General features: G+C 43.7%; 8 protein-coding genes and 1 long non-coding RNA gene across 15 annotated transcripts; 3 read left to right on the top strand and 6 right to left on the bottom strand.

The window, feature by feature from the left end:
• Positions 1–11,941: 11,941 nt before the first annotated feature.
• LOC120817034 (uncharacterized) lies at positions 11,942–17,100 on the bottom strand. 2 transcript variants are annotated; one of them, XM_040172791.2, is made up of 11 exons: positions 16,822–17,100; positions 15,869–16,051; positions 14,143–15,654; positions 13,942–14,034; positions 13,752–13,856; positions 13,528–13,637; positions 13,240–13,431; positions 12,962–13,124; positions 12,698–12,863; positions 12,473–12,567; positions 11,942–12,389 (listed from the first exon to the last, which is right to left on the bottom strand). In XM_040172791.2, the coding sequence occupies exons 2-11, from the start codon at positions 16,026–16,028 to the stop codon at positions 12,304–12,306; spliced, it is 2,682 nt and encodes an 893-aa protein (XP_040028725.2). In that variant the 5' UTR covers positions 16,029–16,051; positions 16,822–17,100; the 3' UTR covers positions 11,942–12,303. The 2 variants fall into 2 exon arrangements, with proteins under 2 accessions (XP_040028725.2, XP_040028724.2); XM_040172790.2 differs by lacking the exon at positions 16,822–17,100 and having other exon boundaries at positions 15,869–16,121.
• Positions 17,101–17,144: 44 nt separating this feature from the next.
• LOC120817036 (cis-aconitate decarboxylase) lies at positions 17,145–20,327 on the top strand. Its single transcript, XM_040172795.2, has 6 exons — positions 17,145–17,288; positions 17,634–17,688; positions 17,815–18,002; positions 18,349–18,441; positions 18,738–18,943; positions 19,170–20,327. Exons 1-6 carry the CDS (start codon positions 17,271–17,273, stop codon positions 20,095–20,097), a joined length of 1,488 nt encoding a protein of 495 aa, XP_040028729.2. The 5' UTR covers positions 17,145–17,270; the 3' UTR covers positions 20,098–20,327.
• Positions 20,280–23,340, bottom strand: LOC120817037 (glyoxalase domain-containing protein 5). 2 transcript variants are annotated; one of them, XM_040172796.2, is made up of 4 exons: positions 22,110–23,340; positions 21,540–21,692; positions 21,136–21,291; positions 20,280–21,050 (listed from the first exon to the last, which is right to left on the bottom strand). In XM_040172796.2, exons 1-4 carry the CDS (start codon positions 22,245–22,247, stop codon positions 20,907–20,909), a joined length of 591 nt encoding a protein of 196 aa, XP_040028730.1. In that variant the 5' UTR covers positions 22,248–23,340; the 3' UTR covers positions 20,280–20,906. The 2 variants fall into 2 exon arrangements, with proteins under 2 accessions (XP_040028730.1, XP_040028731.1); XM_040172797.2 differs by having other exon boundaries at positions 21,639–21,692.
• Positions 23,341–23,643: 303 nt separating this feature from the next.
• rlim (ring finger protein, LIM domain interacting) lies at positions 23,644–32,857 on the bottom strand. 2 transcript variants are annotated; one of them, XM_040172792.2, is made up of 4 exons: positions 32,712–32,857; positions 31,455–31,682; positions 27,661–27,774; positions 23,644–27,582 (listed from the first exon to the last, which is right to left on the bottom strand). In XM_040172792.2, the coding sequence occupies exons 2-4, from the start codon at positions 31,621–31,623 to the stop codon at positions 25,466–25,468; spliced, it is 2,400 nt and encodes a 799-aa protein (XP_040028726.2). In that variant the 5' UTR covers positions 31,624–31,682; positions 32,712–32,857; the 3' UTR covers positions 23,644–25,465. The 2 variants fall into 2 exon arrangements, with proteins under 2 accessions (XP_040028726.2, XP_077958387.1); XM_078102261.1 differs by lacking the exon at positions 32,712–32,857 and having other exon boundaries at positions 23,644–27,241; positions 27,305–27,582; positions 31,455–31,623.
• Positions 31,664–36,186, top strand: LOC120817038 (uncharacterized). The gene is made up of 2 exons (XR_013467603.1): positions 31,664–31,797; positions 32,832–36,186. It is a non-coding gene; the product is annotated as an uncharacterized LOC120817038 (long non-coding RNA).
• nexmifb (neurite extension and migration factor b) lies at positions 34,363–81,910 on the bottom strand. Its single transcript, XM_040172788.2, has 3 exons — positions 81,252–81,910; positions 46,756–46,886; positions 34,363–41,800 (listed from the first exon to the last, which is right to left on the bottom strand). The coding sequence occupies exons 2-3, from the start codon at positions 46,835–46,837 to the stop codon at positions 37,590–37,592; spliced, it is 4,293 nt and encodes a 1,430-aa protein (XP_040028722.1). The 5' UTR covers positions 46,838–46,886; positions 81,252–81,910; the 3' UTR covers positions 34,363–37,589.
• A 9,448-nt stretch (positions 81,911–91,358) lies between these two features.
• abcb7 (ATP-binding cassette, sub-family B (MDR/TAP), member 7) lies at positions 91,359–113,817 on the bottom strand. Of its 2 annotated transcripts, none has more exons than XM_040172941.2 (16): positions 113,626–113,817; positions 111,365–111,448; positions 111,205–111,282; positions 109,837–109,956; positions 106,990–107,122; positions 105,079–105,347; positions 104,326–104,414; positions 104,086–104,173; positions 100,335–100,509; positions 99,682–99,839; positions 97,804–97,967; positions 97,513–97,642; positions 96,963–97,134; positions 94,951–95,054; positions 94,141–94,248; positions 91,359–92,761 (listed from the first exon to the last, which is right to left on the bottom strand). In XM_040172941.2, the coding sequence occupies exons 1-16, from the start codon at positions 113,773–113,775 to the stop codon at positions 92,543–92,545; spliced, it is 2,241 nt and encodes a 746-aa protein (XP_040028875.2). In that variant the 5' UTR covers positions 113,776–113,817; the 3' UTR covers positions 91,359–92,542. The 2 variants fall into 2 exon arrangements, with proteins under 2 accessions (XP_040028875.2, XP_077958385.1); XM_078102259.1 differs by lacking the exon at positions 106,990–107,122 and adding an exon at positions 107,905–107,949 and having other exon boundaries at positions 105,079–105,385; positions 109,817–109,956; positions 113,626–113,775.
• Positions 113,816–118,132, top strand: uprt (uracil phosphoribosyltransferase (FUR1) homolog (S. cerevisiae)). The gene is made up of 7 exons (XM_040172940.2): positions 113,816–114,409; positions 114,962–115,004; positions 115,098–115,167; positions 115,308–115,370; positions 115,853–116,014; positions 116,696–116,794; positions 117,758–118,132. The coding sequence occupies exons 1-7, from the start codon at positions 114,186–114,188 to the stop codon at positions 117,862–117,864; spliced, it is 768 nt and encodes a 255-aa protein (XP_040028874.1). The 5' UTR covers positions 113,816–114,185; the 3' UTR covers positions 117,865–118,132.
• On the bottom strand, positions 118,066–124,309 carry zdhhc15b (zDHHC palmitoyltransferase 15b). Of its 3 annotated transcripts, none has more exons than XM_040172938.2 (11): positions 124,149–124,309; positions 123,744–123,770; positions 123,535–123,629; positions 123,314–123,434; positions 122,920–122,989; positions 122,652–122,684; positions 122,446–122,566; positions 122,132–122,264; positions 121,872–121,998; positions 121,308–121,426; positions 118,066–120,578 (listed from the first exon to the last, which is right to left on the bottom strand). In XM_040172938.2, the coding sequence occupies exons 1-11, from the start codon at positions 124,264–124,266 to the stop codon at positions 120,535–120,537; spliced, it is 1,008 nt and encodes a 335-aa protein (XP_040028872.2). In that variant the 5' UTR covers positions 124,267–124,309; the 3' UTR covers positions 118,066–120,534. The 3 variants fall into 3 exon arrangements, with proteins under 3 accessions (XP_040028872.2, XP_040028873.1, XP_077958386.1); XM_040172939.2 differs by having other exon boundaries at positions 123,969–124,275; XM_078102260.1 differs by lacking the exons at positions 118,066–120,578; positions 121,308–121,426 and adding an exon at positions 121,492–121,633 and having other exon boundaries at positions 121,825–121,998.
• Positions 124,310–126,383: the final 2,074 nt, after the last annotated feature.

Below are 126,383 nucleotides of genomic sequence, written 5' to 3'. Positions count from 1 at the left end.
ACAATCTGTTGCTTTTGTCGGGTTTCAGGACCAGCACAACCGCGCTGGTCCACTCACTGTAGGATTCTTCTATCACCCCTAGAGCCAACATCTTCTGTACCTCTTGTTCAACAGCTGCCCTTCTTGCTTAGGGGCGCAATTTTACCTTCTGGCCTGGTTCTGTGGTAATGTGATGTTCAATAAGGGATGTGCAGAGAACACATCCAAATTCTGCTGGACCAGCTCCCTGGTTTGTTGTAGCTGTGTTTTTGATAAGCCCGGACCATACGCTACTTCAGCACCTCACTGTTTGTGTCTTTGCTGGGTGTGGGTTGGCGCCATACACTGTTGGATTTCCGCATGGATAAGGGCGTTCTGCTGTCGTTGCTCCTGTATCATTGCCTGGTGCAGGGTTTGCTGTTCAGCAGAAATACGCACCAACTCCCTAACATTTAAAAAATGTCTCACTTTCAACATTTGAAAGTTATCTATATTCTATTGTGAATAAAATATAGGTTTATGAGATTTGTAAATTATTGCATTCCTTTTATATTCACAATTTATACAGTGTCCCAACGTTTTTGGAATTGGGTTTGTATTTTCCATCTTAACCATTATTTTCTTAATTTTTTAATTAATTGTAGCATTTATTTGTTCCTTCAGTCCTGCTGACTGTGGATAATAAGAGTGAATGCTATTTAACATTCTTCCCAAAAGTAGAATATATACATTGTTACTACTAACAGTGTGTACTGTTAAAAACATTCCCTCCGGTATCTCAACCCTCGGTCTACTTTCTTCTGTTGAGGCTTTTTGCCTTTGTTGAAAATCCCATACTTTTGTTGAAAATCATTTTTATGAATTTGGAAAAAATCTGATTGTCAGACAATAATACTTTTCTTTACATTGATTTAGTTTAATTCAATTCAATTCATTTTTTTTATATAGCCCAAAATCGCAAATTACAAATTTGCCTCAGAGGGCTTTACAGTCTGTACACATACAACATCCTCTGTCCCAAAACCCACCATCGGCACAGGAAAAACTCCCCAAAAAATGAAAAAACCCTTCCAAGAGGGAAAAAATGGAAGAAATCGTAGGGAGAACGTCAGAGGAGGGATTCCACTCCCGGGATGGACAGACTACAATGGATGCCATGTGCACAGAATGAACTATCGTGGTGTGATTTTTGATACTTGTTGTTTTTTGTGTTCTTCCATTTCCCTGGCAGTAGGAGACGGCGGAGGGCGAGGTTGGTGATGAACGAGACACACCTGGTTCCCATCCCACCTAATCACTTGTGCCATAAAGACAGGCTCTGCTCGTCACTCCGGTGCCAGAGTATTCCCGCTCGTACCCGCTGCAACTCGTGGCTCCCGGCTCTCTTCTCCCGTGCTCGACGCCAGCCCAGCCAGCTCAACCTCCGTCGTCTCCTCCGCTTCCAGCGCCTTGTGTTTTTGTGTATCCTGCTGTGAGGATTAAACCTTTTGAAGACCATCTCGTCTCCTGTCTCTGCATTTTGGGGTCCACCGAGAACCAATCATCTCCCGGCTGAAGTCATCATCTCTCCTACCTACGCTCGGCCCGTCGTCTGAACTCGCGCCAGGCTCGGTGGGCCCTGTTCCTAGGCCGCTTCCAGTTCACCCTCTCCTACCGTCCTGGGTCGCGGAACATAAAACCAGACGCCTTATCCCGATAGTTCTCCTCCCCTGTGGAAGACCTTCCCGTGGAGACGATCCTCCCTGCCTCCTGTGTGGTAGGAGCAGCTAGGTGGGAGGTCGAACAGGTGGTCCAGGAGGCACTACGTGACCAACCCGCCCCGGAGGACTGCCCCCAAGATCGGCTGTTTGTTCCGCCCACGGCCAGGTCCTCCGTGCTCCAGTGGGGACATGCTTCAAAGATCGCCTGTCATCCCGGTTCTCACCGGACCCTCACACTCCTCCGGCAGCGTTTCTGGTGGCCTACCATCGCAGCCGACACCAGGGAATTTGTCTCAGCCTGCTCCGTTTGCTCGCAGCAAATCCTCCCACCAAGCGCCCGCAGGCCTCCTTCGCCCACTGCCGATTCCCCACCGCCCCTGGTCCCACATTGCAGTAGACTTTGTTACTGGACTCCCACCTTCGGAGGGTAACACTGTTATCCTTACTATAGTTGATCGTTTCTCCAAGGCTGTGCACTTCGTCCCTCTGCCCAAACTCCCCTCGGCTCTAGAGACTGCCAACCTCCTCGTCCTACATGTGTTCGGACTTCATGGCATTCCTCTGGATATCGTGTCGGACCGGGGGCCTCAGTTCGCCTCTCGGGTCTGGAAAGCCTTTTGCCAAGCGTTGGGGGCGTCGGTCAGCCTTTCGTCTGGGTACCACCCTCAGACCAACGGCCAGACGGAGCGGGTCAATCAGGACCTCGGGTCAGCTCTCCGTTGTGTCTCTGCTAGACACCCTGCCTCTTGGTCCACCCATTTAAGCTGGGTGGAATACTCTCACAACTCCCTGGTCAGCTCCGCCACGGGCATGTCTCCTTTCATGGCTTCCCTGGGTTTCCAACCTCCCCTTTTCCCCATTCAGGAGACCGAAGTGGCAGTCCCCTCAGTCCAGGAACATCTCCGGCGAGCCCGCCGGGTATGGCGTGAGGCCGGCGCGGCCCTCAGACGTACTGCTGCTCGCAATCAGCGATTGGCGGACCGACATCGCTCCCCAGCGCCCCCATATCAGCCTGGTCAGAAGGTGTGGCTCTCCTCTCGGGACATCCCGCTCCAGACCGTGAGTAAGAAACTGGATGCCAGATACATCGGCCCTTTTGAGATTGAGAGAGTCATCAATCCCAGTGTGATGAGACTCAAATTGCCTCCGGAATTACATATCCACCCTGCTTTTCATGTGTCCCTATTGAAACCTGTCTCCACCAGCGATCTGTGCCCTCCGGCCGAACCCCCGCCACCCCCCCGGCTTGTTGACAACCATCCTGCTTACTCGGTCCGGCGGCTGCTGGATGTCCCCAGGCGCGGCCGGGGGTATCAGTACCTCGTGGACTGGGAGGGTTACGGTCCTGAGGCGCGGTCGTGGGTGTCCCGCTCGCTCATTTTGGGGCCGGACTTGTTGAGGGACTTTTATCGGGAGTTCCCCGACAAGTCTGGTAGGCCGCCAGGAGGCGTCCGTTGAGGGGGGGGTACTGTCGTGGTGTGATTTTTGATACTTGTTTTTTGTGTTCTTCCATTTCCCTGGCAGTAGGAGACGGCGGAGGGCGAGGTTGGTGCTGAACGAGACACACCTGGTTCCCATCCCACCTAATCACTTGTGCCATAAAGACAGGCTCTGCTCGTCACTCCGGTGCCAGAGTATTCCCGCTCGTACCCGCTGCAACTCGTGGCTCCCGGCTCTCTTCTCCCATGCTCGACGACAGCCCAGCCAGCTCAACCTCCGTCGTCTCCTCCGCTTCCAGCGCCTTGTGTTTTTGTGTATCCTGCTGTGAGGATTAAACCTTTTGAAGACCATCTCGTCTCCTGTCTCTGCATTTTGGGGTCCACCGAGAACCGCACCGTGACACGAACAATGTATAATAAATGATTCAAGTAATTGAGTATTAAGCCAGAGACTTTAAGAGAGGGTAATGTTGGTTTACGAGTACAGTAATATGATATCTAAAATAATAATGATAATGATGATGGCAGCAGCAAGCGTCAGCAGGGCCACGGTAGGTGTCAGGACCAGGGTCCAAAAGGAACTACGATCTACGATCCTTTCCATCCCTCCTGTTGAGCATGTGTTAATTTAACAAAAAAATAGTTTTTGGTAGTTTCCTGTTGAAACGTTCACCACCATTGTGTGCTGTGTATTTAAACCTGCTTTTTTCTCAGTATTTTACTTTATTTAGTTGTTGCAATACCAATTATCTATGTTTTTATAGATCTGTTAGTTGATATCATAAGATTTTCTCTATAATCCACTTGTTTGTGTAAAAATATTGTTTACATTCCAGCAATTATGAGTTTATTCTTCCATATTAAAGACACAACTGAATGGATCTTTATGGCCTTGTATTTGAGTAAAGTGCATAATCCAATTATATCCCAGATAAATATTTGCACTCGGGATTAATTTCATTTAACACCTGTGTGTGTTCTTCAATTTGCCTAAGTTACTCCAAAAGAGTAGAAATAACCTTTTGGGCTGCCCCCCGCACTCATACGGCAACCCCTCCTCTGGCCACTGTTCAGTGACACGCCAGTTTCTCAAAACCCTTCGTGGTTTCAACAAAGATTTGTTTAGTTTTTTTGTCGCCGTGGTTTTAAAGAATGCCTGTCGATCTCTTATCTCTGACCTTGAGTCTCTCTGTAGAAACATTTCAGTGCACGTCACCAATACTTCTTCTCTTAGACAGATTGAGGATTTACTTCATGAATTTCCTTTAGCCATTAAGTAACTTATTAATTACCTCTTATAGTTAAACCAAAAATTCTAGTAATAGCTTGTTGAGTTAAACTCTTTCACATCAGTCACTCATACTTCATTCCAATAGCTTTCATTCATTTTGACGAAAAAGGTTAACTAAACAATTCTTTGATAATACCAATTGTTTTGTTTGTAAACCTCATCTATGATCCCTTATTGCACCGACAGATATTCAGTGTGCTGGTGTTTGTTTGTAGTCTCACCCTAATAGTGACATTTTGTTAATTAATAAATCCATTTATTAACTTATTTTCTTTATTCGTTCATTCTGAGGTTAAAATAACAGATTTTATTTCTCTCCTGTTACCCATCAGCCTATGGCAGTGTGATCATAATCTGTTGTCTTCCACTTGACCTTTCCTCCCTCTCCTCCATCCAAACACCATCCCGTCTTTTGAAAGCCTCCTACCTGCTCCTCTGATTCCACCCCCCACAGACCCCGGGCCACGGGCCTCCGCATCTCTATTTGTCTCAGGAATACACATAAGAACAAACTGGTTTTAGATACTACAACATCATAATCATTGTATTAAGCATTTTCTTTCTCTCTGCTTTTCTCTGCTCCGGAGCACAGTTGCTGCTGGTCTAAACACATTAGTTTTAGGATTCAAGTTCAGACACTCCCAGGAGTAATCGAGTGATATTTGTTGCTTACCAGTCACTCTGTCCGATTTGGTGGGAGCTGGCCTGTAGCTGGATGCTGATGTTCTGGCTCATAGCTTTGGTCAATGCAGACACAAGGTCTGGGCTCGAGCTCTGTGGGACCAGGGCTGTGGTTTGTGATGGGGACTGTGGAGGTGGACGTGATGTGTTTGTATTTCACTTCCCTTATCATGTGAGGTATCATCATGGATGCCATCTCCCTCACATGCAGCCTCCTCCTCCCCCGCCACACGTTAATCAGGTTGTGTGTTTGTTACGGTCTTTGTTTGTTACTCTTTTTTTTGTCTGGCCTGTCCACCTCGCTGAGAGGCTTTCTGTGGACAGTCTCTGTACTAATGTCCTTTGTTACATGCCAGACAGGGACGGTCTGCATGTGTTCTTGTCGTTCTCTCTCCTGCTCATTTGTTTCTCTCTCCATGTGATTACGCCGATTGGCCAACTCCAAACACAGGTGGAAAGCAATCAGCAGTCCCGGTGGCAGTCCATAAAGGAAGGACTCCTGAGAAGTAAAAGGGGGTGTGTTCTGCGCTGCGGGCTGGTGGCCAGTCTTCCTGTCCGTGAGTTTGTGCTGTCTGGTAGCAAAGCTGGAGTTTTGTAAGGTGGAGGTTGAGGACCTTAGTAAGTTGGTGTCACGGTGTGGTTCACTTCATGTTATATTTTGTAGTTTTCTGCCACTTGTGTCCCCGGGTAACTTCACTTCCTGCCTTGTCCTGTCATCCCCTGTGATCGTCTTAATAGTTTCCACCTGTGTCCAATCACCTGCACCTCCCTTGTGTATTTAAGCCGTGTGTCTCTTGTGTCACTTGTCGCGTCACTGTCTTTCGCCACGCATGTTCTTGTCTTTCGTCTTGGATCGCCGTAGTTTCTTGCCTGTGTGCTTTTGCCCCCGGTTCCTGTGTTTTTGACCTTTTGACGATTAAAGTGTTTTGTTTTGGAGAAGTCTGCATTTGAGTCCTGCCTTTCCACCCGCATCCCCTGACAGAATGACGCGACCATCGGACTCAGCAGACCCGCTGCCAGACTACGGTCCGGACTACTTGGATGTAAGAAGTCCTTTCTGGCAGCGGAAAACGAATTTTGTTTTTGGTCCCAGGAGCTATCAGCTCGCCTGCCTCGAGCTCCGGGACCTCCTGAACCCTAGAAGGAGGAGCAAGCGGAAGAAGCGCTCTCCCGTTCCCGCTGGGCCGCCGCAGCGCTCTCCCGTTCCCAGACTCTCAGCCCCGGCCCCGACTCGGCCAGTCCCCGCTCCGAGACTCATGGCCCCGACGCCCCCAGTCCCCGCTCCGAGACTCATGGCCCCGACGCCCCCAGTCCCCGCTCCGAGACTCATGGCCCCGACGCCCCCAGTCGGCGAGTCGTGAATCATGTTCTCGCTTGGTCTCTGAGTTATTTAACCTGTTTTTTGTTGTTCGTTCTGCGGATTGGCATGTGGGCAGGGTATGGTCTTGGCGGACATGGGATGAGAAGAGGGCCTCCGGCATCTGTTAAACTCGGGACACATGGCATAAAAAAATCCGTCATCTGGACCAGAAACCCTTGAATCTGGTTCACCTGTATACCACCCATCTTTCAGGCGTGGTAAAGTATACTTTATTTCTTAAAATATAGTCGTCACTATAAGTCTTTATTTTATTTTTCCCTGGAAAAATAGAAGTTAAACCCAACAGAAAATATTGGTTAATAAATATAGGTCAAGGGCGCAAATACCTGTTTTCAGATTATCCGAAACCCAATATTGTTACGGTCTTCCTGTTAGGTCAAGGGTTACAATTATACGATTTCAGTGTGGTGATCTGAATACAATCGTTTTTATGAATTCATACACCTCTACCAGTGTAACCAGAAAAAGACACGTTATCCTCGTTAAAGACTCAATTAGCTGACAGAATTTGCTAATTTCTTCAGTTTGCTCCCGCTATTACTATTAAGTTCCAAATTCATGTTTTTGTAATCTGTTATCACCCGTTACAATTGAGAACATCCCATTTGAAATCAGAATATCAACTTTTTACCCGATTTGAGTGAAAATCTTCCTTGGTTGGATTGTGTTGAAGTCAATCAGGCCTTTTTTGGTCACCGGACGCCTCTCTGAGTGTGACGAGGTATAGGGAATCACTTTTTTTTTTTTGTGGATCCTGAGGACTTCAAAAGAAGGTCACAACAGCTACGTGCTCAGCAGACTACCAAGAACCTTCCTCCTTTCACAACAGGGCCAGGCAGTTCTTAAAGGTGGCCTCCAAACCAACTTGTTATGTCTCTACAGCCAAGAGACTAGCATCAGTGTGAGACACTCCAGCTCAATTCCTTTTCATGGCCCACACCATCCCAGCACTTGCAATCTATAAACTTGTTCGTTCAATTAAACATTTTGAAGGGTAGGCTTCATACATTTTTGCCATTACAGAACTCAATACAAGTACAAATATAACATACAATGATTTGAATCAAACAGATGTGTGTTCTACTGACAAGGTCAGTGATTGAATTAGGAACCAGAGAGGTAAACAAAGAGAAGCTGGAGATCAGCGACGGATTAGTAGAAAAAAGAGAGGTTTTGGACACCTTGGCATTGCAGTGTGGTGGCTCTGGTTCGTCCTTCGTCACCTCTCACAAAAGAGAGCAGCTTGTACCGTTGTCTATGTTATTGGCCCTATCTTTGTGTGTGCGCTGCACATGGCGATAAGTCCCAGCTTTAATCCAAGCCTGTGTCTAGGGACTGTTGCGAGTGATATCAAATAAGAAGGCTGTTTATCTCCACAAACAATCCTTTCGTGACTGGATTTGGCACCTTCTCCCTCTAACAGCAGCTAGGGTCAGTCCTCTTGTGTTAGAGCTGCACGCAGGCCTGGGTAATGATTGCAGATACAGTTCATATAAGCTATGGGTGTTACCTCCAGCCTTTGTTTACCGAGTCAATCAGACACACTGTTAAATGGAGTTACATGTTGTTTTTGGTGTCCCCCCCCCTTCTCAACTGATCGACCCAGGAGTTCACAACTTGTCCTGTCCTGCAGGTGAATAATGAGAGTTCCTGTATCAGGGTGTTTCACGTTGTAGCGATATTGGGTGTGTATAAAGGCATATAGGATGCAAAAACATACTGACAGATGGGGAAAGACAATACGGGAGAACAGATCTTATCAACCCATATTTAGCGCAGAGGTTTAAAGGCCTCACCCTTTTCCCAGTGTGTGGATAGTGTGGAGAGATGGAGGTGAAGGAAGTGCAAAGAATAAGGAACGCAGGATCAGGATTGTTTAATTGATCGACGAAACATTGATCGACGAAAGATTTTTCTAGTTATGTCAGAATCTGCAAACTCATATGGGGCGCCGTTTGTAAAATGTTGCACACTTTAAAATTCTGCGCAATTTTGGTAGATTTAGCATTGTCATGAAAAAATATATTCATGTCACTTTTTCAAACATTTAGAGAGAAATTCTTCGATCCATGCAATAACTTTTCCAATGATAATGTTTGGCAGTAACACAAAGTTGTTAAATAATATAAATGTAAATGTTCAATGTAAATGTAAACGTTAAAAGTTAATATAAATGTAAATGTTCAATGTTCAATCTACATGTCAGACTTGACGACTAAACATCAATATTTACGGTAATTTACACCGCAGCAAGACAAGATGGCAAGTCTGAATGAATTCACTCTTGTTATAGAACAGGGGTGCCAAATTAATTTTAGCTAGGGGGCCACATACTGTATGACTAAGCATTCGCATTAATGTGAAGAAAATGACAGATTTGTGATTGTTAAATGGAGGCAAAATGGCCAGCAGCTCCCAAGTACATAGGGGAAATGGTCGTGACAAGAGTCTGAAGCTGTGTGTTTCTGTTGGTATGGATTCAGTTAGAGATTACCAGGCAACCTTTAACAATAGAATGCAGGAAATAATTCATATGCAACCATAGTTTGCGAGAACAATGACCGCTAAGCCTTTGAGCAGTGTTGTTTCTTGTCTTGTTATCAAGAAATCCACACTGTTTAAACAAGATAAGGCAAGTCCCTACACAGGTGTGTAGCCGTTCAAGATCAAGGCTTTTGAGTCAACATGTGTAACACCTGTATCGATAAGCAACTCAAAAGTTTGTCCACTAAAATCTTCAGACAAAGACTGAGAGATGAATAGGGCTGCATATCTGTCTCTCTTTCCCCAAGACTAATAGTTTTAAGTAACTGTCAGGACCTTGATTAATTATGCCCAATGTGATATCTCATCAATCAACTGTTCATTAACCATGTGAGTTCATCTATCCTGAGGTGACCTGTTTGCCTTACAGTTGGTTGCATTAAGCGGACAATAACTAATTTGTCTACAATCGGTATATTCTCGTCTTATCAGCACAATATATCTCACCTATACATTTGCTGCTGTGAACATGCAATGGCTATCATCTGCCATTCAGAAGACCATACAGACCAACCGCCATTGATCCCATAGAAAGTCATGCGGTTATGTCTCGCGGCTTAGAGATGAAGGTTGCGTGACAAAATGAGGAACAAGATTCATGAACCGTGGGTAAATAGAAAAAGGGCTGAAGAAGATCTATGACCAGAGAGGAAAGGAGATATTCTTTCAAAAGACAACCGGAAAAAGAAGGGCTCATCAGCTGGCGCCCTGCTATTCAGTGCTACGGGTTTGAATACATTATATTGAGAGACAAAAGCTTTGCAGAGTATGCCCGTGCATGCTTGTATGAGCCACTAAATGGAACGTTGGCAATTTCCAAGTTAGCATCCATCGTGTACGCCAGGGGTGTCAAACTCATTTCAGGTTTGGGGAGGGTCGAGATCAGCCTCGCCTTGTTCGCAGTATGATATAAAATTATTTTGAATTATAATCATAGTTTCGACAGTGTATTAACGAGGACCCGCAGGTAGCAGGTAACGTTTATTTACTTTATTTGGAAATAAAAGTGAGTTACAGAACATGAAGCTACAAAACCTAGAAAAAGATTGTGTCAACAATGGTCTGAAAAGCATTAGTACTTATTACAACTATACAACAGTTATGTGATCCACATGCTCAAACTTTAAAAGGCTATTGGCCACAACTTAAGTCCACCGGGTTCGTATTCAGAGGACACAGAGCTGGCATGATTGTACCTGCCAATTTTGGTGAAGGCAGGCCAAGTCATTTGGAAGTTATGTGTCTCATACCATGATTGACATCTTTGTAGACCATGTCCAAGAGCACATGTGTTAATCGGGCATCGACTGACTGAGCAAAAACTGGCCTTGTGTGGTATTTTCCAAATTTCTTTACACCCCAACATTTTTCACCAGTCACTTTTTGGATATGATAAAGGCTCCCAGAAGGCAAATGATTCGGGAGAGAATAATAATAGTCCTTCCATCCATCCATCCATTTTCAAACCGCTTATCCTCCACACAGGGTCGCGGGGAGTCTATCCCAGCCAACTTTGGGAGAGAGACAGGGTACACCCTGGACTGGTCGCCAGCCAATCGCAGGGCTAACACAGAGAAATACGACCGTTCACACTCACATTCACACACCTATGAGCAATTTAGAGTCCCCAATTAACCTGATCCCCAGAGCATGTCTTCGGACTTTGGACTGTGGGAGAATAATAATAGTAATTCCTTGAAATACAACAGGTTCCTCTACGACTAGTCGTAACGAGGACCCTAATAATAATAATAATGATGCCTTGAAATACAATAGATTCCTCTACGACTAGTCGTAGCGAGGACCCTAATTAGAGATTTTGTCAACATTTTTTCTTCTCATTGAGATCAAGATAACACATTTTTCTTTCTTGATGAGGGAAATATGTTAAGATGTAATCTGAACAGTCAAAGTCATCTTCCATTTGAACGGCTTCTTCTTTGATATTTTACATACACATGTTCAAATTACATTTTAAAATATTTCTCTACTATTATATTCTATTTACAACACATGTAGTAATTGTAAAAACATTAATTGTATTTATTGTCAAATCTTGTGGGGTGACATTCCAGTCTTTATGTTCACTGTGCTTTTCATTGTCATTGAAGAATGGTCATTGTGTCTGGCCAGTTTTAGGACAGGTTCTGGACGGGTGCAGGACAGGTGTTGAACACATCAGGATACTTTCATACTCTTTTCAGGTTTCTTAAATTCTGCCGTTAACATATCAGTCTTTCTCCTTCCTTAGACAACCATTTTGAGTTTAGTTAATGGTCCTGGTTTGTTTTCACATTAAACAACATTGCAAAGTGTCTTTCCACTCATGTGCTCACCTCAACTACTGAAGTTAATGACACCACGCGCCATTGTTATTTTAAATTGCTTCTTCAAGTGGATTTTGATTTTTATTGCAATACAAAAATAAGATTCATATGGTGCGACCAAAAACTTCTCCAAAGGGACACAATAAAGGCACGTCTACTCTGAACTCATTTAAACCAGACATGTTGCCTGTTACACACAGACTGCAGCTACTGAACACCACTCAAAGAACTGTTTGTCTTTACGGATTATTTCAGAATTAACTTCACAATGTTCTTCACATACAATATATCTTTCCGGAGTTCTGTGTAATTTGAGGGTCAAACAATTGTGCAACATGTTTCTTTTACCTAGTGATGGGACAAAAAGCAATTGCAAGTGATGTGCAATTCATTGAGCCATTAATGGATGTACACTTTATGAATTGTCCACCATATGTTCTAACTGCTTGCTACGTCCCAGTTTCAATTCCAGCTGGGGGCCTTACTTGCATTTCATTTACCCCGTCTTGCTCCATTTCTTTCCTGTCACTTTAAAATTGTGAGCTATTGAATAGAGTGAGAAATGCTATAAAAAAACAATGAATCAATTGAAAATACAATTTTTGATAATTTGATATTTATATTAATAATTTGGCACACACACTTTATACATTAGTCAAATTCCTTCTTTGCAAAGTGAGCTTGAAAACAGGGTCCTTTGTTGATTTCTCTCTTAAACAATACAGCTTAAACACTTTATTTTCATTATTTTGTGGTAGCCCAGCAGAGGTTCTTCGTGTCTCAGGTGTCCACCAACAGCTTATTTCATTGCATTTGCCAAGACATCTACATTTATGCACATCCACAATATCAGCAATACATACACATTCACTCTCACACACTCTAAAGCGTCTCTGAGATGTTGCTGTTCTTGTATAGAACGAAGAGGCTCTCTGAGAGAGTGAAATTAGGCACTGAACAATCACACCATGGTGCTTTTCACTCTTTCAAATATCTGTCTGACTTTTTCGGCAGGGACACAGCCTTCTCTCAGAATGGCGATGGTCCCTGTGGAAACGGTTAAATAGGCTTGAGTTAGAAATTGGCAGCGAAAACACAAAAAAAGAAAGAATGTACTAGGAATATCTGACCTTCATCAATCTTCAGGCAGTTGACCACGGTGGAAGCAACAACTTCATTAGAGTCTCCATCACACAGAACCCCTTGAATCTTGTGCCCCAGTCGACTGTTGGAAGAACAGATGTGTGACTGAATGTGCATGTAGTTTATTTGCAAAATGCCACACATTTGTCACAGCTACACTGAGATTAATCTGCAGTAAAGATGAAAGGTTAGTTCTGTGAGGAGACACTGACTTGATGACCATGGTGTGGTGAGTGCTGTCTGGCTCTCCGCTGGGGTTCGCCGAAGTAATAGCAAGGGGCCCCGTGATGTCACACAGGTGGCACGTCACAGTGTGGTCAGGGACACGGATCATGATGCTGTCCTTGGTGCCGACACGATCATAAGCTGGTCCCACTCCTACTCAAAATGAGTTGAAAAGGTAAGGGGAAATGGCGGTGATTTGAATGTAAAGGCTGAAACTTTTATTTATACAGCCATAAAACAGAAAGGTTTACCTAGTCTGAGTAGCCAGTCTCCTTTGCTGACAATGCAGCTGATGCCTCCTGGATAAACATTCCTCATAAACTCCCACAGCAAAGGGCTAAAGGGAGGCTTGGCTGTCACCAGCTGCTCCACATTAGCGATGCAAATGCAGATGGGCTTCTCGGCTGGTCGGTCCTGTGTAAGTTCACAGTGCAGAGGTTGAGGAATTTTACATCAAAGTCTGGATTTAGTGCTTAGTATCAAATTTTGCTTCTAAATGCCACCAAAATGGCACCTTTGTCCCTCTTACTTTAATATTGTAGATTTTTTCTATAGCTTGAGGGTTCTTGCAGGAGGCAGCCAGGGCATACACAGTGTCCGTAGGAATACCACACACTCCGCCTGCCTCCAGAGTGCCAGCAATCTTCAGGAGACCACTGGTGATTCGGGAATGGTGAACAGGGCAGGGCAGTTCTGCAGCAGACTCCTCCTTCGCTTCCGCCTGAGAGAGGGACATTTGGGGGGGAATTATGTATATGAATATGAAAGCCCATTATTCAGTTAGCAGAGAAATGCAAAGGGTGTCTTGATTGGTTACCTTTATTAGAGGAGGGCCCATAGGTAGCAGCCTCTGGGAGAAGATGCAGTTCACCAGTGATGCCAGAGCTCCATATATACAAATTGCTGTGAGTAGTACAAGCATGGCAACTGCAAAGACAATGACAATAACCACATGGATTTTTTTTTCAGATAATATTCACATTTCAGCCGTATTTCTTTAAAAGTCAAACAAAATACAACCGAGGCTTCAGCTACACATACTTTCTAGTCCAAGGGGCAGTCGATGCAGAGTGGACAGCAGCAAACACACCAGAACAACCTCCATGACTGTTGTTAGAAACAGCAAAACTAGGTTCCTGAAGGCAGCTGACAGAGATGATGGAAGAAAGAAATCAATCTCAAACATAATAATTGCATTCATTTGAACTCAAAAGAATCTTGTTGATCTTACCAATCAGCATGAGGAAAGCATTAATGACCAGAAGAGCAATGGCTCCTGCTGTGAAAGCATAAGCCGCATGTCTCGAAAACTGAAGCAAGTCAGCTGGAATAGAAACATGTGGGATCAGAATTGTTTGTGATTGATTGACAATAGGTTTCCATTGAATTAACATTAATCATAATTGATATTTACATGTTGGTATTGACATACCTGCAAACCTAAACCAGGTCCAGGTTGCCCATACTGCTACATAGATGGATGCGATGACCGACCCGAACCGACCAGTTCCTGTCACTTGCAGACGGCTGACGTAGGCCTGGATGATGCCTCCAGAAATTAAGACCCAAGGGACAGTCAGATGAAGGAAGGTGGGATTTGTGGTCGCTGAATTTATAGTGAGAGCTGAGAAGGCTGCAACTCCATTTAAAAGGTAGAATAGAGCGTCTGAGGCCTGGTCCATTTGGGGAAGCGACTCCTGGTCTCCCTTTTCGGCCCTGTAGCAGTTCAAAGCCTTCTTCAACTGGTCAGAAGAGATGGGCTGTGGTCCTACGCGGATTAGAGCCTTCTCTGCTATGCTGTTTATAAGACGGGCAAAAGTACCATACAGGGAGACTGCTGTGAAGAGGGAGCATGCTATACCAAAAAAGATGTAGTATCCCTTGAGAGGAATCTGAGGGATTGTGGCGACTGTGAGCAGGACAAACAGCATGTTGTGGATGAGCTCCAGGACATCTGTGTTGAGGCCTGCCACACACAGCACCACGCCTGCCATCACAAAGAACCAATCTCCCACCATCATTGCCCTTCCCGAGATTACAATAGTGTCCTCCAAAACCAGAGCAGATACCACAAACTCATCCCATGCCTTGATCAGCCAATATGTTGCATGAAGACCAAACTTAGTTGTGTGGTAGCAGTCTTGACGCAGATGGGCATAATAGCTGGAGAACAGCTGGGCAACTGTGATGATTGAGATCCATGCGGCTCCTAAACCAAAGGATTTCATGTACCCAAAGCTGTAGAAAGCAAAGATGAAGGGGGCAACTGTGTCACAGAAGAAACCCAAGGCCATGGGCTCTGCATATTTTGTGTTTTTCTTCTTCTCTTGGCCAAGGTTCTGGGCCTTTCCTGAGTTGCCGGTCCCTAGGAGGAGAACATTAAAGAGGGGGGTACCGAAGCCTTTGAGGGCTAGACGTTGAGTCAAGCCTTTGATGAGCAGTACAGCTGAACCATAGATGGCGAAAATCAAAATGAGCAACTCCAGAACCCCAGAGACCACGAGAGCCCAGGAACTTGATACCATACCCACTGCTTCAAAAACTAATGTGGCAGTAATGGCTCCGAAAACAAAAGGCATGATGTAGTTTACTGTGGCAGAGCAAAACGCAAGGATAAAGGACAAAAGAATGAAGGGGACCAGACCAGCAATGGCTGATTCTTTTAAGGACATGTATAAATAACAAACTGGGATCTCAGTGGTGGCGTTCAGAGATATGTTACTGAACATGTTGGTGGACAGCGACAAATTGCTCATCTGTTGTGGCACAGATGTTGTTATAGGAGTTACAGTTAAGGCCCCAAAGAAGATTCGAGTGGCACCAAAACTGCTCCAAAGAGCAGCATACCCAATGAAGGCAGTGGCACTCAGATGGTCGTACTTTCTAAAGGAAAGCAATCCGGCCACCATTTGGCATAAACCACCAATGAGGATGAGATGAACACCTATGAAAAAACAAGTAATAGACAATATTAAGACTGTTATTCCTGGTAAGAAATGTACTCAACACGAGGTGGAAAATGCCTGCATGTGCTCTGAAAAAATGATGCTGGTGGATGTATTGTTCGTTTGTTTCTTCAAAACATGCAGCCAGTTCAATAAGATACGTTTTTCTTACTTTTTATTGTATAAGTACCGCATATTTTCTAAAACTTTTACCTGCAAGTATGTTCTCCACCCCGACTGGTGCAATACCAGTGTGTGCTGTATTGAAGTTTTGTAGAAGTACGAGGAATGCACTGATCCCATTAGATAATATTCCCAAGACTCCTGGTTCGCCATAGAAACTGGCTGGAAATCCGTCTGGTGTTGTCATCATGTCTCTGTTGAAAAGCCGTTCCACTGAGATCATAAAACAAATGAAGCAGAAAACATATCCATGAACATATTAGTATTTCCCATATAACCATAATAATTAGTGTACTTACCATAATTAGCAAGTGTATATATATATATATATATATATATATATATAACATGCAATATTAAATGCAGAGATCACCCAAACACTATTTGAGAATATTGTCTTACGATTGGTTGATTTATTTTGATAAATAATTTATTACATCATCCTTAGTAAAATATTATTTTTATATTTAAGGTCTGAATTTTAAATGTATTATGTTTAATAAAATATTTAAATCCATCATAACTTTAAGGAAGATAAATATAATGTAAAGTGCAGATGACAAATTGTTGAATACTAAAAACTCAATAAAGCAAAGTTTGCCTCATGTCCCCGAAGCATTGACAGCATTAAGTCAAATAGGTTAAAAAAAGGAAAAGGAACACGCAGTGGAGTAGCTGCATTCAACTTCCCTGTGCAGATAACGAAAGCAGTCCGTGTCCGCGGAATTAAGCATTTCATTGATAATTAACAGACAGATATATTGACATTAACCTAAAATACAGGTAATGGTTTTTATGTTCATTATATATTACATATGCACACATACACATATTGCTTGATTATATTAGGTTTAATTTTTGCATCATCATCATTTGAACTGCATGTTAATATCATTGATCAATTAGATTTATTTTTATAACTTGAATATGAAATAATGTTTTTGTGAAAATGATGAATACAGAAAATTAAATTAAAGACTTACCTGGTGAGTGACACTCTGGCAGATGAACTCGAGTGGTTCTTCTTAAGGCACTTTGGCATTAAAAGCCTCTCCTTGCCCATAGGAGGAGTTCCTTGAAATTCACCAACACTACCCGTGACCTCACAGGTCACTTTCCCTCACCTTACACAATAGAAGCCCTTCTTCCTCCCCTCTTGAGGAATAATAATGATAACATAAAGATCAGAAAGATGATGACAATGACCATTGTTTAAATTTCTAAATTTACTTTAGATATTACAGGTTATGTGACTGAAAGACCTGCCTTACTTGTCCCTCCCAGATTAGTTTCGGTAGCCTCCGTGATACTGACTATATATGCTGGTAACCTCTCATTCTGAAAAGCATCAGCATCTTTGCAACAACCAGTTGACTGCAAACCTGCAACATTTATAATTAAGAAAAAAGAAGAGCAACAACAGACTGAAGCCATGATCTCCACATTACAGGTAATAACAAATGTATAGATATTATATTATGAAAAGGATCTATATAATTGTACATTTTATGTTATGCTTAAAAATGTTTAACTTCCAGTGCAGGATTCAATACAAAACTATAAAATCTATCTGTAGCTGGAAGTGTTAGGAACATGTCACACATATCATACCGGGCACAAAGACTCTTTATTCTAAATATGCAGAAATATGCTCCTGAATATTCATTCTTGTGAGGCCAATGTCCACAAACGTTTTTAGGGAGAAAATAACCTCTAACGAATCTGTAATGCAAATATTGTGGTTGTTTACAGATAAAAAGTATGATGCATACATGTGTTATCTATTTTCCTGTAGAAAACCATAAGACCAGTTTGGGCTGTCAGAGGACTGCATCGGTCTGCAGTGGAAGGTAAAATGATCTTCATCCTCTTTCTGTCGCAATCAGAATTACAAACAACATTTCTAAACCTAGTCATGGTTACTTACGGCTAATCTTATCTTTGGTGACTACATTTCTCACAATTTCCCCCTGCAGACTTGAAGCGCCCTGCCCCGGAGGACACCGTCACAGCCAGCTATGGGAAGTTCATCAGTGAAGTAAAGCCCCAACACTTGTCCCCCGTCGTGCTCCACCGCAGCAAAAGGATGGTGCTGGACAGCATCGGAGTCGGTCTGATCGGGAGCACAACAGACGTGTTTGAGCTGGTGCTGCGGCACTGCCAGGTGAGTCAAAGGGGGAAGAACTAACTTTATGGTATTTACTCAAGCATGATCCAAGCTGTTTGACCTTAGCACCCAGTTAAATAGACGTGTGGAAGAATGAATACAAAATAAAAATATTATCGTCGTTGACGTTGACGGCTATACACATAACTTCAAAAGAAATTACTCAGCTTTTGACTGAAGAGTGATATGAAGTAACATTAATTAATTAATTATATATATATATATATATATATATATATATATATATATATATATATATATATATATATATATATATATATATATATATATATATATATGTAATTAATGTACATGTAAAAATATCCTTCTTTTTTCCCTCCAGCACATGTATGCCCCTGATCACATCAGCTCTGTATATGGCCGCGGGGGCACCAGACTCTCACCGATACTTGCGGCTTTCGTCAATGGAGTGGCTGTGAGTATGAATATGTGGGACGGGTCCGTAAACATTCACAGAGCAAATTAATAAACCAATTAGGTGACAAAAAATACCAGGATGGGTCCAAATGGTCATATTCTCCCTCAATATTATTGAAAATTTGATTGGCCCAATCTGACAAGTGTGTTTATCTCTCTGCTCACTAAAGTCAAACAGTAGGCATTGACATGTGCCATTCATAAATAAAAACTTAAGTATTCACAACTAGCTTCATGAAGCATTGTGATCACGTTTACTATGATAAATAAAATGTGTTTTTTTGATCTGTGCAGACTCACTCCATGGACTTTGATGATACATGGCACCCTGCCACTCATCCCTCGGGAGCGGTCCTTCCTGCTGTGTTAGCTCTCAGTGACATGCTGCCTGCTAACAGTAAACCCAGTGGTCTGGATTTCCTGCTGGCATTCAATGTCGGCCTTGAGATCCAGGGCAGATTGATGAGATTCTCTAATGAGGCCCAGAACATCCCAAAGAGGTAAGCACCTCATGAAGTGAGTCAAAAAGGCTGGTTTACAAGGAGGCCAGTGCAGTGTAATGTGCAGCCCCTTAGTGGTGTCTGTGAGCCGTGAGAGGTATGTAATTATGTTCATCTCAAGGACACCATGGGCACTGTGGCAAGTGTAGCACAATAAGCCATGTTGAGGAGATCATAACTTAAGAGAAAAGTAACAGTATTTTCCTTTTGTCCTTCTCACCACCAGATTTCACCCTCCAACTGTGGTGGGGACCATGGGAAGTGCAGCGGCATGTGCTCGCCTCTTATCTTTGGATCACTCCCAGTGCGGTCATGCCTTGGCTATAGCTGCTTCTCTAGCAGGAGCCCCAATGGCCAATGCAGCCACTCAGTCCAAACCCCTTCACATCGGTAATGCCTCGCGCTTAGGGCTGGAGGCTGCTCTGTTGGCCTCCCAAGGCCTCGAAGCGAGTCCCTTGATCCTTGATGCCGTCGCAGGTGTGGCCGGCTTCAGCGCTTTTTATGAAGACTATGTGCCGCAGCCTATACCATCACCCGACGCTGATGGCCACGTGTTTCTGCTAGAGAAGCAGGACATTGGCTTTAAGAGCTTCCCTGCACATCTGGGGATGCATTTCGTGGCAGATGCTGCGGCCTCTGTCCATAATCTTCTTGTGGGCGTTGACCATGGCACTGTTTCTCAAGCTAAAGTCCAAGAAATCCTGCTCAGAGTTCCCAAATCAAAGTACATCAACAGGCCATTCCCTGAGTCTGAGCATGAGGCCCGTCACTCGTTCCAATTCAATGCTTGCACCGCTCTCCTGGACGGGGAAGTGAATGTGCAGTCCTTCTCACCCGCTTCCATGAGACGCCCTGAGCTGCTCGCTCTGCTGAGCCGTGTTCACGTTGAACATCCCAAAGACAACCCAGCTAGTTTCAACAGCATGTATGGCGAAATCCAGGTGACACTGGTTGGGGGTGAGGTTCTGAGAGGACGCTGCGACACCTTCTACGGTCACTGGCGCAACCCGCTGAGCAATGAAAGCCTAAGGAAGAAGTTCAGAAACAACGCAGGGGCTGTGCTCCCCTCAGAGAAGGTGGAGGCGCTGATTGATGCAGTGGAGGAGATGGACAAACGGGAGGACTGCTGCGCCCTTCTCTCACATCTGCACTGAATCCTTACAGACAGCTACACAAATATATCTTATATATGATGCAAATACTGAAACATCTCTTGGGCATAATGTTTCTTGTCATTAATCATTTTATAAAATAGTATCATGGTAATGCTTGATGCGTGGACTTGTAAATTCATGTAACTAAATACATAAACAAGTAAATACAACAAAAGTATCCCTTTGAAAAGTTTTTTTAATTGTTTAATAAAAGCACCAACAAAAATAAACGGTGTGGGTAATTAAATTGAAGGAAAATAAATGTGAGAGAAAATGTGCTCACTAAACTTTAATTTCAACACAAGCTGTATGAGGAAATACAACGAACTGTATTTTCCGAGAAGAAATAAATCCTGGTGTGAACATGTGCGTAAAAGAAAGTAATAGTGTGTTTGCAAAGTAAAGCAAATTACCCCTTACTAGGTAAACCCCAGCCAGTTAATCATTCAAAACCAAGTGGATGTCCGCAGTTGTTAGTGTCTTTCAATTGAATGAAACTCGCCAGTATTGGTGCTTCCAACAGAGAAAACAGAAGAATATTCTTAAATCAGCCCTGCGTGTTCAAAATGTAGCAGGAGAACACGTGCAGTTTGACAATAAATGGGAAGTAATTGAAGAATCATTCCAATCTTTGAACCCGTCAGTTTCTATCGACCAACAAGGACTAATAATTAAAGATGAGCCCATCAGCACCAGCGGTGAGACTGATGGCATTTTTTTGACAGGGCCCTAAGAGCGTTATGGGGTCATAAGTACCAGGCAACAGGGAAAAGTATATTTATTTGGGGGTAACACTGACCTCAGGACACTTAAGAAGTTTCCTGTAATGTTGACTGGTTATAGTTTGACACTTCAATGAGATTGTGGTCTGGATCTCTAAAGTAAAGAGAGGCGATGTTTCCCACTGCTCCGGTCCTTTCCACTGGGCCCTCCTCGATCTGCACACCACAAACCTGCACAGAAGAGAGTAACCATCTTGCAAGTTCATGATTGACGTTAGTAATTCAATTCAAGACCTGTGGGAGACAGGTGCACAACCTTCAGATGTGCAGCTACGGTAGCCAGGGGGGTGCTGGTGATGAGGCACAGATCTGCAGAACCTGGAGTTGGATGTTTGGCTTTGGGCTCAAACTCCTGACCCAGCTGGTGAAGGTTAAACTTCTGCTGCCCAAATGTCAGGGCCTTGCGGGTTCCCTTGAGAATGAGGAGACAACATTTGAGAATGTTGAAAAGTCGCTCGCAGCGAGGAGACGGATGCAATCAACCGGCATGCAATCCAATCCTGACATCTAGTGGAGGTTCTCTCAAAAGAGTTATTTAACTTGTCCTGATCAATGGGAAATAATGCATGAAGGACACTAGACAACTTTAGACCTATTGGCGAATGTTCTACGAATACTCGAATGAGTAATAATGATGCATCCTATTTATGCACAAAGCACCTTGAAAGTGACGACCTCCATGCCAAGGACAGAGGAATAGAAGTTGATGGTGTCTGGTACACTTTTCACTGTAAGAACCAAATGATCGAGATGGCTCACTTGAATTGGACACGTTTGTTTTAATCTCACTCCAAGTGTTTGGATGGAGACAGTCTGCAAGAAATAAGACAAATACGTTTGAGTTATAATAACAAAGGCAAAATAATATATACCCAGATCAACAGCGCCGCTGCGTGGTCATACATGTGTACAGCATCCTGTGAGCAACCGAACTGAGGAATTCCAGCACTAGCAAATTAGATTTGCTAGACCGTAGATTAGCAAACCGTAGGCTAGCAACGAGCTAGCTTACAGCTTCAGCCCTCACATGTAAAAGTAGCGTTACGGTAACGTTATGCGTACACAATCAGCCAGTTATCGCGGTAACGGCTTCTCTACTGTAAACCCTTGACGGGCTGCCGGTAACGTCACTTCCGCCCGTACAAAGTCACTTGAGGCTAGAAAGTGTCGGTGAGAAAATAAATGTAGCGTTGGTGGTTATCCAAACAGTCAGGTAGTTGATTAAATTACATTGAGACGGTTCCTCTGAAGGTGCAACAACGGAGTCCCCGCCCTCAGCAGCGCCATCCTTCCCGGCGGTGTGACACGGTCTCTTCCGGGTTTCTCCACCTGTGCACTGTGAACCTGCTGCAACACGTGGTTGGCCATAGCGAGGGACGACTATGACATTGGGGGTGTGGGGGGTGTGTGTGGGGGATGACTGCTAGTCAGAACCGTTATTCTTCAAGAGTAATGTGCATCCGGAAAGTATTAACAGCGCTTCACCTCCTACACATTTCGTTATGGTAAAGCCTTATTCCAAAATGTATTAAATTCCCCCTGCAATTTTTAAGAATTCTTTGCAAAAATATTTAAAATAAAGAACGAAGATATAACATGTACATAAGGAATGTAGAAATGCAATTTTTGTATTCACAGCCTTTTCCACGACACTCAAAACTTGAGCTCAGGTGCATCCTGTTCCCACTGATCATCCTTGAGAGGTTTCTACAAAACATTGCAAAAATTGTTGCAGCATTAAATGTCTCAATGCCCACAGTGGCCTCCATCATCCGGAAATGGAAGTTAAGTTTACATTCAATTAACTCATCTAATGACCAATCACTGTTTGTCACCTGGCCAATACCATCCCTACAGTGAAGCACGGTGGGGGCGGCATCCGTCTGTGGGGATGTTTGTCAGAGGGAGGAACTTAAGAGTTGTCACGATTGAGGGAAAGATGAATAAATTTACAAAGACATCCTCAATGAACACCCGCTCCAGAGCGCTCTGGAACTCAGGCTAGAGCGACCCGAAGCGCACAGCCAAGACAACAGACGAGTGGCTTCGGGACAACTCTGAATGTCATTGAGCGGCCCAGCCACAGCCCTGACTTGAACCCGATTAAACATCTCTGACTGCGCATCGAGCTCCTCATCCAAACTGATGGAACTTGAGAGGTTCTGCTAAGAAGGATGGGAGAAACAAGCTTTTAGCAGCATAGTCAAGACTACATGAGACTGTAATTGCTGCTTCAACGAGTATTAAGCAAGGAATGTGAATACTCACGTACCGGTTATATATAGATATTTTCTTTCATAAATTTGAAAAAAATTGTGTGTAAAAGGTAATTAAATCCATTTCGGAATAAGGCTGTAATATAACAAAATGAAGCGCTGTGAATACTTTCCAGATGTATTCCACTGCATGATTACCGTACACATAGAAGTATATATCGTGACAGAGCACTGGAACAATGGGTGTGATCTTTAATGCTAACAGAGGGGCCACCAATCATCCCCTACTAGCCCAACACCATCATTCAAAGTAATCTGCTTTGCCTTCCAAGAGAGTGACTAATTCAATTCTGAGAAGCTCCAACATGAAGGGGATGGGAGAAAAAAGAAAAAAAATCAATGTCAGATGAAAGCAAAAGTGCAAATATAGAATATTTGAATGTTTTAATAGAATTGTTGATATTATAATAGCTCAATGTGTGCAAGTTATCGCAGAATAAAATTACCCCACTCCACAGAGAGTGTAAAGAATGCATACCTACGATGCATTTTGTAGCATAACTTGTTTAATTCAGCGGTTAGTTTCATTTAACACCCAGTTAACACTAGGTGACACAGAACAAGGCCAAAACTAAAGAATGGCTTAAGAGGGAACATACATTTCATTTACATATTTATGATATTCAACAATGACTGTCTTGCATTGAAACTTTTATGTCCCATAAGGGAAGTAATAATTGTGGCAAAGACATCAAACAGCGGAACAAGAAACATGACAGGATGGCATTAATAGTGATGCCCTTTTCTTAACTTTAGCCAGTGTCCCTGATCAACAGTGCTATTAAAACCTACAGAACTTCAAAATAACTTCAACACATTTAAAAAAAAGAAATTAGTCTTCATTTAAGATTTTAGCCATTAACAACAGTTTTCAACAATAGCATATATTTATATCATGGTTTGTATTTCACGATTCACTTTAGCATGTATTGCACACTGATACGGAGTATCTGCTCGTGGGGCTGGAGGAGTGCACAGTGGTGATCCTCTTTCTACTGGAGCCTTACTATGACAGAAGGGCAACGCTGTGAATTGGTAAATGTGTAACACTCAAACCCTTCAGTAAATAAGTTAAGTTGTCGTGTGTACTTTCAGGTGGACTTCCAGGTAAGAGATCTCGTTATAGGTGACATTTCATTTCAAGTCATTTCAATCGGTCTCTTGGGTCATCTTGGAGAAGTTCATCAATCAATAATTAAAGAAAATCCAATATGTTAGTGGAAAAATAAAGAATCAGACCAGTAGATAATAGATGACTGGGAAATCATTGTTTTACATTAAAAAGTAAGCATCTTTTTACATTTGGGGAGAAACACGTATATTCAAATTGTTTTACACGTCATGCCCGTGAGAGGATTTTTGAGGTGAGTAAATTTACATGCCAACAACTTGATGTAAACCCAATATTGACATCCAATATTGAGTCATTATTCCTTTATGGAATGAATGCTACTCAATTGTTTCAATGATCAAGAAAATAAGGATGCTATGATTCCAAAATAAGCTTTTGCAAAACTAGCCTGGTTTGAGTCATCTTTCTCCTGCGTCTGTACAAAAATCTAAATGTCACCCCAAAACCGTAGATTGTTTCTTTTAAGTGAACAAAAAAGGAAAAGCACAAGTCACACTGTTAATGGAAAACCCAATTGTGTCCTACATCCTTTGGACATCATCAACTCTAAATATTTCAGCTGGGTACACGTATACCACCTATTTGTTCAACAGCAAATTCAGGGGTGCTCTGAGAGTAATTGCAGCTAACACAACCCTAATCTTTGAGATATTTTACAATTCAAAACCAAATTCACTAATACAAAGTATGATTGAAAATTATTTTTACAAGCGTATTTACAGCTAATACTTTGAACTTGTGTAACTAAGAACTGTACCAATACCCAACTTCCGGTACATAAGGCGCCATTTACGAGTTAATACAAAAGAGCAGATGTGCTGCAACCACCTGCAGATGTGCAGTATTTATAACCAGGGGATTCTTTAAGAGATAGCAGTCTGCTTGTGTGGCTTAATGCAATGCAACAGACTGCTTGGTCACTACAAGTTGATTCAAACAGCATGCATTGCTTGTGCCTAACTTTGGACTGCAATAATAAATGTCTTACTTAAGACTGAATATGTCCCAGGGTCACTGTATAGTGCAGCCCAAATCAAACCTGTGAATGTATTGTGATCAAACTCACAAATGGCATGAAGGGAAAACATTTCAATGGTGGAAACACATTCAAAGCCTCTTTTGGACTTAGTATATTTGATTACTTAGGTTGAGACAAAAGGCCCACAGTCTTTAACAAGCTACACCACACTCTCTCTGTTGGCCGATACCAAGACAGCCCTGCGGCAGATGGGGCAAGTGGAGTTTTCGGAGAGCCAGCGATCAATGCAGTGCACGTGATACTCGTGAGAGCAGGGCAGCTTACGTAGCTTGTTACCTTCCGCATATTCTGTTATGCATACACTGCAAGTCTTCAAGGCATCACTCTCACCAAAGTTGCGCATTGCGAGGTTGTCAATCTGCTCTTTGGTTAGCCCTTGGGGCTGGTCCTCGTCATCATCATTCAGGAGGAAGAAATGGGCAAGACGGAGGAAGGGCAATGAGCTTGGCTCCTCCAGGCTGATAGGCGGTCTAGGTCGAGCCCTTCCCCCAGAGGGCGGTGGAGCAGTTGAAAGGCCGTCATCAATTTCAGATTCAGCTGTCCTTGCTCTGACTCCTGTAGCCACAGGTGCCTCATCAACATCAGCAACAGGAGCAGGAGTAGCATCTGGGTGGTTGAGGGCTTCAGCTACATCTGCAGGTGTGCTGGCTCCACGGTTTGAATCTGAAGAGTCAGAGTCTGAATCCATGAGGTAGCCAAGTTCACCGAAGCCAGTCATTATCTGCCTAATCATAGATTGAAGAGCCATTGAGGTTGCCTCTCCCAAACCTGCATCAGAGATTCTTCGGATAGGGATGCGAATAGTGCTAACGTAGGTCCTCACACCAGCACGCTCAGAGCGTGAGAAAGTCCTACGAAATCCACCACGTTCACTCTCATAAAGGAATGTGTTGTTCGAGTTCTGAGAGCGTGAGCGCGTTCGACTGGCAATGCTGTCTCTTTGGCGATATTCGCCTGGACGCACACGGCGCACCTGGAGATCAAGCATAATAGTAGGGGGACGGCGCCCTGCTGCAGCCCCTTCACCCACAGCAGCTTCTCCTTCCTGAGATGCCATATTTCCGGGCTCTGGGACCGTTTCTGCACCCGCCCGAGATGGTTGAACATCACTGTCAGCAGTGCTTTGCCTAGAAGGAACATGTTGTCGAGTCCGAGAACTGCCCTCCATTTGAGGCACAAGAGGCGTATTTGTGGGAGAGTCGAGGCCTTGAGCACTGTGAGCATTATTTGAATTACGTTGATCCAGATTGAGAGGGGAGCGGCTCCTGGCTGTACGTGCCCTAGTCCTGCGAGGCTCTGGACTGGGGCTGCGGGCTCTCCTTTGTCCTCTGCGTGGTAAAGGAGAAAGCGGTGGCTGTACAGTTAGGGTGACAGGTGACCAGGGTGGTTCTCCAAACATCTCTTGTGAAACATCTTGTAATTCAGGCTGTGGTTCCACTATGACACCCAATTCCTCAACCACGGGTTCCTCCACTACTTCTAACTCCATGGGCACCTGTTGTTCTGCAATGGACACTGCAGGATCAGCCATGGACACCGCGGAATCAGCCATGGGAAACTGGGGTTCGGTCATGGTCCTATTGGGATCGGCAATGCTTATCTGGGGTTCAGCAACGGTCAGCTGGGGATCAGCAACGGTCACCTGCGGTTCCGCAACGGACAGCTGGGGTTCCGAAACGGACAGCTGGGGTTCCGCAACAGACAGCTGGGGTTCCGCAACAGACAGCTGGGGTTCCGCAACAGACAGCTGGGGTTCCGCAACAGACAGCTGGGGTTCCGCAACAGACAGCTGGGGTTCCGCAACAGACAGCTGGGGTTCCGCAACAGACAGCTGGGGTTCCGCAACGGACCCCTGGGGATCCGCAACGGACCCCTGGGGATCCGCAACGGACCCCTGGGGATCCGCAACGGACCCCTGGGGATCCGCAACGGACCCCTGGGGATCCGCAACGGACCCCTGGGGATCCGCAACGGACACCTGGGGATCACCATTTGCCACCACTTCTTGACCCTCTGGAGACTCTTGAGACTCTTGTTCCCCTTCCCCAGCTGCCTGCTGTTCAGCCAGATTGCGATTCACACTGATTTCCAGGCTGAAGCGAAAATCGCCACTGTTTGGATTGGTCTGGCTTACGGCCCGCCATGACTGGTTTCCACGATGACCAGTTCTGGTTGTGTTGCCTGTGCGCCTCACGGTGTTCAGCCAATCTAAGAGACTGTCCCCATTGGCAGGATCCTCAGAGTTTTCTGGTGGTTCTGAAAATCAATAGAGTTAAGAAGTGAAAAATCATATCTGAATTTGACATTACATAAGTGAAAACTAGACAAACTTACCAACTGGATCTTCTACACTTTCAGTGCTGGGAGCATTAGTATTGTTACTATGCTGATCTGGACCATCCTTTATTTGCTGAAGTCTACTAAACAGCTCATCCTCTGTCACCTCTCCTGAAAGACATATTACAAAAGAAGAGAAACTAATATTAAAAGAGAAAATCCACATATTACTTTAAAAACCATTATGTGTTTAATACACTTCCTCTATTCTAGTCTGACCGCCAAGGTTGGATAGAAGAAAGACATTTGCAGATGCTGGGAGGAATTCAAAGATGAACTCCCTGCAATTAGAACAGACATTTTCCTATTTAATGTATCGACAGAAGACGTCGGCACGGGGAAGCAGTGTGTATGTTTAAATCCACAGTAACATTGCACTATTACGGACATATACAGGGCATATTTTATATGCATCTCAATTGGGGTTTGCAGTTTGCGAGAAGACCTTTTGCTCGTTTGCCCTCAGTTCTGTGTGTCTCAGTCTGTTCTTGTGCGTAGCCTTTGAAGAATAACGTGAGAGTAACGTGGTTGTAGTTGGAAAGAAATGTAACTTTATGGAAATTAACCCTAATTACGATAAAGTTACTTTTCTTTCCAACTACATCCATCATAGCTGTTGGACATAAACCATGAGGGTACCCTGCACCAACTACCAAGTCAAATTCCTTGTATGTCTAACATATTTTGGTAATAAATGTTCCGGATTCCTGATAATTAGTATTGATTCATTAAATTTACAGCGGCATGTTACTGAATGAATATTTGTGGAATGTTGTTTTGGGTCTAAATCTGTTCGCCCAAACTCATAATATATGTTAAGACTTTGACATGTGTGATTCCATTTAATAATAAACAGGGAGAAACATGCTACCTTCCTTTTGGATACATGTATTTCTTTTCCCAGAGTACTGATTTGTATCACATGATACAACAACAATCACCTGAAGCTTGATATCCGCAAAGCCAATGAGCTTGTTGTGGACTTTAGGAGGAGCAGGAGCCCCACAGTCCTGGTTGTCATCCAAGAAGAGGAAGTGGGGAGGGTTGGACTCATACAAGTATCACTCGGTCCAAATCAATAAAAAAAAAAAAAAAACTGGACTGGACTCACAACACCTTTGGAAGGGACTGAGCTGACTGTTGTTCCTGAGGAGACTCGGATCCTTCAGTGTTCTCGCGTGCAGATCTTCTATCAGTCTGTAGTAGCCAGTGCTCTGTTCTTCGTGGTGGCATGCTGAAGAGGTGGCAGCAAGGCCTGGAGGTCGGCAGTTTCAACAAGCTGTTAAGGAAGGCCAGCTCGGTGATGAGGTTGGAACTGAACAGTGTGGACGAAGTGGTGGAGTAAAGGACCAGGGCAAAAATCAAAGCCATCTTGGGTAACCCTTCTCACACTTTTTAAAACATGCTGTGGCAGATTGGCGGCTTGTTGTAGACGGAAGGATGAAAAAAGGACAAGATCAAGATCAAGTGGGTGTTTCTCAAAGTCAAAGGATCCTTCAATTGCTGAATTTCAAGGACGCTACGAATTCAAATCCTGCTGAAGAACTGTTCCAATGCCGACGATCCTTTGAACTCTACTGAAGACTTACTACCTTTTTCAGTGGATGTCAAGTAGGGTGTGTGTGCATCCTCTGCGATCCATTATCATGGGCACAATGCAGCTCATGTCCGCGAATTTGGAAACATTTGAGGTATAATGGCAAACTTTGAGTCAGCAGTCCTGCTTTTCATAAACAGATTTGAGGTAAGAAATGGCCAATCCAGCTACTGAACCCTCACTATTGGATCTAAACTGCCCAATATAAAAGTATAGAATTAAAAAGCAGCAGCTGAGTCATTTATTGAGGCTATTAATAGCACCAAAGGCAGTACTAGCAGAGATGGAGGTAGAGCAAGTCAATTTTCACATCAATCTTGGGGAATAAGGGCTTAATATCGACCAAACAAGATGGTTTTGAAGAGTTTTATTTTGCTTGTCAAGTTTGAATAAAGTGTGGTATGTTTCGTATGTTAATTGTATGAACATACACAATTGTATGAATTCTAATCATTGTACAAATCCCTGATAATTTAATTTAATCTTTTAAGACTACACATTTTGAATGTGTGTATATTATGTTTAGAAAAGGGTAACAATTAATATGAGAAAGAGTAATATATTTAATTATTGTAAATAGTGAAGAAATTTAAAACACGTACAATTCTTCCGTACACCAGCACACTCGCTTGTCCATTAAAAAAATGTGTTCTCAGAATGCTAGGAAGTAGACTTGCCCGGACACTATAGGGCCAAACTTGGACCAGTTCTACCAAGGAAGCATCCTTAACTTTGAGAAACACCCTGGGAGTGTTCCCTCATTCAAGGTGAGGGTCTAAGGATAAAACGTTTTTGATGTATAGATTGCATCGGTGCTTCAAGCTCATTTATTGATATAGGGGTATTTAAATAAAATGCATTTGACTTGTCTTGTCTAAGCCTTTTTTTCCTTTCAGTTTACTTAAAAACGATGTAGTTAAAGTGGATTCTAATAGAACTAACGGTGTAGCCGTTTCTATAGACAAAGTATCAAATGTTGATTTTGCTGATATGGAGCTACTTACTCCAAAACAGGGATACGTCATTCACAACTTTCACATGACAGCAGAGATCTACAAAAATCACCAGTTCCAAGGTCGGCACGCGAGATTAGTGTCACCAATTCAGTATCAAATCTAGAGTTAATAGGGTCACAACTCCCACTTCAGTTTCTGAGTTACACCCTTGAATAATCATCCGCAGAACCATGACGCAACATTATGATGTCATAATCAAGTTGACCTTTGACATATTTGGAAATGAACTGGCATCCCTTTATTCTATTAGTTATTTCTTTGAAATTTCGCAATAATAATATTTACAATTCTAGGGTTTTGTCCAAGAACGTGTTTTCACTCACAACAGTGATTCATATGGCGCACGTGGAAACAAAAAAGCTGCAAATCTTAATTTGGGATATTGTCCACCAAAAGTCTTTTACTGTCAAATTTATACTGAGCGTTGAGGCTTTAAATGTCTGTTATAATTAATAAACACTAATGTGTGTTCACACACACACACACACACACACACACACACACACACACACACACACACACACACACACACACACACACACACACACACACACACACACACACACACACACACCTATATAAAAAAGAAAGTGCATTCAGTTTCATAATGATAAATACTTTGATCAATATTTTGCCTGAAATAGTTACATATATCTTTGGACTGTTAACTTTTAAACTCTACAATGCTTAAGCTATTGGTAATATTTACAAATGCAGCCTGGGTTGGGCTCATGTATGGGCAGTACCAGAAAAAGATTGCAGCGGGAATTCAGTCAGGAGACACGTTTTATAAAAAATAAACTCTTGCAGAAAATGTGTCCACAAAAAAAAAAATGATGTTAATGTTTGTACTGCATTGGCCGATAGAGCAACAAAAGGACATATACTGTAAATCAATGACAACGAGCTGCTCGGGAGATGCAGTGTACATAAAAGGTTTTTATGAAGGAAAAAGCTTGCTAGATTACTCACACGCTTAGTAAAACGAATAGCTGGACTGGCGTGGAGTGACTCGGCTTAAAATTGTAATCACACTGAATACATACAACGTAGCGAGTACTGATACCCGGCCACATCTTTGAGTTACAAATGTCAACATTGTCACCCACACAGATCAGTCACACGACGGAGAGACTATTGTAATTAGATTTTAAAAAATAATAAAAAAGGTTTATTACCCGGGGTGCCCAATAGATTGTTGTCCCTCATGAGACGATAGTCCTCGTCACTTAGATTGTTGACAAACTGGTAGAAGGCCTCCTCCCTGTCCAGGCGGTCCCGCTGCCTCCTGCGTTGTGACTCTGGCTGGTCACCGCCACTCTGCTCTAGACTGTCGGACCCTTCCATTGATTCAGAGGGGAGGGAGGTCGAGGGGATGCTCTCCAATCTTTAGCAAGATCCAGCCGCTGCATCAAAAACAAATAAGATAATATGAACAGTTTATTTAATCACTTTATTAACAATACTCAGATTGAGATTAGGGTGATGCAACAAGGACATGTCTTGTGTCCACTCTGTTAGGTAAGATGAATATAATGTTAACAGTGTATTGACGTAACCTACTGTCTCTGATATTACAACAAGCTAGGGAAACAGTCATCATGGGAAAACTCGAAATACAGCAACACAATGCAACCCAGTACCAGTTGCCGTAAACACAACACAGCTAACGCTAGCCGGGCCATTGCGTTTGACCCCACGTACGTATCCCGAACAAAACACATAATGCCGCTATTCAATAGCTACAACGCGTGTGTGTGCTTTGATGTGGTGTGTATTTCTAGATCCCAGGGGAAAGCAATGTTTTTGACAAAGTCAAGATAGAAAACAAAATGGCATCATCTAACGTTAGCTCGCCTTACGTTCACCAGCTAGCTAGCTAGCTAGTATTGTAACTCCCACGGTTTCAAACACAGGTAACTACAAAACACAATGAGCTATACAAGAGAACCAATTCTTTCTAGTAACAGATAAAAGATATAGACAAAGACTACCGATTTGGATGTATGTGATACAATATCATGTGTATTGTCGGCTGAAAACCGGCTTCTTAATAGACCAAACAAGCCCGGCTGTCTAAAGCTTTCACTGCGCTAAAGCTAGTTAGCCGCAATGTCTATGTTAACGTTACATTAGCTAACGCTAACTTGGCCAGTAACTTCCTGATAAGTGTCCTCAGTCCAACTGCCTTGACGTAAATACTATTTTAGCACAAAGCGCTGTGTGTTAGGAAACCGGACGTGAACTTGATATTAATATTGTGTATCGTTACTGAGGAAAACACGAGGATTTCCTTTGGGCATCACAAGCTAACTTAGCAAGAAACGTCAACCAATGACGTTCACCAGAGCAAACAAGCTAAAATTAGCTAGCTAATGCATGTAACGACAATCATAAGAACTATACGATCTGTCACCAAATGTTTATCACGTTACCTGTTCAATAATGTGTGTAGCAGTGTAATCGTACTTCCAAATTGTTCTTCTAATATTCTCTCAGAATTGCTCGACTGTTCAGCTAACTACGATTTCAGGATTCCATTTTCTTTCTTTTAGGAAGGCTACAATGGTCTTCCGGAAGCTGGCCCGGAACCATATTCCCTGGATATTGTCTTACAGGCAGGCACGAGCGCTGCAGCACCAGCGGCTGAAGGGTTGTGGGTGACGTCTCCCGATGGGGGCGAGTGAGCCTGTTACGCCTGAAAGACTAAACTCGGAGCAACAACAGCTCGATATCTTCTGAGAACGGCGATAGAAAGAGGATGTTTGTGTTGGACGGTGTGGCACCGTGGAGCTGGAGCGTCACGATGCGGTTGGACTTGCAAATACTTTTATCTTCCGCAGAATTAAAAAAAAGAAAAAAAGAAAAGAAAACAGTCCGATGTTGATAATTGTGCATGATATTTACCCTAGCAGCCAATGTCACATCATAAGTCATACTCATAATAAATCAAATTGACTTATGCAACTGTTTTAGTTGTAGGTGTCACATCCCATTTGGACAAGTTGCGTGTGTTTTAATCATATTTTTGAACAAAGGAGAGATTTTGATTTAGCAGTAAAAACGTACAGTTACGTACTGAAACACCATGTGCCATTAATTCGTTACTGGGTTGTTTAGTTCCTATTGTTGGACAACATATTGTTGTGTACTGTGAAAAAACACGCCGTCGACAGTCGCCTTAGGCAGTGTTGTATCCCACATCATTGTTTTGTTGCAGTATTAACTCACTCAATTCTTTAAAAAGGGATACTGGAGAGTACTGAACTCCTTAAGTCCCATTGATAAACAGGCTGGTGCCGCTATATGTCCATCGTGGTTGGGAACCTAAATAAATAAACAACCACATAAACAATTGTACTAATGAGATACCCTCTGACTGCAGTGTGAGGATGTACCGACAAAACGGTCTCATTTAATCACCACAGGTGTATCTGATTCATTGCATTAGACATTCTGTCTTTTAATTTGCCTGTTGCCTTATTGGCCATGGGTGACTAAAGAACAAAAGCAATGCTAATACCACCTGACAATTTTGGAGGCATACATCACAGAATGTGTTATGGTCTGAGACAGTATCTCCAGCTCCAATTAAGCATGCCAGAATGAGTTGCAGTGTGGACCACAGCAGCCCAGCTCAGAGTTATGGATGAGCAGTCACTCTAGCAGTGCCTGACCCTGAGTGCTAATTAGATATGACATTAAAATAACATGAGCCAAAGACAGACTTGTGCAGAAATTAAATGCCTTGCGTTGAATCAACTTCCAACACAACAAATAACAACGGACTAATTGGAGTAACTGAGTTTATAACAGTAAAAAGGGTTATAAAGATTATTTTCTTCCCTGTTACTATTATTGTAGAATACCACAAAGATTGGGTGGATATTTGCTTAACAAGCAAGTTAATTACACTTCACTCGAGACTTCTCAATAAGCTGTTTGTATGAAGCTAAACTCTGTGTCATACTTTCTTTTGGTTGTTGTTTTGGATGCACAGAAATCGAGAGTGAGGAGATTCTTGTATATTGTAGTTACTGGGTGAAACAACTGGTGGGCGGTAAAAAATACAACCCAACGCTCTTCAGAAAGCAGCATTCAAAATCTTATTTTAATTTGTATATTTACTCCATAAACATTATTACAAAACTCAGCAAGTTACCAATATTACATTATCACCATACAGGCTTGATCACAAATATTTAAAACTTTTGCAACAGTTACAACAAAACAAAAAACTAAATGATACTCAAATAATTTACATGAAAATCTATAAAACAGCAAATTGTTCACAAATTATATATTTTTTTCCAGGTTTTCATTTTTTTTTCTTTGCTTATTTGTGTTTTGCACAGTAACACAACACTCTCACAACAAGATCATGGTCTTATTACAAAACTCCCAACAAAATGTAAATATTTCTAGTTTTCTGTTGATATTCATATTTTGGTTTTTAAAACCAGAAACTTGTCATTGTATATCCTTTCCACTGCCCATAGAGGCGCATAAAAGGTTACTCACACACACAAATACTTCACAGCACTTTCTAAGAAAAATATACACTTACAAAATATGTTACAAATTGGCACACAAAAAATATACAAGATTTTGTAGTGTCAAGAGTTCATTAAGATTCCTTCTGGTAACAACTCTAGACAGTATATATAAAGCTCGGTAATCTTTTAATGAAAAGAGCGAAAGTAATTCCAATCAATGTTAAAGAATCATGAAGTGAATACATCGAACATAACATTATAATATACATTCATAAAGAGGGTTAGGTACCTAATCTAGTTTGCATTTATTTTTTGTTAACTCTGGGAAAAAAAAAATCAAAATGAAAAAAAAAAAAAAAAAATTGTCAGCTTTCTTAGCACCATTAACATGAGGCAGCTCAACAGTGGCACATTTTATAAACAAAAAGAAGAAATGAAAATAAACTATGAACTCAGAGAAGTACATTCAATTTGACAATAGGCAGAAATGAGAGAAGGCAGACTAAATGGGCTTGAAGCCCATGTGGAGCTTCCCATCAGCAGCTTGTCTTGGTCCTAACCCTGATACACGGGAGAAAAGAAACAAAGGATCATGGCAGAGAGAAAAGAGACAGAGATTGATTATGATTCTTGCCATATGCAAGCAATCAATTGCGATCACCTCACAATTACCATATCCAGTGTGACAAAGCCTGTTTTTGAATCACGTCTGAATTTGTCCACACATTTCCATGCAGTCTCATATAATTACTACTATGTTTAGAAAAGAAATTTAACATTCAAAAGAAAAAGAAAATATATGCCTGTTGTTTGAGCACATATTTATAAAAGATCATCTTATAACCAGTTGAAGGGGCTCCATTTCCCCTGAAATACAGCTACAAAAAATGATAATATCACTCATTAAACATGATTGTGTGGTTTAATTTAAGGTGGATTTGTTTTTGTGCAGTGAGGCAGTGAATGAGCCCAAAGTAATTCATATAAATGGCCCAGGAATACACTGGATCATATGGTACAAATACATTTTCTTTTTAAATTTGTGCCTTTATTTGGCCTTTTTTTTGGTGACATTACTTCTGCCAAAATATTGACCCATCAAAACTGAAATGACAGTTAAAGACACTTTAAAAGAAAGTACCTTCAAAAGAAAGAAGTTAAATTATGACATTTGATAAATCAACCAAAACAATCAGATAACAAATACAGTGGTGCAAACATATGGCAGTGTTAAGAAAAAAATGACATGAGGATGTCAGGAAAAACTACTGTTTAAGTTACCATTTCAGGTAAGATAGACGTAAGGTTCCCACGTGGAGCTAATGTAAAGACATGCTTTCCTTCATTTACAGGATTACTGATTCCTTTTGTACTGAAAACTGCTTTCACATTCACATTAAATCTAACTGCAAACATGGTATATCCATTCATTACTGATCAGTCTATGAGTAATAAACTGCCTTGAATTATTTGTACAAAACAGCAATCCAGTGAGGCACAGCCCCAACTGACAAATCATTTCCTTGCTTATCCTCAAACATCTGCACTACACTCTCCTTGGTCAGGAGAAAGCTCATTTGAACCTCTCTCTTTTTTATGGTCTTCATCTACAGTAGCCTTCAGAGCCGATCTCCTCTTTGTTGCTTCTTCGTGCCAGGCGATGTTGAGGTAAATTGAATTTGGCAAACAAAGTGGGGTAAACGAGGAGAATTCAGAGTCTTTTGATTTGGTTTAGTGAGTGGAGGTGTACCACTGCCAGCTGTTGGTGCCTTTCATCAGAGAAGAGAGAAAAGTCCCAAATAAAGAATTCCTGTTGTGGCAAGTCTTTGCGAGGAGTCTCCAGCCCGAGCAGCCAATACTCCAATGGATAAAAAAGAGCAACAGCCAATATTCACACATATATAAGAGGTCATTTACACAGCATTGTTACTTTTGGCACATTGATTTTAAGATTATAATCATCTTTTTTTGCAAATATTGCATGTCCCTGTACAACAACATTGACAAAAATACTCTGAGGGTGGAGCTTTTATGAATTTGCAAGGCGTAAAAATGTAAATTTAGATAACCAGTTCCTCAAAACTCCAGAGGAAAAAGAAATGCTTGATAAAAGAAAATGGGGAGTCATTCCAACTTTGAGGGGGTGAAAAAAAGACAAAGTCTGATATGTCATCATTACAAAATGGTCCCATCTTGTGTTTTCAAGATGTCTTGGGCTTAAAAGGGCTCATTTATTGTAGGTTTCCTTCTTGAAATGAGCCAGGCAGTGTATGAAGGACAGCAACAACAGGACATCCATATTCTGCATACAAAAACAGATGAGGAGGAGGGGTGCGTAGATGTCACTCAATGCATTTGTGTATATAGCTACATCTTTAGGGGAAGGGGGAATAAATACATAATTCAGGGGAGCTAGTTCTGCTTAGAAAATCCAAAAACAAAGTTCCTCAAAAAGGCGACAGAACTGTTTTCAAGGCTTATTCTTTTTTTCAGACAAAAATAAAAACAAAACGACTATAAGAAGAACAAACGAAGCAGGAACAACAAAAGCAAGAAAAATGCAGCCATGGTCGTTTCAAATCTCAATCAAGCTTGACACAATCACTCAATAGGTAGTTTGCAAAGTACAAGAAGTTTATCATGCAGATATTAATTTCCTCTTCGGGTGGGGGTTAAAAGGAAGTGGGAGTAGTCAGGGGGAACGTAGTACTCATGCAGCTCTGGCATAGCGTCAGTGTAGGTATGCTTGGAGGGGAGGGCTGAGCAGGTAGTGGGGGGAAGTGAGAAGGGGGTGCAACAGCAGCTGATAACAAAATATTACCTCAGTTTCTCAAACGAGGTCATCAGTGCTATGTCCTTATTTGGGTCTCTCTCAGCTCGCTTCCCCTTCATTGTCTCAATCCGTGGGAACTTTGCACTGGTCTTGTGGCGGTACAGCTTTTTGTGCGCAGGCCCAGGGTTAATAAAGTTGGGTTTATCAAACATGTTGCAGCCAAGAGCTAATTGTGGGAACAAGGGATGAGAGGGGTTGAATTTGGCCTGGTTCTTTCCTCCCTTTCCCCCCGCCTTTCTGCCTCTTCCAGCCCCTGTTAGCGTGGCCCCCTTTTTCTTCATGTCGGCCTCTGTGCCTGCCAAGATTTTGAGGGTCTTTAGGTTGAGGCTATTGGCCTCAGATGGCATACAGGCCTCAGACATGGGGTTCCACAGTGGCTCAATGGAGGCCATCATGAACCTTTGGACCTCAGCCATGCCAGAGACAATATTGGACAGAATATTTGAGGGCTCCTCAAATTCCCTCTGGTCGTCCCCAACCAGGCTATTGCTCTCCGACCAACCGGGGCCGGACCAGTCCCCCGTACTGCTACTGTCAGTCAGGCCTGTGCCACAACTACCTGCCTGGTTCTTTGCTGCCTTACCCTCCAACATGGCCTTTATCTTTTTGGTGGAACGTGAGTTCTGTTTGGGGGTCTTGACCTTTTCGGACTTCGGGGCTCTAGGAGCCCGGACTTTCTTAGGGCTCTGTCCTGCGGCTGTCTGTTTGCAATTTCCTTTCCTCTTTGACTTAATGCTTTTTGCACCGGCCAACCCCTCCCCACTCTGTTCATCAAATTCGTTAACCCCCAGCTCCTTCTTATCTAAGTGTAACACATCCTGACTGCTGAAGTTGTGAAGCGGAAACTGGCTGTCTTCCACTGTGTACGCATTTGCTGTGTGCTCTTGTTGCTGCATAACGTCACAGTTCCACTTTGCCTCCCGGTTGCAGTCCAGGGTCATGTCATTCACATCCTGGTATTCTCCGGCATTCCCTGCCATCTTCATATCACGCCCCACCACCTGGGGAGACAGGTTGGGGGTCTCAGGAGGGGAGAGCTCTGACAGTGATGAGTGTCTAAACTTGTCGGGGGTAAAGTTGGAGATGTCCAGCAGGTCTGAAGACTCCCTGAGTGGGGTAAGGGCGTCCACACTCTGCTGAATCACCACTTTAGGACTGCAATGAGCTAAGAAGCTGTCTCGGCCCTCCTCCTCACCCTCTCGTTCACAAGACTTGAGGCTGAGGGAGCTGTAATTGCTGGAGGAGGCTGACAGAGAGCCGACTGAGTCATAGCTGATGAGCCTGCCATTGTCTGTGCACAGGGACCCTCTCTGGTATTGCACCTGACCCTCCACAGGAGCTGACTGACACACTTGCAGATCTGTCCCGGGCTGCAGCCCTGCCTCTGTCAGATAGCTCTTCTCATAAAGCAGCCTGTCAGCCTCGGGGCTCAGCTGGCTGTAGTCAGAAACTGGTAGGCTGTCATTCAGGGGCACAGTAGCTGGGAAGTTGCTGGGTAAAATGGGAGTTTCAGGGGTCTCAGGGCCAAAGCTCTGACTTGAACAGAGCTGCGAGTGCCACATCTGGGGGAAGTTGGGGCAGTTCTGGGGAGACTGCTGGAGCTCCGACTCGGAGGGAGGAGAGAGGACGCAGCTCTGAGCGAGCTGCAGAGAAGGAAACTGTTTCTCCTCGAGGGAAAGCCCCAAAGGATACCGCTGCCTAGAGGGCTGCTGGGGGAAATAAGAGATAGCGGCTCCACCAGAGGAGTCCGTGGCATCTAACAGGGTCTGCAGGTAGCCCCCCGGGATAACAGGGACACCCGACTCCACCGCCTCCGAGGGGGGGGCTTTGTTAGGGGAGCGACTGGACGACACAAAGGGGAATTTCTCCTCGGATGTATGAGTGGCAGTGTTATTGTCACAGAGATGGGGTTTGACTGTAGTTGAGCTAATGCCTGCCTCTTCTAACCCGGCAGCAAGCTCCCCAATCGGTGCCGCAGCGACACAGGCGTCCGTTTCATCCGTGGCGCTCCTCCCCTCTTCTCCCTCTGCCTCTTTCATTTTCTTGCTCCTCAGCCTGGCTTCGCTTTTGAATTTCCTTATCCTGACGGTTTTATTCCCCCCCAATCTCCTCCCCTCCCTTTCCTCCCTCTCCTGGGAGCGACTCTTGGCTGTGACTGTGTGCGTGATGGAGTTTGTGTCTAATGTTACTGGGAGGCCTGGGGCTTCTATTGTTCCCCCTACCGTGGGGGTGGCCTCTTCTTTAGTTACACCTCCCTGGCCCCGATCAGAGAGAGGGGAGCACTGTACTGTTGCTGATTGCTCCACAGCGTGAATCCTCTGAACCTTAAGCCTGTTTGCAATCTTGTATTTCCTTTTGGGATGGCTAGAATTAAAAGGGCGATGATGGCGTCCGTTTAGATGAAAACCGCGTTGCTGTTTATCTCTGGCAGCCAGCTTAAGCTGCTCCTGTCTCTCTCTTTGCTTCTCCTGCCAGAAATCCTTCAGAGGAGCCAGTGTCTCATATTTGGTTACTGTGTCTGTGTTTAAGCTCACAGTATCGTCCACAGGGTCCAACTTGCCCAGTTTCACTGACATTAGTCTCTCCCCTTTAAACCGGTTGATGATGATGTACTTGATGACCACTGGCGGCTCTTTACGACACGATTTTCGGCGTTTTTTGGGGCACCAGTCTACATCCTCCTCCTCTTTCTGACCAGACGGAGCTTTCTCTTTTTTCTCCGCATTCTTCTCACTCTCAAGCGAGTCAACGTCATATAAGTAGTCATCACTGTATCGAACCTTTCTCTTGGAGCGCAAACCATAGTTGAGGGGGTTAGAGGGGCTGAGTAATCTCTTTGAGTGGCTCTTCTTAAGCTTGCCCTCCTGCAGGGTGTCTGAGGAGGAGCCAGTGCAGGAGCTGTCATCGCTAAACTCACCTGACTCCTCTGTGGAATTGAAGTCCATAAGGTAGTTGACTTTGGGGGTTGACATGGGTGAGCCTTGGGAACCATCGAGGGGACTCCTACCACTGCAGTCCCCAGCCTTTCCTTCCTGCCCTGTCTCGAGAATGAGCTCATCAGCTTTGAGCTGAAGCTCCTCAGCACTCCTTCTCAAGACTCCGGCTCCTTCCTCTTTCTTGGCACAGTTGGCCAGGACACTAGGGAAAAAGTTAAACTGCGTCTCCTCCTGGAGAACGTTTGTCTTTTCCCTCATGTTGTCCTGGAAAGACTCGTAGCGAATCTTCAGCGAACAGACATCACTGCTCAAAGTGGAATCATCGTCTTCGTCGTCAAACAGATTGTCCACGTCGTCCTCGGAGAAGAGGTTGACTGAGAGTTCATTCTTAGAACAAAGGTCCAGCAGTTCCATCTTACTCTCACTGATGAAGGATTCAAAGTAGCCCCAGTCCTGGCCGGCATTAGCCAGCAGGACCTCCTCTCCGCTCACTTTGTCCAATAACAGTCCCTCATACAGGTTTTTAGCTGTTGCATCATCTTCTGGGTCATCACAGTCGTCTGTTGTTTTATTCCCGTCAGCCCTCTTACCCTCACCTGGGGCTTTTGGCAGAGGAAAGCTAAGTAGTTGGTCAGAGAGGAGCTGTTCTCCATATTGACTCACTGCCTCCCCCGCATGGCTCAGGCACTGGATGCTGATATTGTTGATGTCAGAGAAGTCCTCTCTGCTCACGTCGCCTATCCTAACGCTTAGCCCAGTCCCCGTGTCAGGGTTGGCGTTAGGGTCATGGGGCGGGTTCTGGATAGAATTAGGGTCAGTGGCATCCCGGGTCTCGATGAAGCAGCCAAGGCAGGTGCGGGTAGGCTGAAGAAGACACTCCTCTGTCAGGTTAGACACAGTGGCAGTCTCCATCATTGTAGCTGACAGAGGGAGGGCAACAGGCAGCAAGAGGGAAGTCTTCTGAGTGTCTTCTGTAGGGTTCCAGGAGCTTACAGCTGGGGTGGGCCGTGGTGTGGGGTTGTGGTGAAGTTGAGAGACTACAGATGCAGCATCATCAGAGGGAGGGAAGCGGGGCGCTGTCAGGCCCAGAGAGGACTCAGGGCCAAGGGGAAGTGGGAGTGTTGGCGATGTAGGCGTGGTCCTCTTGCGTGTTGGGCAGGCCGGCTGTGAAGTCCCTGCGGCAGCAGGAGGTAAGGATGGAGGGAGAGCAGCATCAACGATGCCACAAAGACTCAGATGACCACTCTGCTCACATACCCCTGCAGAGGAAAAATGAAAAACATTTCAGATCTTTCAACTCTTTGTAACACATTCTACGATTAAATTACAGTGTTTTTGGTCTGGAGTTACACTGACATTGATTCTGGGTTGCTAAAATGAAATTAGCGTCAATTAACCACATAGAGTTTAAAATGTCATTGTGTGATGCCAGCCTCAAACATTGGCTTTTCAGTTTTGGTACTAGATTCAATAAAAGGTATTAAAATGTCAAGTTGGAAAAACTTCTCAACCAATACTGGTTGATTTTCAAATGTAAAAGGCGACACAAACCAAACCACAAATGGTTTTATTTCTCGTAAATAGAGGGTAGAAAAACCTACCCTAAAATAAAATTGACAATAACGTTAGATCAGATATCCCCTATTTTATGGAAATAATACACAACATCTTTCTTTACCAACTACTACTACAACATTTCCTAGGAATTAACTACTGTTGGCGGTAATGACTGAATTGAAAGTATATATTTTTTTATTTTCTACAGGTCAATTTTGACAGTATCTTAAACAGTAGAAGACATTCATCTGATCAGAAACTACCAAAACCCACGGAAGCAGGCTTGTAGCAGCAGGCGGATACTTTTGTTTGCTCTCCATAATTAGACGACAGCAGTGGAGGCAGGTACGTACACATGGGACACGACAGGCCCATATGTTGGAGACTGTATAACCGATATCATCTACACCTGCTTTCCTCTACAATCTCAAGCTGCTCCCTCACACATACTCCTTAAAATCATGCCAAAAAATCTTAAATTGAAAAACAAATTAATGCGTTCACAGAGGTTAACTAGCAACGTCCCCCATTTTAGAATAGATGCGCCTCATTATTGACGTAGTGATAAATGCTTGAGGGAAAGATTGCTTGACAAACAGGGTTCAACGTGGCTTTAATAGCAGTGAGTTCATCTCTGAATATGGATATAATTCAAGAGTGATTTAACAAGGTAACAACATTTCTTTTGCCTGCAGACACACTGGAGCACCAAGAACGCCTACAAAAAGTATACAACTGTTGGCATATAACTGTCATCTATAATGAAGGAAACCTCAATATGCATCTTCTCCTCTTTCAGAGTCAACAAACTGTTCTAGCAGCAACTTGTGAGAGGCTGCAGGAGAAACACGGCAATGCCTTTGCTATCGGTTTCCTTTAATCCATAAGCAAAAATGACCTCAAAGAATAAACATATTACTGACACATGTTCTCTGTTGACAACAGATATCTTTTCTTCCTTTAACAACCACTCACTTTCATCTATTACATGTTGAACCACATTCCATTGTATGAAACTTGTTGTAAGGACACAAAGATAGCAATGATATTTTTGTCATGGTGTCATTTGGATTTATTGGAATTATAAGTAAACAACGCCAGTGCTCCAAACCTACCAAGTAATTCTCCAGCTTATAGATAGATAATGATTTCTTTATATTTGTCTTATCTCTATAATGAGTCCTACAAAGCAGCAAAGCAGCAGAGAGTGGGAAATTACAAAAAAAAAGGGGAGAAATTAACTTTCCTTATCCTCTGCCCGCTCAAATGGAACCTCGGCTGCCACCTGATATTGCAAAAAGATTGTTCACAGTTGCTGCGAAACATTAAACTCGCATTTAAAAATGTGTTTCCTCAGGGTTTATAATGGATTAACAATCTATCTTATCCAATGTGTGCGTGCATGTGATTGTGTGATGTCTGTGTGAGCGATGTATGTGCATGGATGTGTGATGTGTATGTGTGTATGCATCTATGCATATCTGCGTGTGTGTGTGTGTGTGTGTGTGTGTGTGTGTGTGTGTGTGTGTGTGTGTGTGTGTGTGTGTGTGTGAGAGAGGGAGAGTGATAGAGTGTGAGTATTGGCCCGGGGGTATAGTGTTATCGAGAGGCCATCTGTCTCCAGCTGGACCATTAGCTCTTCAGCTGTTCAGAATGTGCCACAGATCAGTCAGTCCGACAGGTGCACAAGGTACACACACAAACAGAGTGACAGGGTCTTACAACGATAATGTAAAGAACAAATTAAGTTTGACACTAGAGGTCAAAGGGGGATAGACACCCGCACATTCACTGATACGTTAAACCGAAACGTTACTACTCTGTCTGAGCTGGCAAATGTAAACAAGATAAACATCCAAAGCTCTCACTGCTGCCAGAATTCAATATCTAGCATTGCAGAGAGAGCAGCTCATGCACTAATAAAAACAAGCATCATACCCTCAGAGATAATCCCAACACAGTTGCACTGTTGTAATTGTGTTATCAGTAGAAGTACTCCTTGCATAGGAACTGAGGCCGGACGTGACACAGCTCAGGCAAGCTGGCATGGACATTCACCACTAAGCATATGGAAGGAACCCGGCGGCTGGCAGGAGGTGATGCTCTTCTGATCCCCAGCGCTGTCGAGCCCAGCCGTGCTAGACAGCCTGACCGCCGCCAAAAAACTAGACCAGACCAGACCGGAGCCGTTAGCACTCACAGTCACCAATATCTTCCTAGCCATGGTAGTCAGGGCTTCATTCACCTGAGGTACAGCCAGTGCCAGGGCGAGCCCGTGCCGCCGGACATGATAGAGAAGAAAAGTTGCCTCGGTCAGTGCCTCATTTATTAGTGCGTCAGATGCCAACACAGGAACAAACAACCAGGTTCGTTCTCTCTTCCCTTTTAAAATCCACCTTTAGTCACTTTATAAACGAGACCAAAACTAAATAAAATCAGCCCCTGATATTAACAAGAATCCAACTCAAACATCAAAATTAAGAGTACCATGCGAATAAAAAAAGCTGACATGGCCTTTCCTTCCTTTTAATGGCTTTTTGAAATCATTCCAAGCTCCCATCCCCCCTTTTCATCCCTCTTCCATCTCCCCGTCTCCTTATCCCTGCTATGTGGATGCTTTTACGTCGGTAAAATGCAGAGCTAGCCTTTCTGCAGCTCAGCCACCCGGGGCGTTCACTCATCCGAGCTGGTAGGCCAGCCACCTATGTCTCCATCTTCACTATGTGACATTTTGTGAATGGTGGGGGGAAATCAATCCGGCAAGTACAGGATGTTCATAATAAGTGGTGAGTAACTGCAGCATGATTCATGGCCGTCCTCCTCAGAGAGCTGCCCTATTCCTGCTCAACAGAGCCGCTTACCCTCTTTTTTCTTTTTCTAGCCACATTCTCCATCCTCTTTTTCCCGCTGAACAGACAAGTGCTGGGAATAATTTGTGTGATTCTCACAGTGGAGACCGACCGGTCAGTTACGATTGAGCCAGACCCGAGCTGAAACACTGTGATAAACCTCATCTAAGGATCCGGCCTGTTTGGTAGAGGTAAACCTCAGGAAGGTGTGGAGAGTGAAGAATGCACACTGCATCCGCTTACATTAAAAACACAGAAGGAGCTGCACCGCTGATCAACCTGAATTACGTTTTAGACCAGCGGTGCCCAATACGTTGCACGCGATCGACCGGTCGATCTCAAAGGCAGTACCAGTCGATCGCGTGCCATCGATACAAAAATGACGTCACGCATGCGCGGTCTACCGAAACTAATGCTAATGCTAATTAGCGATTCTTGCTTACTAACGGACGCATTTAATTTAATTCCAAAGCCACCCAGGCTGACACCAGTAAGCGGGATGCTTGTGACAGATGAGAAGCTCGTTGTTTTCTCCATATCGACGCGTTATGCGCTGTTGGAGCGCGTCACGGCCACTATTTACCGGTCGCCCCCCCCCCCCCCCCCTGATTAGTTGAAAAGTAACTCACGAGCCGGAAAAGTGTGGGCACCCCTGTCATAGACGTTCTAGATCTTTCCTCAGGGAAATATCAATACCAATGGTTTATAATATTGAGAGAAGCAGGTATGCCCTAAATATAAACTGTTTTGTTTGTCGAATATCTGCGAATGAGTGTGAAAGAAATTAATAGTTGCACCCTATTTCTTTCCTATTTCTTCTCTTTATGAGAAAGGGTAGATCTCGTTTTTCTGAATTGGGGAAGCATCAGGAAAGAGGATTATCGATAGCTTGGAAAACTTCATTTACGTTTCATCTTTCTCTTCCACTTTTCGTTTAAAAAAAGATAGGATGGCCCCCCACACTCCCCTTCTTGCCAAAGAGCTTAAAACTAAGTGTCAAAATGTAATTTAAAGAAATCTCACTGGTTTGTGGTGATACTAATTGTCTTTTCGAAGTTTTTAAACTATTGCGATAGAAACTGTTCTCATTAAGCTTTCATTTTGTCACACCTGTATGTCAAGTTGCGTTTTTGTCCTGTCTCCAGTTGTTTTTTGACTTCCTGTTTTATTTTGGAAACTAACTCCCTCTCGTTTCAGGTCCCTTGCCCTTCCTCATGTGTCACCAGTCTGATTGTCTCCCCTGATTCCTGATTGTGTCCACCTGTTCCCACAACTCCCTCATGGGTACTTATAGTCTGCGTCGCCCCTTGTCCTGTGCCAGTGTGTCTTGTTGTTTTGCCCTGCACACCAGCCCTCACGTCACGAGTCAAGTCAAGTCCGATAACGTTTGTCACGTCCTTTTGATCCCTGTTACATTTCCTCGTTTAAGAGAGATTTTGAGTTTTTGCCTTTTGAATTTTGATCTCAACCTTTTTCCTCATTAAGAGAGATTTAGAGTTTTTTCCTTTTGAACTTTGATCGCGACCTTTGTTTCCTCGTTAAGAGAGATTTTCAGTTTTTTCTTGTCATTAATAAAAAGCAATATCAGCTGAACCCTCTGCGTCCGAGTCCTCCTCCTTCCTGCTTGACACATTTATTCTAACAAATGCTTGAAATTCTTCCTTTAGGTCGACAAGCAAGCATCTCTTAAGGTTTCAAGCAAACCATCAAACAGTACAAAGGGCAATTTGACATTCTTATACACATTTTCAAATTTATAAGAAGTTAATTACGTTAACAAGTAACAAATGGAAGAAAAAAGTTTTCACCTGTGTTCTCGACTACATCTGCACTTCCTGGTCCTGAAGTCTTCACGATCAGGGTGAGACTGGTGTCTGTTAACACATCCATCAATACGGCTCAATGCTTCACCTCCTACGCAACATTTTGACTGTCCCACCTGTTGAAAGAGGGAGCCAGAGACAAACAGAGAAGACAGAAAGGGAAGTGAGTGCAAACGGGATCGTTAGAGGGTGACTGCAACACTGTCTAATGCAGAGTAACATTAACAGGATTGCATTAAATGTCATTTCAACAAAGGAAGTCAAACATGAACATGCGGTTGTTGAAGAATTCAAACATGATTGAGACATCAAAGTGTCCCTTGGGGCACTCGTTTCTTCTCTGTCCCACAGATTCCTATCACATTAATTCAAACTTTACCAACCAAGAAAGTACACAAGTCACAGATGAGATCACTATGGCAACTGTATGCCACACTATCCTATTTTAAGCTTCATTTAACTTTTATAGCAGAGTCGTTAACCCATGCGAACCTTACATAAGCAGCTCTGAGCATATTTGTTTATTGTAATTAGCTCACTCCCTCCCTTCTGTGTGCCTCGACATTGCGAAACAACCCCGCCTCAGAGAAGACAGATTCAAAGATGCGACACTGGCAATACTTTTTTACTGAAGTGAAGGTGGGCGGGAAGGGGGGGGGGGGTATTGAGCGCATTGAGCTGCAGTGCACCGGGTACGACGTGAAATAAAATCATACGTTAAGGTGGAGAGAAAAGAATGGTGAAGTTTTGTCAGCCTCTCAAACGTTGGGTGGAAGAAAAATGATATTAACCTTGTAGGATTCCTGAAAGAATAATGATCATACAAGAAACTCTGAGCTAGTATACAATGAGCATTTGATGTTGTGGGATCCTGCCAGTTTATATTGTTTTCTTTTTTCAGCTGCTTCTCTGGACGAGCGGTGCTGCAGGATGACAAATGAGCCAGGGGATGGGATCTAATAACATGATCTCCTTGTGGTGTGAAAACGGTGGCTGGGAGATTAAGAAAGACGGCAGACAATAAGACAAAGGTGGTGTGCGCCTGACTACAAACAAGTGCCATCTTCTTTCATCCTATTGCTTCTAAATGTCATTAGCTGTTCACTGACCTGAGAGGAGCTACGTGAAGGGAACCACTGCTTCAGCTTACAGTTGCATAGATACACACTGGCTCAGTGGGTGATTACCTCATGAGCCATCACAATTGCTTATGTGTGCAGCAGGTACAAGAACCCTGTAGGTAGACCCAGCCAGGACCCATGCTTCCCTTCGTAGTCGAGGCTTAAGTGCGCATGGCATTTACAGAGACGAGAGATGTTTTGGGGGTTATCTTGCATCAACTCGCCAAACTGAGAAATTGAAATTCTACATCTTGCAACAGATACATCCACCTTCAACAAAGCATGAATTGGAATTGGATATCCCTACTCAACTGGCTGACCCAGATGAGCTAAGCCTGGATTTATCAACGCAACAATCCACAGGCTCAGAAATGGGCTGCAGCCACCGAGCAGTGCGTCTACAGAGTGAGAGCGACACAACACAGCTGGGATGCTGGTAACGCTACAGAGATCCTGCCAGAACTCAGCGCCTACAGCTGCCTGTGGATGTGTAGCGGTGCCTCTGCGTGTGTGTGTGTGTGTGTGTTTGTGTGTGCTTATGCCCAACTGCATGTGTGTTAAACCAACCCCCAAGGCTGACCATCCACAACATCAGCGTCCATTGGAGGAGGCTGCACATGCAATCGCGTGAAGGGGGAGAGAGTGAGACGGGGGGGGAGAAAAGAACATTTTACAACACTCCCAACCCCCCCCCTGCTAACCAGCCCCAATGCCGCAACTGTTTATTCTCCACATTGTCCATGATTCTCCTGTACCCCACGCTCATATCGGGTCTTGACAGTTGTGGAGACAGAGGTGGCTTTGTCTCCACAACTGTCAAGACCTGATATGAGGCCATTTCAATAATGAAGATGGACTAACTGCAATAGAGAACGCTCATAAATTGGAGCTACAGCCAACAAGCATGTCCAATTTGCCAAGCGGTTAAGCCTGATGTCAGGGTGCAGCTTTAAGAGAGAGTGCCGCGCCCGCCGTCAACAGGTTTGTGCGGACCTGATTCATCCATCCACATCATTAATACTTCGCAGAGGGCACCATCATTTAACTCTGCAGCTGGAAACCGCTCTTTAAACACCACACATTAGGCCACGTAATCACTGAGCACTCATTCCTGGAGCACAGAGCAGGTGTAGGAAAATGGCTCTCACTTCTGACCCCGCCTTTGTCCGCTGCATGTGCGCCGGGGTTCTTTGCACCATGACAAACAGAAATAGAGACAAAGAGCAGAGAGTGGGAAAAGTCAGACGTAATGATTAGATTTGCTTCATCCTTTTAAGCTCCACTCCACCTCCTCCACACACCATGTGTTAATGTGCAAGCTGGATAACAAGATAAGAACATGTTTACTTGCTCTATATGGGACTTATCAGTACCACAATCTAATTCCTGCAAGCCTCTTCGCAGGTCCCCGTTTCACTACATCTCTCCTCGTTTCGATTGCGTTTCTCTCCAGTGGAGCTGCAACAAGAGGCATGGCTGGAGTGGGATTGTGTATAATTGTCAAACAGATGAAGCAAAGTCCCACAGCAGCAGCAGCATTCGTGCTACAAAGGGCCCATTGTGTCAACAGAGGGAAAGAGTTAGGGGTCAAGGAACAGATCCCCAGCAGAGAAGCTCTCAGAGAGGGCACAGCGCCACAGGGAACACTGATCCAAACAGACAGCGGTGAAATGGCGACTCCTCTTTTCAGCACAGGTGTACAGTTTCAGAGCAGGCTGCCTCGGCTGGTTGACCTCAAACGCCACTACCCAGTGAGCGTGCAACAAAATGTGGTATATAGTACGGAGAAACACAAACACAATACAGGCACGGCTAAACAGAAATCCGAAAACCATCAGTCAGTTCCACAACGAGAGTCTCAGCACCTTTATGCGGAAAGCGAGGCTTCACCGGCCTAGGTTTGCACTATGAATTAATCAAAATTAAGAAACAACGCGCTCAACTCCTGATTAGATCTTGGCGCCTGTGGCGTTGGATCTTAAATGTAGCTAATAAAAAAGGAAAGACTGGGATAGCGCTCCAATTTGACTTTCTAATACTGCCAGATGGACGTTTCAGGCAAAACGCCCTTCTTCTGGGTTTTCTCCTGGCAATGAATTAAACACACAAGCGGGGTTAATTATAGGTGACTGCGAGCAGCACAACAAATACATTCCAACAGGGAACCACAACCTTTCCTGGCACTTATTCCCATGATGTACTCAAATCCAACATGAATAAAAATAACTATTTTCACTTTTTTTAAAAACAAGAAAATGAAATCTCCTTTTTCACCCTGTTAGGGATGAAATTGAACCTGTCCTATTATTGTCACGAGGACAAACTTTCTCGACCACTCAGAAACTGTTTATCTTCAGTGCTCTGCTCCATGACGCAGAGGAAGCAGAAGCTCTTCAGCTCTCTTCCCTTTTTTTTCTCTGCCTCACATGCATTAGCGTTGCTGTCGAAGGTCAACAGGCCTCCTCACAGCCGATATGTCAGACCTCTCCTGCTCCGATGGGGAACGGGCACACAGAGCCAACCTCAAAGACCAAACGCCGCCAATGGCCGACAGATCAAACACTTTGCATCTCTCTCACATTTGTTAAACGCTTCACTTGAAATTAACGCTCAAGCCGCAGCCGACTGGACGCCAACACGCTAACATGTTCCGTGCCTGCGAAGACAAGTGAGTTGTGAGTGTTTATTCCAGTACCGATACTGAAATAAATGTATATCACACCGCGGCACACGTTGGAATTACATGAAGTAATCAGACAGACCTGTGTCAATTTCATGTCCATTACTTTCTGCATCATTTTTTCTATAAGTAAGTTTATTAGTGGCGTTTCTGCTGTTAGAGTGAACCAAAGTAAAGTTGCGAGCCATGAAAATGACAATAACATATGATTCATGGACCCATAAGCCCTGAGAGCAGTTTAACGATTCTCAGTTGGTTAATCGCTGTAAGTGACACTTTTCACAATAAATTCTAATAAAATTTTAATTTAAACATATCGATAATAGCTGCTTTGAATAAGAAAAGATACATTTTTTAATCCCAATTTTCTCATGACTCACAATCAATGCTTACGAGCACATTTCCAATTTGTATTTTGTAAAATTATTATTCTACTGAAAGAATAATATTTTTGCTTTAGTCATTTTGACACATGAAAATCTTCTGCATCAGCTGTTTGTATCTGTATTTAATCTAACGTCCTCACCTAAAATCCCTGACATGGCCGGCATGGTGATGGCAGAGATGTGGTTTCCGCTTGAGGTAATCATCGTCAACCACAGGCTGCTGGAGAGCCCAGGAAGCATCTGATAAGTAGAGATTGAGTGTGAATCAGGATTATAGAGCTGGATCTTTATCAGCACAGCAAAACCTGCAGAGCCACATCTGGACAAGTGTCTGTTCGCCCGAACGCCTCAGTCTGCTTCACAATAAAGGTACGGGCCTCATATGTCAGAATCCAGCTTTGGAGACTGTTCAATTGGTCAATTAGTATTTTCTTCTTAATGAGATAAAGCTTCTGTTCAGATTCATTATATAATAATTTGACAGGGCGTAATCCAAGCTAAGTACGTGGTTTAATTAATAGATGAGTGAATTTGAACTATCTCATCTGCATTTAGCTAACTTGTAGCTTACACTTTAATGGAAAATGCTTCACCTAATTTAAGGGTGCAAGTCTGCAGTTGCTGTCAATAACTTGGGAATAATAAATTAATTGTGAATAATTTGCAATGCAAATACTGTTCCTAAATACAACTTGTGTTGTAATTTCAGCCGTGTGAATCTTTTCTTTAGTTTTTCAGACTCGTTTAAAAGTTTTGAAGACTTTTGTTCCCTAACTGTCTGTCAAGACACTTTCCAACACAACACAGCAGTGATTAGGCCTCTTGCCCACAGATACAATTAAAATTCAGTATTTACAAACCGTTCAGTATCTGGGGAGAAATCTCTCAATGCTTTTAGCTTTACGGTTTCTGTCCGTTGTCTAGATGTAAAAAGTGGTACCAGCATACGATCTGATAGCTCACCAACAAAACTCTTCCAGATTGCCTAAACACAATTTTATTGTTTCACTTACAAAAAACAAGATCTAAATCAACCCACGACTGAAAACCCCAAACCATCTCTATGACAACTGAGCAGCACCATCCACAGAGGAAGGCCGCAATATGTGGAAACTTATTGCGGCTTGTAGTTGGACATGAGTTGAGATGTTAAGCTGCTAATTCCAAGTTCAACAATGAACCTTCAGCCTGAAGGAGTCTAGTCAGTGTGGCAGGAAGAGCTCCATACCGAAGCCCCGATGGGACGCTTCAATCCAGATGGAAACACCCGTTTCCACTGTGTGGAAGAGAACGTGTAAACCAGATCAGGCTTGACTTAAACATTGACTTCCCGACGTTGCAGAGAAAAATATAACCAATAAATAGTCAGTGATCTTGTACACAGCTTATCCTTAGAGGGTCCCGGGGGGACCAGAGTCAATCTCAGCTAACAACAGGCTGTCGCAGACGACATACCATAGAGACATACAACCGTTCACTCTCCCATTGAATCACCAATTAAACGGGAACGCAGGAAAACTCCACCCAGAGAGGTGCTGGCCAGGTTTGAACCCATAGATGGATACAAATGTGTACTGAATTCTTATGGAATTCAATACTGGTACCAGATTCCAGCTCCCCCATTTTCTCTAACATGAGCCCGAATTTCCAGTCAGTGTCGGAACAGAACTCCAGTTTTAAGTGATAGCAATAGTTTGGGGGGGGGGGGGGGGGGGGGCAGCAGAAATGGTCTGTGGTGGGAAACTTTTACTTTTATATATATATATATATATATATATATATATATATATATATATATATATATATATATATATATATATATATATATATATATATTCATTATTAGTTTCGAGCTGTTCAGTGGATTGGATGCATATCTGAGTAAGAGCCAGGAAAAATACGGTAACATTCACACCAGGTTGCTAAATTCTATTCTATTGCAATATATTGCAATTTAATTTGGCTTCAACTATTGCATTAGACTCTGTTATATTTTTCAAGTTTATTCCAGACTGGTTTGTGTATTGTATCAGCAATTGTAATTAAATGGAGGGAATCCATTACAGCTTTAACACATTTACACTGTGTGCTTTAACAAGAAAATTCATTTCATATGATTGAAGTTGTTTTTAAAACAGTACATCTGTATATTTAATCAATGCACAGTGAAATAGTGCTTTGTGTAATGTGTTCCACCTAGGCGTTTGCACGTGGCTCATATGTTATTGGGTAATGGGTATTTATAAGAATGGAAAAATATGCGCAGCTGAACGAGATGGCAGATAAATGTATAGAGATATTTGTTATTCTCAAAGATTTACTTATTTATAGAGACACATTATTAAAAGACTAAAGAAAACAAACACTTTAAAAGATGTATAACTTGATGTATAATGATTTTACATTGGCTGATACTTAACCTCTTTTACACAACCTGAGTTCCTCAGCACCAAGAGAAACGAAAGCAGGGGGAAGGTCGAGAGTGAGGAGAGAAACAAGCGATTAGAAAACATCACTGCAAGCCGGCGCAGACTGCCGCCGCATGTGTTTACAACGCTGCTCCGTTCGTAGGGACGATAAATTGAAACGAGGCTTCGGCTCAAATTAAAAAAAGGCGATGGTCTAAATGGGGATGGAGCCCTCCGGTAAATGGCAGAGAGAAGAATGGCAGTAAGGCAGGTAGTAGGCAAAGTGTTAAAATTTGATTAGGTTGCTAAAGGTCACTTCGTCAAGCCTCATCAGCTGTTCCAATGGGGCACACGAAGCAGCTTAGGGCCTCAGCACTGCTGCTAATGAGACAGGAGCAATGGTAATCTCACTATGGATGTATCTTTCTCCCACGTACAGCGATCTTTTGATGGTACACGCACATCCAGTGAACGCGAGGACGATAACAAAAAGCATCTTGGTTAGTGTAACAAGCCCCGCACAGGAACACACAGAGCAGGGCAAGAATGGCTGAGGCATGTACAACTAAATTATTCCATCACAGAAACTGAGAGTGCAGTGTAATATTTAACATGCATTTGTACTAAACTGCACACGCACACACACACACTCACATAGATTTACACACCATAAACTTTGATATTACAGATTCATTTGCTCATTTGAGCAAATCTATGTTTGGTCCACCCACTGCTCTTGAAGGGTCAGTCTTATGAAACGATTGCGTATTTAATGAGGCTGTGCATACAAGTTCACACACACACATTCACTCATTACGCAGTGCTCCCACTCATGTTAAAAACATGCTGATGTATGAGTAACTGTGGATAAATACAGAACACCCATCCCCTCCCCAGAAACACAGAGCAGAACTACCAATCATGACGCCTTTCAACACTTGACTGACACACACAAACACACGCACACAATGCATGCATCGAATCATCTTTATTGCAACAGTAAAAAAAAAAGGTCAGCCATCAGAGATGCAATTATCATGTTTCCAACAGGTGCTTTTATTAGAGCTACGCTTCGTTTGCTTTTCTGAATCTCAATCAGTCTGAGGGGATCGGGGGGGGGGCATTACACTGCGGTGATCAGTGCTAATATGGCGACATAATGTCCTGCAGGTTTACATGCCTGCAAAGGCACTTTGTCAATGCCGGTTTCTGCTTCAACAATGGCTGTCAGACGCATTATGGGTTGAAGTGATCAATATTTTTTATTACCACCACTTTGTTCTACCTCTTGCACATAAGCTCCAGAATAATTGACATTTATGCAATTTTCGGGCCCAATGCCTTTCTTCTCTTAAGTGTGTGTGTATGTGTTTGCTCCTCACAATGGATGAACAAATGCAGCATTCTGCTCTGGTTATTGAGAGATATGCGTCAGAGTTTGTGTTTTCATGTACCTGTATCTGTGTGTGCTTGCGTTCGATATTGTGTCTAACGCGTGGACGCCGTGCGCGTCTGCTCATGTAAGAACTAGATATAAAGTCCTTCATAATGAGAAGACCATGAAGGTGATACTGGATTTCAGGGAAAGGGCATCAGAGAAAGAAGTGATGATGGTCGCTACGGCGCCGGCCTCCGTGATAGCCAATCACAGCTGAGAAAAGCAAAAAAATGTGACGACCCAGAGCCACGCGCTACCTGTTTTAATTCAACCTTTCCGGGAACAGGCTTGGGCCTAAAGCGGAGATGGTGCAAGAAAGCAAAATCCCACTCAATATCAGTGTTCGGTACGACTGGCATCAATTGCTAATCAATGGAGCGGTGCACCTATGGGAGACGTGTTCCATCGAGTCTGCGGGTCAATGTGTTTGCCAGGAGATAGCGCCGGTTTATTTTCCCTAACGCTCATAGTCCACGCGCATTATTAGCCGGCCCGCTTGGCTCCGTTGGTGTGTATTAGCGGTAAAACCCCGGAGTCCTATCGGTCAGTGACAGAGGATGAGCACAGACGACCTATGACCTCTGACCAGGACGACCTTGCGTTAATTAGGTGTGCGTGATTACCAAACATCGGCTGCTCTTGCACCATTACTCTTCTTTTTGAAAAGTGGGAATCATATTTACAGCATGGGCATAAATAACGCAGAGGGGAGCTGAATATTGAGGGAGAAACAGGCGGAAAAATGAAGCCAAATCTTAACCGCCAAATATGTTATCGGCTGCTTTAACTAAACTGTGAAACTGTTTGTTTTAATTTGGGTTTTTTTTATCCGTCAGTGGTCATTTGTCCTTTGGTCGATGTTTCTGTTTTTTGTCAGTGGCAAGCTCTTTTGTCACTACATCACTGACAAACAGAATGTGAGAACATGCACGTAACACAAGAGCCATTAATTAATGAAGTGACCTCCGAATGGCGCACCTACAGCAGCCCCTTCTCATCACACACACACACACACACACACGCGCACACACACACACACACACACACACACACGCTCTCATATTCATACTAAAATAGAATGCCAGTTTGTAGCTGCTGGAACCTGCCAATTATTCTGTACTTTACTGGACCCTCGCTGCATCGGAGGTGTGATTGGAATAACAACCATCCTCCAAACCACGCAATGCTCCATTCCCCGCGGGGCGGGCACCGAAAAAACAGCAGGGAAAGACGAGATGGTAGCGACGATGAGGAAGAGGATGTGTACGAGACAGAGGAAGAGGAGAGGAAGGGAAGGCAAAAAGCCAAGGATTACATGAGGAAGGAGAGAAGGGTGGAGAAAGAAGTGGAGAGGAGAGGGTGGAGGGGGAGCGTGAGGAGGGGGGGGAGTCAAAGCCGGAGCTCCCTGGCAACATGCAGAGGCAGTGTGAGAGTGAGTGCTGCCTGAGTGACACTCACTCTCATATCCCCCTCTCTGGGGAAATAACCCCCTTAATCCAACATGCTCCTTCAGATAGACAAGATCACCCTTCTTCTCCCAGCAAGGATATGAAACGCTCCCCCTTGTGATTCAAATACCAGGGATGGGGGCTGGAAATCGAATAGACAACAATGTGACGTGGCGCAGCTAGAGAAAGACATCAATGCCGCCCGTCTCCTCCTCCCGCGGCAGCCAGTAAGGAGGCTTAAAGTCATTGGCTAAGACCCGGGGAAGTGGCCTGCTATTGGCTCGTTTGTAGGGAGGTGGCGTCACATTGGTGGTAAGACCATCATTTTAGGGAGTGAGGCACCTTTCACTCAAAACACTTGCTTTTATAGGACAAGGAAACACTATTTTATTGAAGAACATTTGTGTATTCTTGTTTCAATATCATGAGCAGGTTTTTCTTTCCTTTTGTTTAATTTCCAGCCCCTTTGCCTTTGTTTCAGAAAAATCAGCAACTACATGCTGCCTGCTGTTTTTAATGCCGAGCCCCTCTTTGTAATATCCTTTTTTTCTAAGCGCGCACAATGTGACAAACACTTTGAGACGATGTTAATTAACAGTACATAGCGCTGGACGGACCGCGGAATCAATAAAGTAAAGGCGTGCCCCGTCGCAGCAGGCCGAGCGCTTGGACCCGCCAACCACGCAGCCTTTCAGTGTAAACCGAGGGAGGTCTTTTTCTCCCCTTACTGGTAAATCACTCCCCGGCCAGTCTTCTTGGCACGCAGAGCGAACTGCGCAGCTAGGCCGACACAGTGTGATATTATATTAGCATTACAAAGGCTTTCCCACCATCTGTGACACACAGCGAAAAAAAAAGAAAAAAAAATCACTTTTCTGTGTCAAAGCCCAGAGTGCTGATGTTTCCATAGGTTCTGCGAGGGAGGGGGGTGGTGGGGTGGGGGGTATGATGGGAGTGCGGCTTGGGATGACAAACGAACGTGCATTTATTACGGCCCTCTCTGACACGTGTAATTCACCTCCAGTTCAGAGGAGGCTACGTACGCACAGCGCGCTCAAAGCCTCGCAGTTATTCAGCGCCTTTTAACTTCAGCTCGGGGTTATCAAATAGGTTTATAATGGCTGCGACAAACCATATCAGTCTTGCAACACTGAGCTCTCTGTGGCAATGCAACCCTGATTCAAAAAGATAGGCCCGGGTTTATGATCACTTCCTCGCATAGCGTATGATAAAATAAATCCATAAAGTGCTGTGTTCTCCTCGGTGAGAGCAGATAGAGTTCCGGGCTTCACTCGGCGGCCCGGGGGAATGAATAGACTTGGCTCGTCCACACAGCTCTCCTTGCTTCCCACTGTAGCCTGTTGTCACTAGCCCCTGGTTGTGCGCCAGTCGCCTACTTGGCAGGGAGAGGTGCTGTACAAAGCAACTGGCAGGTCTGGTAAATAATGCTGATGGAGTGTGATAGAGAGAGAAGCATCTCCTTTATTCCACACAGCTACTCTATCTTTTTCAGCGGGGAGAGAGCAGAGACAAATGCGGCCTGCCCCCCTCCCCTTGTTCCCCCCCGCCACAATCTATCCGACTGGCGAAGGAGAAAATAAAAACTACCTAGCTCCTCTTTGTGTTATCTTTCACGATGTTTGCCTGCTTAAGAAAAACCAATAGCCCTCCAGCCAATGGCTCAGCGGAATACGCAGCACTGCAGGAGCAGACAACCTGCCAGCAGCTGGGATTTACAGTTCACACGTCACACGTACAATTACACAGACGGAGAAGGAACGAGTGGACAAAAGCAATGCAGCGTTAAGGGGAAACACTCATCCAGGCAATCATGCAAAGCCCTCTACTTAGTTAGTAAAAGTGGATAAAGGGTGAGTGAAAGGACACACGTGAACATCATCGTGACTTTATGGTTTCTGCTCAGACATCAACATGGTCCTCCCCCCTCTTTGACCTTCAGTTCCGTCTTGTAGTGAAGAGCGCTCAAGTAGACGTGCATGCTTTTCGGTAAGGGTTTGTGGATCTGGCTTCATGCACGCTGGAACTATAGCCAGCGAAATGCATAGCTCATTATCCCCGTTCACTTCAACCACACACCGCCATCAATGCCTTCTGTTTGGGGACATGGCGGAGTTGTGCAGATAAGCCGAGGCACTGCATTAGGCGACAGCAGTAAGCTCTGCGGGGTCCACGTGTGCACATTCAGTGGCAGTGGGCAAAGGAAGCAGGAACACTTATCGGTGAAAGGCAAAAGAATCCTGTAAATGGCAGCGCACGGTGCCGTGAAAAGGCTCTACGCCACCCCGTAATCCATATATTTGAATGGATACTTGGACCCCTGTACTCTGATGTGGGTATTAACTCAAGAGTATTACTGCATATCAAGAGCATATATGGCTCAGTGGCAGCATATGAATCCACCCTCATCTCACCTGGGAGTGCGAAGGGTCAATGAGGTTTCAAGCCCGGTGTAATGTTCCTGTCACTGAGACGCTTTCTGAAAAAACACCTGTGGACGCATCCGGCATCTTCCTTTTCACCAAGAGTAATTTGCATGAGCGCGAGGCCAAGAATATCCAGCGCAGTTGAGCAGTCGGGCCGGCAGCCTGGTGAGAGCGAAGGTGGCAGGGTGATCTCTCTTGTCAAAACCAATATCCACCTCTTGAAGACCAGACCGAGGAGGGGCCGCCCCAATATCTGCATAAAGGAGAGGCACCGAAAACCACCTCTCATAAAATATGACAAGGGGAGCCAGCTCACGCTGGTTAAAGCACGATGAAAGGAATGGAATCCAGCACAGCTCCCTCTCAGTGGATAATCAAACAACCTTAGCGCTAAAAGCATGGCTTTCAATTTCAATTGAGAAACCCGCTGGTGTCTGAGAAAAGACGCTGGAGGACAAATACTCTGTTGTTCTCGACTTCAGTGGGAACTTAAAAGATGGCTCACTTAAGAAATAAACTAACTAAAATACAAAGACGTGGTCTGCACAAGGAATGCAATGAAAATAATAAAGATCTCGTGGTAACGTTACGACGTGAAGAAACACGGAAGCATATTATCGGGAAGAGCAGACGGCAGGTATCCGCGTGGCAACGAGGCCGTCGCCGTGTCACCTTGTTGTGTCAGAAAAAAAAAAGAAGACAAAGGATTCAAATCTGTTACGAATGCTGTAAAAGAATCCTCCGAATGTAACGCGCGGAATGCATCGGCAAGGCGATGTGACGCCGATGCCCGTAAAAAGAGCCGCCATTGGTACACTGACACAAGAACAGCATGCTTTAAGACTTTTACACGCAGTAGTGCGGCACAGCAGCCGGGGCAGCAGGGAGGGAGTGTGAATGCTTTTCTCTACGCCGTGTGAAGTGGAGCAGGGAGCAGGGAGGAGGGAGAGGGGAACGTCTCAGTGACGGAGGCTGATGAAAGCCCTGCACAAAGCAGCCGACACATGACACAGCTCGTAACTGCTCCCCATGCAGGACATGGACCACGTTCATGCAGCTCCCTGCTTCATGTATATTTTAGCACTCGCAGCTCCGCTTCAACTTCAGTCAGAAAACGTTTGGTTTTTCAACACACACACACACACAAATAAATACACAAAGTCTCAGGACGAGTGTGTGACGGCTGTGAGCTGAAGGGACGAGGCGGCGGATGACCTTTTTTTTTTTTTTTTTCTTTGTGTCATTGTTGCATTTTAATTAATATAAAAAAATTGAGCAGGCTGTAGTGGCTGTGACACATTAAGACAGTGTGATCTTCACACATGGGTGTATCTTCAAGGCCCTCGGTGTGTTTGTGTATGGGTGTCGACGTGAGAAAGAGCGTGGGTGTATTTGCTTGACTATATCTTTGTGCGAGAGAAAAAGGGAATGACGCGATGACGAGAGCAACCGAGCGAGAGGGAGAGGAAGAGTATAGACACGAGGGCTGAGAGCGAATGACAGGCAGAGAGAACATGGTGGTGAGAGCGGCGGGAGGGGGGCAGATGGAGGGGGGGGGTGTCTCTGTGAGCCTAGGGGGTAGGTACGATTACAGATGTACACACAATGTTCTGGAGCACAGGCCAAGGGCTGAATAACAGAGTGTTGCTGCTTCTCCAGAGCGGCTTGCTTCAGCTCACTCTCGCGTCTCGCTCTGCTCGGCGCCCCGGGCGGCCATTCAGAGACGCCCTCCCTCAGAAACAGCAGGCACGCACCCCCGTCCCAAACCGCTCCCCCCCAACAGAATGACACTGTTGTTGATGATCCCTCGCAACAACAAGGAAAAACAGTCAGGGTGGAGTAATTCAAAAAGAAGGCTCACGTCTTTCTTCACAGAAGTCTTTTTTTTTTTTGTCAGTAGCCCTTCAGTGAGCGTTTCCAGGAGACTTCTGTTATTCTTGTGTTCAGATGTGGGGCAGTGGGTAAGAGCCGTCTCCTTTGCCTCCTTCCATTATCATTTCAACCAGATTAAGGTGATACTACAATTATCTCAAATGTCATGTAAACATCCAGGCTCACGCAAGTCAAATTAAGCTAAATAACCCGATTAACCTGGATTACATGTCGGTCTTGTGAATGGCTGTGTTACGTACAGAGCTTAGTTTAACTTAAGTCTCTGAAAAAGGATCTCACTGACACACAGTGAAACAACCCCAAAACAATGAAAGAGAGTCACCCCCATTTCTTCCCTCTCTTAATTTGTGCAACGAACACTCACAACAACAAATATGATCATCCAAAAATAAAAGGCATCTGAACTGAGGTTATTTGGGAACATTATTGTTAGTAAGCTTTAATTGAGTATTTACCTTAATCTTGTTTTTATCTGTAACTGAATTATAATGAGCACTTAAATACAGTCTTATTATTATTTTCTTTTTGAAGGTATTCTGTATTGAAGGTCAGAAAACGAGGGAAAGCCGACAATAACAAGTAACACTTCTACAGATAAACGTAATTTAGTCTTTAAAAACATAACGTTACAGACAGAAGCACATTTGTGTTGTGAACAACAGCTCGTATTTGGGCGTTTTATAAATACAAGGTCTTATTTTGTAAGAATGTGGATTGACTGATTGATTGTCGTGGAATAAACTGATGCTGAACGGATGTTGCGTTGCTTTGTCAATCGGGTGTAAAGTCACAAAATGTTATAAGCTTGAATATTGTATATTATTTTTGTTTTTATTAAAAACGGGCAAACTATATCCTTGTAAATACGTAACGGCGAGAGGTAATGTCCTTATTTTGTAATCAAAAAACTGGTATTTGATTTTATGTTTAATTTCAACAACAACCGTATGAACATCGTTTAACAGTGATTATAATTATTATAATGTTCGTAATAGAGCAAGCTGTAATCGACAATTGTTGAATACTGTAGGCTGTTTTAATTTAGTCCTGTGCTACTTTTGTACCTACAAAAGCTTTTGTTGCAGGTAATGACAATAAAACAGTAATGTTCTGTGAAGTGGCCAAAGGTACAAATTCTGTGCATTCTTTTTTCAGGAGGGTAGTTATAGCAGAAGCTATCGACTTATTGTCTTATTTTTACGCCGCTGGTAGAAATAATGCTGTCGGCGAGTTCTCCCGTTGTCAGAATGTTCGCCATTTTGATTTCAATTTTTCTATCAAAAGATTGACATCCAAAAAACAAGAGAACGGAGAAGCGGAAGGCTAATTACCGGCAACGCAGTTATATGTACTTCAAGTAAAAGACGTCAACAATTCTGCAAACAGTAACCTGACTGGAATTCATACAGCCCCCAAACACGTGTTTAACTACACAGAACTCCACTTCTAGGTGCTAAAAGAAAAATATCCGCGCATGAAAACAACCAGCACAATACACGCGTGATCACTCTTCCAATCAGCCTCACTTCTTCTTGCATGAAAACAGGCGGCGGAAACTAAAATATACACCAAGTCAGTTTCTGCCTCTATTATTTTACGTTTGTTGACACAAGGCTAAAGAGCCACTGTTGCTGAGCGAACACGCGTAAACTCCAGAATCCCCAGAGTGTTTGTGCATTCTGATCAGAACACTGTGTTTAGTTCACCTCAGGCAGAATCTGGTGAGTTCAAGTCATTCAACAGCGGTATAGGATTCACGAGGAGCATTTACTTAACTTGACCGCAGCATGTAGCAGCAGGAGTGGCGTCTGCATTACATCATATGTCGTCGTGCAGAATTCACAACTCCCTCAGGAAATTTAAAACACAAATCTGTATACTTTTCTGCGCACCAGAGGAGAGGCAGAAAACACAATTTTCTGATGGATAACTTCAGATGATGATCAGATTATTTTCCAACATCCAAACAATGTTGTTGTGGGAATAGCAGTAAACGCCTTCATGTAAACTGGAATATTAAACCAGGACAGCAACGTTCTATCGTCATTGTGCCATTTGGTTTGTATGCTTTCATATAAATCCCAGGAAGAATACCTGGTGAGATGCAGCACCTAATGGGGATCCAAGTACGCCAACAAGCAAAGAAAGAACAGTGCAGGCATCTCTTTGAAAACAGCTTAGTGTACATCATTAGGCATGGAAGCAAACAGCACCTGTCCTACGATGGATATTTTCCGGATGCTCTGTATTTCTTAGTTTTCATATAGTATAATCCAACCTGGACTCTCTTCAGGACTCATTAGTAAACTAAGGCCTGCTTTAGATTGTCCTTTTGCATCCGACTATGTTTCAAGGAATACAGGATTGTCAGGTGGGAAAAACTGGTTTGAGTCAGTGATTTATTCTAGCTTGAGCATCCTGTAGTCTTTTAAAACGGAATTTATCTTACCAGTCAAAAAACAGTTTTAAGTAGAGATTTGTACTCCAGAAGAGTACGACTGCATGACACATTCTTTGACATGTAACATGAATTTAAAAAAAAGAATGAATATTTAGTGTTCTTGATCTGCTTCATGGATTTTTTCCTACAGAAGAGGCTGACATCCCGCACTGACCTGTAGGCCCGCCCCTTAATCATGAATACTTATGAGGAAACGAAGGGGAAAAAATACACCCATAATAACATCGCAGAGACCTTGAGTGTGTCTCAATTTGATGATGCCAAGTCAGAAACCTTGACCATAATAATCTCAGGTTGAAATATATATGTTAATATTAGCATGTCAATTTCAATTCACCTCTGGTCTAAAAACACCACGGACCTAATAACACAGCAGTAAAATTATTCATTACTCTACATAGTGTATTCAGCGCACATGCACAACATTCACTGGGTGTATAACCACCGTTTTCTATTGTTGCAGCAGTGCAATGCCTCCACAGTACTTTCAGCGGTGCACTGACCTGATATAAGCCCACATTTCCATGATGTTTCTGCCGAACCGGCCTTCACACTTAACTCTGCATGGCTTTGGTGTGGTAGAGTTAACATTAGTTCAAAGTAATAATGATAATGATTTAGTATTTAATTATTTTTACTGCTGAATCAAGACAAAATTAATGGTTATTGACGTAACAAATTGGGCTTTCCTCAGTCTACAGCGATGACTGTTGCATTTTAATGTATTTATTTGTATTAAAGGACCAGCGTGTTTCATTCAGGGCCATCTAGAGGTCAGGTCATAGATCGCATCCCCTCTGCTCACACCTTCCTTTCGGAGCGTGTTGGAGGACTACGGTGGCCTTCAGGTAACGTACAGAGTCAGTGCGCTAGTATTTATGGAACTGTTGTTCTGTGAATAGTGACAAAAAGGGATATCAGCAAACTGAAGAGGAAAAACGCAGGTGGAGCGTGAACTCACTCTCCCAAGATCTCTTTGCATTTTTGTGGTTTGGCTTTTAAATGACATTGGTATTTATCCAAGACTGGTAATAAAGTAATTTTTACACATCTGGGGCCGTCACTTGACACCCGACACCGTCAAACTGCTCTCCAACTGCCAGCAGACGAGTGCTGCAACACCACCTGCAGTCAAACCCGCTGGTGTTTCTGACTAAAAACTCATTTAACGTGTGTTTTTGCAGCTACACTATAAAGTAGCCAACACTGGATGTGTGTTTCTTATGGCATGTTGATCCTTCTTACAAGAAATAGCAGATATTATTAACAATCCAAAATCAATAGGCATTCAGTTAATTGTTATATATAACAACAAAATCACCTTGGCCTAGTGGATGCGGTTGGGCAATGATCCTCAAACACAAGAAGGCTGAAAAAACAAAATAAATAATCAATTAACCAAATTGTTACTAATGAATATGGTGTAATGAATACTGGTGTTTTATTAGAACTAATTTCGAATTTGAGTATGCTAGTACGATAAAAAGCATTGGCTATTACTGTGAATAACTACTTTACTGCATTGAGACATTTCTGTAACTTAAAGATAGCTGTCTGTTTTTCAAAATAATCACATTACTGATTAATCCAGATGACTTATCTTGTTGAATTTTCCACCTGATCTATTGACAGATTGTCTTACAGCCCATGTATTAAACAGCATGCTATAACCGCTGTGAGAGATGAGAGTATATCATCTGAGTTTTCTCTCTAAGTGTACTTGATTCAATTCAAGGCCACAGTGTTTTTTCCATTGAAACAGTGCATCAACTTCACCACAGCGCCTCTCTGACCTCGTTAGATGCCCTTTTCCCCGACAATTGCAGCCCAGAATGAGGCTTTTCTCCTGTGCCATGCCTGGTGGCCTTGCTTCCAGTATACAGCGTCTCCTGTGTGAATGACAGCTGATAAAAGCTCTGGGTTTTTGCTGGCATCACCGCCACTTTGTAATTCCACAGCAGGGATTGGGGGGGGGGTGCTTTTAGCTATGTAGCCCACTACCTTAGGAGCACTAAAGACACAGGCACCAACCCTCGCCAAATTGCCCTTAAGCTCCAGAGACATTTCATCCAACATGTTATTGACAGAGACAATTGTGGCCATTCTAACCGTGTGTGCTGTTCACTGTGTTGCATCCGTAGCGCTGCACACAGCACCAGCAACAATGCACAAGAGCAAGAGATGACGTTGGTAACTGCATCAAATACAGCCACCGTAATTATGAGGGGCCGCATTAAAATTTCATAACAAAAAAAAAATTAAAGATGAAAATAAAGCCTCTCAAGTCAATAATGCACCAAGGCAGCACAAAACATGATTATTTTAAACAAGGCAGAAACCTCAAGTAAAACACTAAACCCAGCTTATGCAGGCTTGCAAAAGAATGTGTGTGTGTGTGTGTGTGTTTCTGTGTGTGTTTCTGTGTGTGTGTGTGTGTGTGTGTGTGTGCATCTACATGAGTGCATGTGTTTGTGTGTAAGAGAGAGAAAGAGAGAGAGAGACCTTGGGTTTAATGGGAGGAGTAGATGCTGCAGCATTCAGGGAGGGGAAGCAAAGCAAACTGTGCGTCAGACTTTCTCTTTTTCTCTCTTTGGCCCTCACCTCCCTCCCTCCACTTCCACTCTCCCCTTCTCCTCCCTCTCTCAGCACTTAAGCAGCTGCCTCCACTTATGCAGGGCACATTTTAGATGACAGGAGGGAGGGAGAAAAAGGGGAGAAGGGGATTGGGGGGGGGGGGGCATTGGGGGTAGGAAACAAAAGGGTTGCACTATGATTGCACAACGATTCAGAAGCTGCTGAAGGGGGACATTCCTGACTAGGTGAGAATGCTTTCCCATCCTCCTCCTCCTCCTCGTCCTCGTCCTCCTCCTCCGCCTCGCCTGATGCCACCTCCCACTCTAAAAACCCACGCTGCTATAAATCAAAGAGGAGAAGGTTAACCGCTAGACACAGTAACCTCTGTAATAGAACTGTTTTCTAATGACCATCAAAGAGTGTTTACTACCTCTGGGCCTGTGATTAATGGCTGTATGCACGGACAACCTCCTACCTCACGTCCGCTCGCCTCGTGCTCGGAGATGGTGAAAGAGATGTGCAGAAAAGGACAGCTGGGAATTTGAATGCCCCTGTAGGATGTTGTAGGACAGCTTGACCAGCTTGACCTCCTGAGCCCTCATAGTACTTAATATTTAAAATGCAAAAAAAGTACATACCGAACTGATTGTGATGACATAGCATTGCTTTTGGAGGTTTGTGAACGTAAGGCGATGCAGTGGATTGATTAAAAAAACTCTAGGTTGCGTTTACACAAATCAAATTAGCTTCATTATCAATGAATGATGAAAAACAAATATTTATTTCATCAAAAAACATGTACAATTTTGTTACTGGTCACATCGAGGTGCTCTAGTATCTGTAAATACCATATTTCACCATGTAAAGCATATTTCTTCTTTTTGATAGCAGAATGTGTGAAGCAATGTCCAACTATTGTAAATCTTTTAATCTGTACTACCTTGACGGATAGAAGATAAAAAATGAACTGAAATCAGAAAATAGTTTTGCCTTCTTTTAATATAGTCCAATCGGTTTTTAAATGGTTAAATAATCTCTGTTATATCATACAAGTCACCTAAATAAAACATTAAATATGTTTATTTAGATATGCCGCTATCAGCAGGGCATTATTTGACAAATTCTCACCAAAATGGCCCAAGTTGGGTTTTTGAAAACAAATGAACTTCATGATGTGACAACGATATGAGTGACGTGTGATAAAGTTTGGGCACAAACAAAACTTGAAACGGTTTGGAGGAAGATCATCATTTTTGTTAAAATTCAGGGGACCGTTGTTGTGGTTGTTGTGATAATAAACACATTGTTACGGTGAGGAAATTAATTTGGTCTTGTTTTATTAAATGTGCAGCAATGCAATAGCTGAATCTTCATTACCATCTTTAAGCAGGACGGGCCGGTGTTATAATGTAAATTACTGTTTATCATTACACAGGAAAAGAAAAACTCACTTACTGCAACAAAGATTTAGGCTGAAGACAAGAAAATGAATCACGGCTGTCTCAATGGATTTGATACAGCATGTTAATTGGACTCAATGATTTTTCGAGCTTAATGCGTTTTTGTAAGTATCTCCGAGCTGTTTTGAATCAATACAAAACTTCTTTGGTTGCAATGCAGTAAAAACGTTGTAATCATCGGTGACAAAAGGACAGTCGAGTTGTTACACTGTAAGGTCTGTTTCCCCTGACAACTGTGTTGAAGGATGAGCGATAAAGATGACGAACACTGTGACCTGAGCAGCTACCAGGGAGGAAGCTGAGGGCGACCCCCCCCCACCCCCCCCCCCCACAGCGTCGAGGGGGCAGGAGGCTGCAGGAGCCATGCAGGACTGAACTGATTACAGAATCTCCCTCGGTTTCGTTTGATGCACAAATTATCACAATTATGTCTTATCTATACGGTTCAATATGAGAGATTTTCCACCATACACAATAACATAGCTTATCTGGGGGGCTCTTGTTGGTTATATTAGTACAACATGGATCGATTCAATACACTGTCATCTTTTCCTTGGCCTTTTTTTTAAAGGTCAGTGTGAAGAGCAAGTGCTATTTTGGCCTCTAACTGCGATCATGTCAGAGATAATAATGCAACTTTAATAAAATTGTTTTGCTATCTGGGTAGATAGCAGACGTACTGGGCTGACCAGATGAGGATGGGTGGAATTCTGGACAGGTGAGTAGGAAGTGGGCAGGATGGTTTAATGCTGCAATCTATGGCAAGTAGGAAGTCGATCGAAATGTGTCCCATTGCATCTACTCAGAATGACAGGTCTCACAGGCATCTGCAGAGGAGCAACATCAAGTATCACAGCGCCATCAGCCAAAGGAAATGGCGTGGAGAGTAACCATCTCTAAATTAGAACTAGAGAATCTTGTAGAGAACGTTCAAAATTGAAGGCGTATAAAGGAGCCACGTAACCCTGTTAAAAGGGACAGGAGCAGATGACTAGTACAGCATTCGGGCAAAGAAGCACAATTCAGCTGAATGGAAATGGAAATGGCAGCTATGACGTTGTTACGGCACGGTTCACAATACAAACACGACGTAGAACATCAAGTTAAAATGATGAACATGTGATTCCTGCCGTCAGGCGGGTTTATGTGTGATTTCTGCCGTCAGGCGGGTTTATGTGTGATTTCTGCCATCAGGTGGGTTCATGTCGGCGAAATTGGGATATTTTTGTCGGAGGTCGTTTTTCTTTCCCGTTCGGATTATAATGCATAACAAAACAACCCCAGAATAATGATTCACGATGATCAGATTCTTTATTTTAGCCTATAAAGAACTGCTCATAACATAAAGGGGCGTCTCTTTGAGATATCACCTGGTCAGTATACATGTTTCACTCTAAAAACATTTCATTGAACAATTGTCTGTGGACACGTCTTCTTAGCTCACCACCTTTCTGAAAATCTCAGCCAGGAATTCAAACGTGCATTAAAAGAACCATTTGACATTTGGGGAATTTCACTGAATCAGAGAGATGAAAAGATCAACGCACTCTCTTGTCTGTTAGCAATAACACTGAAAGCAGAGAGAAACAGTTAAGTCCCATCCAAGGTGCAAATTAACACCTAATAACATCATTTAAGCTAAAAGATCTGATAAAACACTGTACGCTTCAGCACTCGGCACCAGACATATGACAAAGTCAACTAGCAGGAGAACAAAGGCCATTAATCTCAGCAAAAAGGACAGAACGGGAGACGGTGAAAAAGAAACACGACTCAAAATGAATGCTAATGCTGCTCCAGTGGATGTGAGAATAGCTATTTGTTTGCTAACATGTTAGTAATAATGAAAAATACCTCTGAAAAAGGTTGTGAGGCAAAGAACAGACAGACTGCTTCTTTAATTACACTTTCATCAGTCTGTGCGTCCAGTTGTTCCTAAAAGTCAAGATAACCTTCTTTTCTGTTTGTGGAAAACTAGTCAGCCATTACTAGAATGATCAAAAGATCTGCTGCATCAGAAAGCCATCTAGTTGAAAGGGGTCATTGAATGCATCATGAACGCGCTTCACTTTCTTTGGAAATAAGTGCGAATGTTATTTTTCAAAAATATTTTTGATGATGATAACAACGTACTTTGAAATAACTTCAGGAGATCTGGAATACTGAATAGTCACTATGATTTTACAAGTAATGGAGGCACATCTTTAAAAAGTGGAGAATTTATTTTGTAACATTTCTTTCCTTTTGTCAAGGGACGGTGCTCGAGTTTTTTCATTTTATCTCAAAGAAAAAAAGATTGTTAAGAGCAAAAAAAAAAATTGGCTACATACTACAAGCAAAAAAAAAAAAAAAACTTCACAAGATGAGGAGCCCAAAAAAAATCTATAAGACAGAAAATAAATAAAATGTTGTTGCAGAGACTGATGTAAGAGTTCATTCAGAAAGCTCTATGACATTTCTTGCTTTTCCAGCACAATAAATGTCCTGCTAATACATCCGCCGTCTCTTGAGCCAAGACAAAAGCAGCTCATTGATATCAGCTCAATAAGTGAGCACGGAGGTCTGTTGAGGGTTTTCAGGAATTCCCAGTCAATATGGGACCACATTAGACGGCACATATCCTTTTTTAACAGTATTTAAGTGCTGAAAATTTGCCAACTTTTATAGCATTGCCACCTAAACCACAACATAGTAGCAGTGACGGGGACATAATAACGTTATAGATAACAAGCAGCTGATGGATGCACAGTTTTCTGTGGGGTAAAATATATTTATTAAACATTTTTTTCTACAAATCTAATAATCATGATCCTGAAAGAGACAGAAATAGAGAGAGAGAGGGAACAATCTTATTAGCGCATATGATGCCCCAATTATTCTTATCTTCAATTTACAAACTTTCATCAGTATTTTGTTTTTTAAGATGAGAATCTAAAAAAATGACAACAGTTTTCATCGGCATCATGAAACCCATTCCATTACTCTCACAGTGAACATTTCCCTTTGTTCTCTGAGACTCAAATTATTTCCCTGTTGCTTCAGAAGGCGACTCCTTTGCTTGGCTTCAAAACCAAAGGATGGGGGCAGGTGGGGTGGAGGAGGGGGTATGGGAGGGGGGAGGGGGGGGGGTGCGAGGACAGAAGGAGAAGAAAGGCGATACACAGAGGAGAAGAGGGAGAAAGAGGAGGATGACAAAAGGGTTGATGGAGGGAAAAAGGGCAGAGATGGAGAGACAAGACGGAGAGTGCTGTCAGTCAGAGACGTCAATGCGTTTGTCTGAGGGGGGTTGGGGGGGGGGGGGGGGGGGTTAATAACGAAAGAGGCATGGGGGACTGCAAAAGCCACACTGCCCTTTGGAAAGTCCTCAAACTCAAATCTCAATATTCACCCGCCATCGCTGGATCCTAATGCGCCACTTTCCTTTGATATTTGTTTTCCCCTTTAAAGCCATTGGTATTATTAGTTTTTGAAACCAGGCTTACGGGCTTATTGATGGGCCGCGCAGACGGAAATATAAATGGCCTCCGAATCTCTCACGAGAGGGAACAATAATTCTCCTCTATTGCTCGCGTGAAGCTGCGGCGCGTCTACATCCCTCAAACGGCGGCGGCGGGGAGCTTGCGTGTTTACCTGCGTCGAGCCTTGTTACAGTTTACAGGCCACCGCGGTCTGTGCCGCCGATAAACATAAAACCCAGCTCCGCCGTGAAACACTTAATCAGGACGTACGGAATCAGTGAAAGCAGTCAAAAGAACACACTGTCACGGTTTTAATGTGTGTCCCTCTGTGTTCGGGAATGGTGGGGGGGGGTTAGCCTCTCTGATGTGCCACAGCTGAAATTGGCAGGCTATCAGTCACAACCCTGTAACACAATGTACAGCATTTCTAAACGGTATAAAGAGATATGACAGCCAAGAAGGCAGGGAGACAGATTGAGCGAGGGAAGCAGAGAGAAAGAGAGAGACAGAAGACGCGGGGAAAGAGTGCATGCGGAGCAGAGAGTGAGAGTCAGAGAGATGCCATTTTTAGAAGCCCGATGTGTTCGCCTAAATGTTTTCTTTTACAACTAGGTCAGAACAGCCCATTATTCTCCGCTCGCACAACAAGCCGGCGCTCGAGCCCTTTGACACCGGCAGATACAAATCTCGCCACACCACAGTCGCGGCATCTAAAAGATACCATATTTTTGCCGCGACGGAGGGAGAAAATGGCAAGAGGTTGAGGAAAGGGGGCTAGAGTGTGGGGGGGGGCAAGCATTTCATTGACAAATGACAACAAAGCCTGCTCAGCCTCCCCGTTGGTAATCAGGCCTATTGATTAGTGGCTGTGTGGGTCTGCGAGGCGCCGCAGAAGCCTGGGAGCCAGTGGCTGTGTGCATATGCACAGGGGCATTAGCGGCTCTTATTCTGCGGGCCTGTGGGACAATAACAGCCTCTGAGCGAGGTGATTAAAAGGCCCGAGCTATTGAGCTCCTCCAATCAATGCCCTCCTGTGCTGCCGGACAGAGCTGGAGGCCACTTTGGAGGCAACGCTCACACACACGCTAACATGCTATCACTTTCCCGACCCTGCATTTCTCCTCTCGCTGCCCCCTAAAATCCTGAACCTGTGCCAGGACCAAAGACGCCATAGAGGCCAAAAGGGGCCAAAAGGGGCCAAATTCCCATTGGCATGCTGTGAGGCGTACACTGTATTTACCATACTGCACTGCGTAGGATTTCATCATGTGCAATGGCCAATTAGACAAATCTAATAGAGGAGCGAAGCAGGTGGTGTGGGAAAGAAGTAGCAGCTTTTCATTTAAATGGATAAGGTTAATGAGTTATTTGTATGGTTGACGTATTGGGATGGTTTAAAAGGTTAGGCGCATCTACACAGCTGCCCTTTGGAGTGATCTCTTCCGTTTCACGTTCCCTCAAGCAGTGGTAATGAGAGGTCACTGTGCACCATGAGGGCCCTGGGAGCCCGCGGCCCCGGCCAGACAACCAGGCAACCAGACACAGCCACCGTCGTATTACTATTTCCTCCAAAATAAACAGGCTTTGAAGAGAGGAACAGGTCATTTCAGCTTGTTCCCTTAACCTGCCTCTCTCTCTCTCTCTCTCTCTCTCTCTCTTTCAATATCCTGACAAGGGGTCCCCTCTCAGCTCCTCCCTCTTGTTTTTCAGAACATCCACTTTCATATTTTCAATAACTGCAGAATCCTATTTTTGTTTCCTATTGGAGAAGCTCGTTTTTTTTTTCTCGTCTCTAAATTTCATTTCAGAGAACCGGCAGCCTTCTTTACATCCACCACCATTATCTGCTGTTTCCTGCCGCTAAATGTAACACCTCACGTCAAATCAGCCAAAGGTGTTCCATATTGCTGACGTATAATATGCCATTAAAATATAAAAATGCAAATAAATGTGTACATACAGTATGTATACATGTTGTATATACATATATTTATTGTAAATTTATTGTCAACGCTGGCCAACATCAACTTGTTGGCGAGAATCGTCAGAAAAGGCCTTGCCTTGCTTAATTCAGAGCCATTGATTTCATAAGCCGCTATGTCCAAACACTCACAAGTGCAGAAAAGCCCCTGTCGCAGGCGGCCGGGCGGCCTGGGGAGTGTTGCTGTCAGGTTTGCCGGTGTGAGCGGACAGAGGCGGTGGGCTCTCCTTAAGACACAGTATTGGACAAACACAAACAAACGAGGCAGCGGCCACTGTGACTCAGTACTCTAATGAACCAGCGTATTGACTTGCTGGCTTTCTCTTTCGCTCTGCCCCCATGCCCCCCCCCCCCCCCCCCCCCTCCTCTACACACCCCTCCCTCCCTCCCTCTCCCAATGCCTTGCTCGCTCTCTCCCTCTATCTGCTCTGCTTGTATGGATCCCAGCTGCCACTCGGAATACCAATTACTGTAGGCCCAGGAGTAGGGGGAGGAGAGGGAGAGAGGTAGAAGGAAAGGAAGGTTGAGAGAGAGAGAGAGAGAGAGAGCGAGACAGAGAGAGAGAGGGATCGTGGGGGGGGGGCAAGGGAGTAGGGAGGGGAATAAATAAATAAAAAGGGAAATAAAAAGCGATCCAGAAGGCTTGTCCTCACTTTGTGTGGTGGCCAAGTGAAGAAGCTCCGAGCCGTGGGTGATGGCGAGGAGGTGTGTGTGTGGGGGGGGTGGGGGGGTGGAGAGGGGATGGTGGGGGGGTCTGTGGGAAATTTAAAAAGTGTCTCTTCTTGTGAGATACTTGCGTCCCCGATGGTGTGACACTCTTGCAGCTGACGCACAGAGTGGGAAATTTAAAGGGGACCTTTTTGTGTATAGGTGCACCCCCCCCCCCTCAGAGGAGGAAATGGAGGAAGGGGGAGGGGCCGGAGCGGTTTTGTGTGTTTCACAGGTAACGTTTTCCCTGTGAATTCCTGGGACAAACCGGCTTCTCCCATTACAAGATATTTGTATTTGTTAGGGGGAATTGGACAGCGGAGAGCTCTCGGTCCCGATGACACTCCCTCTCCTTTTCTCTTCTCTTCTCCAACCACCGCAACAATTCTCATGACAACCAAAATGAGCATGCCCACATTCTGCACGATACCACTAATTTGAGAAATTTCCAGCACAAAGACATAATTAGACCAACTAATTAGACGAAGACTTTCGCTGCACAGAGATCCTCCGCAGTTCAACTCATCCGCCTACCTGCCGATGACTAAAATAGGAAGCAGCCGTCAAGCCCGTCCGTGCTTATTCCCCTCGGTTAGTGCGGTGGGATGTTTGTGAGATGGCGCACAAGGGAGAATAACACGATCCCTCCCGAGGGCTGCAGCCGCTGCACAGCAGCAGCGTCTTTGTTGTGGCTTTAGGGCCACGCGAGGCTAACAGGTCTTACCCAGCCAGATTGTCTCCCTACATTTATCTGGGGCGGCGACATTGTCTAGATTCTGACAAAAAAAATAGGGCCCAAGAACAATGTCTGCAGACCAACAGTATGCATGTAAGACGTGTTAATAAATCAGGGAGAGGAACTCGCAGGCCACCAACACTTACAAATACACAGTTTCAATGGAGGTTTTCACACTGAGCTATAGGTGAAGTGGTGGGTTTTCTAATGAAGAATATCCAGAGAGTACTTAGAGAGAGTTGGAGAGGCGAGGGAGGTGGAAAGGTAATTGATTTTAAAAGTGATGGGAAAACCCACAAGTCTCAGGAGAGAGCAGCAAACCGTCTCGGAGGATACGGAACGCCAGCTGCCTCCAAGAATAATGGAATTATTTTCTTAGTCTGATTTAAATACATTTTATAATAGGAACTTAAATTAACATTTCCTAAAACCCCCAGAGATTAAATCTAAGTTTACATTGCTACAATTCTTTTTTTTCGTGTATCCCTCGACAATGGGGCCTTTGTCCTGTGAATAAGTGTTCCCTGTACTGTAAATACAGTTATCCAAATAAGAGTGTTCGCTGTTATCATTTTTGTGCACTGTAGGATGAAAAAAAAAAACTATCATCATATGATTGCTGACAGACAAAAACAAACATCCGTGCCCACAAAAAAATCTCAAGAGGACCAAATAAGCATGTGCACATGCACACATTCATGTATTTGACTGCCGGCTGTCACTGCATTAACTGCTAAGTCCCAGTAGATGTGGGCAGATCTGTAAGAGCATAAGAGGGAGAGAGACTGGCGGTTGTTTTTTATCGCTAATTTTATGTCGGTTCACTAAATCCAGGTAGACGCTATGCACCGCGGGATTAACAGTCAGCACAGAGGGCTTCTGTAAGCACTGGCTGCCCCTCAGGCAACTAATTCAATGGCACAAACACACACACACACACACACACACGGTAATGCTCACACAATGCACATAGATACCTCACCCCACCTCTCCAGAGGCCTCATCACTGGAGCCTAAACACGGCAGCAGCATACATCTTTAATAGTGAGTTTTAAACCTATTAGATCATATGGCTATGAAGTATGCATGCACACTGTACACTAGCCGTCCCCTGACAAAGACGTTCTGTCAGTGGAGTAAATAAACCATAAGCAAATCCCAAATAGTGCAAACAAAAGGCATAAGTGAGCATATACACACACCTCAGAGACGGATATCAAAGGAGCGGGTTACACACGGCGGCATTTGAATATGAAAGGAAAATACCTGCTGTTGTGATGCTCCCAAAAGTATTTAGCCTATTGTGACAGAAACATCTCTGCACAACAACGGCGTTAGAAACAGTAAAAGAAATGTAAGGAGGAGGGGCCACAATGTACTTTCTGTGGTACAAAACATCACACAAAAAACTGCGTTTGGACGTGACGTTTGGTAAAAATATAAGTTTATCTACAGATCTACAGATTTTAATTGCTTTACTTTGAGGAATATTAACAGATGGATCTATTTAAAGAAAGGTCAGTTTTCAAATTCTAGAGGTATTTTTGATCAAAATGTCATTGGGCCTGGAGTGGCATCTTCAGGTTATACTTTTTATGTTGATTTAGGCAATTATCGTCTTAACACCAAGCAAAGAACATCAATTAAAAAATATATAGAATATGCAAAATTATAAATCCAATCAGAAAATACATGATTGAAAATTTAGTAAACAACACACACATTTGAACAAATATTTGGGCAGCGCAACATAAGAACGCACTACCAAGTAAAAATTAATAAATATTATATAATACAATATTATGCACATAGATTGAATGTACTTCATTCAATGAAATGTCTAAATACCTAGATTGGTGTAGTATAGAAAGCCTGGAAATAATTCAGCAAAGCCCAGCTGTCCTGAATTCCAACAGAAGATGTGACAATAGATCTCAGAGGGGTTGTGTGACTAAATGATGAATTAGCTTTTTTATCAGCGGCCGTTATGCTGAGATGCATATTTGACTCCTTATGGAGAGCATTTTGCTGTTTATCAACAGTGATAAACACGGACTGTATTCTGACAGTGCCGCTGAATTATGACTTGGGCAAATTGGTGAGAGGTGCACAGAGAGATGGTGAGTGGAAAAATAACTATTTAGGCCCCAGTCACTGACAATGAAGGTGAGCCAGACATCCCGGCCCTGTGCGTCTTTATGTTACTATTGGCTATATGTGCGACAGCACAGACTGGGTCACTGTCATAATGTGTGCGTGAGAAATAACAGGAGTCACAAAGCAGAAGAAAACCCGGAGCCAGTGGTGATTCTTACTGACGCACACAGAGGAACCAGCAAGTACACTCACAGCTGTACATCCTAGAAGTCAAAGAGCCAGAACACACACTTCACACACCCTTCTGTGATGCATCTGAAATGAAAAGTCCTAATTATTATTTCCATTGTGCCCCACTCCTGCGACAAGGACCACTAGCTGTGAATGATTATAATTATTACCCGTAGTAGAATAGCAGTCATGCTGTTGTATCATCAGCAACATCATCCAACAGATCACGGTCAAATCCAACTTGAAATTCATGTATGCAATCCAATCCACATTGCCTATGTGAAGATATTCAAAAACATTTCTCATTTGACTTCTGCTTAGATGTAGCGGGCCACGGTAAACGGAAGGAGAAGCGGTATTCCTCGGCTGACTGTATCCGACAGAAAGACTTTTGCAACAGGCTTCTGTCATTCTGCTTTTCACCGTTGCAGTATAAAAATAAATAAATAATTGTTTAATTAAATTAGAACGAACGATTGTTTAGGGCATAAATATTGCAGTCTGCGCAAACAGCAGCACAATTAAAGTGAAATGATTTAAAGCAAATTTTTGCCCAACTTGTGCACAGTGAAAAGATTTACAGCAAAATATAGACCTTCTCTTATTAGCACATACATTCACAACATTGTTTAGAGTAGCAAACAAGCCCGTTTTGAATGGCTGGTAATTATGTACAGCAGCAAATAAAGCGTGGTTCCCTTCTGAGGCACTGGTGGCTTGTTAAGTGGTGAACAGACAAAACAGCGTTTAGGAAATGAAAGGTGCAAGGAAACATCCAGGGCACAGCCAGCTTCTCTCCCATTAGAGACAACGCTGTCTGTCTCACGGACGCTTGTTTGTTTCCAACTGGCTGTGCTGCGAGGACGCACCCTGAACCCCCACCACCAACAGTAACAACGTCTGTCCTCTCTCCCTCTGTCCGTCCGGCCCTTCCTCTAATCTTCCCACCAGGTCCACCCCCCCCTCTCCCCCCCCTCTCCTCTGCAGCGTGTCTCCTTTCTCCTCTGTTACAGAACACCTAATATGTTTTTGCTCTCTTCCTCATCATCAACCCTTTTTGATATTGAACCCCCCCCCCGACTACCCGCCCCTTCCGCTCCTCCCCGCCCCTTTTCCATCCAACAATTCAAACGTAGGTTCTAATGAAGGTGGGTTATAATTCCAGCATTCAGGACTCTGAGAGACACACGTCTAACACATACATGTATGGACATGTGTGCTTCCGTGGCTGCAACATGAAGAGCTAAACAGAACATATCAAATTAGACATGGGGCGATGGATTTATTTGAGTTATTGTGTAACGAAAAAAACAGAGCTGTTATTGCCACTGTGTGCGCCATTACAAAGGAAACAATTCATGGGGGCACGCTGTGTGAAACCAATTAAAATCCAGCCTCGTCATATAGCTTCCCTCTCTCCCGAGTCATGTTGCGAATATGCTGCTTTCACACCATTCATGGCGCTGCACCGGCGTCCACCGCATTAAATCCCAACCCCACTTTCTTGCTCTTTCTCAAATTTCCCGACATCACATCTCAATATCTTCTTCAAGAATCCCATGAGTTGGAATACAAGGGGGCCCGGGAGAGTGCGAGCAGAGCAGGGGAAATTTCACATTATCTATCCATCTGCAATATAAGGGTCTGATGTGGAAGGAGGAAATGAGCTATGAACGTCAGGCCCGCGTGCTCGTGGTCCCAGCGGCCCGCAGCCTACATATTGAGATCAAGTAGGCAATGCGGAAAGGGGTTTAATAGACCTCATTTTAATTGGACTTTTATTTGTTAATGGCAGAAATCCTGATGCATTACTTTAATTACCATAGCAGAACTAATTCATGACCACAGTGCAAAAACATTGCTGGACTTGGCATTTAAATTGCATCTCTCTCCCTCTCGCTCTTTCTTACCTCCTATCCCCAAAGTACTAAAGTATTTGCTTCTGCCTTGGACAGGACATGCGACGCAAGTGATGGTTTAGACCCACGGCGAGAGAGGAGAGGAAAAGCTCTGAGGCCGTTTTCCCCCTTAAAAGCGCCGGGGCCCGCCCTGATCCTATACGTGAGCACGTCCATGATCGCCAGGCTCTCAGACCGCAGCCCTCGTCGGTTTGGCTGCTGCGATATGAGGGAGGGAGGTGGGGTGGGTGGGTGGGGGGCACAGCTTCCCCCGCAGAGCGCTGGTCCAAGACAACCACAGGCAGCCTCTGCTCACATCGACACTCGGCCCAATCACACATCAACGGCTCTGTCAATACCGGCCAGCAGCCAATCGGGGGAGGGCTCCGTAATGTCTTTCTGATTGCGCTGCTTTTAATTCATTACACGACTGAGCCGTAACAGTTTGGCCTCGGTGCCTCACTCCTACTGACACATATTTTGCAAAACGGGGCCTTCTTGAAAGTAGATGAGCGCAGCGTGCCCGTTAGCCACAGATGCAATCCTTTTTTTTCCCGTTCTGACTATGCGGTTGTTTGCGTGCGCCCGGCAGATACCGGCAGCGTGCGCGTGCAGAATGTGTGTGTTCTCCTGGAACGTCCCCAGTCATGGGGGGGGCAGAGCAGGCTGCAAAGAGCTCAGCAGCGCCTCGGTCCCCCGGGACAGGCTGCAGCTCTCTCCTCGAGGCCATGAAAAGCAATCAGAGCTCAGCCTGCTCCCCTGGACTTACCTCTGCCTTTAATTACAGAACTCAGAAGCGGCAGCGGCACAGAGAGAGCCCGCCTCCGCTGGGCCGCAGCCGGGCATGTCACAGCCCCAAACACGGGGCCGGGGGTCGACGCAGCGGGCCTCCGCATGCAGCGGCCCGACGTAAACGCAGTGTGCCTTAACACATGAGTTCAGCGAGCTTCTAAGACCGGGACAGAGTTGCGGTTCCACGCTGTGACGATGTACTAATGTGCAGAGAAAGCAGCAGAGCTCTGGACGTGAAACACAGCGGGGCTACATATTGCCCAACGAGATGCTCTAGGCTGTATTTCACCGGACGTTTGTGAAAAGTCTATAGTGACCAAATAGGTAATAGTGGCCATTAGACACACGGCAGTGTTGTATCCTTGATGTGTACTGTAGTGAGTGCAAGGTGTAAAATATTAAATAGGACAGTTAAGAAAATGGAGGATTGATGGGGGATCGATTCATTGCGTAAAATTGACAGACTAGAGACCCAACACATGTACCTCAGGCTGAAGCCGAGGAGAAGCAACAGAGCACACATGGCCACGGCAAGATAAGAGACTATGTACACAAGCTGCTGGTTTTATCGCTGCAACATAACAATCGGAAATCCTTTTTTTATACATTTTCAGAAAAGCTTTCAGCGCTGTCCTTGCCACCGTGGAACAGAAGCCTGGTGTTGAAACGTGTCACTGGGCTCAATTTCTCACCCGATGGGAAACAAAACAGAGAACGGCAGTATAGAAGAAGCAATGGGACTGACCAGGAGGACATGTGAACACAGTTTGACGTTAAAGCGCTTGTTAATTTCTGCATCTACGATCCGCAAACAACGACCATCGACCGGAGCACGGAGGCACCTCTCCCCTCCTCGCCCCCCCCCGCAGCCTCGGGCCCAATGACGGCACACATTGTCATGTATGTTAATGATACCCACATCGGAGTGTCAACTCAATCGTGGCTCTTGCAGGCTCTCTCTGACTGAATCAATGCATGGCCTTCTATCTGCCATGCAGTGCTGTCAGGCCGACCCGTCGGTTTAGCGTACGTTTAGTTCATCAAACACATCTCAAAAGGTACCCAATGCATGCCGAAAAGTCCCAAACACACGGTGAAAAAGGGTGATGAGGACTCGCAGACAGAAATCCAACCGTCGTTGTCAGGTCAATAACAACTGAGTGCAGTGCAGATCATTAACTGCGGCAATACATGTCTGCTCTTATCCCACAGCCGCTTGTAACGAGACGTTCCGAGAAACAGTTAAAAATGTAATCCGATTAATAGCAAGGTCTGAGAAAAAAAAAAGTTAACAACCGATTATAACACCTCCAACGTAACCGGAGCACAGATTGCTGTTATTATGGGCTGCAGTTAATTATTCTCTAGCAGGGCTTGTCTGGATCTCCGTGTGGCTGACTGGGACATCCAGTAAACATCTGTCATGAGGCGTCCTTAAAGGGGAGCACAGACACAGCACGCCACTGATCCAGTGACCCGACAGTGCAGGCATTCACACATTCCACCGTGCACCTGTGTGTGTGTGTGTGTGTGTGTGTGTGCTCTGCCATCACGGTGTTTAGGACAATTTTAGGAATGTTGTGCCTATGAAGCGTTTATGCATCTTCTATTCGCCTCATCCTACAGGGGAGGGGGCCCCCGCTGTAAGATGATGTGTTATCCCATTGGGCTCCAATAGCCCATTCATGAATCATTCATTGGTTTGGACTATAGCTTATTCGCCCTATATTCATGTCTAATTCATTTTGGAGGGGAGGTGGGGGGGCAGCACTTCTCGGGATGCATAGCGTTGATTTCAAAATGACGTCCACAGGCCACTGTTTGCCTTCAAAACACACACAACAGTGCAGTGCAGCCGGCTCCAATGCGAACAACCACACGTGGCATTTGTATTCGCGTTGCATTTCTGAGCCTAAAGCGAACAGGTCCGTGCATGTGCTTTAAATAAGTGGGTTTATTTTTTTTTTGTTCGCAGGGAATAGAGGTAGTCGATGGAGCACAGACGAATGAACGGAGACTACGACAGCTGGTGTCCCGAGGAGGCAGAGCGGCTACTACAGCGCATGCTTTGCTGTCTTCTCCCTATGAATAAAATGTCCGATTCGGATCGAAATCGGGCAAAGCATGAGATGCAAATCATTGTGTGTATGAATCAAGCTGTCATGTGCAATGCTCTCTCTCTGTCTCTCTCTCTCTCTCTCTCTTCACACACACACACACACACACGACACGCTGAATAGCGGCATAATAACGTTTTCACTGCCTACCTCAAGAGCGTGTGCGCCCGAACTGCGTTTTTTTTGTGTGTTTTTTTTTCTCTCCCCCGTCGCAATGGGATCCTTCTCAGCCGCTTTCGGACAGTAGTCTCAGAGATGCGTCTTTCTCCCCGATACGCAAACACTTCCCCTTCATGTTGCCCCCCCACCACCACCACCACCACCACCCTCCCCTGCGTGCCTCCCTCCCTCCCTCCTTCTCCGCCACCAGCAGCGGCAGCCGCCCGGGCCTCCGGTAATAGCAGGTGGACGCGCCTCTCAGTGATGGAGACGGCGCGCCTCTCCTCCTCTCCCCCGCCGCTCCATTTTTCAATTACGGAAGACTTGGTATTCCAGGGAAAACGCGCGGTGGGGCGGCCGGCGCGTCCTGGTATCGCCGCCTTTTTCTCTCTCAACGCAAACAAGGAGCCGTCGCCTCTCCAACTCCCGATCCGCGGCGCCCCCTCGCCGGTTCCCTTTAGGGGTTTTTGTTGTTTTTTTACGAGATGCTTGACGTTAATGTCACGCCGTATTTTTTTTTTTTCTTCCTTCCTTCCTTCCTTTTTTTTTTTTTTTTTTTTTTGCAGCTGGACCTCTCCCCCTCCTTGCGGCGCGCAGTCTCGCAGGCGCGCACTTTGCCTGCTTCTCTCTCTCTCTCTCTCTCTCTCTCTCTCTCTCTCTCTCTCTCTCTCTCTCTCTCTCTCTCTCTCCCCCCTCCTCCCTCCCTCCCCCCCCTCTCTCTCCGATTCTTCTCGGTCCGACCTATGAGCGCGCACAGCCAGCCGACGCAGGGCCACGCACCGCTTAGACGGACCCGCTTAGCAAATCAGGGAGCCTCCACTCCGAGGAGCGCTGTATCATAACAGGGCCACTGCAACGACGTGCATAATGAACAGGACACTCGTGGGTGACAGGCCCACTCGTAACACTTACCGGACTGAAGGCAATATTTGGGTAGACTTGTGTGTGTCTTGCTTTCTCTACCCCCCCCCCCCCCCCCCCCATCCTCCTCCTCCTCATCCTCCTCCCCTCTCTCTGTTTTTCACTGATCTGAGTTGGATGTGCAGTAAACACGCGTTGTTATTTGCGATGACAGATGAAATGGGATATGAATAGCCATGATATCAGTCAATCAGTTGATCTTGTCGCATGTCCTGCAGCTACAAAGCACAATTGTGTCCTCTGAGATGCTCCCAGTCTGATGATATGTACATATGCCAGTCAGTGCCTCAAGACCTGAACTCTCTAAAAATCCATTTTGCTATCATGATTTGGATGGATTTTGCATTTTGCTAACAATGGATTTGATAACCAACAATGGTTTTTCAAGTAAAATGAAAAGCATTCGCTGGTTCCATCGTCCAGAATGTGGTTTTGTATCACTGAGAATATTTCTCTGGGTTTGGGGACTGTGAGTTGGAATAAACACACTGTAACAAATTGCTGTAAATTTACGGTGCATTTCTAACGGTATCTCACAGTATGTCATAATAACTGTAACGTACAGTTAATTTCCATCCCTTGCTTGTAAATTAACGGTCAATGTCATGAATAAACAGTTAAAGCTGTCAATTTACAATAATAGCAGACTACCGTCATTCAACTGCATGTTACATATATTTTATGAACTGGTGGAAAAACAAGTGCAGTGAATCACAATCCATCAACATCTGTCCTGTAAGTCATCATAATGAGATAGTATCTTATGAGATACGATGATGACTTTGACTTACAGGACATTACTATAGCTGTCACTTTTATCCAAAACGCCCATGGTTTGACATAATTCATGTGGAGTAATTGGGGGTTAGGGGTCTTGCTCAGGGACACTTTGACTTGGCACAGGGAGCAGCCAGGATTCGAACCGCCGACCTTGCACTGCACAACACCCTCCCTATCCCATGCGTCCCCTTCGCCATCATTTCAGTGGCCGGAATGTAAAGATTATAAATATTTGTATTATTCAAAGTGTTCATTGCCTAATAGTCATTTGAGTGTTATCATGACCGACTGCTCCTGAACGTGACGTCAGACGAGTAATCTCAGTTCATCCAGAACACCTGTCAGTGCAGTTCAACATCGGAGGAGTTTCTCATTGCCTCGTCTCTCCAAGTAACGTTGGTAAGCGTTATTTGCCTAGCATAATTAACATTCTCCTTCATTACATCTTGTTGTCTTCCTCATCTTTGTAATTTTAATATTTTACCAATGACAGTGTTTCTAAATATTTTATTTTGGTTTGTTTTACAGAGGCACTGGATTAAGGACGCCAGCCGTTTGCTGCGGTCAATTGAAAGTGTTCCATAGCGCTTTGTTGCAGTTAGTTTACCTTGTTCCTAATGATTTTATGATTCATTTTTTTATTATTATATACATGAGGCATATTTTATGTTTTGTTCTTGGTTACAAATATCTAACTTTTTTGTCTTAAAGGCATCTAATAAACTCCAACCACTATGACCGAAATGAGTTTGGTTGTCTTTCTTTAATTTATGGGGAATTAAATGCAAAAGTATACGGTTATAAGTAAATGGTAACATTATGGTATTTATAACACAAAAACAGTAATGGTATGGTAACAAACTGTAATCCAATATACGACAACATACCGTAAATTACGGTAGGGCACTGTAAATAAAACAGTAAGTTACTAGAGTCGACTGCCAGTAAATTGCTGTTAATTCACAGTAAAATTGGTTCAAATTTACGGTAACATACGGTAATCCTCTTTACGGAAACATAGCGTAAAACAATTTACAGTATAATACCGTAAAATAACGGTAAATTCCTGGCAAACTTGCTGCCAGTAAAATACCGTTAATTTACAGTGAATTTTTTTAGAGTGCACCTGAAGTTATGACATTCACCTTTACTGGCTATACAGCTTCAACTATTAAATTAAGTTACATTTATTAATTATTATGAATAATCGGGAATCAGGAAACATTTATTAGCCAAATTATGTCAAACATACAAGGAATTTGTCTTGGCGGTTAGTGCGCAACAGTAGACAGTCAAGACAACAGTGCACAAGTAATAAAATAAAGTGGAATGAAATGCTAATGCAATGGGTTAGTAGAATAAGGCTAAGGCTATGGGTTAGTATAAAACAAGGGAATAAAGTTAAAAAAAAATTAAATATTAAAAAATTAAAAAGAAAAATATTAAGCATAAAGTGCACTAACAAACAAGTAACAGACAAGAGACAAAGTGACAAAGTGATGAATTGCAGTTAAAGTGGCATGTGCAGTATGAGGGGGCTGTTGATGAGCCCGACTGGCGACGGGAAGAAACTGTTCGTGTGGCGGGAGGTCTTAGTCCTGATGGACCTCAGCCTCCTGCCAGATGGAAGGGGCACAAACAGTTTTTGTCCGGGGTGGGAGGGGTCGGCCGCGATCTTTTTAGCTCGCTTCAGAGACCTGGAAGCAAACAAGTCCTGCAGGGACAGCAGATTGCAGCCGATCACCCTCTCTGCAGAGCGGATGACCGGCTGTAGCCTGCCCTTGTCCTTGGCTGTGGCTGCAGCGTACCAGACGGTGATGGAGGAGCAGAGGATGGACTCGATGATGGCCGTGTAGAAGTGGACCATCATCGTCTTTGGCAGGTTGAGTTTCTTCAGCTGCCTCATGAAGAACAACCTCTGATGAGCCTTCTTGGTGATGGAGCTGATGTTCAGCTCCCACTTGAGGTCCTGGGTGATGATGGAGCCCAGGAAACGGAAGGAATCCACAATAGTGACGGGGGAGTCACACAGGGTGATGGGGGAGGGTGGGGCTCTGTTCCGCCGGAAATCCACAACCATCTCCACTGTCTTTAGAGCGTTGAGCTCCAGGTTGTTCTGGCTGCACCACGACACCAGATGGTCAGACTCCCACCTGTAGGCGGACTCGTCCCCACCAGAGATTAGTCCAATGAGGGTGGTGTCATCCGCAAACTTCAGGAGCTTGACGGACTGGTGGCTGGAGGTGCAGCTGTTGGTGTACAAGGAGAAGAGCAGAGGGGAAAGAACGCAGCCTTGGGGGGAACCGGTGCTGATGGTCCGAGAGGCTGAGACATGTTTCCCCAGCTTCACGTGCTGCTTCCTGTCAGACAGGAAGTCTGTGATCCACTTGCAGGTGGAGTCGGGCACGTGCAGCTGGGAGAGTTTGTCCTGCAGCAGAGACGGGATGATGGTGTTGAAAGCAGAGCTGAAGTCCACAAACAGGATCCTGGCGTAGGTTCCTGGGGAGTCCAGAATAATAATAATAATAATATTAGCATTGAATATATTACAAATAGTTCATCAAAACAAGTCTTATCTAATTATATATACTATATTATTGTCAAGTAATCATTGATAGATTTGTGTATTTATCACTGTAATGTTGCAGCTGGTAAAGGGGGAAATCTTTTTAATAGAGTTGCTGGGGTTGTGTCTTTAACTATATATTATTATTTATTCATATTTTGGGTTAGTATCTGAAACTAAATTGTAACACATTTTCTCATATGGAAGTATTGTAGGACATAGTCCTACAATAGGGTTTGAATGATTTGCCAAAAGTTGCATAGAAGGAAAATAATAACGTAAATTACACCTAATACTAATTCCTAAAAAGTGTTCTCAGGTAATTCAATTCAGCATTATAGCATAAGAAAGTATTCACCATTGAAATACTGGTAACAGGGAAATGTTGGCATTAAAAAGATTACAAAAGGTTTGAAAAACTTTCTTGACCATTTATTGATTGAATTTAACCAACTTGTTGTTTCAATCTATAACTTTAGACATCTTGAGGATTTCCAGTGTCCTTCATATGAAAGTCTGCATGCCATCGGAATGTGCAGTAATGCCCAAAGAAACAAAACCTCAAAACTCAAATATTATACAAACTAAACAGCGGATTTCCTTTAATGCAATACACAACTGGGCTGTGATAGCCTCCAATAAAACAGAGACTAAATCCATCCTTCTGCCGCAGCTCATTACCGATATCTCATGTAAAAACATGTGAAGACTGATCGGCAGTCCTTGTTGTTCAGTGCATGTGTCCATTCAAAAATACAACATGCATACCACACGCATACCGGCATTTGTGGTCTTGATCTGCAGTATGAATTGATAACCTAGAAATATGGCAGCAAATAACCTTTGAAATACATCAATAGCATTGTTGTAATGACCAATGTTTTTACTTTTCATGTAAAGTACAAGATGTACGATATTGAGCTCAATAGAGAATCCGTAACAGAAATGACATCCACCTTTCTTAAAATACCGTTTCAAGTCTACTCACAATTATATTTTTACAGAGAAGACAAATTGGCTTGCCGCTTCTCTTAAGCACAGCAAGTTGATAACAAAACCGAGAGCTGCCGAAGTGGGAACATTTTCATGCTGGTATAATTACTGTTGCTTCATGTCTTTGCAGTAAACAGAGCTAATCACTACTGCAGTGCGATGAGTTGAATGGGAAATAATAGGCTCAACTACCCAAATTAACACTTAAACTTACATGTTCATAATGAATATTGCTGTTGAAAATGTTGAATTAAGGATTTGAATGATTTGCTTCTTCTCTTTAATATCGTTCCATTATCTGTGCTTTAAATTCAAAGCATTGACCAAAGACTATTTTACCGCATGAAGGTCATCATCAACATTTGTTCAGCAAGTTTCTTATCTAGGTAATATAATAAAAGGCAACGTATCATTAAAAAAAAACATACAAAAATGGAAATTCCCAAAAATGGATTTTTTTTCCTGAAGGGGCTGTATATTCAGCATTGTAATAGCAGCAGAGAACTATTGTATGTGTCAAAACGCTGTACAGGAGAGTGACGTCTATTTACACATTTTTCTGCACGTGCCCCACGGGCTATGACTTGAGCTAGCCACACTGCACTGCGTTAATACAGCGTAACCCCCCCCCCCGGGGGTCGCTCCTGTTTTGGTCTTGGAGGATTTCTGTCCGTGTGAAACACTAGCTCTCATGTGATATAGTGTAGCCTGTTTTACTGTATAGAAAATAAATATACATACCTTCGGTTAAGACGTTTCCTGTATCAGTAACCAACGGTAGAAATAAGAGCACATTGCAGGAGGGAATCGGGGTGAATTAAGGGCTTTGTTCATTCCATTCAAGTGGGTCCAAACCTTGGACAGCTAATGCATGCATTTGTTGATATCAAGGTGGAGATGTTCTGTAAAGGCCTGTAAAGAATGGTAGGAGCTTCACCAACAGACTAGGCATGGTGATTACATTTTACACTAAATTGCGGTAATCTGAACTGAAGGTGAAAAATGTGCGGATTTTCCACAGCACAATTTAAATGGATCAACAGGAGACGACTCCGGCATTCAAGCTCCTGTAAAATTACAGGCTGCAAGGAGTTGAGAGCAGAATGTAGATGCTGAAATCTCTGGCTTTGACGCTCACCAGGTCTGACAGTCGGTGTGAAATCTCCAATAAGATTATGTCAGTTGTAACCTGCGTGCATCAATCTTTGTATTAGCATCACTGTGGCTGACCAAACAAGTCTAAGAAGGGGCCACTTGGTCTGAATTTGTCAGCTCTGTTTGAGATCTTCTAAGTTTGATTCAAAATGTACAGTCAGGTTCACACTGATTCTGTTTCGGCACCATTGCTTAACAAGCCCAGTATTATAACGTTATATTTCATTTAAAAACCTACCAGCTATGTTGTTAGCTATGTTGGTTTATTTTTTTATTACAAAAACAGTTCTATGCGTGGTCTTTCTTTTGAGATTTTAAATCAAATCCACGAGTAGAAGACCCAAGAGAGAGTTATTTCTGTAATGCTTAGTCGACAGACAGTGATGATGATGATGTCATCCAGGCAGGCACAGACCCCCAGAGCGTCTCTGTAGACTGCGAATAATGGAACAACTCCTGTGGGACTCGTTGACGGCACCCACAATCAATTTCACTGGGACACGGGGACATTTCCTTATTCACAGCTAGAAGAGTAAAGGCGGCCACAGATTTAGACACCAATTCTGTGTCACTTCACCTGTGACATCTAATGACATCGCCAGTCCAAGCAAGAAGATTGTGACTTTGCTGTCCAAGATCACCACCAATTATACTGATATATATTCGCTTTTACACCCACCAGAGTCCTACAGGTCTCCACCGCTATAATCCTGCCTGTAGCAGTTAACGGGAGGAACCATTTTTAGAAAATAAAAGGAAGAGAGTTAACAAGTTATTGCAAATCGGTGAAGTCATAACTTTTCAACCACTTTGGTGTAGCCAGAGAGAGAAATCACTTAACCTTGCCTGCTCCCATATGAAAAAGATTTAGCGGTATCCGTTACTCTACAGGGGAAGAAGTCACCGTGCGCATACTGTGTGTTGCATAATTTGAGGCCTGGCTCATCCAGCCGCTGCTCAGAGGTTGCATCAGCACAAGCAGGCCGTGCAGAGATGGCAGTACCACTGTATCTGTGTTTATTGACTTTAAAGGGATCAAACCGTGTGTGTGTGCCAGTTCACACATGTGTGAATATTCATTCTCATTTTTTTTACCAGGAGCATTGAGATACTACACAGGGATTACGCACATAAATTTACACTCCCACACAAAACGGTGGAAATAACTACATCTTCTCTGAGGCATCCATGCATATTTATCGAGGCGTAGACGCCCGTGGCCACATACTAGTTGCATTGTAGTGCGATGGGAGCGAGCTGGCTGTCTGGTGCAGAGGGATGGCCCTGAGTTGCAGTTACCAGGATGAAAAAAAGAGTGGCAGACTTCAGCAATCGGCCACGGAAGGTGCTGGGCTGAACTCCACTTATCACCTGTTCTCTGTGAACGGCCTTCACGGGACCAGGGACGTAGTTTTTTAATCGTCTCGGCCTACGTGTTGAATCCATTACCAAATTGAACCATGCAAGATAATGTGATATAGTCGTGCACAGACTGAAATAGAAAGAGAGAGATACCAGCCTATCTGCACATCAGCAACGTGTTTGTTTGAAAATCTCTCCTTCAGTAGAAGGTCGTTGTTAGCTTTAGAGGCTGAATCTCCCACTGCAGTCCATATTAAGGACGTTATTAAAGGCCTTTGTGTGTCTGTCCTTCTTTTGCGCCTGCAGAATAGTGCATGGTAAACAGAGAGATGGACAAGGACGTGCACGCAAACAGCCCACAACAGCCCTAATCACACGCGCCAAATACAAAACAATTAAGGGTCATTGAACAGCACATTTTGGGACTGAGGTTTTAAACGTAAACAGCTAGAAAGCAAACGCCCTCTATGTGTACGTCAATGTCGGATTGCTATGTTACTTCACTGCCTTTAGGGGTTACGTCCTTGACCGTATTAAAAACACACACAAAGCTTTGCCTCAGCAAAGAGGAAAAGCAAAAAGAAATCTGCTCGGCGAAATATCCAAGGCTCTCTTGCAGAACCTGAGCAGATTCTAATGAATTATGTTCACTGAATAATCAGCGAATAACCTGTTAGGAGCAACTGAGTGTTCAAGGGAGTCGCTAATGAATAGTCTCATAATCTCTTCCTAGGGTTAGATTAGAAGGACGCCATTAACACCAACTCATCTTCCTGGACATCTGACGCATGAAAGGAGAGCCATCGAACCAGTAATCAGAGTTTCTTTCCCTTTAAGCAGGTCTCTATCAAAGTCTACTTTCATCTATAATGTGTGACTTCAGAGGCGTTGGAGGCTTCCCTATGGCAGCCTGTTCCACCAAATGAGGCCATTTGCATGTTGTAACTTCATTTAATAACATACATGATTACCTATTTAGAATATGTAATGGTCAATCTCAGGCCATTTCTTCTTAATTTTCTAATGTTTAATCTAATGTTTTTTTAAATGGAAATTATTCATATGAGCAAAGGGGTCGGGCTAACCACATGACAGCAATGCTAATATCATTTCAAACTTAGCACCCTCAAGTGGTTTCCCAAAAATATCTTTACAAATCAAAAACATGAGGGCATAAGTAATACTCTGGGTTTAGGGATTGTGGGTTGGGATTCTCAATCTCATTCATACTTGAAATGAGATCAAAGCTGCAGAGAAGAGTGAAGGAACTTACCTTGTTTTTCCGGCGGCCTCCAGGCGACTCAAATGATGCTACGTCCTGTTCATCGTGTGATCTGTCAAATAGCATTCTAAAAAAATCTCTTTGAATGAGAAACTGTATTTTATGCCACATTTTTTGTGTGTTGCATTAAGTGCCGACAAGCTAAATTCAATTTTTCAGTTTCCTAGGAAGTTTTCATTCATGTTTGCAATTATAACGTGATAAAAAGGGGACAGTCAGCTTGATAATATATCACGTTGTAGACACCAGAAAAGGCTGCGAGTCTGCATGATGGCTGCACAGCACGTTGTTGTTATTGTTGGTTTCAACAATAATATTGTCGAAAGGCCTCACAGAAAGTGCCATGACTGGTCCCAGGGGACGTCCTCGGAGCTGCAGGGGTTCTGAAATTCAACTTCAAATTAGTACCCAATTTTGCTGATTGTGAATAAAGGGACAGTTTGGTGTGTTGTATGAAACAGCTTGATATCATTTCACGTTTGCTTTAAACTTTTGAATCAAATTCGATTTGAACACATTTAGAGGCCTGAAGGGAACAAATTACCATGTATTTTAGGCGATAGTTTGATATCTTCTGAAGTGTATTGACTTTCTGGTACAACGGTAGAGCGAAATATGGACTCAACTGTTGTCTCTAAAGTAATTCTAAAGCAACAGTCAGCAGCTTGCTTGGTAACTGCTCAGTGCCAAAATACTATGCAAACTGCCATCTCTATTTCTGTGTAGGTCGATTAGACAAACAATATATGATATAATGCTGGAGGAGGAGTTTTCGGTCTTTAAACGGAGCCACCAGGCTGCTAAACCCTTTAAGCTAAGCTAACGTATCAGTCATTAAACTTTCAAAGAGAAACTATTCCTTGGAATACAAGATTTTTAATAAGAAATATCCTTATCTAAATATATTTGGAGGGTTTGGGAACTAATGTATCACAGAAACGTATACGTTTTCTTGGTATAAATGTTGCACTAAACATCAATATCTTGTGGCGTTTAGGCTGATATCACTGAACACAAAACCAATCAGCATGAGAACTGGTTAAAACCAAAGAAAACATTTATTAGTCTGTGCAGCGGAGAATATTATGAAAACGGACTTCACATTGTGTACACTATATTTGTACAAGACTGTTCATTTAATTTACAGACACAATAAGCTGATGTTCCTGACAACGTGTGAACATCACAGCCCAAACACCTCAGAAAAATGAGGACATAGGTGCGTTGTCAGTTTTTAAACATGACTATTCAAGCTTCAGGAGGAAGTCTGTATTCTGCTCATACAATCCAAAAAGCTGTCTCAAACATTTTCAAACACCCTGTGGTTACTCATTACAAAGAGCCATCAACTAAGGCTAAAAGAGATGACGCTGAAATGTTCCCAGAGGAACAAGTTGTTGCTTCGTAATGTGGTGAAAACCATTCATGGTTTATTAGTTAATTTCCATCATTGTCCGCGTGTTATATTTACATGAACGACATACTGCTTATTCACAGGGGAGCTATTTTCCATGTTTTCTATCCCAAACAAACATGTAATGTTTTTGAATCAAGTTAAGACCTGAGTATCTGCCACATTTTAAGAACATGCATAAGAATTAAAAAAATTCAGGGGTAATGCAATTTATTGATGCATTATCTGCTAAAAGAACCCAAACCAACTCGCACAGAGAACAATCTGTAATCCAGTACATAAAATTGCAGCATAAAATATAAGAGACATCCCCAATATTAAAAAACAAACAAACTATAGGTTGAGTTTATGGAAATCCAAATTCAGTAATATCACGGCATATGCAAGTCATTTTGTGTTCTCTCATCTGTGAAGTGGAAGATGTCAATAAACCTGATGTCAGAAACGAGGACGAGTGGGGCAACCATGTTGTCGAACAGATGTCTTACACACACGTATGTGATATACAAGGTCTCTTATGCTTGGCTTCAGCTGAGACAACTGGCATTGATGCTCCATCTCTGGACACCAGCCAGAGCTAAACACACTTACTCCCTGTTCTGCTCCTCCTCCTCCTTCACATTGGCGAGCAGTGGCCTTTATTTGTGCGAGGAGGAGGGATAGTCACATTGGGAGGGGGGGGCTTGGCTTGAGTGGATAGTGGGGATGTAGCCCCACTCTGCTCCCTTCCTCCCAAATGCCGCGCAGAACAGGGATTCCAGTGCAGGCCATCTGTGAGGGCTGTGGCGACATGGAGGCGGCAGCTCCTCTCAACAGGAGCAGTTACCACAGCCCTTCACGCTGTTGAGGATCTCCTCCTGTAGTTTCTTCCTCTCCTCCTCTTTCTGCGACGGACGCTCAACCGGAGGCTCAGGCGAGCTCTTGGCGCTGTTGAGGATTTTACTGTTCTGGGTGTTCCACAGGTTTGCGTACAGGCTGCCGGGGGTGCTGAGGAGGGAGTGGTGGTTTCCTCGCTCGGCCACTTTACCCTGGAGGAGATACAAAAAACGAAAGATGAAACCTCAACTCGCAAGTTTAAATGTCCTATAGTTCAGGCATCACGTGATGACCAAACAACAGGGAGCACACACTCTGCAGAGAGTCACCTCCCCCCCCCCCCTTCTCCTCTCACCTCCTCCTCTCCCCCCCGACAATCTACGCCGCCTCCCCAACAACTGTTGCAATTTCCCTCGCAAAAAAAACAACAACACAAAAACCTCGCAGACACACGCAACACACACACACACACACACACCCCTCCCACACAGTCGCGCACAAACAAAGACCCCTCCCTTCCCCTCCCCCGCATCCTCCCGTGAGCATGCAGGGGTGTTGGCATCATCTTTAGTGCACCGGGGATGAGCATGTGACCGCTTGGGCTCGTTATTTTAATGAGCACCCCAGGCAGTCCTCTGCTGGTGACACCACCAGCGAACGGCATGGCGACATCACACGCAAACATGCCTCCTCGCCACGACCCTCTGATCCCCGCCATCTGACTCTGGGAACACGGAACGACACACGCTCACTCGCTGCAGTTCAAAGACGCCTCTTCTCATTTTATGCCATCCGACTCCGGCGCCGGTGGAAAATGTCAGTTCGTCTGCGTTACATTTCACCGTAGCTCTACTTTCCACATAATAACTGACTCAACTGTCTTTTTGTGCATTTTGCCGCGTCTGGAGCCCAACCCGTTACGCGCTGCAGCATTTTCCTCCTCCCTGGGAGATTTCTCCGATGCACAATAAAACGGTGACAATTTACCAAAGAGATTCCCCGTCTTCCCAGTTCTTCAACACACTTTGTGTGTGCACGGCACCGTGGGCCCGACCGAAACACATCCGACCACGAACCGAATAGAAAAACTAACATTACGAGACATTCTCCGTCCTGGATGAGGCCTCATCAGTGTCTGGGAAGCCGGCCCATACATTATTAGTCACTGAGACAAACGCGACACGCCATCTGACCAAAACAGCCAGTCGAGTCCGACTGCTTTAATGAGCCCTTATGGAGAAAGAAATAATACATTTGCTTCTACCAACAGTGTCCTGTTGTTGAAGTTAATGAGAAAAGCTGAACAAAGCATGTTTTCATCACGTACACTGTAGAAAGGTAATTCAAAATAAATGAGAGGCTGCTTGCTAAATTCTCGCTGGCAGATGCAGACGCTGAAGGTCATGCAGAGAGCAGGTCGCCATCCTTCCCTTCGCTGCTAATTGGGCCGGCAATTAACACAGCGCATGTTTTTACTTGCAAACTTTAAACCGTCTTATTATTTGCTTTTTATGAAGCTGACATTACGAGTGAAAATGTTAATCAGGGAAGGTACGGCATCAAGTAAAAAAATAAGTGGATGAGTTCTCACCTCGCTGAGCACTATAATCTCATCTGCGTCCACGATGGTAGAAAGCCTGTGGGCGATAAACACCGATGTCCTGTCCTTCACCATCTCCTTCATTGAAGTCATGATGTTCTGGAGGCACACAAAGGAGACGGCATGATCACTTTGTTAGGATTTAAAAGAATGCCCCCTATTCAAAAAGAAAATACTTCCCCCGGGTTTGCAATAATGGTGGCTTGATAAAAAGAATAATGAAAAAAAGCGTCCGAACGACAAGATATTTTTACAATGTACTCCCAAACTCGGATTTGAAGGAGAAGCTAAATCAACAGAATGTTGCTCGGCAACATCCGCCCTTCATATGCTTTTCTCTTTCTCTTTGTTTACATATGATAATGTTAAAACATCATTGTGATGAAAAACAACTGAAAATCTCAATTAACAGCCACATGCGGTGCCCCGCACTTATTTTCAGAGATGGTATGCTGAACTTTCTCATTAAATGTAACATTTACAAAGACTGCGGGGTTTAAGCTGAGCTGGAGATTAAGTAGGAGAAAACAGTGGCAGGTGGCAGGGGAGAACACGGGGGCGGCGTGTGCGAGTGTGTACAGGGGGTATTTCTTTGTAGTATGTAACGCAGGGCCGGGCTGAATTATTGTGCACCTACAGCAGGTCACTGAGTGGGTGTTTGTTGTGCTAAACGTGTACGTTTGCACGAGGAGGTGTCAACCCGTACGTGCCGCAGACGGGGCATTTGTGGGCATGTGAGGGATGCATCCTTGTGCCGGTCAGTGTGTGTATGCGTGTGCGCTTATAAGCTGTCAAGCCCACCTCTTCCGTGATGGAGTCGAGGGAGGATGTGGCTTCGTCGTACAGGAGGACGGGTGGATTCTTTAGAATTGCACGAGCGATGGCAACACGTTGCTTCTCCCCCCCTGAAAGCAAATTAAAAATGTCAGAAACAGGAGGAGACCAGGCTAAAACAGGCAAAAAGGTTGAATAAATGCAACGATACATCGTGTCCTTCCCTCTACTCGTGACACCTCAAACGGACGGTCGGCCAAAGACGTTCATTAGAGGGAGGAAAGGAATCAGCAGGACACAACGATACCTTCCCTGCGTCTGACTCTGCCTTCATTACAGATGAGCTGTGGCTGGCTTCTTGAAACCAAGCATTGCTATTGCTGGCAGTGAAGAAAGTTAGGAGCCTCAGAGCCCAGACTGCCCCCTGCGTCCCCCCCCACCCACCCTGAAATAAACTCATTGGCAGCCAGCGTGCACAGGGAAATTAATGAGAAGTTAGTCATGTCTTTACTTTGTCCGTTCTCTCACTCAGTCACTCCACAAAAAGAAATCTGTGCAGCCAGTAATTGCATCACGAATGTGGAGTAAAATGGCTCTCTCTCTCACACACACACACACACACACACACACACACACACACACACACACACCGTGTGTTAAACGCAGTGTGTTAACGTGGGCTAAATGAGTTGCAGAGTGACGCTAGAAGCCAAATACTACAGTCGTGTGCCATCACTGCAGATCAAATGAGGCAGCGTGCCATTAAACACGTTGGCTCACTACACCGAAGAGGACAGCACAACAACAACAACGCAGCTAACGAATGGCATAAAATGAGGTGAAATTTAAGAATTCAATTAACTTTAATCATCCACTTCTTTAACAAGACAATAGCTCACAATCAATGTCTTGGAAGCAATTTTGGAATTTAGTTTATCATCTGAAGTTGTGCAAATGTATACATCCCTCACAGAACTTTGTCTCAAGAGTTTAGTCCGCAAAATATGCAACTGACATGTAGCAGATGAAAAGTGCTACAGAAAAGAGTCTTAAGACCTAAAACACAGTCCTCTTGTCAAAGTAATGTGATCAACACAAGTTTAAGAAATTTGAAAAATTTGAAGAAAGTTCAGTGGACCTTAGAATGTTGGGTTCTATAGAATTAACACATCTAAATATAAAAAACACATTTGATTCAATACCTAGAGATCAATAGTCAGTTTAGGTGCAAGATAGAGGGGGCTTACTTAAAGTGGTGGGTGATCTTATGGTAGTTAATGCAGTAAGAAGTTCAATCAGATAAAGTCAGATTTCTGCCAATACTTTACCCAAAGTCAAACCTTATGTCACAATATCAATATTATATTTACTGTTGAAATGATCAGTCGATAAATGTGCGATTTAAAGAGAAAGAATTGCTCAAGTCCATCATCAGACAAACGGAACCGGGTCTATTCCTGCTTTGTCAAATGTGAGGATTTCTTGCTTTTCTTTTTCATCACTAAAATTTTGGGATTGAGAATTGAAATATTAAATCAATAATGAAAATAACTGCAGGTTGCAGGGGCGATTTAGAACAATATACCAAAATGAAATGACGCCTTGAGTAGGAAAGCTGCTGCGCGTGCTCCAGTACTTTCTGTCCTCAGGCCACGCGGGTCCTGAACCAATGACTTTCCACGTCTATGACTCATAATTATAATTCATCCACCTGCTATACGTTGCATATATTATTTGTACCGTTACATTTCTCTTAAAAAAAATGTCCACTAGTTAGATGAATATAAAATAATTTCATTACTGTGAACGGCCGCGTTGGAGACAAATAATTGTCTCCAACGCGGCCTGTTGTCTCCTGTTGTGACGATGATGGAATTCAAAAAGGAACTAGATGATAATGGAGTTGGAAATGTTTTAACTTGTTAATGTCTTAATGCTTTAAGTGCACCATCCAGGGAAATACACAAAACATACCGCTCTTCTGCTTGCTTCTGCAGAGGAGACCATATTTAAACAGTGATCATATTGTTGCAGCAAACCTGACAGCTTCAGGCCCCGCTCCCCGACCTGGGTGTCATAGCCACGGGGCATCCTGAGGATGGCGTCATGGAGGCCTGCGAGACGTGCTACTTGGTACACCTGCTCAGGAGTAGCATTGATGTTGCCGTACTGCAGGTTGTAGAAGATGGTGTTGTGGAACAGAACGGCGTCCTGACAACAACACAGTTAGAGGAAAAAGAACGAGGCTTCAGAGAATATTATTATTGCAGCAGAGGGCTGCGGATACAAAGACAAGGGTAGGAGGGAGGAGGAGAAGGAACGCAAATGACAAAAATACTGTTCATGTACCATCTGTTCAGATCAGCCTCTGAGCTCACTGCGGTGGAAAACAGAATTCAGCTCATCTCTAATGCTGTTAACTAATGCTGCTGTTTTATTGGATGCTGCCCCCTTGTTGTACAGTATATCAACTCAAGATACATTACATTCAGCTTTAAGAAGGCATATTTAACCATTTCATTTTTGGGGAATAAATAAAGAAAGACAATGTGGTGTTGATAAAAATGTCATCGTGTGGGTGTCTCAGACCTGAGGTATGACCCCCAGAGACTTCCTCAGGCTGTCGAGGCTGATGTCTCGGATATTCTGCCCCGCTATGTAGATGTTCCCCTGTTGCGGCTCGTAGAAGCGGAACAAAAGCCGCACAATGGTGCTCTTCCTGCAACCAGAGGTGGAACCAATCGTCAGTATCATTGCGTCTGTGAGCTGCGCCCCCCCCTCCCCCCACACACACCTCCCACAGTGTACTGATGCCATCGGATGATAAGACTGCCTGCGCAGACACATGAGATGACAGACACTTGGATAAAAGTGACTTACCCTGAGCCGCTGCCACCGACTATAGCCACCTTCTTCCCAGCGGGGACCTCGAAGGACACGCCTTCCAGGACTTTCTGGCCCTCCATGTATTCAAAGTAGACGTCCTCAAAGCGGATGGTGGCATCCTGTGGTGTCACTGCTAATGCCGGTGCCAGATTCCTCTCCTACAGGAAAACCATCAGGGGGGGTTTGAGACAAACGAAAGGCAGCGAGAGGAGACGAATGCAGAGCAGCCGCTGGCAGACGAGGCCCCGGATGATGCAACGCCACTCCAACACCGTGCAAAGGGTTGTGACGCTGCTGCAGCACGCAGCCCTGGGCTGCATAACGAACCGGCGTGCACGGCAAACTCCAGAGGTCGTTTCAACCCAGCATTCAGACGCGGCTCTTCGTGGTAACTGAAGGATCAATAGGCGTGAAAAACTTTGGGTACATACGGAGCTGAGCCATAGTGCTGTGAAGCAGCCAAGGTGAATGAAGCACTTTCCTCGCGCTGAGAGTAAAAGCCCGTTCTGTTCCTATGCGATCTAATAACAACATAATCACACACGATCCACCTCAGCCAGTTAATACATAGTCCATTAGTGTAAACAAATGATCGCTTTACACACCTCCAACATGGAAATAAGCCAAAATGATCATTGTTCTTTTTCTTCTTCATCTTGTGAAGCGGTTTCAAGTAAGGGGGTGTTCTAAATTACTTTACATCTACATAATAGGCAAGTGTGTTCCACAAAAACAAAGCATTGAGACAGTAATGGCTTGCTGGGCAGGGCCATTCCACAGGGAATCACGATAGAGTATTACTGATGAGTGACGAATAACTGGACAGATTCATTTCTCCTACTATAATTACAAGCTGCAGACGGGAAGTGCGTTTATATTTTTATATGTGCACTTGTGACGCATGATGGCCCGTCGACTCGAGTAAAAAAACAAAAACATAATGCAATGAAATATCCAACAAAAACATTAGTAGTCTTGAGATTGAAGGAAGAAGATGTTTACAATCTCAACAGTTTTAGCCATTTCAATACAACATGGCAAGACATTAGTTGGCTGCAGCCTCTCAAATGCCTTTGTCATATGTAATTATTGATTATCTATGGGCTTTGGACAGCTGGCAGTATAAAACAGCAATTTGAATATGGCTCTTATGAATAGCAGATTATTTCTATATAATCCTATATGGACTGAACGATTATGTGATCAAATCAAAAAAATAACTGAAAACTCACTAAATACAAAGAGTAATCTTGGGATTCCATTCTAGTGGAGACAGTGGGCAGGAGAGCACTTTAAAATGAACCAAAGGAGCTTCAACAAAAACACGTGGAGGAGTTTTACTGCTTTTGCCACAAGTGTCCAGTTAAAACCGGAGTGTAACATTCTCTCACATCACTACAGTTACTCAGCCAGGGAGCATCAAGATTGTATGCCTCTGCAACACAAAACAACATCTAGGAGGAATAAAACAACACTGAAATGAATTATAACCGATCACAAAAAGATGCCCCATGACAGTTCTGCTGCAACTTGCCATAAAATAAAGACAAGTGAGTAATGTCATGCCCTACAAGTGTGAAAGGATGAGTACGCTTGAGTCGCGCCAAGCATGCAATTACTATGTTAGACTACACCCTATGATTTATTTGACAGTGGAAAGGTAAGCTATACCATCAGCCAAGAGTATTTATTTTTACCACCATTAAGATCTGCTGGTGGAGAAAGAAACATTTTCAATGTTCAGTTTCCAGGTTCCATTCTAACCAAGTCTACTGATAGCGCTTAATAGAGAACAAAAGGAAAAATGTAAAAATGGCATTTTGCAATTTGCCGCTACAATGTGGCAAAGTACATATCGTGCCGACAAGTCACCTTGATCTTGGTGTCGACGTTGAGGAGGGTGAAGAGAGTGTTCATGTCTATCAGGGCCTGCCGGGTCTCTCTGTACACCGTGCCGAGGAAGTTGAGCGGGAGGGAGAGCTGGAAGAGCAGGCCGTTCACCATCACCAGGTCTCCCACGGTCATCGTGCCTGCGCGACAGCAACAGCAGCACTTAGACACGCACAGGATGCACAGCTCGATTCATCATCACGTGTGTCTCTTTTAGATACAAGATCAGAAAAATAAATAGCACTCAAGCAGTTTTTTCCCCCTCTGGAGGGGGAAGGCAGACAAAGCATGTTACTTTTTGAATTTATCTCCACCCGCTGTGATTTCATTTTCTGCATCAAGGCTGTTTTATTTCCTATTCATGCCACTTTTTATGCTTGCTGTGCTTTGTTCTCATTTGGTTTCCATTATCCAGTTCATTTGGGAGTTTTTACTTGTCATTTTCTGGCCATTTGATTATTTTATAGGAGTTTCTTTTAAAGCGCGCTGATTTCCAAACAGGCATTTCTATTTCTATTGGACTGTGGACACAGATCATGGGCACAAATTCACGTCAGGCGATGTGATTTGAGCCATTAGGTTGCTAGACATTTTTTTCATGATTTATGGACAGACACACAGACACACACACTCACCTGCCGCAATGCCTTTGCTGGCCAGCACCATGATGCCGGTGAGGCCGACACTGAAGATGGCACTCTGGCCGAAGTTGAGCATGGCGAGCGTGTACGTGGTCTTCAGAGAGGACGACTCGTAGACCTTCAGGTATCCGTCGTACTTTTCCGCTTCATACTTCTCGTTGTTGAAGTACTGCAGCCGAGATGAGACAGGCAGAGAGGGAGGTGAAAAGGAGGCGCGGGGCACGGAGACCGCAAAAAAAGGGTTTCACATAAAGGAAAGTTGACAGGGAAAGCGGGAGGGACAAACAACACGGTTAAAGCTTGAGGATGAGAGCAGCATCAGTACATCTCTAGGCTGCATTTGTTCTCTGTGGCCGTAGTCTGGGTCTCAACTGCACTTCTTAATATCTCGGTATGATCATCTCCACCCCACTGATCTTGAAGGATGTGGAGGGCCGTAAGACGAGTTAAAAAATTCTCGGATTATAAATAGTGAGGAAGGCTTAAACATCACTTGTAAGTTAAACAAGAATCCCTTTGGAGCATCCTGCAGTGGCACGGCGGCGCACGCAGAAACCTTCCGTCAGAGCCCCGATAGCGCACGAGGGTTACAACACACAAGCAGCACTGATTCTGATTAACACATTCAGCCATCATTTCGAGAGATACATCCTCATGAATCAGCAACAAGTACATCTCTCAAATTCAGCACACAAAACTACGGCAGTATCACAACAACAACCCTCCTCAACTGCGCTGCCACTGACCTAATATTGCTGTTTGTTTAGTTTGCACTATTGTTCCTCTGTTTTGGTTAAGTGGGCGATTTGCTTTTCTAGCTAACGGCAGTGGTGCTGTGCTGCAACAGACTTGCCAACGATTTGCATTTAGGGAAACGCATGTGGGGGGGGGGGGGGGGGGGGGAGAGAAAGTAGCACATGGAGGACAAACAGAAGCAGCGCAAGGCACCGCGTTCAGGTTCTCATCCAGCCCTTTGTGAAAGTGGAACGGATTTCTGAGTGGGCGGAGATCTAATTACATATGCACACTCACAGCTCAGAGTGATGCTAAATCCGGCCGCATTGGCACAGATGACACAAAATAACACAGAACAAAACATTAAGAAAAACAGGACGCAAAAATAATACAGCAAAGAAAATAACATGGGTACGAATATACATACACATAGAACAGCCAGACAAAGCACCCAAAAGCTGGATGGTGACTTTTTTGGTGAGTGTCTTATGTACAATGAGGCTACCTAGAAAGAGGCTTAAAACGAGGATGAAGACGAGGCTGAGAGCAGTACACAGCAATTCAGTCATTCACTAGATGTCCCAGGATGAATGCCTGATTGTTTGTAGCAACTGGACCTGGAACCATAATTACCATAGCAACTTACAAAATATGAATTAAATTTGTCTGACCTCGATATGGGCTGTTGTGTTTAAAAGCTTGTTTTTTAACACAATAACGTCGCCAACATGATGCGAAAATAAACCGTGAGGTTTTTCCTACCATTCGAAGACTGTGCATTTTTGTTTATCAGTATACTGGTAGCATAAAAAAATGTCTAAAATTACATTAATACTGTTTTTGCCATTCTTCATCATTAGTGCAGCACTAGGTCAGTATGTGCAGAACTACTGTCATGCCAATTATCACTGCATTGTCTTAATGTTAATAGGTGCACTTAGTTAAGCAGTACGGGTTCATATTTTCTCCGGTATCTCCATTACCCAACTGTTCAACCCTTTGAATAAATTAAAACAAAATGGGTGTAATCATTTTTTCTTCTTATTAGATATTCTATACAAACAGTAAACCTAATTGCAATTATTTGGACTAATATTACAATAACACAATTATTCACAATATCGTTACAGTTAGTATTATTAGTTAGTTATTTTTAAATTAACCAATTTCCCCTGAAACACACCAAAATATCTAATTTCACGTCATTTGTGTGGGGATCTGTAACAGGACGTGCAGGCCTGGACATCTCAGCAGCACCACAATACAACATTCTTTATGCATTTTTAATGCATATTTTGTTCATTTTCATATTGTGATTTCTTTGGAAATTTGATGATTTGTCCAGCTTTAGTTATATACTTAATCATTTTAATTGCAATGAAGTTCATCTTGAATCAACCAGGCAAAGGTTAAAAATCCCCAAAATATATATAGGTAGACAACTAAATTATTGGAGCACATGAAGATTTTAAATCTTTGCACCACGCTATGCTAATGAGTATATTATGATGGCCTAAAATAAAGCAGAGATTAGAAGTGACTTTCTATCCTCTCAGTCATAAATCTGTCATAACACTTTATCGTGTACAATAAGGAGTTTGTGTGTCTTAGCAAAGAGAGTCCGGGACACAGCGAGGAGTTAAAGTTAAAGTAAATATTAGTTAACGTCCATGCGTCTGGCTTAACAGAATAGAACAAAAACACTAAAGGCTGCCGCATGCTTCTGTGTCTGCGTCGACGCACTCGTTTCAATTCATGGTTCTAAAAGTCTTGCGTGTGTTGCAGAGCAATTCACTGCCAGAAAACAGGCGGAGTAACGTGTTTTTGTTGAGGACGACCTAGAGTGTCACGTCTTTGTGTGTGGTTTTTGTCGTTGGTTTGTTTATTTATTTATCATAGACTTTATTGCCCCGTGCATCGACACTGCTGCTTTTCATCGCGGACACATTTGTCCCGTATTTTCCTCCACAACTTCCCCTCGACCGGCAAACCGGCGTTTGCGGAGATCTCCCTCCGTGAATCCAACCCGCCAATGACGGGTTGTATAAGCGGTCATATTTACGCATTTCTTCAGACAAAAGTTCTTAAATCTGATCCGTTCTCTCGTAAACACTCTTCGTTTTAATAATGGCGGTATTGTGCTATGAAAACGGAAATGTGAGACTCCGTAAAGGACGTAGTTAGCGGACCAATCACAGCCTGGTGCGCTGCGGGACCCATTTTTCTAGGCTTGCGTCGCTTTCGATGCAAGCGACGCAAGCCTAGAAAAATGGGTCGACACACGCAAGGACGCAAGGACGTGTGAAAAGGGACGTAAGGGACACGCAAGGGGGTCTTGCGTCTGCGTCGCTCTGAAAACCCAGAAGCATAAACTAGGCTTAACACGAGCTAAAGGGAGAAAGGAAAGGTGGGTGGTGGGGATAAGGAGCTGAAAGAAGAGTGTACGGTAGTTGTGTATGCGTGTGTGTGTGTGTGTGTGTGCGGGTGTGTGTGTGTTAGGGCTGTCAACAAATATTCTATATTCGAATATATATTCGAATGTGAAACTGAATATATAATAGTCGTGCATAGAATATAATATAATAAAAAATAATTTAAAACCGGCGGCGTGACTGTCTGCTTAGCAGGCGGGCGTGCACCTGACTACTGTGTATTGCATGAATAAAACAGACTAGATCGGCTACAACAGCTTCATGCACTAGTTTGATTATTTGCAGTTTCATGCCGATGAAAGGTTCCGTGTTTACAGCACAGCTCGCTCGGATCGTTCAATGTCGGTACTGTAAAACTTTCAGTTTCAATCGCTGAATGAAGCCTGCCATATTTGGGACAAGAATCGCAACCTTAAATTGCTAGCACAAAACTCTTGATCAGCGCTCAGCATTTGTTTATTGTTGTCGTTCATTTAAACCGCTTTGTGCAGAGAGCGCAATTTTGACAGCCCTAGTGTGTGTGTGTGTGTGTGTGTGTGTGTGTGTGTGTGTGTGTGTGCGCGTGCGTGTAATCTCACCTTGACAGTCTCATAGTTAAGAAGGGAGTCAATAGCTGCGTTGCCGGCTTCATTGTCTGCTTTGTTCATTTCTATCCGAAACCGAGTCCTGCGTGCACGGAGACATGCACAATGACGTAAGCACTTTTTCAAGTACATCTTTCTACCTCCAAGTGAACCGTGTGACTGAGCCACAGGACTGCTTACTGACAGCAGCAAAAAAAAAACATGAAGGCCTAGCACAAACATCTTCCATGTTACCTCCACTGGGTGACGAGTACGGTGAAGAGGGTGTACGCTGACAGTGTGCCCAAGGACACCGCTGCAAACTGTCCACCACACTTGTAATACTGCAGAAGAAAAGAAAAGCACAGAAAAATAAAGAATAAAATAAGGAATCGGACCACCGGACTCCAGCGCTGGCGTCACAGAGTATTTTGTACTGTTTTTGATATTGAGTGTTACAAACAGAGGAGAATCTAGAAGAACTAATCAGGCTAATGCTTTAGTTATTAAATTAAATGGAGTCCATGCTCATTACAGGAAAGTTTACAGTCCAGAGTGGAATTATAGCACAAAGCAAAAGAAAGGCCGTTCTTTCAGTGGTGGCCACGGAGGGAGGAAGAGATGGGGAAAAGAGGGGGGGGGGGCGTCTGTTCAGGGCCTACTCCACAGGAGGACATTAAGCAGCCACAAAGCTTCGGGATTCGTCATTGACGCTAATGGGCTCCGTGTTGCCACCAAAAAGTTCACGGGGATTCGTATTCCATTTAGAAAGTAAATGAGACAATATGACCAGAATTAATTTACACACAATCTGCTGTGAAGAGTTTGAAGGTGAGGTTGAAGTTCCTGCGCCAACATTAAACCCTGAACAAATAACAGCAGGAAGAAATAAAAGCAAGTAAATTGTAAGCAGCTTTTTTTTGGTAGCATTCCTAAAATACTGGCGAAGCCTCTTTGCTCCCATCATTAAATGTCTGCGTTGTGGTAACATGTCACAAGGAGACTCACCAAGATGGCACTGACGAGGCCCATCTCAAAGACCGTGGGTCCCAGATTGAAGACGAGGGCACTAAGGACAAACGAGATGCCCCGCGTACCGCGGTCGATGGCCTTGGACAGCGCTCCCGTCTGGCGGCTGAGATGGAAACCCAAGTCCAGATTGTGCAGGTGGAGGAAGACGTTCTTGGCGATGCGTCGGATGGAGCTCTGGGCCACCTTGCCAAACACAGTGTTCCTCAGCTCGTTGAAGAAGGCTGCACAAGCCCGGGACGCGCCATCTGGGATAGCGGAGGAGACAGAGAGTTTAGCACACCTGCTGTGAAAACCTGGGGAGGCTCAAACAGCGGGGCCGGGGCGCCATCAAGTGAGAGCGCGTCCTCCTCGTCCTAAACGCGGAGGACTGTTATGCAGCTCTAAAAGCCACACGAGGCAGCCAAACAAAAATGCACTTCTCCCGTCTCGTTAGGCGCAATGCAGTAGAGAGACGGTGAAGGCTCGTGTTGGGTGGCCGGGACTTAAGGCATCATCTCTGCTCTGCACAAAGTACCTCAGGGTAATTCTCTAACCCTAATTGCAGAGCAGGAAGCGGTCTGAAACATCACGGCCATGGCAGGCCAGCACACTGCAGGCGGAGGGGAAGGTGCTTATGCGAGTGTACACAACAAGTGTGTTCGGTGTGTGTGAGCAGAATAATATCAGAGGCCGAAGCATGTGACCACGAGGTGAGTCGGTAAAAAAGGTTTAATTTAACCAACGTCTGAGTCTAGACACAGCTGAATGATGCGAGCAACATGGAAACGCTTTAAAAGTTCTATAAAACCAGTCAATTGTTTGATCTCTTACACTCCTCATAAACTGTTCTACAAGCAGATGGCTAGCATGACTATCGCAAATTAATAGCCTGTGTTTGAATGTCACGTGGCCTTCCTGGGGCAATTTCAACAGACTTGTGTTAACACACGATTTGTCTGCCGAGACCAAAGTCAGGGTAATAATCGCTCCGTCTGCCGGTTTTCATGGGTCTGTAATGTGGCGTTAAATAGGAATGCTCATCTAATGAACATGTCCACATATGACAAGGTAGGATGAGCACTGTGCAACCTTTTCAGCCAAATTACAACCGTTCCCGCAGGCTTCGAGTACCGAGGCCCCCGAGTGTCGCACGGCGGGAAAAAAAAACCCAATTCCTTTCCTTAAGAGCACCTCCTTCATTCTTACTCGTCACCTTAATTCGTCCTGTCTGGAGTCCTGCTCGTCTTCTCCAATTACTCTACAGGCAACATTAGTGTGCAAGGCCTAAGTGGACTCATTAAAATAAGTGGCTACAGGGTGTTCATTGCATCAACGCTGCTCTCACCCAATGCCAGAGTGACATTCAACACATATTTATTTTCTTATTTAAGATCTTCATCAGCAGCACAGAGAAAGAAAGAGAAGAGTTCATATTCATGCTACATTTCACCCATTTGACCCCTCTTGTATTCACAGGGGGCCGTTTGAACAAAGAGATAAAAAAAGACTCTCCAGCGATGAAGCGGAAGCAACATTCTTGGCCTTTGAATAACACAAAAAAAGAAAAAAAGAAAAGTCCACTCACTTTAATAAGGACATTGTCCATTTCTGTCCTACGGCTTAAATAAAATCTATCCAGCCCTCCCTGCTGGGGGGCACACCGGTGTACTGCAAAGCGCTCCCGAGGGGGCCGCGAAGATCTACAGAAGTGAACCAAGATGCAGCACGGAGCCCATAATGTAAATAATGAGGGAGAGGTGGCGGTGGGGGAGGGGGAGGGATGAGGGGGGGCTGCGGAGCGCCATTGATATGAATGTTGAGAAAGGTCAGCGTGTAGATAATAGGCAGTCCCGCAGTCTCCTCTGATGAGCGCGGCACCTGCCAACGCAATACAAGTCTGGGACTCACAGCCTATCAGCATGGCCGTTGCCATGGTAGCCACAGTGGTTGGCGCGTCGTTCAGGTGCAGCATGTGTCCCGACATCTGGTTAAGCTCGTCCACGGCATACTTAAACATGAAGGGCACCGTCACGTTGGTCATCTGGGGAGGCAGAGAGGTAGGGAGAACGCATTCAGAGAGGCGGGGAACTAAATAGTTTCATATGGCCTATTAGACAGACATATGCTCAGAGACGTCCTGCGACATGTTTCCAGCCCCCTTTGTAGTGCCCGCGTGTTCGTGAGGAAGTGCATCCTGTGCGCTTAGAAACATGGATTTCCACCATTATAAGGCCCTGAATCGAACGTGACCTATTGGGGAGCATTGTGCTGAGCAGGAGTGTGTTCTTCTTGTGTGGTAGTGCTAGTGCTGCTGAGGAAGCTGGTACTTCCTGCTAATGGAATAGAAATGGTTATTAGGGATAATTAAGAGCATGGGGACAGCTGTGTGACTCAGGCAAGGCGGTCTGCTACACATTAGGACAGCCAGAGAACACAGCAGTTTATTTTTATACAAAACCCATTTCATTTGAACCTCTCAACCTCTAACCAGGGGGAGGGCGCTTTCTTAACTCTCCCTTTTGTTCTCCTACTCCAGTCAAATTTCACATGATGAAATTTAATATTGAAAAAAGGTAATAGCAATTATATAAAAACTGAGTATAAAAGACAAAACCCATCAACCCTACTAACCAGAAAGGACAACTAATAATGCGCTTTAAAAGCTCCATCCCCAGGGTTCTCAACTCATACAATTCGTTATTATACTCAGATAATAGAGGTCCTCTGAACCGCACAAGGAAAAACATTTTCTTTGCTACCAAGACAACAGAATATAACACAAAATGATTGGCTGGGGCCATTACCACAGGGCCAAAACATGACCTGATTCTACCACTAATAGTAGATACAGTTGGATGTGCTCTTTTACTGGAGATTAAATCAACGCTGAAGTCCGCACCAGCTAAAGTCCTCTCACGATGGAGATGTGGCGGCGAGTAGGGGCAAAGAAGCTACGTAGAATCAGCCTAAGCTCAGTGTGACCTGCAGAAGCAAGAGGGCTTCCTCTTTAGGCCGAGGAAAACGAGCTCACACATAATCAGTTGTTGGAATTGAAGATGTTGTGGAGTGTTCTTTACGCAATTTAACAGCCTGTTGTGTGTGTGTGTGTGTGTGTGTGTGTGTGTGTGTGTGTGTGTGTGTGTGTGTGTGCGCGCGCTCGTGGAACCGGGGGTCGAAATAGTGAGATATCTCTGATTGCAAATATATATAATAATTAGAGCCACACTTGGATTTTGGAAAGAGAGAAACCGCTGCTGTTGTTTTCGAATTCTCTTGGAGCATTCAAATATTTATATTTAGGCCTTTTGTGAGCAGCAATCACAAATTCTAACCTACCTGAATAAATTGGCAGTTGACATTTATTCACATAGAGGTATATTTCCTGTAGTCATTTGGGAAGATGAGTGTTCCAAATGTCATGCTTAGAAATAAGACAAAGAGGGTGAAAATAGAGTTCAACTTTTATGCGAATGCCCGGAAGACGAGATGCCTGATTGATGTCCTGGTGTGACGACGGGACACCTCAAATGTAGCGTCCTATATTCTTTGTATTGATAATGGACAGAGGATGAAATACTCAAAAAAACATTGCATTTACTTTTTAAATGTGAGGCATTGGCCTCCCAAATGTCACAGCGCCGTCCCCTCTAGTGTTAGTTTTTCCGCCGACATCGATACCGTAGGTCGTGAATGCGAAGAATAGTAAGCAGCGGCTCACTTCTTAACCGAGCGCAAATCAAAACACGAGCAGGCTGCTGAAATCCGGCCTCTCTCATTCTCTCAGCAGTTGCAAACTGCAAAGATGAGCCACTACCCAATAACATGTCTGCCCAAACGGTTTGCTATGAAACAGGTTGAACCACACCGCAGTGATTCTGCCGTCTTCTCTTAAAACATAAAAAGATAGAGTTTGGGAAATGAATTATGCCGACTCAAACTCCGTTGAACGCTGGCATCGTTCAAGTTAAAAAGTTTGATATCTGACACTCGATGACCCGTTGGGTTTAACTGACATCAGCAGTGACCTTGAATAGTCACTCACTGCTTCGCTGTGAGCGCCGATCTCTGGATTGATTTAACTTGTACCTGAGAAAAATGGATAATTGCTTGTTACCGTCTGCAACGCATCACGTCGACACTTTCTTGCAAAACGGGGATAAATTAAAACTAACAGAAGCCCCCCGAAAAGCACTCTAAAAACTGTCACAGCAGACGATGAGTGAAGTGTGGCGAGTGAGAAAAGGTGGAAGTTACCACAAAGCCGGCAATGACCTACGCGGCATCAACTTAGCTAATGGCAGCCCGGTACGAACCATTTCACACACGTGCTAAATGTTCTAAATCATCAGCAAAATCGTCAGTGAACTAGTCAGGTACGAGCAACATTTGTAACTTCTGGTGGGTTATTATTTTAAATGTCTTATTCTTCATCATTTCAGAGCAGTGCTCTGATTATGTTATGAGGTACAGAATATTCTCAATTACACTATGGCATTTCATGATGTATTTCTCAATTTTAAAATAAGGACAAGATCATCAGGGAGTTTTAAATCAAATATATTTGAGAGAAAATTTAACCAAGAAGAGTCACTAAATGTGAGAAATGGACTGGAGCTTCTTTTGTCAAAATGGACCCTGGACACTTTTCAATAACACAGTTCAGTCGTTGGGTAAGCATTAATAACAGTTAGAGTTATTACAGTAATACAGGAATGAGCTCCTCTTTAATACGCACTACATTATCGATAAACTTACCTTGGCTCCAGCCAGCAGGCCCAGGGAGATGGCAACACGCGCCCGCAGGTCTGGTCGATCCTTCGGCCACACGTAAGACAGCATTGCAGACAGAATCTGGGTTGAATTCACTTCGTTCAGCTGTGGAGCAGAAGACAAAAGGCAAAAGCCCCTTCTTAGATCCCAATACCAGGAATTAACATGAGACGCCTGTGCTGAAAGATACAGTTCAAACTATTAAAAACAATGATAACTATTCTACACTTATGTACCCGATACCCACCATATGTTGGCCGATATTGGCCACTACCTTCCACTTTGATTAAATGTGACAATCATAACAGCCTCAAGATGGCTCTCTTGGACACACGGAACATAAAATGTCAATGGGAGTCTCTCGGGAGATCCGGAAACAACAACAGCGGCGTCTCCAGGTGGACCTGGGGGTCCAGTCTGACACTACATGTCCCAGGAGACACCTGGGCTGTCATCCCAGCTGAGGTCGAAAGCCCACTGGCGCCAATATGGCTGTTTACACACGCGCCACCGCACACCTGCCACGGGGACTCTCCGCGGGCCAAAGAATATGCAATAATTCCTCTAATCCACTCAATATGGTGGCACCATGTAGGCGCGCTGCTGCATGGCAGAACCTCCAAGCACATTATACTGCAATTGTGGCCCAACACCTGCCTTTAATCAAATACAATGAAGCCGCACATGACACTGCAACCAGAGGATTAACATTAATGCACAATGCACGACTGAGGTCCATGTTCTAGTTATAGTGCAGGAATTAAGGTAACACGTTTCTTATTAATTTGATAACAACTATAAATATAACTAGATTTTAATTAATTTATTACACATTCTTTTATAAAGTTAGGAAAGCAGTCAAACCTGATGCCTTACACATACAAAAATGATCTCAGTCACTTTCATTCAGCTTTAATGGCAATTATATCTCATGTTTTGGTACAATCTATGTCTCTTAGCAGGTTAAATTATGAGATTTCTGCCACACACTTTTAATCCACACATAGTCTGATTCAAGCACAGCAGCTTTTGACCTGTTAATCAGGGTTAAATACCTGCACTTGGTGTCCCTATTTGTTAGCATGGTTAACAAATCATATACATATGGTCTTGTAACAATTCTAACATTAAATGACTACATTTCAGGATCAGCAAATGGATTTATTTACAGTTCAGCTTTTGAATCATGCTGAAGTCACATCCCTGGCATCATAAGACCCTGTGGTTTCACACCAGCAACAAATTTCAAGCGAATGACAGTTTTGACACCAGCACAAAATAACCACACCCACCGAGCCAAAGGACCCGAGGTAACATTAACCAAACCCTTAGCTGGGAAAGGAAGCTACTCACCACATTTTTGGGATCTGCATTTAGCTTTCCTCCTGCATTTCCATGCCAACACGTTCTTTTGTCGGTTATCTGTAAATGCTGTGAAAACATTATGTATCGTTAGTGTACTTCTGACTTTAATAACGCTCATGATTCACGGTTATTTCTCAAACGTTCTTACTTTCACCGTCTCCAAAATCTGCCGACTGTTTTGGCTCCTGTTTGTGCTCCATGTGGATGTCCGTAGGTGTGGAGGGGAACTCAGCTGCAACATAAAAGAAGAAGAGTCTTGTGTGACTGACGTTTCAAATGACTGCTGATTCATTTTTATGAATGTCTTAATATTCAGACACATATTGAAACACAAAGTATGTCTCAATTCCTTGGCCTGGACCCTTCAGGACACATTCGTTGAGTGCCTATGTCACTTTAGCTGCGACTCGGCCGGCCCGTTGGCTCCGCCACCGGGAGCCGTTTTGGAGGACACATCTGATCTATCCTTTGCGGCCCAGAATATCCCAGCATGCAGTGCAGGGGGACGAGGATTTCATTTATTCAGGACGGAGGCAGGTGAGCCAACAGTGGGGGAAGCGGGAGTTCAATTTTAAAATGTACCAACACGCGTCTATAACAAATAGTTCAACGAGCAGCTCATGTTACCGGCAGGTCGTCTGCCTGCATACGACAGTAGTCATTCAATGAAAAGCCACTTTAATGGCTTAACTTTGACACCTTAGAGGCGGGCTGATGTCTTACTAAGGCGTTGACGGCTTTATGGATGGTTGATACTTCATATTATGAACAGGAAAGGATCATGGTGAGCTCCGGTAGACAAGTTATGAACCTGAAATATCCCTTTCCAAGTCAGTAACGTTACAAAACGTCAAGAATAAATACACAAAAGGAACTGAAGGTGACTATGCTCCTTTTTTTTGTGGTGTATTATAAACTAACTTTACATTTTGTTTTAGGGGGCCAGGAGGAAGCAGCATCAAGCTAAAGGTTACAGTTAAGAGCTTGTTTGCTGTTTTTATTGACTGTATTGATTGATTTCCTATGCCTTGAGATTGCAATATCAATTTTAGCTGAAAGCACATGGCTTAACTGATTTATTTTGAAAATAAGAAGACGACCTTCTCCATCTGTATTTTATACGTTTTTCGGCTTTTCCTGCAGCAGGTTACTAGGCAACGCGAGCGGCGGATGTAAAGCTGACGACGCAAGCAGGGTACACAAGAGTTGAGGGCATTCATAAATGATACAACATTAAATAAGAAGTTGATAATTGTTTACCATGAATATTTGTCCCCTATACAACTCATTCTATCCAACACAGGTTCAGAACTAGTGACATGATGTTCAGAAATAGATTCACTTACATCACCTCCCGTGATTCGTGGAAGTCGATTCAAACACTGTTTAAGAGGGATGAAAATATCACTGTGTGTTTGAGCACGCAAGATGTAGTGGGTGGTTTAAGATCACATACCGAGCCAACATTTACACAAGTCTTTATCGGTGAGAGTGGGCAAATATCAGATATGTTTATCTCCATGAGGGGGTTGTGCAATCCAACCTCAGATAAGTGATGACCGATTATGTCATCAAATAGTACAGGCAACATATTTGAGAAACGTGTCATTTGTTATGAGACAGTAAAAGTTAACATTTTGACTTAAACAAATGTCATACTAATCATTACGCATCGAATGTAAAATGTGTTATTTGCGTGTTGCAAAACTGTGACTCGGATAAGCTTTAGTGTTACTTTTACCACCTCGGGGTTTTGCACTAAACTGTTTAACACCAAACAAACTGCTGTCATGTCAGCATGTCAACAAACGGTTTCCATATTATATATATTAGGATCTTGATAAGGTGTAACATCAGAATGCGTCACATGCCGCGGGATCAGCTTGTTGTTTCACAGTGAAGTTGTCAAAAAGCAAATCAATAACGTTGATTTGGACTGTTGACCGGTGATTAAACACAATCCATCGATCAGACGTTTACAGACAACGACCACGTGACTGGTCCCACTGACCAGCTAATTACTCGGTTAGGGTTAGCTTGCTAAACACTGTCCGTTTCAAGGAGACAGTGGGGCTGTTGCGGTCACGCGTTCACTCAACGTTCGGTCAGGGCGAAAGGACAAAGTTCACACCCTTTAGCGCGACTGCTCACGTTAGATAAGTTATGAGAGGGAACGCTAGCTAACGTAGCTAACGTTAGCTGGCGCTCAACGCCGAGTGATCAGATGGTTGAGTGACGTCGTATTGACGCGCCATTCACCGCTCGTGCCAACAAACTGACCAAATGAACTAACCAAACCTCACTGAAAGTTAGTTTGCATCACTTCCCATCTCTGCCCTTGCGTGGGGACAGTCATATCAACTACCCTGTGTCCCCTCCGGCCAGCCGACCTGTCCCCCTTTTACTCACCAGATATGTACTTTGGCGTTTGTGGTCAGTTGCAGTTTCGGGGCGACTTTTATTCCAGCTGTGGTACGAGCTCGTCTGTCGAAGGAGAAGCGCCAACTTGCGTCTTTGGAAGTGAATGCCGCACTTCAGCGGCACCAACATCGGCGCCATGTTGTCTGAAGGAGGAAGGCGGGCAGCGCGCCGCTACGTCATATCCTGTCTCCACTAACGCTGTCAGTGTCAAAGCTAGCACGCGCCCGCCACACTTCTGAGCACCAACGCCGCATTTTCGACGAAATCTCAGCCACCGGTGTGAATTCAACACGACGGGACCGAGCGCGTCGCCGGTGGACTTCCTCTACGCGGCGGCTGCGTCACTCCCGAGAATCTCACTTTTCAAACGCACACGCAGCCGGAGCTAAAGCAAAGAACACGTTGCCTTCTTTTGTGTTGAGCTGGGTCGCAGGTGTCCGCGCGCGGGGGCGGGCGGGCCGCGGGGGGGTAAGAAGCTCGTGGGTAACGCATCGCGGTCCTGTTTCAGCCCAGTATTAAGAGGGAGCCCCTCGATCTCCGCTCTCAGGATGCCATGCCACAACCAGCAGCTGAACAACGTGAGCAGCGGACAGGAGCATCCCGTGAAGCAAGTGCGCTTTGCCAACAGCGGCAACGTCCCCGCGGCGCTGCCCCACTGCGGGCCGACCGGCGGCCCCAAACAGCCCGACAGCCCGGAGGACCTGGGACCGCAGCTTAAGCTGCTGCCTCTCAACGACCAGATCCGGGAGTTACAGACCATAATCAGGGACAAGTGAGTCCCCCTGCTCTTCTGTCTCTTGCACAACACGGTGGCAGCGGTGCGGGTTCGAGTTCGATGCTTTCAATTCAGCAGTTTATTATTATAAATAAATAAAACGCAGCCTATGGCACTTAATTGGTGTTCAGCTTGTATGACGAGGCAACAGTGGTGTAACTATACTCGTGTAACTATCAGAGCGGACTTTATTGATATGTATTCTGGCCCAAACTTTGACACCCCCCCCCCCCCCCCCCCCACACACACACACACACACACGCACTTCAATATAACTATCTTGCCCGAAAAACCGTCTATGCACACTGGTGCTTTGGAACTAAAACATCCCTCAAACCCGCAGACCTTAATCTTGGATATCCAGTTGGCTCCACACCGGCAGGTAAAGTTAAATTGGAAGAGGCCACTGGTAAAGGATCAGTGCCTCGTACCAATAAACACATTTTACCACCATTCAATCATAATGGGGACATGAAGATGGTTTGGTGCATTTCTGTGTGAAAATGACATTCTGAACCATTTAACCAAATGCTTCTATTCATCCTTCAGGACAACCAGCAGAGGAGACTTTGTGTTTTGTGCCGATCGACTGGTAAGATTGAAAACTTAACGTCACATACTTTACGTGGAGGTTTATAAACTACAAGCTGGAAACCTTTTTTTTTTTTTCTTTCTCCAACAACAGATCAGACTGGTAGTTGAAGAGGGTTTGAATCAGCTCCCCTACTCCGAGTGTACTGTTACCACGCCGACAGGTGAGGCTCTCCTCCCCAAATATTCAAGCCACATCGTATGTTTCAAGGTTTTAGTTACAAAAATAGGCCCACGCCTCCCCTCAAGTGTTTCAGTCCCGCTACCTTTGTGAATGTCTCTTAAACCTCTTTTGTCCTCTCAGGGTACAAGTATGAAGGTGTCAAGTTTGAAAGAGGCAACTGTGGTGTCAGCATCATGAGAAGTGGTAAGTTGAGTCTCCTTTGTGAGGCCATGTATCATCGCTGGCGTGCACGGGGGATTTGTGCCAACTGCACTCGTACTGCACATTCCTTTCAGCAGAAATTCATCAGGTCAGGCAATTGTGTGCTCTTAATCTTTCACTTTTTATCCACAGGCAGTTCATTTCAGCCAGTGAAATATATTGATAATTGTATTCCATCAAATAATCGGGCAATTCTGTACTTTGCGGAACATATTCTCTGAAAGCATAGCAGTCAGCGTCTCACTTCTTTTGTTCGTCCGATTTAATGACACTTGTAGCGCGGTGAAATGGTACATTTAATGCATCTATTGCAAACCCTATATTATCCTCTTATGACAGTAATGCTAGTGTTGAAAATGTCAGCTGTCTGAAAAAAGAAATGCTGGCCCACTGGCGCCAGACGACAATTGTGCTCGAATAAACGTCTCTTGGCGGACGCTGTGTTCCTGTGTGTCTCCCCACAGGCGAGGCCATGGAACAGGGCCTCCGGGACTGCTGCCGCTCCATCCGCATCGGCAAGATCCTCATCCAGAGTGATGAGGAGACGCAGAAAGCCAAGGTCTACTACGCCAAGTTCCCTCCAGATGTGTACAGGAGAAAAGTGCTGCTCATGTACCCCATTCTAAGTAAGTAACATGGTGCTGAGCACAGTTTCTTACCGAGGAGTCCAGTTCACTGCCCCCGGAGGTCCGTGAATGTCAAGATATCTCCAGTTTTGTACAATTTAAAAAATGGTTACATGTTTTTTTTTTCTCTTTCTTTTCATTTGGAAAAATCTGCCTTGAATTGACCTTCACCGCCAAGTCTGCATTTCCACATCGTAGCGGCCCTTTCACACAGTTCTGATAATTATAGCTCTCACGGGGTAAATTATACACTGCCTGGGAGATCGCCACCGAGCTGCTGAATAGCATAATGAGGCCTAACAAAAATAGTATCTTAAAAGCCTTGGTTTCTGAGCGTTACAATAATCAAAATATGATTGGGACCGAGCCGGTTTGAAGGTATTCTCTGACCTGTCAGAATGATGGAACATATGGTTACACTAATGCATTTTAACAGCATCAGAAATAAAAGCCTGCCAAGCGCTGTGACTCACGGGCAGATCAGCACACGGCTCCAGAACCCTTTTCAGACGCTGACGTCAGCCATGTGCAAACCGTCTAATGTTTACCCTTTTTTTAAAATGATTAACCTGAAACATGGTAAACCTGAGACTTGAAAACATTTCTGTTGAACCGTACGTTATGTGTGTGTGTGTGTGTGTGTGTGTGTGTGTGTGTGTGCGTGTGCGTGTGTGCGTGCAGGCACTGGGAACACTGTGATCGAGGCGGTGAAGGTGTTGATAGAGCACGGAGTCCAGCCCAGACATATTATCCTCCTCAGCCTCTTCTCCACACCTCACGGTAAACCACCAAAAGTTGACTGTTCTCCACACACGGACTGCATCGTTGTCTCCTCACTGTGTGCTGTTGGTAACCGACGTGTTGGCCCCGCACGGCGATACCAGGAAACAAAGCATTGTTTTCTTTCTAAATTTGACTAAAAATAGCATTGTCCTGGAGTAGTTTTCGCTCCCATTAAATTACCAGCCAGATAGGAATCAAATTTAATGTGGATATTCACGGTTTTCAAGAGAAAGCACTTTAAAAAAAAAAAAGATCATTAAGCCAAGATTTACACTTTAGTACAAGAAATACTGAAATTTTAGGGGCATGTTAACAATATTATCAGCACTGGTGACAACATGTTGAAAATATAATGTAACATGCCAGAGGAACTATCACACCATTCACTGAGATTATTTATATTAATACCAAAGGAAATTTAAATTTAGTCCATTATGGTAACACACATGTGTTTGTGAAAACGGCTCTTGGAACAGTCACAGACACCAGCTGAAAGGATTAAAAGGAGATGACCTTTTGAAGGGAGACATGTTCATTATCTGTCTTTTTGTGTGTATTTGTGCACCACACTGCCACCTGTGGCTCAGGATCAACTGATTTTCAATTTGGGGTTTTGGATCTGTGTGCCGCGTGTTTCCAGCATTTCAATATTTCATTGAACTGAATGTACTCCAACAGCCTCAAGGAGTTGGGCTCTGTTATTGTTCACGACGAATAAGGCTGGCATTCAATTTGGTCACTAGTTTTTTTTAGGTCACCTGTCAAGAGCTTATTTGCTGAAAACGTCCATATGGATGTGAAACCCATTATTCAGGATTCCTCTCCTGGTGAGAAATTAATGTGTGAAGTCACGGCAACCACATCATTAGAAATGAGATGGACTTTGGGTTTTAGTTTCTTAGGTTGCTTATATGTAATTTTCAGATAATTGTGTGTAAAACCTTTTTACTTTTCTCCCAGGAGCAAAGTCTATAGTCCAGGAGTTCCCTGACATCACCATCTTGACCACGGAGGTCCATCCAGTGGCTCCGACACATTTTGGACAGAGATACTTTGGCACTGACTGAACGGAGGACAACCTGAGGAACATGACATTGTTTTGAGTACATTCGGTCTTATTTAAATGCACCTCATGTTCTGCTTGTTGAGCCAAATACTGAGACTGTATCTCTCCAAAGTTCCATAATTTGATACATCTGATTTTATTTATTAGTTTTTTTGCCGTGTATCGTCATGCATACAGAAAGAAAACAACACTGCACCACATGAAGAGTTCAACTTGTATGATTTTATTTGCATGGTGGAAAATAAAGAATTTATATTTGTTAAACGACAGAATGAAACAGTATCAGTACTTTTGATGGTTTCTGAGAGTTTGGAAAAAGGGAAGCGCCACAATCACGTACTGCAAAGACCAGCCGAAAGGGAAGGAACTCCAGTCTGCAAACTGACTATAATTAGTCATTTTCCTATGTTATAAATATCCGATTATCTGATGAAAACACATTACTTCAACAGTTTCTTTTAAGTTTCACTTGATGGAGCAAAATATACAGACACCACCTGCAGCAGTTCTGAATCAGCCGACTTGATACACAGAAAGAAAGCTGAGGATTTCAACAATAAATAAGACCGAAGACCACATGAAACACTCAACATTCACATCTTTTCTAATGTTTTATACATGCTTTCAAACCACAAATCCTACCTCAGAAAAATAATGACCCTGTGAATGAATTGATATGGTTATGTGTGTTATGCATTACTGAGACCTGATCTGCATTTGATTTGGCTTTGCCAACATTTTTGAAAAACAGACAAAGTAAATGTGTCAAGATTAACCTGCATTAAGGTTTGATAAAAGGCTTAACTGTTTACTGGTACTAAATTAACACATGTACTCATTTAAATACGTGGTACACTAGATAAATACACGAGTCTTCAAACCAAACACTCAATGAGAAGAATCTCTTTCATTGGTATTCAAAATGTCACAATACATAAACAGGTAGAAAAAAAAAGAAAATATTGCAGAAGAACGCTGACCTCTACCAACCAGTGGATGAGTATCAGTTATTAAATATGTATATATATATATATATATATATATATAAATATATATATATATATTGATCTATTTAGCTGCTGGTTAAAAAGATCAAAATTCTAAACGGAATAACTTGCATTACATCCTCTCACATGAATGACTTTGTACCTTTAGAAGTCTCAAGATGGTGATAATGTTTTTAAAAAATATTACCGTCTATCTCATATAATCCCAGACCGTTAAAAATGTAAGCAATTATTTCTAGAACTACAGCATATTCAGGATAGGACTCAAAGTGTTAACGTTATACTATGCAGCAAATCTCTTGTGGTTTGTAAACACGCCATTTCAAGTTGGCCCCGCCGTCAAAAATTGTTATTTCCTAAATGCTTCATTGCGTTTACTTTCCAAAGCACAAACAAACACGCCCACACCTCCACGGGAAGTTCTCTGCGTGCATGTGTGTGTGTTTGTGTGTGTCACCCCCGCTCTCGGTCAAACAGAAGCACAGATCTGCAGCTCTTTGCACATTTGTGTCACAGACGGAGAGAGATGGAGACATTTAAGCTGCTCACTATTCTGATTAAATGATGAACGCCTGCTGCTCAAAAGCTTAGAAACAATCACAGCAACATAAGACAAAGAATTTACAGGTGGAAAGCTGACACACTTCTAATATGATTAGATTACACACTAATTATAATTGATTATTGAGTCTTTGCCCGTTTTTATCCCTGCATAGTTTACCTTTGAGTTTGCTTTAATAATATATTTCAGGATTCATTTTAAAACATAGTGAGCTGTAGCTGCAAAGCAGAGCTACAAGTATATGCTGGTTCTGTTTTTATTACTTTCACCAGTCTGATCAGATATAGGTAATAGCAGTTAAACTTGATATTAATGCTATAATACTTTACTAAAGCATAATACAAGAGGTTCTTTCCTAAAGAAGTGCCCAGAATGTTGGGACCATCTATTCCCAAGCAGGCTGCTTCTTACATTCTCAGGAGAAATGGACTCCCAAAAGACAGAAATAAACACATTAATAAGGCGGAGGTTAACGTCACGTACGACAAAATGCTTATCGTCGTTGAAAAAAAGTTCTGTTCTATGATAATATGCTGTGAGACCCAAACTTAAAACCCCAAAACCGAATCCCTACAAGAGACCTCTGGAGCATCATGGAGACACGTTACATTCTGCTCTTCCCAGAAAGTCGGGGTTAAAGGTGCAACACGGTAAACTCAGTGCCCAACAATGAAAAAGAGGCACATGAAGTTGTTCAGTGCCAAACGGAAGCTAACCAATTAACAGCAATATATGATCACAAGGAGGCCGGTGCCTTCAGGTGAACAACCAGAGGGATGGATAAATATATGTATACATACATACATAGTTGGGACTGTTTTTGTATGCAAGGTCGTATTTGACATTTCTTTTGTCCGGGTCACACTGATACTGTTGTCCATGAGAGGAGAGGTGATGCTACTGGCTGTTACTCTATGCATCACTGTGTAAAATGTATGTCGAAGTGGCCAAGACAATCCAATCACCAGTTTTAATCCACAAGCCTGACCCGCTTTGGAATGTTTTTTTCCAGCATCTGTACATCCACATGGTTTGCCTCATGCTTCACTACGCGTGTGGCGTTAATCTATGTCCTCCGTCCGAGTGTGGCTTGCCCTTATAACTATTCTTCCATCTCTATGGTAACAGAGGGGTCTTGGTCCTCAGCTGGAAAGAAAGACAAAGACAAAGAAACGCCAGCGTGCGTTATTTCACCAGTGTTGTTGAAGCTGATTCAGCTCACAGGCATTATGTTGCATGTGACCACAAGGTGGTAGCAGAATGACGCTGTTAGAAACCAGACTGTTGTGCAGGGGGAAGAGTAGTGCCTCAGATTACACACTAGTTTCAACGCAAAAACACAATTCTCTTGGTTTGTTTCACTTTCCGCGTCAAAGCCTTATTTATAATTCAGGGGACAAAGTGTGTTTTATAACTGCTTATGGTTTAGTGCTGGAAGCTGACTCTCTACTGACTAGTTACCGTTTTTTAGGTGTGTGCCGAGTACTTTTTGAGACTACACAAAAGGTGAGTTAAGGACTATTCGGGGTATTAAGATGGTTCTGCTCGAATTTTGGGAATAAAAATAAAAAGTATTCTGTATTTTGGAATTATAGAAAATCAAGTGAATTAAAATGATGATTATCATGTCCTATGTTAAAAAAACAATAATAACTTTGATACATTTCCATAATATAAATCTGCACATTGGAAAGTTGTAATGTTAGCTACTGAAGCAGAGATCTCAGAACTAGATAGATATCCACATGACAATTCACATTTTTTGCAGTTTTCTGCAATGCCATGTTATATATGATAATGAGGCAATGATTCAATGAACAACAAAGAACGTGGTGATGTATAAATATGAGTCATCAAAACGAAAAGGGGACTCACCCAAGCTTCCTTCCTCAGAACCATCATCTGACTCCTCCCACATGTCCTCATTAGCTAACAAAGGGTTGTGGGACTCAGAAGTCCGATTCTTTAAGGGGAAGTAGTGGCCATTCCCTTGGCTGACGTGTCCAGTGTATAAAAGAAGACCGAAGCTAGTTAAGGAACCATTAACATTGTCTCGTCCCCTCCACTGACCCCAAGTTCTAATTCTACATTCTGTTCATTAGCTACAACACTGCTACTTATAAAACAACTCTGTGTACTGCAGAGAGACAACTGTGTACTGTCCACCCGATCAACGACCCAGATCCCATATATTCTATTACATTACTCAGTATTTTATTTACAATGACGTGTATTTTGTGTAGTATTATGTTCTCTGGTTCTAAAATTAGCAAAATATTTATTTTATATAAGTACATCTAATATATATATATATATATATAATATATATATCACAAATTGCTCATATAAAATGAGTATCATCCCTTGAATTAATGAGCAAGAGGAGGGGAACCGGTTTATTATGCATCCTAACTTGAGGCTTCTTGACCTGAAACTCACCTTGTGAAAACCGGCACGAACCAAAGTCTCCGATCCTCTCCAAATACCTGCTGCAGGTTTCTGCGTGTGCCGACATTGAAGCCACTTCTGTCGGGTCCATTGACAAAAACTGGAGCTGAGAAGGCCTCTAGACAAGGGAAAAATAATCAGAATATATGATGTTAATTCTACTTTTACAAAATACCCACAATCAAGAGGTGCAGCGAGCAGCTCCGTGAGCAGAATCTTAGGGATTCTCTGATAAATGTGTAAATCCTCACCTAAAGTGGATCTGTTCTTGGCCACCAACCAACAGTGGTAGCCAAAGAGGAACATGAGACTGACGAAAAACATGAGCGCCACAAACATGAGGAAGAGAACATGGAACTTTGCGGGCCCATTTGGCAAGTCTCCCTGTGGGAGAGTAACAGGAGAACGGGAAACTTGAGAAAATTGTTGATTCGACTCATGACACAGGGTTTGGTTCTCTGTTCTTGTGAAACTGCAATAGTGCTGACAATGTGCAACTAAATGTTTGTTGTGTGACTGTTATGGTGTTAAGGATGAGTGATCATTTAGACCAATGACAACTCACCACCCAGAATTTGAGGAAATACTGAAAGACTGTCGCTGCAATGAATACACAGTAGAGCATGGAGTAGGAGAGGAAAAGCAGGAAAAACTTGTAGTTGGAAAAGCCCACACAGTTGTTCACCCTAAAAAGAAAAATAAATTTGGCTGTTGACGCACAATTTATGCATAGATTCTTTTTAACAAGGAAATACCGTCTGAGTGACTTACCAGGGACAGTGGTGGTCCATCTTCAAGACACACCTTCACAAAAAACAAACAAAAAAACAATTTTCATATCAAAACTCTGACTTTTCATTCAGCCTTCTTTACATGTTGTGTGACTGCGATCTGATTCTTTGTGTTAAACATCTGGTCTGTCTACCGGATATTCTCTCTGACACCTTTAATCATCACAACAGTTCACACAGATCTCCTTGCTTTGGCCAAATCTCTCTACGGCCTAGATGAATGGATCGAGGAGGACGGAGGGACTTACGTTTCACAAACCGAGCAGTGGTGACAGCGGTCGGGCTTCAATACCTGGCAGCGGTCGCAGAACCTGATAGCTAGAGACAACAGGATGGCCAGTTAAATGAACGACATTTGAGCTGAGCCTTCACCTACTTCCTGTAGCCGAGAACTTTAGTCTTCAGCAATCAGCACTAATGAAAGAGATGCATTGGCTGATTATTCTGGACGGGGGACGCTCGAGTCGCACGCACAAAGCTAACTTCTTTTCAACACTCACAGATCATGTGCGAGATAACGCATCATGGCTGATGCACCTCCTTTGTTCCTCCTCTGGTTTTCAGATATGGCCAAAATAAGTGCATTATTCCACGTGGAATCATACTGAGTAAACATATGAATTACCAAATAGGACAATTTACCTCCAGATTGAGCTCGGCTAAAGATGGGAAGTTTCTTTGCAATCTCAACCAGGATTTGCTTCTGAGCATCCGGCCTCTCTTCCATCTCGTACCTCTGCTTGTCCGAGTATGACAGCTGAAACTATACCAACAAACATCACGATCCAATGCATACAACTTTGTATTAAAGACGCCTTACGACAAATCCTGAGCAAGACGTTACACCTCTCGTCCTAGGATACCTTTTTGCATGGTGATGCAGGAGGGGTAAATATGGACTTCCAGTAGGTCCAGGAGAACATCACAAAGCAAACATGAAATACCAGTAGATAGGCCACTGCAAGCACAAACAAACCATCACATTTATTTAACAAAACAGCTATAAAACAAAAGTAATAAAACGTTATAGCAGCACAGCGCTTATTGCACAATAAATGTGTGAGTCACTTACCTTTTTCCAGTGTGTTGGTGAGTGTAACTGTAAAGACAAGAATACGGCATCACAAAAAACAAACAGAGCGGGTTGACAGTGACGATCAACAGTGTGACTTCTGTCGCCTCAAGGAGGCACAACATCTACCGGCTAACACGACTAGCCAGATTGACAGGTATTAGCTAGCTACAAAACAACAGCCTCAACGTTAACCTCTAAGAGGAGAAAATAATAACGACTTACTCTGTTAATAGCTGAATGTCGCGTTATCTCAACAAAAGCACACATCCTAAACCACTTCCGCCTGTTCTGCTCGCTTTTACGCGATATTTTTGTCAACACTGCGGTGCGGCAATCCGCGATGTCTTCAATCAAACGGTACAAAAGAAATCAAAACAAAGGGACACGACGTGTCATACTTACAAAGACATAGCTCAAATACGTAGGCGTAGTACGACCACAATACCACACAGGTTATTATAAGAACAGGTATCCAGGAGAAAACCCTTTGACAGCACCTCAAACCTCTGGAGAGAGCCATTATTCCACCGCTGATCTTATCGGCGCTCGACTACTATTCCTGGGATTCATCCATCAGTGACATCGGCGAGCGACTCTCCGCCAACCAGGAGACAGACCGGTGTCCTGGCAGTTGATTTTCTACAATGATCATTTTACAGTATAAATAATTCAAAAATAAAAATAATAAAATAGGCATGTTAGGTGTTCTTTATCTGAACTAAGATGCAACAAAAGAAACCGGCAGGTATACAATAATATCTACATGTAAGTGTTTTCACAGGTTTTTAAAATGTGGCCATCGTCTTCAATCACTGCATCTATACAGCATTAAGTGAACTTATTTGGCAATCTCTTATTCTAAGATGCCGTTTCACAGACATACACAGACAAGGCTCTGCTTCTTGCTCAAAAATGCTATTAGTTGGTAACCTGCTCCATACCACCAAATGGAGATGGAGGAAAACAAGCAACACAAGCCCCAACATATTAATGAACAGTTTTTGGCATTACTAAAATGCAACTTCTGAAGCCACACACGAAATCCCGAATAAATATCTCTTTCCACTTACCAACTCAAACACTATTATCTAGAGCCTTTGGCTTTTGCCACGCTGTAAATATGACTATGAAGACAATTAACATGTGTTCATAGTCATTACTTATTTAACTGACGAGGACATAAACATAGTTTCACCTTCAACAAAATCTATTCTATTGTCAGATTTTTTGTTCTCCTTTTTATGTGGGTAGGTCTATTTTTTGTAAAATAGACCTTTTGTTATGGTTTAACATTCCTGGTACATCAATAGGATACGTGAATGGTTTCAGTAATTGCACCACACTTACCCGTTTTTATGTCTTGGCATTGTAAAAAAACAAAGAGTAATTTTAATGGTACATCTTTCAATTAAATGTTCTTGTTTACTCCTGTGTGCTTCGTTTGTAGGTTACACAACAGGCTGGCTTCTTTTCAACATCTCTACATACTACACACACACACACACACTCACATACCCATGCACACACACACAGGGAGTGCAAAACAATAAGAAATCCTTATTGTTTAGCCTCCCAAGAGAGAAAATTGGATCAACATTCTTTGAGGTTAAGCCATGAAAACTGCTGTAGTTAATTTACTCTAACATAAATACTTATCCACCTTCTCCATTAAAACATTCTGTGGATTACATCATTTTGGGTTGTTTCTCGTTAGATTTTAAGGTGATAATGGCGCATCCAGTTACTTTCATCCTTAACTTCCCCCATAGCGAATAGTGAACAACTCAACTTTTAGACTGATACTGAGGCTCCCTCAGGACAAAGTAACTTGATGCGTCTAAGGAAAATTTATTAAAAGCAAAAACAACAAATAAATGCTTACAAACCCACCATTTCAACATGTTTATATCATGGAAGGTGAACTGTGTGAGCGGGTTTATGTACTCCATTAATCAGGAATCAGGAATTAGGAACATTTATTGACAATTGACAGTATGTTAGACATACAAGGAATTTGACATGGCGGGTGGTGCTTACATTGAAAACAAGACAATTAGACGATGCACAACGAGACAAATAACATGTACAGTACATCCTGGCCAGCTTGTACCTGTATTGTGTACTGCTTCTGCTACGCCTGATTGATATGTGGCTACTCTATATGCCAGAACAGACACTTTGGAGGTCCCGTTTGACATTTGGGAGTAAAACGAGATGCACTTTGCAGCGGTCACCAATGGGAGGCACTGTGAGACAAATAACTCAGCGGCTCACAAAAGATCTTTGACAAATGCTCATAAGAGAATCAAACTAAAGAATTAAACTAAAGAGCATTCAGTCAAATGTTTTTGTATTTTGAGCTCAATAGCAATGTTAAAATCTGCATCCAGGCATATTTAGGCTTGAGAGTTTGCGTGAACAACAACGTGTCCAATTAGAGTGGTAGTTACACTTGTTTGAACATAGACTTTCATGATTCACAAATTGTCTTTCTCAGATAAAATAACAGCAGAGAAACGGATGAAAGACTAATCCCAGCTAACGCCACTATCAGCAGTGATCTCGGCCTATTAGTATGCATGTCTAACACACCCCATCAATTCCACCGCTGCTTCCTTTTGTTCCGAAATATTTACG

The sequence above is a fragment of the Gasterosteus aculeatus genome, chromosome 4, assembly GCF_964276395.1.
Source record: "Gasterosteus aculeatus chromosome 4, fGasAcu3.hap1.1, whole genome shotgun sequence".
Taxonomy (NCBI): Eukaryota; Metazoa; Chordata; class Actinopteri; order Perciformes; family Gasterosteidae; genus Gasterosteus; species Gasterosteus aculeatus.
This window is presented reverse-complemented; position numbering and strand designations above follow the sequence as displayed.

Coding starts and splice junctions, on each gene's coding strand:
- LOC120817034 (XM_040172790.2), bottom strand. CDS start 16,061: ATGATCTCAGTGGAACGGCTTTTCAACAGAGACATGATGACAACACCA. Junction 13,638..13,751: donor ACTGCCCCTTGGACTAGAAA/GTATGTGTAGCT, acceptor TTGTCTTTGCAG/TTGCCATGCTTGTACTACTC. Junction 12,864..12,961: donor AGACTGGCTACTCAGACTAG/GTAAACCTTTCT, acceptor CATTTTGAGTAG/GAGTGGGACCAGCTTATGAT.
- LOC120817036 (XM_040172795.2), top strand. Junction 18,003..18,348: donor TGGTGCTGCGGCACTGCCAG/GTGAGTCAAAGG, acceptor TTTTCCCTCCAG/CACATGTATGCCCCTGATCA. Junction 18,944..19,169: donor GCCCAGAACATCCCAAAGAG/GTAAGCACCTCA, acceptor TCTCACCACCAG/ATTTCACCCTCCAACTGTGG.
- LOC120817037 (XM_040172796.2), bottom strand. CDS start 22,247: ATGGCCAACCACGTGTTGCAGCAGGTTCACAGTGCACAGGTGGAGAAA. Junction 21,693..22,109: donor TTCAGAGGAACCGTCTCAAT/GTAATTTAATCA, acceptor TATTTCTTGCAG/ACTGTCTCCATCCAAACACT. Junction 21,292..21,539: donor TGGAGGTCGTCACTTTCAAG/GTGCTTTGTGCA, acceptor CTCATTCTCAAG/GGAACCCGCAAGGCCCTGAC.
- rlim (XM_040172792.2), bottom strand. CDS start 31,623: ATGGAAGGGTCCGACAGTCTAGAGCAGAGTGGCGGTGACCAGCCAGAG. Junction 27,775..31,454: donor CAATCTATTGGGCACCCCGG/GTAATAAACCTT, acceptor TATGTCTTTCAG/GAGAGGTGACAGAGGATGAG. Junction 27,583..27,660: donor AAGTGTAGAAGATCCAGTTG/GTAAGTTTGTCT, acceptor ATTGATTTTCAG/AACCACCAGAAAACTCTGAG.
- nexmifb (XM_040172788.2), bottom strand. CDS start 46,837: ATGGATGTGTTAACAGACACCAGTCTCACCCTGATCGTGAAGACTTCA. Junction 41,801..46,755: donor AGATGTAGTCGAGAACACAG/GTGAAAACTTTT, acceptor TTTCCTCTGCAG/GGGTATGTGAGCAGAGTGGT.
- abcb7 (XM_040172941.2), bottom strand. CDS start 113,775: ATGGCGCCGATGTTGGTGCCGCTGAAGTGCGGCATTCACTTCCAAAGA. Junction 109,957..111,204: donor ATGCAGATCCCAAAAATGTG/GTGAGTAGCTTC, acceptor TCTGCTCCACAG/CTGAACGAAGTGAATTCAAC. Junction 107,123..109,836: donor GCCTGCTGGCTGGAGCCAAG/GTAAGTTTATCG, acceptor CTGCCTCCCCAG/ATGACCAACGTGACGGTGCC.
- uprt (XM_040172940.2), top strand. CDS start 114,186: ATGCCATGCCACAACCAGCAGCTGAACAACGTGAGCAGCGGACAGGAG. Junction 114,410..114,961: donor CAGACCATAATCAGGGACAA/GTGAGTCCCCCT, acceptor TTCATCCTTCAG/GACAACCAGCAGAGGAGACT. Junction 115,005..115,097: donor TGTTTTGTGCCGATCGACTG/GTAAGATTGAAA, acceptor CTCCAACAACAG/ATCAGACTGGTAGTTGAAGA.
- zdhhc15b (XM_040172938.2), bottom strand. CDS start 124,266: ATGGCTCTCTCCAGAGGTTTGAGGTGCTGTCAAAGGGTTTTCTCCTGG. Junction 123,630..123,743: donor CACCAACACACTGGAAAAAG/GTAAGTGACTCA, acceptor TTGTGCTTGCAG/TGGCCTATCTACTGGTATTT. Junction 122,265..122,445: donor ATTTCCTCAAATTCTGGGTG/GTGAGTTGTCAT, acceptor ACTCTCCCACAG/GGAGACTTGCCAAATGGGCC.